This window comes from Accipiter gentilis, chromosome 12 (assembly GCF_929443795.1).
Source record: "Accipiter gentilis chromosome 12, bAccGen1.1, whole genome shotgun sequence".
Taxonomy (NCBI): Eukaryota; Metazoa; Chordata; class Aves; order Accipitriformes; family Accipitridae; genus Astur; species Astur gentilis.
In genome coordinates this window covers 33,764,821-33,908,999 of record NC_064891.1, presented here as the reverse complement: position 1 = coordinate 33,908,999, position 144,179 = coordinate 33,764,821, and the positions used below count along the sequence as shown (strand labels likewise).

The following is a 144,179-nucleotide window of genomic DNA, read 5'->3' as shown; positions in this document are numbered from 1 at the left end:
TGAAGCAGCTGACAGACTGAACTAGGTAGGTTTTAAAGATAATAAAGAGACACAGAGCTGCTTATCATCCCCACACAGCTCGTAGTGCACCCCAGAGCTGCTTGTTCTCTCCCCCGGTCACCTGATAGGTGGTGGGAAGAGGAGGCAGGTGAGAAAAGGAGCCTGCAAGAGGGGCTAGAGGCCTGCTCTGTACCTCTGGCAGTTTGTGGCTTTCCTCTTTGGGATCTCTCCCAGGGAAAAGAGCAGAGCTGCAGAAAGGCAAGTCTATAGCACAAGCCTTCTGCCAAAATCTGTGACTTGGAATGGACACTGCCTCACGATTAACTTCACACAGCTAAGAAACTGTCCTAAAAGATGCAGTGCAGACCTTTGACCGGTACTACATTTCCACTAGAAAGATTAAATCTCTGTGCTGCTAAAGCTAGTTTCATAGTCATAGGGAACAAGGCCAGAGGGGCACTGTGATCTGCTGTTCTTAATAGGGATTAAAGGAACCTACGGTCTCCCGCACACCTTCCTCCAACCTGAAAGCAAATGATGGCGAGATGGAGATCACTTAGCAGAAAACAGAGGGAGAGGCTCCTCTGCCCTCTTGCCAGGTGCCAGGGCAAGGGGCAACAGAAGGAACAGGCACATTTAAAACAATTTCTCTAAACAGGATCGTGGAGGCATTTGGAGCCAGAGACTGTTAAAAGCTTATGGATCTTGGCAATACTGTGAAGCAGTCCAGTTCTGAACTTGCTAGGGCAATCCCCTCCCTACCCCCTCCCCACTTCAACTGTGATAAGACATCAAGGCATGTGGATTTTTTTTCTTCCCTTTTCCGCTTTTCACATTTCTGCATGATTACATTAGATAATGACACATACCTCCCAAAAGCTTGTGCATCAATTAACAAGGGAAGGAAGGACACACATCATTAATTACACTCCAGCCTGTAAAACATGGACAAGAGATATGGCATAACATTCTAAAAATAGCAGAAAGGCCTGCTTTGTTTAAGTCAAGTTTTATTTGAATTCCCATAATAAAGCATCTGATATTAAACAACGAAGCAGAAGACGTACCACTGTTTAGCTTCAATGGGTGTTCCAGACAGATCTGCTGTAACTTAATCCACACAGCAGAATGCAAAACCAAGGAATCTAAGTTTATACAAGCATGAGACAAAATAGTGCTTTATACTTACACAGCATTTACCAACCCAAAGGATCCCAAACTACTCTACAAGCCATATACTAACTTAAATGCTTCCATTTGTATTGTTATCTTACATATCTTACTTCATCTGTATTGTTATCTTAGCATTTGTATTTTGGTGAGATTCAGGAGGTGTTGGGTTAGATGCTGGGCCAAATTGCTGATATAGCTCCATGCAGCCAGAGATGAGGAAACAGGCTGCTCGCTGTCATAGTGGTCCACAGACATGGTGTCCTAGTTTCAGCTGGGATAGAGTTAATTTTCTTCTTAGTAGCTGGTACAGTGTGTTTTGGATTTAGTGTGAGAATAACGTTGATAACACTGATGTTTTAGTTGTTGCTAAGTAGCGCTTATCCTAACTTAAGGATTTTTCAGCTTCCTGTGCCCAGCCAGCAACTAGGCACCACACAGCCACTCACTCAATCCCCCCACTCCCACTGGGATGGGGAGGAGAATCGGGGAAAAAAAAAGTAAAACTCATGGGTTGAGATAAGAACAATTTAATAACTAAAGTAAAATAAAATGTAATACTAACAATAATAATAATAAAATATAATAATAATAATAGTAATTAAAAGTAATAAATTAAAAAAAAAAAACAACAAGAAAATACAAGTGCTGCACAATACAATTGCTTACCACCCACTGACCGATGCCCAAGTAGCGATCCGTGCATCCTGGCCAACTCCCCCCAGTTTATATAGTGAGCATGATGTTCTATGGTATGGAATATCCCTTTGGCTAGTTCGGGTCAGCTGTCCTGGCCATGCTCCCTCCCAGCTTCTTGTGCACCTGCTTGCTGGCAGAGAAAGTGAAGAAAGAAGAAAATTAACTCTAACCCAGCTGAAAACAGGACAATATCTACCCCTTATTCTATACCATTTACATAGAGAGGGGGGTAGTGAGTGAGTGGCTGCACGGTGCCTAGTTGCTGGCTGGGCTTAAACCACGACACATCGTTATATCGAGGAAATTCTCTTTTCTCAAATAGGGATGATGGAACAGAACTGGATGAGAAAATGACCTGCAATGCATGTCTCTAGGTACAATTGCTCCATATCAGTCTTGGCTAGTGGGATAGCACAGTATTTCTAGATCATTAAGGCATGGATATTGAAGGCATACATACTTCTGGAATAAGAGACAGCGTCTGTCTGAATCTGCTTGTAGCTAAGTGGAATACACTGATGAAGGAGGCAGAAAAGCATCTTGCTTATACCCAATGTTCAAATAGGGAATAGTAATTTGCAGATCACACAGGAATGTTGCAGAAAAGAAGAAAAAAAACCAGCTGCCCCCAGCATAAATCAAAAGCCTTTTTCACGCACACAGACAAAACCCCCAACCTTCTTCCTCCTCCTCTGGAGTGGATTGTGGCTGCCAGAAAAATATATTGCAGAGGGACAAAGAAAAAAATATAGTGGAATTATTACTGCAAACTCATACTCTTTCGAAACACGCCCCATGGGCAACTTGGTTTCCAGTTAGAACATACAAGATCATCATTTTCAAAGCCTCATCTGAAAACATAAATTATGATCTTATCCTATACTGACGGCAATAAAGGCTGCAATCTTCTATCTATGCCTCCATCTCCAACGTTAGAAACCAAAAGTACTGTTTTCTAATGTCCCTAATACATCTGAGGAGCAGATGATCCCCTGAAAGCCACAGTCTTTTAATCCTATATAAATTGGATGCTTTTGAGAATGTCACCCAGAATTCTCATGTCAGTCCTAGGAAAACATAATCTAAAACAGAGGATAATTTTGATTTTCCTCCTGACTCAGCAGATGAGGAGATAATTACATATGGAAAATGAGTGTTCTTGAGGGTAAATATACCTGCTGTAATCCTACTGCCAACTGAATTAAGGTTTGCCTGCCACAGTAAGGCGTATGTTAACTCAGCATCTGGAGGAAAGCTAAGACCTGACAGTTTTCAGAAGTCACTGGTGGTCCTTCCTATGTTATAATTCAGTATTTTAGAGCATAGAAACCAATGGAGAGAGGAAAGAGAGAAATAGAAGAGATAGAGGAAAGAAGGAAAAGTATTTCTTATCTCTGCCTGTGGTTATAAGCAACAGCAATAAAAGAATCCAGCAACACCCCAAGAAACTGAAGCGGGTGCATTGCCTATTCTTTCCTCCACATCAAAGCCAAATGATTCCTCTTACTGACCAGTAACATGAAGCAGCTTATTTTTTCAAGTGCTCTTCAGCCTAACCATGACTTCCACCTCTGGAACTGGAAGAATCCCATATGTCAAGTAAGCAAAGACCGGTTATCCTTCTACAGTGATAGCTCAGTGCTGATTGAAAGTCTCATTTGTCAGGGGAAAGAATTGTTGGTTTTCTTTTTAAATTAACCCAGAAGAAGAAAAAGATATTTGTCCAGACCCAGGTGCTTTTTCATTCCTCGAGCAGCTGCTAGTTTGAGAGAATTTTAAATGGTTGGCCTTTATGAAATGAATTGGTAATCACAGCCCTGTGCCTCACACACTGTAGACTGAATGATTCAGGGGACTGGTAATAGGATAAAGCCTTTCACCTCACAGTCTGCAGTTCAAATTCAGAATAATTCTTAACTTCATAAACACCATCACTACATGATGGGCATTTGATTGTTATCATACAATGAATCAGGTGTTTTTCCTAGTGGAAAAGTATTCATGCCACAGACAATATACTAATTATTGTCAGTAATTAGCAGCACTCTTGGCAGCGGCAGTAGAGGGACCTGTAGAAAATTACCCATATGTTCATCCCTTGGAGGTTGTCATTTCAAGGCAAGGGGTCAAGCCCTTCAGACAGTCATTGCAGCGATTCTTGTAGCTCTTTCCCACCCTGGGTATGTTTTGCGGATAAGCCGAGTTCAGCCTCCAGAGCTGTCAATCTACCACTTTTATTACCGCTAAATTACTTTTGTTTCAAATGCTGGAGGCAACTTTGAATGCCGGGTCTAATTAGATTGTAATTGTTGGAAGATCTGAGCAACTGTGGCAGATTTGGGTGGAGACTTTGGTGGCTTATAATATTTGTGCAAATAGGTTTCACAAGCACAAAACCTACAGCTGCTTTTGACAGTGGGCATTTTCTTAGAAAATTTATACTACTAACCATCTAAGCCAGACAGGAAAAACTTTGAATTTCCACATGCAAACTAAGTGATCTGCAAAAGCCATCTGCCCAAGCAGACAGCTTCACAGGTCAGGCAGTTTTCACGAGTCCAAGATGTTTTGGTGCAAACAGAAGATGAGTGTAATTAGGAATAAATATTTTTGTACAAACAGAACAAAGGATATTGACCTAAGCAAGAACCACATGTATACATGTCACCACATTTTCAGAACAACAAAAACCTACAAACTAAAAAGAAAATAAATTTCAAATATATATAGGAGTAAATCCTACCATTTAGTGCTAGAAGCCTTATCTTTCCCTAGGGGAAAAATACTGATGAACAGCCCAGGAACTCCATGCCCTGTTGCTGAATACCATTTTTCCTCTGCCTTCCTTCGGGAAAGTGTAGAACCCTCGACACTTCAACCCCCTCTAATATAACACAGTCCAGAGATCTGCAGGGAAATCCTGAATATCTGAGAGTGAACATTTAAAGGCCAGGGAGCTTCTGCTAGGAGACCCTGTGCTTCCATGTTATCTCCTGAGGTCTACCTGTCATAATGACAGCATTACCTCTTTGTGCAGCTCCAGGGAGAGCTGTGCAAATATTGGATTATCTGGTTCAACGGCCAAACAAAAAACAATCATGGGCAGAAAAAATTGCAGTTGAATCTACTTGAAATAAAAGCTAAGGGGGTGGTTTGGCTAAGGGGGGGGAGGGGGGAAGAGGAAACATTTGCCTTTAAAGTAGTAAAACCTCTGTTCTCTATTTTTGACCTGAAAAGGAAAAAGATGCCCACAAAATTAAAACTTTTTTTTCTTTTTAACCTTTTCTTTTGTCCCTTTCTTTGATTTGGCGGGGGGCAGGGGGGCTGTAATAAACCTTCACCAATTTTCATGTCACACCAAAGTAGATCTGGTCTCCCTGGAAAATTTGTTTTCTTCAGAAAACCTGCTGCTTAAAAACACTTTGCTGAGGTCTAGCTCTAGGAAGTACCATACAGTCTGAACTGGAGAGATCCAGTGACCAGATTTTTGTTTAAGAAAGAACCAAGTTTTCAAGTAAGAAAACTGATCTAGTCAGTCACCATCGATCAAAAATGTGATTGCCGAATTTTTTCCCATGAAGGGAGAAGAGGACCAAATACCATCCTTTGAAGGACAGACTAGCCATCTCACCATAAGTACTGACCCCTTTGTTTTGTTCTCCTGTAAGTAAAACTACAGCCACGGTTCTTCACTTAGAAGCTGATCTTTTTCTTTTTTTTCTCTGCTCCTGCTGCAGTGCCTATGTGAAATGAAAGGTACAGATAGATTCCACTGGTGACAGTAAAGTCCATGAGACACCACCAGCACACTCCCACAAGCTTGTGTGGCTGGAAGTGGGCATGCTTGGAAACACTCTGGTTACCAGTTATCCTACATCTATATGAAGACTGGTTGGGTTAGTAGCTGGCTCCTTTTCTTCCACAGAATGAGCCAAATTGCATTCAGGAGGTTCTGCAGCTGAACTGACTTTGGTAAATATGAAGAGGCACCCTCTGTTACATAAATACATACAGCAAAATTAGAATGAAATTTGCTTAGAAGGGCAAAAAGGAAAAAATTCAGGAGTCTGTAGAACTGCTGCTGGTAAATACCCGCAATACCATTTACTAGAGGAAACATATGTAAGTGTATATATACCAAAACTGGTATGACAAAAGTGGGAAAGATCCAGAAGTCTCCAGGTCAATCCCAAATCATAAAGTCAAGTCCCTCAGACTGGATGTAAGTCACTGTTGAAGACAGTAGGAGACAGGTAAATGCTTGTTTAAACCTCTTTCCTCCAGACCCATGTTACATGCAGAACAAGGCACTGGCCAATGTTTATGGTATATCCTACCAACTAGTATCCACAAAAGAGTCCACTGCCTTGGATCACAAGACCACAATGCAAATCTTTGTGTATTAACCCATCTTCACAGACCTTCCCTAAACAGCCAAGGCTTTAAGGGACAAATTATTAAACCTACAGAAAGACACAATTACCGAATACAGAAACCAGTTCAGCACTTGCATCTGTGTTAGAGGAGCATGAGCCCATATCCCTGAGCAGCAACACTACAGAAGATGTACCATTCCCAGGATGACACTCAGCTTGTTCAGCATTTGCAAGTGCAAACATTCAGAAGAATAAAAAACCTTTCACACTACAGTGACCAACTCCAAGTAACACTCAGCTCCAAACTGAAAAGGCTATAGGGCGTGCGCAAACTAAACACCCTAGAAACACAACTAGAAGAGATAGCAAGCTCTTTCAAAGTTTACCAGCAGCTTTGCACAGAAGGGAAATGGCTAAAAAGTGAAGCTGTGACGAGGAACCTGACAGCCAACATGAAGAACTAGAAGACACAATGACAAAGCAGAACCAGTACTTCAAACAGCCACAGAATGAAAAAGAAGAAATTCAAAAAGAACTCCAGAAGGTAAAGGCGGGGGCCGGGGGGGGGGGGGGGGGGGGGGAGGGGGAGGAACAAAAACTTGACGGATTTTGAAAAGAGAATAGCTAAAAAGGTATTAAAATGTGCAGGGGCTGGGAGCACAAGTGAAGATCCAATAGTAAGCACACAAAAAGGGAAAATAAAATTCTTGTTGGGGAATGTGGGATGTTCTTTGACAGTGTAACAGCAAAGATAAATAAATACATCCTTGCTTTCCATTCTAGGTGACTGTAAGATACCAGAGAAGAAAGCACGCAGGTGTTATATGGGGAAGAAAGCAAATGCGAAGAAACAGAAAAGCTATTTAAATACAGAAAATAGTTAGAAACTCTTGTAAAGCAAACCTCTTTAAAGCATAAGATAAACAGTCTTTTCTAGGTGGCCACAAGAAAAAAACAGATGCATTTGAGAATGGAGTATTCTTAGAGGCCAGGCTTACCTAAAGTCCAAATGCAGAAACAATAGAGGAGCAGACTAGGTAAAGAGTTTCTCCTCATGCTTGTTCTGGGCTCATGTAAAGGTCAGAGAAGCATTGTCCCAGTTCAGTACACAGCTATTTTGTGAGATCAGGGAGCATGCTGAAGTGAAAGGACAAGAGAAACCTTCATCAATGCCACTAATACACAATACCCTGGGCAGTATTGCTGCCCAGTCCTGTAGAAAATGGCACCACTACCTGGTGTAAAGGACTGAAAGAGCCCTTTACATGTTACACTGCAGCACTAGCAATCAGCAGAATGGCCAGTGCTTACAGGACCCACCTAGGAATATAAATCTGCCCCAAGAGAACGAAGCTGCAGAAGAATACATCCATGAATCTTGCCTTAATAGCTTATGGCACACGAGGAGACATGCAAAGGCAGATCCCTGTAAAGCCAATCCATGTCTGTAACACGTCTGGCAGTGTATCTAAGACTGTAGTTCCGCGCCTAAGGATCAGATTGCAGGAACTCTGCCTCTAAGACATCATTAAAGCCTGTACATACATTCATGCCTCACACAGGCTTCAGGGGACCTCACTGCCTTCTCAACCATGTTCAGCTAGAGACCCGCACTTGCAAGAAGGAGAACATCTGCTTCTCAGAAACTCTGCTTATTATGGTTGAAAGTAAGGTGCCCGGCTTATTCACCGCTACTTCATTATTTTTATTTCTCCGACAGTCAGCTGTATCTGTTCACAGACATGCACAGTGGTTTTGTGCTGCATAACTCTTCCTTCAGCTGAGTTAACTCTAGATTTACATCTGTTTAAAACGAGGGTGGAAACAACCTTAGAGTCCAAACATTTAAGACCGAGCTTGAACAACTCCTATTTCCACTTCTGGCAAACCTGCAGAAGCATGCAGACCCTAGCGAGACTAATTTGTGTTCTCACACGGAGAAGAAAAAATGAGCACCTACATAGAGACAGATAGTGCTCAACCGGTAGTACCAGCCTGCCAGCCTGGAACAGCAGGACCGGGAGCCAGCAGCCCCTGGATCTCTGTCCCATCCCCCCAAACACACACACAAATTGCCTTGGCCCTGGCACATGAGCTGTGCAAGGTCCAGGGGCCCCACACACCCCATGAGCAAAATCAACGTATACACTTCGATCACAGAGTGCATAGAGCAAAAAAACTCTACCTCTCGGACAAGGCCCCAGACAGATGCGATGGGAGGGAAGACAAGGCACTTGGCAGCCTCTCCTACTGACCAGTGGCCATGCTGAACTCTGCAACTCCTCGCCTACGCCAAAGGGAAGAGCTCCGATGCAACCTGCAAAGTCACGTGCGTTATTACTGGAATTACTGGTACCTAAGCAAATGTGAGTTTAGGCCCTGACCCTCTCGCTCCCTACTTTTCCCTCAAACACTGCCCAGCCACAAGCAGTCTCTCCAGCAGAATATTGACTTGCAAACAACGTAGGAGCACAACCGGCCTGTGAGACACCCAACAGGGTACGACCAGCCTTCAGTTGACTTCAGGAAGGCTCCTGCGGTGCCCCGACTCCAGCCACTGGCCGCCCCTGAGTGCCATGGCCCCTCGCTGGGGACAAGGACCAGCTCCCTGGGAGGGCAGACCCCCACCCTCCCCTCTGGGGGTTGCGGCAGGGCCGGGCGCGGGAGGGAAACGCGGGGAGCCAAGGCAGGGAGGCGCAAGCCTGGCCGCGGCGGCCGGGCTTTGTCGAGGGGCCGGGAGCTCCCTGCCTGGCGCCTCCGCCATCTCTCGCCTCTACGAAAGCGACACCAACGCTCGCAGGCGCCGCAGCTGGGCTACGTGCGCCAATTAAAGATATAAGGGAACTTCTAACGCTTAATTATTAACCCCCGGGGGCGGCGGGTGTCTTCCCCGCACCTTTCCGCTTCGTCACGCTGCCGATGAGCGAAGCCCTTACGGCCGCGGTAGCGCCGCCGCGCCAGGGGACAACATGGCCGCCGGGCCCCCCGCGGCGGGGAGGCGGCGCAGCGCGGCGCGACCCGCCCGGCGGCAACACCTGCCCGGCTGCGGCGGCGGCGGCTCCCCCGCGGAGCCGGCGGCAGCGCCCGCCCAGGAATTACGAGCCGGTGGGGGGATGTCGGAGGATTATGGAGCAGCCGCGCGTCGGCTCCAATTAGGATCAACGCTCCCGCCGCCCCCGCGCCGCCGCCGCCGCAACGGCGGGGCCGCAGCGCCCCCTGCCGCCGCCCCGCCCGCAGCACCCCGCGGGCAGCCCGGGCAGGGGGAGCGCGGGCCCCGGCCTGGGGAGCGGCGGCTTAGCCGGTTCCCCCCCCCACCCCTGCCCCGCAACTGCGTCGCAGGTTGCCTGAGGGGACGACCGCCGCGCCCCCTGCCTAGGAAATGTGTGTGTGGGGGGGGTGTTTGTGGTGTATTGGAACGGTTTGTTAGTGGAAATCCCAGGGCGCCCCAGGCCCGCCTCACAGAATGTTTTGGGTCGGAAGGGTCCTTTGAAGATCATCTAGTCCAACCTCCCCGCCATGGGCAGGGACACCTTCCACCAGACCAGGTTGCTCCAAGCCCCGTCCAACCTGGCCTGGAACACTGCCAGGGAGGGGGCATCCACACCTTCTCTGGGCAACCTGCTCCAGTGTCTCACCACCCTCATCATAAGGCATTTCTTCCTTATGTCCCCCTCTCTCAGTTTAAAACTGTTACCCCTTGTCCTGTCACTACGGGTCTTGGTAAAAAGTCTTACTCCATCTTTCTTAGAAGCCCCCTTTGTATACTGAAAGGCTGCAATAAGGTTGCCCTTGGCCTTGTTGAACTTCCTGAGGTTCGCATGGGCCCACTTCTCCAGGCTGTCAAGGCCCCTCCAGATGTCAACTCTTCCCTCAAGCAAATAACTACACCACTCAGCTTGGTGTCACCCGCAAACCTGCTGAGGGAGCACTCAACACCGCTTTCTATGGCGTTAATAAAGATACTGGAAAGTAGCAGTCCCAATACAGACCCCTGAGGGCTACCCCTTGTTGCTGATCTCCATCTGGACATCGAGCCATCAACTGCAACTCTTTGGATGCAGCCATCCAGCCAATTCCTTATCCATTGAATAGTCCATCCATCAAACTCATCTCTCTCTGCCTTAGCTACAAGGACGTTGGCACGGTCCTGGCCTGTCCAGCCGTTGCTGATGGAGCAGGATGGTGCTTGTGTGCAGGAATGACCGGCTTTGGAAAACATGAGGTTGTTACCCCAAAAGCATCAGCTGGAGCACTCGATGTGCCGGCCAGGGTCGCCACCGGCCAGGGCATAGCTGCTGCGTGGACACAGGGTGGCCAGCCCCCACCAGCATCCATGCTCACTCATCTGCAGCTGCCTGTGTTCGAGGAATACATTCCCCCCAAATTACTCGGCAAGTAACGAGCCGCAGCAGCCGCTACAGCAATATAAATCCACGGGAAAGGATTTTTCCCTCCCTTTTCTGAGATAAAAATCTCAGAACAGCAGAGGCTACACCGTTGACTAGGCTATTAAAATGGTATTTATGAGGTAATCACTTATTTTAACTGCCAGCTACATAAAATTTATCATGGAAAAAAAAGACTCATGGAATTTTATAATTATCATTTACATTTTTTTAAACCTATTTAACAAATCAAATTTGCGATTCTTCCACCCAAAAATACATCAGAAGGAACAGAGAGAGGGGCAGCGAATGGGCACTTGACTCATCTCCCATGCACAGCTGCAGGGGCACTTCTCTGTTTGCCCAAACCTAGTCCCCTCGTCTGCACGAGAAAGGCTCTTAAATGGGGCTAGGGAAGAGGGGTGCCTTTCCCCAGGTTTGCCATCACTGGTGCACCACAAGCAGGGCTTTGTGGTGCCCCCAGCCTCCAGAAACCCAAAGGAGGAGGCTGCGATACAGGGAAGAAAGCAGCAGTCGCACAAGCCATCAACAGAGTTGTTTTGCAGTGAAATACACTGGTTTGTTGCAGTCAAAACATCTTAATTTCTGCAGGAGGTTTATTGGCAAGGTGAGAGTGGCGTCCTGGCACCCGCCCCAGGCCAGCTCGTGGTGAACGGGCAGGGGTGAGAACGCGTCGCTTGGGCTCATTCTAGGAGGGAGTCAAGATGGGACTTTCCTCGATCACTTTAGGTCTCATGGAAAAGAGATGTGCACGAAGGAGGCTCTGCAGGCCAGACCCCGAGGAAGGGCACACTCAAGGCGACACGCAGGCTCTGCCAGCGGGGTGATGGGCATCAGTAAACCACCCCCACTCAACCACCTCTGAACACCAGTATGCAACGTTTTGCAAGTGTAGATAGCGCTTGATAGCAGCATACCCATTCAATACCTGACCATCTCGCATCATGCTCGTGGGATGGGTATTACCACCTCTGCGCTTACGGACAGGGAAGGAGGCGTGGAAAGCTGTTGAGGGACAGAGCTGCAGCCCCACGGGGGGCGGTCACCAGCAGAGCAAGACTTAAGGACGAGATTTTGGCCCAAGGTTTGTTCGACACCAGACCCCTGCCTTTGTGCAGCTTATGTCTGGCAGCTGACAGGCTGGGGTTTGGGGCCCTCAATCTAGAGAAAGCAAAGGGAGGGCATGGCGACAGAGATGTTAGTAGGGGCTGAAGGCCCTCCCTCCATCCATCCATCCAGAAAGCAGCTCCAGGGACCATATGTTTTGTCCTGGTTTTCAGCTGTCCCTCCTTTATCCATGAATACTTTCATTGCCACTCCCCAGGCCACCTGATCTCTCACACTTTGCATGGGTGAGCTGCAAAATAACCGATTAAAATGGAGGAAGGAAAACCAAATGCATCATATGTCTTGCCTCACTGAGGATCTGTTATACCTTTGGATCTTTTCCCCCCAACTCATCTGTACAAAGTAGGCATACCGGATTGCACATTGGCTGTTGATAAGAAATTCATATTAGTTCAGCAGGTCTGCAGAGCTAGAAGTTTGCTATGCCACATGCTTGATCATACTTTTAAATTAAAATGAAAGAAAACAACTACCTCCCAACTATGCAAATCAGCTATTTGGAGTCCCAGGCTCCTCATGGTACTTCTTCAGTCTTCTTGGTGTCATAGCAAAGGGTGCATAAGCATTTTTGTCTTTTTAGAGAACGTGACAATTGTTTCTTGCACTTTTAAAATCCATTTTGTTATCCATTTTTTTAGGAGAGCTTCCTGAGTGTTCTGTGTAGGTAGCAGCATGCTGGAGAGCAAGAAGTTTTTATTTTGGTGTTACTAAATCAGTTTGGTGTTTGTGGAGAAAACACGTAACTTCCGTGTGTATCTGTTTACATGTACACATCAAAATATTTTGTACAGAGTTTTGATGCCTGTGTGGCAGCAAGGCTCTTTCAGTCTTTGGATTGAATGTGCCCTGCAGGGACAATCCATGGAAATCACGGCTTCAGTATGCGGTGGATTGTGCCATCAGTACAAAGTGGTGGTGAGGTTTTGTCATTATTAAAAATACATAATTTAGAGCAGGTGAGCCTACTCCAGGTACCAGACATCCGGAAAGAAACTTACTTCATCCTTTCCTCCTGCTGAAGTGCACATTTGTCACCAGATAAACTTTGCTGGTTTAAAGGCATGCTAAATCCTTGCAAAGGGGGATTTTGCTCTGGAGAGAGGAAAATTGGGCAATACAGCTGTACAAGTCAGAGCAGAGCATATAATGACTCATTATTTATCAACAAAGACACATCCATGAGCAGGATGTGATGGTCTGGGACGGGCTGATGTCACAGCAAGGAGTGGGAAAACGGCAAAGACAATGAGAGTATTATGACTATCTTTAACCACATTAATACAATCAGACACTTTATTACTATTATTAGTCACTGCAATTCTGTAATTCTACAAACCCACTCCATCCGTGTACGAAGTTGTAAAAAATTTATGTAGCAGATCATTAATTTTTCTTACAAATTCCTTCTCATTTAGTTTTTGTAAGAGATGTCTAAACTGGGCAAAGTGGTTTTGAAAGAAAAGCTCTGAAGTTATCCCTTGGGGAACAAAAAAATACAGCATTGCCAGCACAATCCATTTGAAAGAATGAATCAGCCTCCTGGAGAAAGGAGAAGTAGTTCAAAACACAGGACTAAATGAAAAAAACCCTCATATTCTCTATATTTGCTTCTCTTGCTTTGCATACTTAGGGCTTACACTTTCAACCTTTTCTTTGCAATCACAGCAGCTGGAAACTTACTTTTTCAATGGAAAATGAGAATCCGGCTTAATCACACGAATCCCAGAGCTAGAGCTTCAAGGAAAGCTCTCTTTCCCCTTCAGCTTGTGATTTGGCAGTGGTAAAGGTGCAGACAGCTCTGAGACTTACAGGGACAGTCCATAAGAGATAAGCATTTAAATAGTAATCTTTGGCGATATTAATGGCCTCCAAAGGAGCGAATTTTCATCCCTCTAGGAGGAGTGAGCTGATCATTACAATCTGATGTTTTTTCTCCTTTTTGAATCACATAGGAGAAAAGCGTGGCAGACTGTAAAAGCAGGCGGCTGGAGTATAAACATCTTGCAAGGCTTAGCCCTTAAAGAAACAGGCAAAGGGCTGTCCAGGGCCACCCTTCTGCCTTTGGGGAAGGGATACCCCCAGCCCTCTGCTCATGCGCCAAGCCTGGAGCACAGAGGATCTGACAGAGACCCTCTCCTGCCTTTGCCTGGGTGTCAGCAAACCACCACAGTCAGTATCTGGCCAGATTCCCCTTGGGCCATCAGCTGGGTAGCATCTTTTTACCTGGACCAAACCGTGGCTTGTGGCCAAGCGAGCGGTCACGCTGTGGGGAAGGGTGGGTGCTCGCGGTCTGCCTCTTAAAGGTATGTGGGTGTTTTTCTTCCAAGTGAGGGAGGTACCGTCTCTCTGACAAAGAATATTATCAGTTTTAAGTAATTCATTCTGCCTGTTGCAAAAATCTAAAGGACATTATTACAATTCACTTTTTCAATTAATTTCTACCCAGTTTTTTTTTTTTAGATTGCTGCAGTTATCTTTCATATTCATTTCTATAAGCTGTTTCCAAACAGTTAGGTGGCTGATATACATGAAGAAGTTAAAACCCAGTAACTCTTGTGAGGAAGCAGCCACAGAAGGACCATCAGCCCCCACTGTGCTGTAATCATGATTGAAATGAAGAACAAAATCTTAAGACGCTTTTTACTCAGCGAGCTAGAAATCAGCAGTACTGTAAGCTTTAAAGCACAGCTTGTCAATACAGCATGCTTCTCCCTTGTACGTTACCCAAATGACATCCCCAATAGAAAAATAAATCACAAGTCTAACCTTGGGGGAGCTCTCTGAATTCACAGTGGTCAGTGCTGGATCAGGGAGGGAAACTGATGTCCAATTTTTTTCCCTTGTTCTTCATTCCTTCTGGAACCCAGCACATCTTTCCATCTTCTCCTTTTCTTGGCTATCACTTTCTGTCACAAAAAAAATCTGTAAAGACAAAGCAATTTTTATTAACTTCTGGAGCCACATATTACATCTGCTCTAAGCTTTTCTCTAGACAATTAATCAGCACATCTCTTCATTGTACCCCCTTTAACCCCTACTATATAAGTCACTGTTTTACTGTGCCTTTTATCAAATTTCCCTGCCTCATCCAATTGCATACCAGAACCGTCATCCCTGAGCAGAAACTTAGGGCACTACATGGGGGAAGCAGGAACCCATATGGGGGGATTTTCCATTGCCAGATGTTTTGAGTCTGCTTGATTTCAGCACAGGGAACGTGTTATGTCAGAGAGACCTTGTGGACTGTTTCTGCACGCCCAACCTGTGTGAGCCAAGGGAAGCCGTAGCAGTGCACCAAAGCAGGTCTCTCCCACCGTCTCCCTTCCAAAGCGCCTGGCCGGTCCTGTGGGCAGGGTGGGCAGCCCAGGACTGCGGTCGGCACGGGTTTTTGCTGGGTCTGGTTTCAGCAAATTTTGCTTCATGAACCACTTGGGCTGTTTTACAGCACAGGTTTCCGTCACGCACATCCCATCCCAGCACTGGCAATACATACCAGCCAGCAGTGAAAGCAATGGGTTTTCTCCCCCCCTGCAAAATTAACACGCGAAGGCATGGCACACGTCCCCAGGTGACAGCATGCCCTGCCCCAGCAAGTCCCACGAGCCGCTGTGAGGACACAAACTGCTGCCTGTGTCTACCCTGGGGTAGAGCAGCAGGCACGCAAAATGAATTTTGCCTCCTTTTCAATTTAATAGTCTCTTGGTGCTACTCAGGTAATTACACCGGTGTGTCTCTTTGTAAGCTTTTTTTATTATCCCTAGTATTCTCCCTGACAAAGAACCGAGGAAAACATCAATTTTCCAAAAGCACTCTGGCTTAAGCTGGCCACCAGTGATATAATGTGGCCATCCCTAAAGTCCAGAGTGTATAACTATAACCAAAATGGAGTTATTTCTTGTTTCCAGAACAATTTATTTAGCACTACTAAGAAGTCTGTATACACTGAACTGCTTCCCCCCTCCCCCCCCCCATGAGTACAAGGAAGTATATTTGAGGGTCTATTCTAAAATAATATTTTAGTAAAATGTGCATCTAACAAAATTTAGTGTCTGCTATCTGGCTTCTGCCAGCAGAGAAATGCATATTCTCAGCCTCAATGCTTCTAGCAGTAGTTTTGGATTGGTGATGAGGACAATATTTTCATCCCAACAGGTCATTTTAGCATTTATCCACAAATGATGGGCAAAAGGTTTTTGTAGTGAAAGAAGAGACGCAGAGCAGTATTATTTAAGAGGAACGCTGGCCAGTTTTGAAAAAGTTCAGCAAGATAATGATATGGGGTTTTTTACTTATCTCTTAGTAGATGTTTTAAATTACAGGAACCAGCCCTTCCAGTAGATGTATTAATGTTAATGCTAAAGAATAAAATGTATCAGAGGGCTCAAGCTATTTGATTGTCAAAATATCTAATTTCACTCTTCTGAATGATGGGGGTTTTTTTTAAACAAGCCAGACATCAAGCTGATCAAAGCTAACATATTTGGAGCAAACTTTTAAACTATAACAGCTTAATGTGACCAGAAGCGGTATTCTGTGGTACTGGTACATTCTTCGTCATTTTTGTTTTCCTTTTTAATAAGTGGATTGCTTCTGCACCTATACAGTACTCCATATAAGTCTAGTGAAATGAGATGTGCTTACTTCTGTTAATAGTAAAGCCATATATTTGCAATCTCTTTAGCATCTCCTCCAGCTTTTAGAAGTGTTCCTCTGAGCTCATCCCGTTCATTAATACATTATCCAAAAAACCAGCTAGCTCTGACCCCGTCATCCTCTGGCATATGGACTGGCCACTCAGAGGGTTAATGTCATGTCTGTAAATAGCCCCTTGGGTACGTTCACTGTCAGATCCTTTTGGGAGACCAGGAGCCAACCTGAAGATGTGAATTCCCCCCTTCCCAAAACTTCTGTGAATGAATTTTACGGTGTAGGAATTGGGTATTTATCCACAGCTGGGGATTTACGGTGGCTTTGTAGTTCCCGCAAATCCTGACCCCGTCATGGATCTTGGGAGCACATATGGCTGGTGCAGCCCCCGCTCTGGCATCCACAGGTGAAATTACACCCTGCCTCTGCAATCCATCCCACTGCTCCTCCGATCTATCTGACCACCTCTCCGCAGCCACCCTCCACTACACAAGTCGCACCAGCCTCGCACACACAAATGGAGAAATGGCATCACCCGCTCCCTCCGGCCTTCCTGTTGTGCCGCTTATAAAGCAGATGTCTGCCTTAAATACGGCTCTATATTTTACCTATCAGCTCCCCCTGCCTGGCAGGTCTCTAGCATGCCGCTCTTCGGTCCGATTTATGCTTATATATTGCCACTTTCTGCCTCTCAGCAGGAGACGGTCTCCTTTAGTCACAATTAGCTCTAATGGCAAACAGGTATATCAAGAAGTTACTGTGACAGGCAGACAGCCGAAAACTCCTTCTCTCTCTCCTTTCTGGGACACCGTAACGGCAAGTTCATTTCCTTCAGACTTATTCTAGAAATTTTTCCTTGGTAGACTCCCTGGGATACCCTGAACAGACTCCCAGGCTTAACGCCGCACGATTTATTTTCACATTAACGGAATACATAGGAAGTGAGACCATCCCACTCGTGCTAGTAAAGGGGCTTGGGTCCTTCGGCTCTTTCTCTACGGAGCATCCTCATTCTGAGCCACGCTTATCCATACCCCAATGTGTGTCCCTATTACCCTATCCCAAAGGTTTTTTCTAGATTATGGGGCTCCCTCCGATAGTGGTACCATCTTATTCACCACATGCAACGAGTCTTTCAGTCGATGTGGCAACAGCGTCATTCAACACAGAGGTACCTGCTACCTCTCAGTAGCAGAGATGAATTAGCACTGCACGCCCGTGCCGTGCTGCTATATTTTGCCTTTCCCCTCTGCTGTATAAAGCTCCATGCTATCAAAGCTATATTGCACCCAAAGTACCTCCGGTGGCTGCCCTCAGGGCTGGATCACGCTGTGCAGATGTACACCATTTTTCTGGTGTTTTACTTCACAAACAAATTGGTCTTGATCTGCATTTTTTTAAAAAAATCAGAATAGCAAGGAATAATCAGTATTTAGGCTTGTTAAAGGCTCAGTAGTATTTCCTCCTCTTAGCTGATTCTTGAGATGAAACTTGGATTTTAAAAAAACCAAAACTGTGGTAGGCATAATGTTTTTAGACGCTCTATTACCTCTTTATATTCTTTCTCACCAAGTTCTCATGGAAAATGTAAGTCTTTAGGCGCTCAAAATGCTTTCCAGCCAACGTTAGGAAAACAGCCTTTGCTGAGCTGCATTTTCTATAGCATTTGCATAAAAATACAGTTCAATTCTCCGTATATGCTGCAAAAATCGGACTCTTTTATTTCCATTAAGTTGGAAACTGTCCATATTGCCATATGTAGCCATTTTATCTTTCCTCTTTCCTTTCTTACAAAGCACAATCCTTGATGCCAGCTTGCTTTATGTTTTTGCCATTCACAGGGAAGTAAAAATAGCAGCACCATTCCTGAAGAGACAGCAGCAGAACAATAACTTTGCTTAAAATCCGGAACAGCAAAAATTCACCAAAACTAACCATTTAAACCACCCCATTGCAAAATCAAGGTTCAAATTCTGTGTTTTCCTAGAGGCTGCTGGTCTGCAAGCGAGCTCTTAAAATGTAAACGATAGCAGTTTCCTAATGCCTCACAAAGCTGGGTGTTTATAATGAATACTTGATATGCAGTCATTTAAAAAAAACAGAGCTTCCTATTTCTAGTTTTATGTGTTACATGGTACTTAAAATTTGCACGACAGCAACGTGCTTCTGGTAGCAAAGCAGAGTATCTGCAAACATTTGCAATAATCTAGTACAAATTCGGCTCCCTTGCCGTTCAGGCTGATTTCATTCATGCAGACACAGACCATAGCATCAGCTTTATCAAAGTTACAGGAAGGATAAATTCAGCCCTTTTAGTTCATGTTTACAGAGTCATACATTTTTTATAGTTCTACAGGCAGAGAGATTTCTGTTTAAAGAAGCATTTTTCTGGAGAAGGCTACGGCACCATCACGTGATTTCAAGATGTTTAGATATAAATGAAATAGAGTCAGGTAATTCAGAAAAGGCCCCTTGTATTCTTCATTGCGAGTGGGAGGCGATGATACAGGCAGTTTTTGCAAAAAGGCTGAGCTTGCGAGAAGAGTTGTTCTTACTAATTGCACTGATTTTGTGTCTGAATGCCTTTTTTGTGTCCAGCTTTACCATGAACAGACCATCACCGGCTCCTCAAAGAGTCCCAGTTTCCCTGCTTTTACACATCTAATAGCACCCGCTGCCACTCAGGCAGCGTCAGGTCTGGTCCCATGTCAGCCCTTATGCCTTGTTTGTGCTAAAAATTAATTATTTAAGCCTTAAAAACATCCGACCTTTTGTTTCTTCACTTTGACCACACTGTGACATTAGAGAGCGGAGCTCAGATGAAAACACTTTCATTTGACTCATTTTGTTAAAACACCCTTTCTCCATCTCACAAGGGTTTTTTTGGTTTTGTTTTGGGTTTTTTGTTTTTGTTTTTGTTTTTTTTTTAGGGAGGCAGAGTAGTGCCTCCTGAACACAACTGAGCGCGACTGGAAAAAGCAGGGGCTCGGCACAGCACCAGGCACATGGCCAGGCGTGGGGCAACGCCAGCTCCAGCAGCATCGTACCAAGAAGTCTGCTTGGGTTTGGGCGAGTATCCCCAAAATGACTGTTGCCTCCCTCGCACGGCTGCAGGGGAGCCCCCAGCTCCTTGCTGCTGCCCCATGCAAGCCATCGACAGGCACGGGCAGGGAGGTAATCTCGGGCTGCCAGTGTTCCCGCATGCTGGGCTGGGGAAGAGCCGAGCAGATGGAGAGGGCACCACCGCTTTGGAAGAGAGGAATGGGTGGAGGTGGAAGGAGGAAAAATGTTATTTCCAGAATAAGCCACCTCAAGTTAAAGCCTCTGGGTTGTGTACAGCAGCTGAGGTTGGTGCTGTCACACGGTGAGTAATAAAGGAGATGCCAGCTCCCTTCTGAGCTCATTTTTTATTCTTGTGTTCAGGGACCTCACTCATCTCAGTAGCTCTTTGCAGCTCTTCCTCATCGCACATGCCAGGTGAGGGATGGCTGTCCCGGACAGGGAGACACCTTCCCAGCAAACGGGGAGGAGAGGGGTTTGGCAACGGTGCTTGTTCAGGGATCTGCCCTTTCAAGCCCCTGTACAGGTCACTCCCCGCTCACCAAACCCTCCCCTCCTCTCCCAAACCTTCACTCAGGGACACACAGGAGGCGGTGGGGAAGGATAATATTTACCCGTGCCAACTCTAAGCTCTCATTTGCCAGAGAAAGCAGCTATTTGCCTTCTCAGGCAATAAACGGCAATTAATTTTTTTGATGTTCAGCAGCAGCCACCCACTTTCTCTGTAGGCAAGAGCCAGCTCCACTTTTTAACATTTCTCACCGTGCCATATAAGAACCAGCAATCCCACCCAGAGCTTGCCCAGCTTCAGCAAACACTGCTTAGATCCAGTGGCAGGGTGCGGACAGGGAGCTGGCCAAAACACCATTTGGCTCCATTCGTTTTGGCATACTGAGGTCCTGTGGGCAAGGTCTCCGCCACCAGTACATTAAAAATTAAAAATAACTGAAATGGCATCCAAACTGCAGAGCTTCCCACAGAGGCACTGCCAGCACTCCTCATGGCCAAATTGGGCAGAGGAGCAGGGACATCCCCGCAGCAGCAAAGGCACTGAGACAGCCAGTGGCTGGACGAGATGGATTTCCCTGAGCGGTAACAGTGAAAATGGAGACTTGTAGAAAGGAAAAAAAAAACCCAAACCCAAACCAAAACACCAGAAATAGGACCAAGAATAAACTATAGGAGGGAAGCTGTATGGAAGTAAGAAGAATTAAACTGAAATCTTGTCTCACTAATGCCATCATCTTAGTTACCCTTTCTGCCTTCTCCAACACCTATCAGTTATCACATCCTCTTGTTGACTTCAAATCTTCAGCTGCATCATTTTCCATCAAACTCTCACACGGTTAACTACTGGGAACAATCCCATCCCAGTTGAACAGAGCTATTAATCTTAGAAAAAGTTATCACCTAAATGGCTATTTCAAGATTAGGGCCCTGGCACGTGAAGCTTTCCAGGCGGCAGCTGCAATAAAACCATTCAGCATCTAAAGAGACCTACACAAGCCATCTAAGCAACGTTAAAACCAACAAACGATAACCCACTGGATTTGTGCCTGGTTACATGATGCCGGCGCTGGAGCCAGCCCTTACCCCTGCGCAGCCTCCAGCCCCACAGCAGCCCCTGGGCTCGGGGAGCCCCAGCCCTACCCAGGGATTAATTTATAAAGCTTTTGAACACTGCCTTTATCATCAAACACCTCAGCCGGGCTTTTTATTTAAACATGTTAATTACTTGTGCATTGAAATTGCAGCACAGCCGCAAGCACATCTTGGATTGATTTCTGCCGCCGTGATGTTCGTGGCCCTCATTTAGCAGGCTTACCTGCACACTGCCCCTGTCCTGCAAATTGAGTGAGTAATGTGAACCTCAGCAAAAAAAGAGTTGGAAGAGGGTTTCTGGTTTTTCAGAAAGTACTCATAAAGCATTTTAAGAGTATTTTGAGTCTGTATTTTAAAGAGAATGATCAAGATCCACAGCTGTGCTACATCAGCAGAATGACAGCGGTATCAATGAAAAGAGGTCAAATTATGCCAGCCAGCACACTGACCCTGGACTTTTTAAATAAATGCAAAATACAAATACAGAGATCATTCACAGAGCGGGTAACAGTGAGAAATTGAAGCGCACCTTAGGTGCTCACGTGTGTGTTTGTGCCCAACAGAAGATAAGTCAGCATGCACTTCATCGAGGATGCCGTCTCACAAGCTGAGAAACAGTCCGTGATTTTCAAAATGGTAAAAGGATCAAGTCCCCCCAGGGTGAAGCTTGAAGCAATCGTGCAGCCTCAGAAACAACAAGCAGGTAAACCAGATTTTGCCACAGGGCTAAACAATGAAGATCAGTGTTTAGCAATTAACTTACGCAACTGCATCATCCACATTCCTTTTTTTGTATGACAAAACTAGACTCAGAAGAGTGGAGAAATGTAAACCGAGTAATTTCTCCTACATCGGCTGTAGTTTGCTGACTTTGTCAGCCGTGATCTAGGTCCCCAAAACTTCCATGCAGAGGGCACCAAGCTTGCTCCAGCGTCACGCCGTTACCCCGATGGCCAGAAGCACGAGCACGTAGGGGACGCATCAGCAAGGAAGGGTGAAGGAAGCAGGGACGTGACTCTCCGCTTACATGGCTCATCTCCAGCATTTAAGGATGGGAGAAGATCCTTCTTTCACTGCCTGGTGAGCTCTGGCCTCCTTCGCTTATGTGTCACGCTCCTGCCGCCTAAGTGCTGGCTGGGTGACTGCCTGGCAGCTTGGGGAAGCACAGGTTTGCAATTAAAGGCACCAGAGTGACAGGCTGTTTCTTCTGGTTTCCTTCTCCTTCCTTCCGATGAGGCTATTTTTAAAGTTTGGGAAAGGATTCAAGCTGAATGAGGAAAAACCCGACCAATTCTAGGCATATTTATATGATAAGTAGTCTTTTTTTTTTTTTTTTGCCTACTGGTTAATTTTTGCACCCACTGTGCTTTCATCGTGGGATCTTTTTGCTTGTTTTCAGGGTTTGTTTTGTTGTCTTTTTTTTTTCTTTTTTTTTTCATTTGAAGGAAACCAATGAAAAAAAGGATCATCCTAGTGGCCAGTAATTGTCAGGTTAGGTAAGATATAAAACTAGAAGCAATGATACAACTTTTTAGAACAGGTACAGAAACAGAAACGCTACTCATTTTAGCCGCTGCACTGTTGCATATTTGTGGCATGCTGTCATCTCGCAGGCTGCGCGCAGACCTAACAGCCCATATTTTTGGTACATAACCGTAGATCATACTCTTAACACTCTGCCTTCTTCTCCACAGCTGCTAAATGGAGCCAACAGCATTTCTCTGCCACAGGCTGGATTCATTAGTAAACAGGCAAGATGCACTGGGGGTAAGGACTAAAACTCCAGTTTTTTGTGTCGGTCCCTCCAACAGCATTCAATGCACAAACTTGCTTTCCCCAGAGCCTTGCTGACGAGCAGGTTTCCTGCTCTGGCCATAAAGCCTGTCTGACAGCGAGCGCCTACGTCCCTGAAGCCCCTGGGGGAGGCCAGAAGATGGCCTGGCCATCCTTATTCAGATTTATTTCAACAAACCAGTCAGTCATCCCTTTTTCCGACTTCACCCCCGCCTGCAGCGGCTGCACGGGACACCGTTAGCCCATCGCTCGGAGGTTGCCCTCGGCCGCCGCAGCATGCCAGGCTCCTGCCGCCCTAATGCGCCATCAAGGCTCGGGGCAACCTTTGACTGTCTTTGATGAACGTTACATGTATTTGCAGGCAACAAATACCTGCTGTGACAAAAAATACAAAATGAGGGAAATAAAATTGCATCGGTTGTTGTTTCAGCTTGGGATAATGACTCCACCGGCATCTGCGGGCTGACACGCTGCTTAGATTAATGTCGCTTTCAAGAACGTGGCTTGATTTTTCCTTTAAACATTTGTCTTTACCAACAATCCCCTCACCTTAGCACCAAATAATTGACTCTGCCTTGAAGATACTAGAGCTTGTCACGACACTTTAAATATTGGGCTGGCTGCAGCTTTTACGTAGCCGAGGGAAGCAGCCGAGGCGTCGGCAGCGCCTCACCTCCCCGTGCCATGGTGGAGTTGGGCGTCCTGAACCACCATACGCCCCGCCGGGGTGGCAAGCAGCTCCTCACCGCTGTTGCCAGACCTGGCTGCTCAGGCTTCCCAAAACACATCAAAGCTCAAGGGTTTCCCCCAGATCTGCCTGGGAAGAGGAGAAATGGGAAGCACTGTTTGCCATCCACCCCTCCTGCAACGCCAAGCCAGACAGCTCTTCGTTGCTTTCTTCCTTTCTAAAACTTTTTAATATTTTAATTATTAATTTAATGAATAATTTAAATACACTTTAAGTTCACTGGTAAAAGTGGCCACGTGCAATCGCAGTATAACGGAGCCAAATACTCACTTTCAACCACACACAGGCCATCTTCCCACGCAGGAGAGAACCCTCACCAACAAAGTCATCTTGGCTACAAACTACCTTAATCGCTTTCTCAAAAGAGACATTTTTCAGCGTTATTTAGAGCACAGAAAGGAAAAAAAAAAAGAGGAAACTGTTTAAAGTCAGCAACACAAAGGTAAGATCTGTTCAGATAAACATAAACGTGATGGCACAATTTTCTTTGGTCTTCTCTCTATCAAATCTAAAAAATTATTTTTAATTGATTCTTGAAGCACTTTTTGAAGTTCAATAAATGCTTCAGAAATCAGTTGGGAGTCCACAAATGTTAATAGTATTTAGCTCATTTCAATAAAAATGGCCTCATTAACATGCCAGCTGCTAAAACGTGTGATACCAACTGTGTCCTTCTGCCAGCCTGCAGGGAAGCATTCCTACTTACTACTCAGTTTTGCTTTAAAAGAGACCATTTAGAAAACATACCCGTTTTACTGTATGCATACGTTCAGATAATAATTACTTCACTGCTGCCCTATCTCCCAAAATGGCTTTCAAAGCCCCCAGCAGTCCTTCCAACAAGGTGAGCTCAGGCTGGCTTTCTCTTTGTGGATTTTTTTTCTGCAGGCAAGTAAAACCTCGTTCGCTTGCCCATCCATCAGTGTAGAAGGAGCCAGGTGAGCACCACGCCTGTCTGAGGCAAGAAGTTTTTCATTATGGGTCTGCTACGTGGAAATAAATAATCTTCGCTCAGCTCTGCTGCTGTCAAACCATGACCGGCGGCTGCAACTCCTTTAACTGCATGTAAGCACCCAACCTCCAGCTCCAAAATTTGAGAGTCATATCACAGCTAGCATGAAAGCAAGCGCCCGCTGCCTTTACCCATCTACATGGACTAAGGATGCTCCGCATTTTGGCTTTATAAGCAGTTTTTTAACTAGTGTTTGTGCATTGAGACCTTTGGATGAAAGGCATTAGAAGCTTTCAGGACTGGGGTGATGCTTGTGTTTGAATGGGTACAACATCCCACCCAGGCTCAGGACAGGAATGACATTTGGAAGCTCATTCTGAAACTTTTAATTTGCTGCTTCAAGCTCCTTAAACGTGCTGGTCCTACCACCCCCCTGGCCGGCCCTTGTATGGTGAGGACTCCAGGCAACGCTGCCGGGTTTTGGGGGCACAGTAACTGTAGCAATAATAACGATGTGCCAAATTACACTGTGTCATTAGGTCGCAAGGTAAGTAGTGCTATATAAGTGTTTCCAGAGAAAATGTGAGACTTTGTTCAATACAGTACTGATCAAGTCAACGAGATTGGCAAAGTCCAACTCAAAAAGGTCACCAACAGGTGGTAACACCAAAAATTTCCATTTTTAATATGCATCTCCAGCATAAGGCTGCATTAATAATTCAAGATCCCAACTTACATCTCGGCTCAAGAAAAACATCACACTCTGGCCTTTAGGAGACAGGGTTTGGTTCTTGGATTATGAGAATGCCTCTTCCTTGTGCTTACATTTGTGACCATGTGTCCAGCTGGCACAATACCTGCCGAGCAAGCTGTTCACACAGTTAAACGAAGCTGGATGTGCCAGGCAATAATCATTTTATCCAAAGCAGCCTGGATAGCAATACACATGCCAGCCTGCTCGCAAAGATCTGTCCCCTCTCCACCGCAGACTGAAGCAGTGTGGGACTGGCTGTACCATGGGAGTCCCCCAGCTCACGCAAGCCCAGAGGAGATGCCAGCAGCCATCCCGAGGAACCCCTTTCCTCACTGTTTTAGAGCGTCCTGATGCCTTCCAGTGACAAGTCTATCCCAGAAGAGCCAGCATAGAGGTTATGAAGCAAGCCCTCTTTGTGCTCAGGTATGCTTTTGGTGGGGATTCACAGAGGGAACTCAGCCCCATGTGGCTGAAGAGCAGCCGTGCAGGATGCAACCCTAAAAAGCAGCCCAGAACCTCCCAAAGGCAGAGCAACAATAAGCAAAATTAAGCGGCAATCAGCAGCCACTGCAGCAGCAGGTCCTACACATGGGTGCCCAGAAGCTGGTCCCACAACTCCTTGTCCTGCAGCTCCCACCCTGGATGCCAGCACAGCAGGATGCAGCTCAGGCATTTCAGTGCAAGGATCCGAGCCTGCATTACTGATGGAGATGGATTTAAACAAATCACCAAATGGGCTGGTGTGGCTCTACCGCTCATGTTGTGATGGGAAAGAGGCAAAACAGAGCGCGGGGCTCTGTGAGTGTTTGAACCAGTACAACCCATTTGACTATTTCCTGAGCTTGTGTGAGTGGAAACGATGTCATATGCCTGCCTTCATCCCCTTTTCCACCTACTCCTTTCTGGGTCCCGGCTAGGACCGTTAAAAGGGCAATACCCCGGCATGGCTTTTCCACTGCTCACACTAACGCCCTACTGGGTTAGAGGCACAAGGAAAACCTCCTGTCCCAGCACCTTCGGACCAACCGCAGCTCGAGACACCAGCGAGCATCCTACCCATTATCCCAGATGTGCCCCAGCCTCTGTGAAACCTTGCCAGGGAAAAGACAAAGTCAGTGCTTTGGCTCAGTACATTGCCAAAATTTCAGGCAAAGATACAAGACCCTACAGCACAGAGCGGGCTGGAAAGGGAAACGTAAGGCTCCTGCAACTCTGGCAAACACGAGCCCGGCAAATCCCATCTGTGACTGTGATTTTGGCCAGAGGTCCAAAGTGCTTGGTGCCTTTGAGCGGAGATCTGCCATTGCCATTTCCTCCCATGCTGGAGCAAATCTCGTGGCCCCGTGGCAGGTGGGGACACGCCGGGTGGCTCGTGCCACCCTGCTGGCTCTCACCCCCCTGGGCAGGGAAGACGGAGGTGTCAGCCCCTGCCATAGCGCTCAGTGCTTCCAAGCCGGCTCCCCTGCCTTTTGGCAATCAGAAAGCCTCAGGGCACCTCAATTCATATATAAAGCATAATTAAATAAAAAGTGGCCCAGACCACAACCAGAAAAGGTCACAGTATGGCTGAACAGGTGAGAAATACCCAGTTCCTCTGAATTCACTGTGAGATGCTGAGCCCAAAGCCTGGCCCAGGACCCTCCAAGGCTGCCCTAAAAATCAGAGTAAAACCGTGGGGACTAACTGCACAGACTTGTTGCAAAGGTTAAAGTACAAACAGCTTCAGAAAGCACTTTGACACGTTCACAAAAGGCCAGCCTGCCTGAGACCATAAGGCATAATTGCCTCCGTGATGTCCTCGAGGACATCTTCGACGGCCAGACCGCGGCCACACATCCACACGCTGGCTGGCAAAGACTATCGCCTCTGCCATAACGCTTGACAGTGGCCATGTGTCAAGCTGGGGGAGAGGACACCAGAGAGTCCCCTCTGCCCCCCGCCACCTCGAGCAGAGGGGAGAGGCGCTGGCCAGGAGGCCACGGTGGTGGGTGCAGTGTATCAGTTCTGCCTGCTACACAGCCCAACCGGGAATTTCAGCCCCCAAGGACAACTTTCCAGAGCTACAAACGTTTTGCTCAACAACTAAATATATCCTTGTTAGGTCTTTGCTTACTAGGCTCTGCGCAAAGGCATCTCAATAGCTGGCATATTTTCAAATTTCTCACTTAAACTTTTTTTTGAAAGTGCCGTTATGGTTTTTTTCACCGTTAAAGACTGCCCCGAAGGCGCACGCAGCAGGTTAGCATTCTCCAGACCTACACATTCACAGCCTTCACCCTATAAAGCATCGCTCCCACCCGTGTCCGTGGGGCAGGCTCCCCTCCCCGAGCACCAGCCGCAGCCCACCAAGTTTTGGGGGGTGAAGGCACCCCGGGCCCATCTTTCCCCCATCTCCTCCCGGTTTTATTTTGGGTCACCGGTATTTCGCTGGAGAGGTCAGAGTGTGGCAGCACAGCCGCGGCTGAGGCCCTTCCCGCAGGGAGGAAGGTAGCACGCAGAGCTTTTGAAGCGACGATGAAGAGAAAAACGCCGCAATTAAGGGTTTGCAGTTTCTCTGGCGGATTTGCATTTTAAATTACTTTTTGGTATAATTGTGTTTCATCTTTCTTGTCGCTCTGACTTCTGTAACTTTTATTATTTCCCAAGAATGGTTCAAAATGCTATATAAGAGGACAATTAAAAAAAGAAGAAAACAATTTTATATCAATATGGGGGTTTTTTCCCTTAAAATATTCCTTTGAGATTAACCATTAGGGAGGGGGTGGGATGGGAAAGCCGTCTGAGATGAGGGGGAGCAAAAGGTGATGCCGAAAGGAATTTCTCCCTGAAGAGAGAGCTGTGGGCTCTGGCTCGTTACCCCAAGCTCTGCAGAAAGCAGCGGGGCTGTAGCAAGGACTTCTCTCCGTCCACCTCCCAGCCAGGCAGACACCCCGACCCCTCCCAGGGGGAAATCCCAATTACCAGCCCCTTCACCCCAAGGGTCCACAGCTTGGCCCTGACTGCTAAATCCAATTATCTCCAGGTCCCATTAAGCAGAGATACCTTGACAGCTCTGCTGTCAGGATAGATTAACCCGTGGCCAGATCGACCCCCGGATCCTCTCCTTCCTCCTCTCCGCGCCGCTGCTGGTTGCGCGAAAAGTCAACTATCACCACTGTGGCAGATCTGTTGCACCTTCATTTCTCATTCCTTCCAAACAGCCTCTCGCCGCTCACCAAATAGTCAACGCTGCCCTCGAAACAGGACGAGGGGGCTCGGCCCCTGACAGGGCTACAGGGATGCTGAGCCCCTGTGGCCGGCTGCAGGGGACAGCCCGTGCCGTGGGAAAGACAAGAGATAAGAAAATACCCCCAGCTGTCTCAATACACCCAAAAAAAGCACGTCTAGATCTCTCCAGTGTGCTCTGAAGGGGAAAGAAAAGCCAGTCAAAGGAAAAGGAAAATGCACTTCAATCTATAATAAAACAACACCGCTGCCGTTGTCAGGCACCTGAATGGAGACGTGAAGGTTAGATGAGGCTATGTTATATTTAATGCTGTCAAACACTGTTTGAACACAAAGTGCGGCTTGCGTTATTGCCATGCTCCCTGCCTGTGAGGCTGCCCCGCGGTTTGAAAGGACCTCCAGCACGTAAAGGGCTCATTTTTTTGTAATTGCAGAATTTGAGTCAAGAAATTGATCGGGACTTTGTATTTGAATGTCACCTCTGATATGCCATGTTAATTTTCCTCTTTTAATACCCTCATCTGGATGCTAATGCCAGATGATTATGTTGGTGTATGAAATGAATGCAAGCCGGTCTAAGTAAAAGGGCACCAACTCATACTCCATCAGGACACTGGTCCGTGGGTTTATTGACATACCAGTCCCGATTTTGATCTGAGTTAAGCCAATATAAATTAAAAGTAGACCCCCTTTAAAAAAAAAAAAAAAAAAAAAAAAAAAAGATGGCTGGGGGAGGGAAGGTCCATGGCTGGTACTAACCTGCACATCTCCTCCAAAATCCATGCTTCTGCAGAGACTGACCCTGACTGGACGTGTCCATCCCAGCCAGGCCCACCAAGGCCACATAGGACGTCCCAGGGACTGCTGTTGAGGCAGCACCGCGTGCTGCTTTCAGCCTAGTTTGCAGGGTTTTTCTGTAAAATAGCTTAGCTGTTTTATATACACTCTGTTCCTGGCAGAGAGGGAAGCAAAATGGGTTTTTCCCTCTCTTCCCCCACCCTCCAGCACATGCAGCAGTTTCACTATGTCTAGATTTTGCCGCTACAACAAACCGTCCAGGAGGGGGGTTGGGTTTGGGTTTTTTTGTGCGTGTAACTTTTTTTTAAAGTCTTTTAAGGCAGGAAAAAGAAACAACTCAATAAATCAGTGCCATGTTTTACTGCACTGGCTTAAGACAATATCCTTAGGATATTATTAATTAACAATCCAACCCTTACAGCTTCTCCACAGTAGGATAAAAGTTGGCAGAACAGAGAAGCTCCAGATGGAGGAAATCTTCTGCATCAGATAAGGCTTTATGAGTGACAAGCCCCCACCACTCACATTTAAGGCCACAGACATAAGCCGCTTGTTATGTTGCAAATCAGCTAAAAATACCCTAAATGCAACCCTCTTTCTTCTTAAAACCACGTGTTGCATCAGAGACACTCAGAGTCTAACACTCAGATTTGGGTGCAGAAAGCACTTTTTTTCTTTTTTTTTTTTTTTTTTAACTGGAAAAAAAAAGTTTACAGTGGTGAAAGATGAGAGGAAAGGATGAACTGCAGCCACAGCCCAGCTTCAAACACGCCCTGTTAAAAGTTGATGGAATAAAAAGCTACACAGCACTAGCAGAGCACCTGCAAGCTAGCACTGGGTGAAATTTTAAACTGATTGACTCTTTTTTGTTTTCTTGCAAAAACTGTAATTTATTCTCTATTCTAAGCCCTTTTGAGAAAGCAGCTCATGTGGGTTTGATGCCAAAGGCACAGCAATAATAATAATACAATACTACTAATCCAGAAGCCATAGGCAGGACTGCAGAGCTCTTTACAAGGGCCCCAGCTCACTGGCAGGAGACCTCTAAGCCAGCACCTGAAAAGCTTCTTGAACCAGGAAAATTATCTGCAAAACCTTTACAAAAGAATTCTTTTCAGCAAATTAAAATGAAAGCATTATGACAGAAATACAGAGCGTGACCAGCAATCCATCGCCGTATGAGCCGTACCGGCCAAGCCACCTCCCCGCACCACTTCGGCCCCTGCTTCAGCACGGTGGGGACACGCACGGCTCATCCTGCTCCGTTTGAGTTATTGAAGCACTTTGGGCCGTTCCCACGTAAGAGGGCCCTGGGTGAGCCAGGACCTCAACTTACACGTTCAGGTCTAGATTTTGCACGTACTGACCCCTCCCAACATTGAGTCAAACCCAAAGCCCTCGCTCACGTCTCCCGTTCCCAGCTCTTACCATCCCAGTTTAGTTAAGTAGCCACTTCAACCCTCTCCTCCAAGTTACGTGATCTCCGTGTTATTGGGGAGGCCTTTTTTTTAAACTGATGAAGATTAAGCATTTCATTTTGCCTTTTAAAATCTGTGCTCTGTATCGTCTCATGGTTTTAAAATGCCTGGTAGGATTAAACTTAAGACTTTTCTCCATTGGGTCCACTAAAGCTTCTGCAATTTGAATCTGTGGGTTTTTGATAAGTCAAGAGGATACCACATAAATCACTGGAGTTTGTTATTTTTAAACAGTCGTGTCCCCCCCACAGCCCCCCATCTTCACGAAGGAAAGGATAATTTGAATTTTAGATTTTAAACACTGATCTCACTTGAGTCTCCTTCTATTCCAGATAGTGATGATACGCTTACTGTCTAATTAAGGAAGAGATGGATTAAGCGATAGATTTATTGTCTACCTTGGAAATTACCATAACCATTATTATAATAGTAACATCTACATCCTGCAGGATCCAAAACTGCTTAACCAAAGAAATCCTGTTGCCATTGCACATGTGTAACAGCAGTGGCATCTGGAACACCTCCAAGATAAAAAAAAAAAAAAAAAATCAACCCATGATTCAACCTAGTGTGTATTTGTGCTAGATATAAAGCACACGTGAGGGATCCTCACTCTTGTTAGTTTTCACAGTGAAATTCATAAGTTTAAAGATATATGTGTACAGAAAGACCAATAGCAGCCCACCCCCACAACGGAAAAAAAAAAAAACAAACCCAAACCAAAACCACTTTGCTAGAGAGGTATTTAGACAATTTAGGTGCCTAAATCCACAGCCAGACTATTTTAGATGTTGTGGAAGCTCTGTATGCATCACCTTAAAAAATGCACAGCTCCTCAAGAGCCTTCAATTCTGCTTCTGGAGAGACAGGAGTATTTCAACCATTGCAGAGATTACCTTCGTGTCCTACAAGCCCCAAAGCCCAAAGGGAGTAACAGAAGCAATAGCAGATAAACGCTCACACGCCGTAAGGCGCTTGCTGGGAGACAAGGAGAAGCCAGTGGCGGCAGCTACCGTGTCAAGGAGGGGGCTCGGGAAGGGTTTCGCACTAACCTCATCATTCAGGCCACGACTCGGCTGCAGAAACACACCACCTTTAATGCTGGTTTGCAAAGTCTGTGTTCCCATCCCATTCCCATTTCAGAGACTCCTCAAGGCAGCAACTGGGAAACCCTGCACCTCCAGAGCAACGGAGCCCCGTGACGCCGGGCAGCGAGACAGCACGGGGAAGGTCAGATCTCTCAGGCACAGCCAGGCTGCCTTCGGGGGAGCAGTGCCTAAAAAACAGCCGGCTGCACCTGGAAGGTGCGTGCTCAACAGGTGTCTGTTGTAAGGAAGGGGGAGAACCTAAATGTTCCACTTAATCCCCTTAACTCAGAGGAATGCGGCAGAGAAGAAGGTTTTAACAGAGCATGTAAATCACGGCAGTTTGCAATTGTAGCTAGCTTTATCGAATCGTGTGCTAAAATCAGTAATTCTTCAGGCCAGGAGGAAGATTATCATCTGTTGTAAATTGTCATACTTCAAAATAGCACATTAATTGCTGTGATAATTTACACCAGCTGAGAATCTCCCCTGGGGACTGTGTTTATTACTCAGCTTTGTGTCTCAGACAATAGAGGTCTCTATCAGGGATGGGGTCCTGTAGTACTTTCGTCATACCCATAATAATGGAAAGCAATATAAACCTTCTGTCTTTCCATTTTGGATAACCAATGTATCAACTGAATTGGACTTAATTGCACAACAGTGGAAGTGGAGCCTGGAAACACTGATGGAAATCGCCTTTGGGGGTTTTCTTCCCCTCTCCCCTCCGGTTACCTTCTACCAAATGATCTTCCATCTATTTATAACGCTGTGGAAAACATGGTGTTTTACTCACGTTTCAGTGCACAAATAGCCAAGCTACGTTTTGTCCTTTACAAAACCAATTTTAAAAGGCCCGCAGGGAGCAGATGAGGAGGGTGCTTTGGGGGTTAAACTGCTCAGCGCTTGAATTTACCCAACTAAATGGTGAAAACATTTTTGGCTCCCTTCCTCGAAATATGACCTGTCAGTTGTGTTCAACTTGATAAGGTCTTTTAAAGCTAAAAGGAGTTGAGTGGGTAGGGCCGGCAACACCCTGCAAAGTTGCTTTGGGTTCTCTTTTCAAAGCTGAGCCCTGCAAAATGTTCTTTATTAATGCTGTAAACATTAAAAAAAAAAAAAAAAATCACAACCCAAATAACCGACCTACAGTGATACCCCAAGAAAAACACACTGGTGGAGGGGTCCTTGGGGTGCCTCTCCATGCGCGCTTCCCCCTGGGTCCCACGCTTGGGCTCGCTGCAGCCCGGGGCAGGGCTAGCGGCTCCCGCAGACCCCTTTTTTCTCCCAGGCACTCAACCAGGGGCTCCCCCGTGATTTTAGTCACCCGTGGTTGCAGCCAGCCCCTGCCCTGACCCCACGAGCAAGGGAATAAGGCGTCATTTCTAAAGACGGTGCGCCTGTTGCTGGTAAGCTGTGCTGTATTTTGTCCTAGTTGACTGGGTTGTTCCCAACGCTGTATGGGAACAAGCCGAAGCAGCAAAAACCTAGAACAAGCTGGTTAATAAGATTCTCCCCAAATGCACAACTACAGCCCCAGCAATCGAGCCTCCCCTCTCTCCAGCCGCCCTTGCCCCCCGCAGAGCCCGGGGACCAGCATCCTCGCCGCATGCGGCGGCGGGGTGCGACTGCAAAACTGCGGGCAAGGGAGGACAGGCTTTTCGGTTTTCGCTGGCACCGGGTGCGATGCAGGAGAGTGCGAAGGCCTGGCACAAGGGCCCGTTCGGGGCAGGTCGCCCTGCAAAGTCCCTACACATAACATATAGGAAGGGCGGGTGGAATAGCTGCTTTGCAGTGGAGTTAGCTGGGAGTGGGCTCAGGCCTCTCCGATGAGCTGCCCCTTGTTTCGTGGGCTGGAAGAAGAAACAGCTCATCAATTCTGACACCTGAAGGCACCTCAGAAACCATCAAAGGCAATTTCTGTAACTGGTCCACCTGCAGCCGAGCTGGAGAGCACTGGAAGCTTTGAGGGAGCTCTTTTGTCCACTGCACGGCCCCTTTCCCCCTGTCCTAATGCAAACAGGTTCTTAACGATCTAAACACCGGCTTGGAAATGTTTAGACCCGGCTTGGAAATGTTTAGACCCAACGTACTCCCGGCGGCTGTCAGAGCTGTCACCGCCGGCCAGGCAGCTGGGGGGAGCGGGGAGAGGAGCCAGGTGGGGCCTCCGGAGGATGGTGAGCACCTCTAGCTTTAAAGATCTCCAGTTTTTCTGGAGTGACAGAGATGCCTTTCCTACAACACATGCAAGCTGGACATGGGCATCTGCATGCTGGCAACCAGCCTCCTCCGGAGACAGCGGTTTCATCTGTCATGTGTTCCCATTTGGGCAACGGTCCTGGATAGCGGGAGCAAAACCTCTGCCTAGCCAAGGGGTATTGCTCAGCTTGAGCACGATATTTGCAGAGCCCTAACCCAGCACTGTTACCGATCTAAACTCTGATGTCTGTATTTGGAAAAAAAAAACCTTTGTTGCACGAAATTTGAAAAAAAAAAAAATCAGAGGATGTTTGAGGCATGATATAAAACACCTGATATCAAGGTAATTGCCTTCCAAATTCAGAAAGATAGTAGCAGCCATCATTTGACTGGCCCTCAGTTTCTTTCACTAACATGGCAAAAAGCCTTTCCCACACTTCACAGCCTTTGGGAGGCTCGCTCTTGCGCCGTGCCAGGCTGAGGGAGGGGGACCCTGTGGGGTGGCATGGGGCACGAGGCATTCGCACACAGATGCACCAGCGCCACCAGGACATTGTCATCACCTTCCCGCTGGCCCTATTGCAAGCTGTAGGAGCACGAAGTTGACCAGGACCTCCTTGGAGGTGTCTTTCGTATAGGTGGTGTCTTCTGGTTGAAGGTGGCCGTGGTAGGTCAATACCTGGTGGTAGAGATGCTTCCGGCAAAGCCATTTTTTGGAGGGGTTTCATACATCTTGCTCGCAGCTGCCAGCCCCTTGGCCCCGTGTGAATCTCCCCTGCAGACCCAGCCATGAAACGGTACCTCCAAAATTACCTGCACTCTGCCAGAGCTTGCACTCATGGTGGTATATACATATATAGGTATGTGGGCAGGGGGAGGCTATAGGAGGAAGGCGTGCAATCACAGCAGCGACCTCAGTGTTTACCCCAGCTGTGCTTCCGACGACCAGAGTCAGGACCAACGTTGCCGAAATAGCCAAGGGCTATTGCAACCAATGGGTTCCTCCCCTGCTTTTTACTCTATGGGCTGCCCAGGCACTGTTCACTGTTCCCATCTCGGTCAAAAAAAAAAATGGCTCACTGGAAAAGTTGCTGCAAGGGAACCGTTTAGAAAATTCGAGCCCAATGAACTAGCCAGGATCCATAAGCGGGTAATCTTCTCCAGAGACACCAACTACCCCAGAATGGCTGATGTAAAGTCACTTTTAAAATGGGAATTCATATCCATGGGAGGTGTCACCAGCTTGCTATAGAGCAGGTCTTGCATAAATCCTGATCTCGTTCATCTGACGGCGATTTGTCACCTTGCACCGCAGGTGACAAGGACTAAGCCGCCCCACACCCTTCTTTTCAGTGAGAATCGGGTAATTTTAAAGAGATTCACTCACTGTTTCCAATGCAGCCCAGCCTGACAAGAAAACTGGAAACATTGGTGATGTTTCAAAGTTTAAAGCTTTCAATTTTCACCAGTGTCTGCATCAGCCAGTATGATCAACAAGCTTCTTGGCAATCAACACCCCCGCCGCCCCTCCAGTGAAAGGGCCAGGTTATTCAAAAATAACTCTATGGAGCATGGGAGCCGGGAAAACGGTAAGGCATGAGATGGGCATTGCTCCCGGGAGCCACGCCGTGGGGTAACGACAGCACTTCATCCAGCAATACACCCGTTAGAGATCCCCTGCCTCCCATCCACCAGCACAGATACTTCCAGTTCATCCCAGTGACCAGAATGTGTGGTTTCGCTTCTTTTTCCCTCGGTGCACCGCCACCAGCCCCTGTGGCGCTTTGCTGTTAGAAATGGCGGATCCTGGATCCCGCCAGAGTGGGTACCACCGATTTACACCACCAAAGCGGGGAGGGTTGAGGTCGAGGAGCGATGCAAAGGGCAGTGAAAGCCTCTCTACCTTCCCTGCCCGCTTCCAGCCGAGCGTGAAGCTGTGGGAGCAGCCATTTCCTCAGGTTTGTACATGCCTAATAACTAGTAAGCCGTTGCACTCAGCGAATTGTTGGTCTCGGGCTTTTTTCTCCCGGTTGTTGAAGCACAAACGTGATTCCCTGTGAAAACACATGATTTTGGTCTCAACCTGTTGGTTCAGGTTTGCGCTCCCGGTACCGCCTTAGCAAAAAGCTAGGAGGGAAGGAGGGAAGTAGCTATTAAGCTGCTGAGGCCTTTGATCTGGTCTATTATGTTTTACAAGGCTTTGGAGCCGGACAAAAGTTAGGCGCCTGTGCCTCTCATCCACCGCTGCCTCGGGAGGGAGCGAAGCAGCAAACTCAGCTGGACGAGCCGCCCCCCGCCTGCCCTAAGTGCATGCTTTGGCCTCCTCCATTTTTTGGGATGCATCGTGGTCAGCCTGGGGACCCGTGGTGGGAATTGGCTTCGGGAAGGCAGGGCCAACAACGACCCTGCTCCCTCCCAGGCAGGTGGCGTTGCCGGCAGGGTACCCTCACCCGCTCCGTAGAGGAGGTTTTTGGGGGCTGCAAGGGAAGGAAGAGCGGGACCAGGCAGCGGGGCTGGCAACAAGCCTCCCTCCAAATGGCCATTTCTTTGCTTTTAAGGGTTTGTGTAGGTGGATTTTGCCACCACGTGGCTTGTCTTGAAGCTCGGTTGAAAAGGCAGCGTGTCTGACCTCACCCAAACGCAGTCCATTGCTTTCATGGTATGGATAACACACTTTGATATGAACTGAAGTTGTTCAGCTGGGTAATTTTAATGCCTGGCAAGGTTTCCCCCTGTGTGTATTCCTACGATACAGATCTCTTTAAGAAAACCTATTTTCTATTTAGCAAAAACTTAAAATATTTTCAAGACACTGTGTGCCAGAAAAAAAAAAAAAAAAAAAAAAAAAAAGTGTCTTTAAGCCCCAGCCACCGGGAGAGCTATTTGTGCACTTTATAAAATGCAACCTCCTTTGGGCCGGGAGAAACAATATGGCGAGCACATCGCAGCAAAGAGGTCAGAGAATGTGGGTCTTTTCTTCCCTTTTGTTTAAAACATCTACAGAGCGTCTGCTATTTCTTTCACGCGTCGGTTGCGGCATGCTCAACCCGGGGGCTTGTTTCAGAGCTGCAGAGGATCCTGCCGGGGCCTGGGGCAGCCGCAGCTCCGCACCTCTGCGAGCCGGTGCCAGAACAACCGTCCCCGATGCACGCAGCACCGCATGTTAGAGGCTGCTCCAGAAAGCGTGGGGCTAAAGGGATGAGGTTCTCCGCTGCAGAGAACCATAAAGTCAGTCGCAACGAGCTTGGGATGTATTATAGTGGCCTCACCCTGAAAAAAACCCCTTATACTCTCTTGTACAGCAAAGGCAAGGCGAGCCCTCTGTACTCCAGAGAGGTGTTTACGCAGAGAAAACTCAATCTCTAGCATAAGACATGTGCAGAGTTTCAGAGCGTTTCGTAGCATGCGTGAATACCGCAACTACAGTTATGTTATAAACACCTGGAAGAGCAGATTCGATCAGTCTGGTGAAATGCTTGAACAATACCCCAGGTTAATTTTAGTGCAGTTAGAATTTCCTGCAGCAGTCCATTAATGGAGATGCCGGTGACATTTTACTGTACAGCATGTCCTGCAATAATTCCCGGTGACCCTTGCCGCCCCCTCTCATAGCAGTCCTTGTAGCGGCAGCAAGTTTGTGTTGAAGCATCCATTCCCCTGCGCTGAATCCCATAAAATAACAAGGAGAGCATCTGAAAAAGGCCTGAGCTCTCTTTTATTTGACAGTCTCACATTAACATTAATGAGGATGACTCTCGCTCAGACTGTAAAACAAACCAATAAGCTGTGAAGTTTAGCTATGGGCGGGGGCAATGCAAGTCCTACGAACAATAAAAATCATGGTTGGCTGTCAACTAAACTTAATAATAAAAAAAATAATAAACAGCCCTTTCGGCTATTAAGGATATTAGTCCTTCCTCATCAGAAGGTCTTACTGACCTTTGGAAGTGGAAAACGTTGTGTGGCTCTACCTGCTCTGGGCGATTCCTCTGGTAGGGAAGTCCTCCGCAGGTCCCTAAGCTGCCCGTCCCCGAAAAGGCAGCGTGGGCGCCTGCCCGCGCTAAGCCTCGCTCCCTGCATGCTGCGGCAGCTTGACGAGAGCATCCCCACCTCATCTGCACCTCTGACCCAAGGACACACGGAAGGGATTTTTGGTGCCACCCGAAGATGCGGGCAGAGGTGGGGAATAAAGTTGCAAAGCGAGAAATGCAGAAGACCGGGTTACATTCGTCCCCTCAGGATGACAGACAGGGATTTGGAAGCGGGAGAGAGGCAGGGAGGGTGTGGTGTTTGGCTACCCCTTCCTTTCCCATCCTGGAGAAAAGCAGAGTGGTCCCCAGTTCCCATCTGCCCTGGCTCGACGTCCGTTCCCGTGCCCAGCACCCAGCTCAACCCTCCCAGTGTCCCAGTGGAAAACTCACTTCTACTCCAGTGTTGGCCCTGCCGTAGCCTATTTGGCTTCACCTTACTTAAAAATAAGGTGAAGGGCATATTCTCCAGTTGGAGTGTACCGATGTTGAAAGTCTGGCCGTGCATCTCAGGAAGGAAAGCTGAACTCCGCCTGTTTTCCATCTGAATTGCATTCGTCAGAGCCAACTCTCCTGTGCCGGAGGCGGGGATGAGAGGTACAGCTTCTTTGCTTCTGCTTGGTGTCAATGAAAAGAAAGGTCTCACATAAAAAAAGAACATTTCCCTGTGTACAAATAAAGACTTGGCTGAAGTCTTAGGGTAAGATACATCTGTGGTAAGTCTCTCCAGTGGATATAGAAATTTGTTAAACATTTCCATCTGCTGAGGAGTCTGGCCATCAATTTGTCCTCGTAAATTCCTAAGTGGCATTGGGTTTCCAACGTCGAAAAAAAGGGAAACTGTATTTGTGGGAATATCCAAACCCATAAATATTGCACAGACGTGCACACACGCACACAGAAAAAAAAGTGTGGCACATAATGCAAAGGCTTGCTCTTGCCAATTAGTACAAGGATTTTAGGAGTGCTCACAAACTCTTTGTGAAAATGGCCTTTTAGGCAGGCTGACATCACCCAGATGTTTTTAATTACAATGACTCTGGGACTAATTTCCCTGCTTATCTGTTACTGGCCTCCAGCACTGGTTCCTGTTGATTAAATCTGCTTCAGTAACAGAGTACAACTTTGCCTCTGGATGCAAAATGGCTGGAGATCTTCAGTTTCCTGGTGATTGGGTGCTAAGGCTTCACTGCTGTTTTCACATAAGCTAACACAAGAAGGGGGATCAGATACAGACCATGCTACTCCTTTGCCCTGTCGTGGGTTCAGAGCGCGTTCTTGTCCCTCTCTCTCCTCAGAAGTAGCCCTATGTAAGTGTCTGCATGTCCCCGCACGTCAGAAGCCAGCGGCCATGGTTCCCAGAGGTGACCAGGACCCACAGCTTCATGTTGAAGAGTGAGAAGATCGTCTCTGAACACAAGGTCCCGTGTCCTTAGTGGTGGAAATAGTTCATCCCAGAAGTGCAAGCCCTTCTCCGTTCCACAGGTGGAAACCTCACAGGCATACGTGAGATTTCGTAGTTTGAGACCAAGCGTGTCGTTCCACTCAAGTCGACGAAGGCTTCGCCGTTGAACTTAGCAGGGCTCCTTCCCTTCTGTTTTAGGCTGTGGTGAGAAGGGCTGGGGAACATGCGTGACATTCGATGCAGCGAGTAACTGCGACCGTACTGTCAAAAGGGAGGTTTGCAGGAACCGGCTTGCCAATGTACACGCTCGGTTCGTGTGGGGGATGATGCGACCTGCATGGACATCCATAGACGCCAACTGTGGGCAGGTACCTCAGCTCCCGGGGCTTGTCTTCAAGCTGTAGCCAAGGGCTTCGCACACATCGCAGCCCCCTCCCAGATCGCGTCTGCTAGGAGAGGCCCCTCTCGCGATGGGTAGCGAAACATTTCCACGTTGCGGAAAATGATCGTTTCTCCAGGCAGATGGTCGCTGGGCTCAGAGGGAGGGAGAGGGAAGGCTTATGGACCGAGGCCCGGGCTCTGAGCTGGAGAAAAGCAGCTGAAAGCAAAAGCAACAGAAGCGACTTGCAGCCCAGGGTCCCACCAGCAGCCCCCAAGTGGCGTTTTTTCTTTTTTCTTTCACTAGCGATTCTCCGAGTTTCAGAGCACTTTAAAAAGCCCTTATGAGAATGGAGCAGGATTTGGGCTTATTAAATTAAGTGCCACTTATTTTTTGTGAATCTCTGGGAGGACATCACATCAAAGCCTGATCTTGCGAGGTATTTACAGTAAGTAATTCGTTTTCATTGGCTTCAGTGAAGAGGTGCATATTGCATACAGCTTGGAAGCAGTTTCTCCCAGCCATCTTAAGAAAGCCACAGAGAAGAAATGCCTCTCCTGTCCGCAGAGGCACCCCCATTTGATGCCGCCATTCAGTACATAATGTGGGGTCTGGGGTAGTCTGTATCTCTGTTTCATCCCAAGAAATCCCTTTCTAATGGTAACATTATTAGGTTTTATGGACTTTCCTTTACATATTTAAAGTGACTGTTGTTCCACTAATGACTATAATTGTTCCAGACACCCGTTAATTTTGATTTATTAACTTATTCAATTTCCTGTATTGTAGTCTTGCCCACTCCATAAGTAATTTATTGTTTTAATATTGTGGGTCAATACTAATCATATAATCTGTAAGTTGTTTAATTAATAACAATTAGCACCTCCCATCGAGAGCTCATTTTCCTGCATGAACACTGTTAATGTGATTTTTCAGAATAAATCTACCTGTTCCCTCCCCCTACTGCCTAGTCAACTTGTTTCATCAGAAAAGGTGCTTTAAGCAGCCACAGTAGCTTGCCATATTCCATGATTTTATCAAGTATCTTGTCATATTTGCTTTTCTTAAGGCCTTGGCCCTTCAGCTGAGTAATATTGTGGGAGCCTGGTTTTCAATACAAGAAAAAAGTGTTGATACAGCATATGAGTGGAGGAAAAGCCCTTGCAAACATAAACAGCACTCTCAAAAAACAGAAGGTAAATAAGAACCCCAAAGATATACCCCAAAGATATATATATATATAGAGAGAGATATATTCCTTTCATTCTTTTGATTCTAAGCTGACTTCTTTTTTCTCTGAACCTACCATTATTTTTTTTAATATTGGGCATTGGTGTTGCTGCAGTATTTAACAAGGAATCACCAGTATAACAGCATTTAAGCTCTTTTCATAAAGACCTCTGCAATCTCTCTACGGTGTGGCCACTTAGTCTTTCATGTCAGCACAGCAATAAATAACAGAAATTAATATTCATGTTAGTTAATACCCATTTGCAAATCAAATACTCATCTGCTAGCAGTTTTCTTTCCAGAAATAACTTAAATCTAGCTTCTGAAGTTAAACTGAAATTAACCCCCCCCTAAAAACCCCACATTAGTATGCAGAAACTTGCCCAGTGACATAGGAAAGGCAACGAGCTGGTACACAACAGGCGAGGGCTGTTGATGCTCATTTTTAACATAGGAGCAAATTGGGAATGGAAAGGAACTAGCCGGCAGTGTGCTGAAAATAGGAAAGATGCTCATCTGTATGGTGGCTGGCCACACCTGGCAGCACATCTGGTGGGTGCTGAAAGCTTACAGAGGTTGGAAAAAGGATCAGACGAACTCCTACGAGAGAAATCCCTCCAGCACAATTACAGAGCGACTTGAGGTGGGGAAGCTGTTGCTGGAAAACCCCACCGTAGCTCTGCTTTCCCCTGGCTGCCCACCAGTCCCGTGGCCGCTGCTAAGCCTCCACCTACTAGTGGGTGTGATTCCCACCAGCAGGTCTTCTCCTGCGTGGTTTTTAAACCCAGAAGTGAAGGCAAGGGATCAAAGGTCCTGCTGGAGGGTACCCGAGTGGCTCAAAAAGGCACAGCTGGCACAAAGACCCCGGCAACAAAGGAAGCAAAATAAAAGACAAAATATACGTACAGCAAATTTATACAACGTGATTGTAACCAAAGCGATTGTTCCTCATCCCGCTTCCTACTAGTATTTCACTACAAGGAGGATATCTGCTGGATGTAACCAGCTTAAGCCACTCACAAACGACACGCCGCTTTTGTTGCCACGTTAGCGTAAACCCGGACTTTCCACGGGGTCAACAGAAACGCATATGGGGCAGCACCCACAGCAGCTATTACGCTTTCAGTACCTCCCGAACCAGCCCGGGAAGTGTGGTTAACCCTACCCGTGGTATGGTAACGCTAGCAATGACACAGCACATGAAACAACGTGGGAAAAAAAAAAGATCGATATTCTTGGTTTTACACAGATAAGAAAGTGATGCAGAGAGAGGTGAAGGAAGAGCTCGAGCACCATGGAGGAAGCCGGTGACAGACCTGAGCCAGTTCCTCCGTCCATCCTTCCTCCTGGTGCTCCCCTGCGTGGGATGGTCCCTGCTCTGTGTGGTTTCACCACATCCTTGCCTGTCCTCCCCTGAAACCGGCTCTGCTGCGGCAGGCGTCCACTCCCAGTTTGCTCTTTCCCAAAGGAATGGGAGGCAAGGGAGCAATTAATGCAAATAGTCAAGGTTTCAGAAAAATACCAGACACAGGAGTTAACATTAACTGCTCCCAGGAATCTTTAATGCTGTCAAAAAGCTGTTTACCCCAACATAGCTGGAAAAGGTGCAATCCTGGGCAGTTGCTTGATCTTAATCTTCCATGTTAAAAATTAAAGATTGTATTAATACGATGTCAGACTTACTTAATAGTACTCTTTTATCAAGTTGATATGATGGTAGCTAATTATTAAATGAGTTAATGTACTTCTTGTTATTTAATCTACCATGACTGATAATGAACTGTGACAAATACTTATTAGACACTCGTTCCCTCTACACCTAGCTGACACTAGCATGGCCCACAATTAAACACCAGTGCTCCCTCACCGCCAGGCACAATCACGCTGTCAAACACAACCCCACTAGCTATTCCCTGCTCCTAAGCGGGAGGCGCATCATCCTCCATTTGTCTGGTCCCAGAAACTGTCCGAGAAAGAAGAAAACCAGGGGAAGTCTGACGGGAAGTGGTCAAACTGGCTTAAGAGGTAGCCTAAACCATCAGGGAAGCGTCAGTGTCAAAAGTGACGAAGAGTGAAATCACCCTCATTGGGTTGGAGGTTTCTGCTACACCTTGTTCTCGAGGAAGTGTTGTTGAGGTGACGTCTGGGCTAGTAAAGGGAAGGGCTGATGGCAGAGGGCGCAGGCTTGCAGGCACGCGAGCTGAGCTCTCCTTCCCACCAGACAGCACGGTTGCCTCCTCCCCGGGTGCCATCTCGGGCAGCATAGGTGGGCACAGGCCAGGGTTGCACCCGGGAAACTCATCACGGTTCAACGTTGTCTGGGAGCGGTGCCGCTTGACTATATGCTGTATGTATCCTCGCACACCGCGGTGACTGTCCTTCACAGACCCCCCGCGCTCAGCCAGCACGGGGGGTCCCCAGGAGCAACTGTCTCTGCTCCTGTCCCCACCTCCTAGCAGCTGAGAAACCTCCTCCTCTTGGCTAGTCCTTCACTGTCTGACCAGGAGAACGGCAACAAATGCAGCAATTTTGTCTTATACCGGCCTTCCTTCATCCCCTCCAACATCAGCTTTTTCATGAAGGTGGTAGCAGTGACCCAAAGACAGCTGAGGTACTTAAGAAACTCTAGGGCTCATCAGGCCCTAGAAACTTCATCGAAACATCCTTGAAGCTTCATTGCAAGAAGCAGAGCTGCAGCCAATTCAGACGTGGCTTTCACTCACAGCGCTGCCGAGATTGAGGTTTCCTTCAACCACAAGAGGTCTTGCCTTGCCAAAGGGTGACCGCCCCTCATCAAGGGGCAGCTACCACAAGGCCACCAAGGAGTGCTCAGAGCAAGCAAATTTCTTGGGCCACGCTGTCGTTGCCTCTCTGCACCACCATTCTGTCCACCCTTACCCCCAGCATCAACACCCAAAGAAAAAAAAGGGTAAACCACCCACCTACCCTCATCTTCAGCCAGACCGACCAGCCACCCCTTTTGGGGTTGCTGTCAGGGCCAGGCTGAGCCTGGAGGTAGGAGCGGTGAATGCTGTTGTTCTGGAGTGAGGCTGCTGCTCTCGGGGCCAGAAAGAGTGGAGAAGAGGTGGAAAAGCAAGATGCACAGCTCAACGTATCTGGTTTGCTTTTGGTCTTCTCAAATACGTGCTCTCTCACCGCTAAAAGAACGATTTCCAGTCAAGCTGACAAGCAGCCTACTATTCCGCTCACTTTGCACATCAAAAAATATATCCTTCCCGAGCAGGAACACCTGAAATTTCTCACAGTCACCTAGAAACACCAATACAGTGGGGGAATTTTGGCTGGAGGAGTGTTTTCTGAACAACTGCATGGGCCAAACTGCTAGCTTACCAACCTGCCCCACAATTTTGACTTTGTTTCAGGGAGCTGAAGCTGGGATATCAAACACTTGACTTCATTGCATAGTTACGGAGCTGGCCTCAGCTCGCGTCCACGTTCGGACATCCTGGCCAGGGGAAAGCTCCTGCGAGCAGCCTTAAAGTCCTGGTTGCGTGTTAGCTTGCTAAGCACATGGGGTGCACGGGGTTTAGCAATGCATCTGCGTCTCTGTTTATACCTCTGGAAAATGTCCCAGTGGGCTTTCATAGGAATCTGAAGGCTGGGAAAATGAAGGGTTTGAGTTATTCGCACACTATTCTCACTTCTCTGGAGAAGTTTGTATAGCATTTAGCAGAGTTAGGACAAATCTTGGCCAGGGCTTTTGGCCCCTAAGTTGTAATAAGGCCTTGCAAGTTGCTAGGGCATCCTGAAGTTCTTTTTACTGGGGAAAATCAAGAATGAAGCAACGGGGTATTTTATTTTATTTGCTGACTTATTTGGGGGAAAGGTCAGAAGTCAGAAAGTATAATATTAAAAAACCAGTCATAACTTCAGCTCATACAAAGTCTCAGGAAAAGGTTTAGCCCTAAAAATGGAAGAAAGTTGTTTGTTTGCTTGTCAAGAAGTCAATTGAAAATAGATTAAAATACAGCCTGTATAAGAACAGCTTCCCACCTGCTTGTGAACGCCTAAGGGAAATTACCCGAAAATGCAGAAATTGTTATACAGATCAAACAAAAGCACTTATCTATAATTACTGGACTTATCTGTTTGTCTCGGACTAGCAGCAACAGCTCCCGTTGTTAGGAATAAATTTGGTGCTGTGATTTGTATTCTCTTCTTCTATCTTTTCCGCCAAGATCACTCAGGAAGGATTCAGTTTATAAAAGAAAATGGTTTCCTTAACTTTACTAAATAAAGGCAGATTGAAGAGATTTGGCCAGGTAAATGAAGGAGGGGAAGAGAGCAAGAAAAAATAGCCAAAAGCTCTTTAGAGAAGATTTTCTTTCCTTTTAATAACTTTACAGCTGGACCTGCTAATATCTAGAAGACTTTGGACAGTCTCCTGGGAAACTCCTCGCGTTTCTGCTATGTCCTGGCTCTCATCCGACCTGTTCAATAAATAATTATTAAAGTTTTAAGCATTCGCAGAAGAAACTTCCTGTTGCTAAGACTGCGCGGGCTCCTGCCAACTTGACAAGCCAACGCTGCACTGATGATACCAGCATCAAAGCCAGAGGATAATTATCCAGTTTATAGGAAGCCGAGGGAAGTGGGCGCCCCTGCTCGCTTGTAATCATTTGCCGTTGGCCAGTGGCCATAAGGACTTGTCTCCATCGTACGCCCTCAAGTTTACAGCTTTCTTCTGGGAAAAGCTGTGCCTGCGCAGCTCCCACTCAAGGATGAAAGTGGTTAATCGTGCTCTGCTAACTGTATTAGAGTTAAGGAGGCAATTTTAAAGTGAATAGGAGAAATCTGTCTGCTGTCGCCTAGGTATGCCCAAAATACACCTTGAAGCAGAGCAGGATGGACAGTGTACATCACCGGCATCCAGACCACCCGTTTGTGTCACACCGTGCCCCTGCACGCCGTTAGAGACCCTTCCTCCATCGGCTCTTGCACCTCCAACTGCAAAGGCGCACGACCCTACAGCTGCGGAGAGGAGACAGATCTCTCCTGCCCGAGCCACGGCACAGCGTCGCTGCATCCTCAGCGTGAGCAAACGTCGACGTGCCGGCTGAGAAACGAGATGCCTGCGCCCCAACCCCTGTGCCCAGTGGCCACCCCTGCATCTGCCGGCACCTCCCTCCCTGCCCCGCGGGCTTAGCAGCTGGAGAGAGACCAGGCGCTGCCCTTGTGCCGGGGCCAGGCCGTGAGCCGTTTGCCTTGCCTTTATATCACTTTTACGGATGTTGCAAGGAGGTTCTCACGTGCAAGCGGGTAGCTCGGAGGCTGGAGCACGGGGGACAGCCGGGTCTAAGAGGGATGGGGATGTTGGAGGGAGGGGGTGGAACTGGCCTGGGGGGATAAACCACACGGGCGTAGGGATCAGAGCGGCTACTGGTAACTTCTAAGCCACGAAACTGTCGTTTTGGAGAGGATGTAATTGCTAGAGGAATTACTTGGTTAATCATCGGGGGACAGATCCATCATACAAAAAAAAAAAAAAAAAAAAAAGCTCTATCTGCGGGGCTCCCAAAAAATCAATTACTGGAAATGGTCTGCTGTGGCTTCGTGGAACCGCTGTTGGCTTAACTGATTATTTCTAATTTAATACAAATCACACACTCCCCCTCATACTTTCATCCACCTGCTTCCTGGAGGTTGACCTGATGCCTGTGCCTTGGTAAAATATTCGATGAATCCCAAACTAGTGTCGCTGCTGCCTTTCAGAGATGAGAATTTAGCTGCTACGTATTTCCGAGGACGCGATTATGCCTTTAGGTGCAGCGCTGAGCTCACCCTCCAGCCCTCTATGCAAAAGCAGGTCCCAGGAAACACTGAGACCATTATGTTTCCAAGGATAGCTCCTCCGTCCTTCTTTCTTTTTCCCCAAAGGTGATAGAAAGTCTATACTGAGGCGCATCAACAGCAAACTGTGGTGCTCTTCCTTGGAGAAGGGTCCAAGGTCTGTTCATCTTCCTCCCGCTCGCTCCTCAGAGGAAAGGTGTAAGCAGATAAAAACCCGCGTCTCGGCACTGCAAGTCTTCAGACAAGTGTCAGGATGAATTTCTGAATCAAACACAGTCTTAGGATAAAACTAGGTTTTCCACAAAGCGATTTTTTTTGCAAACATTTGGCAAGCTTGCTTTTTTCATTAAAACATCTAAAATCAGAACCCTTGGATGAGGAGGAGGGAGAAAGTAAGACATTTTGGCTATAAAGTTCTGTGGTTTAAATCTCTCTCACCGGAGCTGAAATTTGTTTCCCCAGTGCCGCTGCCTCCCCCATCTCAAGCTCCCTGGACAGACACAGTTCTGCATTTTCTGTCACGGACTGTCCCACACGTCCCACCAGTAACCCTGGAGGTGGTGCCCGAAGGAGCTGGTGCACCTGCTTAGCAACGCGACGCCGTACGCCTGATGCGCGGCGGCGCGTGGGAACCAGGGAGGTGAACCCCACCGGTGGGTTTGAGGAACCCCAGTTTCCCGGGCTGCAGCCGCCGTCTCCCCCTGCCTCCACCAGCACCGAGCCCTGCCTCAGCTGCTGAGGAAGAGGGTTTGATCCTGCCCTGTGGCCGGGGAGCTGACAGGGGAAAAGCCATATGGGGAGAAAACCTGGATCCCGATAGCTCTGGAGACTTTCTAAGCGAGTATTTTTATGTTTGTAAGGAAACCAGCTTCTGTCTGCGTGCGGCTGTAATGGTTATTCGGGCCAAGTTGGGGCAGATGTAAAAACCATCAGTTTGCCTCTGCACTCTCCCACCCCGTGGGTTTCGGTCACTCACCTGCCAGCCTTCCCACCTTGCTTTCTCCAGCCTCACTGCAATGGCTTGCAAAACAAAACACTGTACACCGTGAGGACAATTAGCAAAATTTAGCCCTTTCTGGGTTTGTTTTTTTAACAATGACTAAATTCACAGGCCAGGTGTATTTGTACGGCAAGAGTGCAGTAGGCTGTGCGATGTCAATATTTTCCCTTTTGAAGGCGAGTGATACTGAAACTAGCCTCTTTTTCTTAACTTAATCTATTTTTTGCTAGCTTGGGTTTTTTTTAATATGCAGTAGGGAGTATTTTAGGAAATGTTTTCTCTTCACAGCTTTTTTTTTCTATAGTAACCCTTTTTAAAATGCTGAGTATACGCTTGCTCAGATAAACGTGTATCTGAACACACAAGTGATTACCCTATTTTCGTATAATTAATTTTTTTCAAGCTTCCATGTGCATTTCCTGCTCATTTGACCATGTAATAATTAATTAGCATTAATTATCTTAGATTGCACCTTCTCCGTCTACACACACATTCAATTAGAAAGGCAGGCTTTTTACAGCCCTCTTCTTTTCAGAGGGGACCTCCACAAGCAGTGAAAACGTATCCGCGGCAAGGACGTGTTTCGCACCTGCGAGCGTATTCTGAGACACTATTACTATTTTCCGAGAAGAAACGCTAAAGTCAAAATCTAAGCCACAAACCCATGTGGTCTCTGCCACATCCACACTGGGGGCTGGACTTTCCCCCTCTCTCCCGTTCCCTTGCCGTCCCTGTCCCCTGCATCCGCAGGGATATTTCTTGCCTGGAAGGAAGGATATTTCCTTCCTCTGGATATATCTCCACCTTCAAAGCCCTCTCACTCTCTGGACCAATCTCATGGCTCTTTGATGTCCACCTGCCCATCTCCCATCATCACCTGTGCTTGCAAACACCCAGTTTAAAGCCCTCGTGCTCCCCACCCCCGTTATCTCCAGTAGCTCTTTCTCACCACCTTACGGGCCAACAAGTACAGCAGAGGACCGATATCTAACTAGCTTTATTGCTGACACCCGAAGCGGTTTCACCTTGGTGCTCCTAAGAGCCGAGTACGTGCTTTGTCACTCCAGGCGAGCGTTTTGGTTTCCTTCAGAGGGGATGTGCCCACTCGACCCAGGGAGAGGGTGTTTGGGGAGACTCTTCTGGGAGCATGAGACATTTTCAGCCAAACCATCTCACTACCTTCAGCCAAGTCGTGCAGGAGTGAGACTGGAAGATGCTGTGGTAATCACCGCCTTCCTAAAATATTAGGGATGAGATGGCAAGGAAAATTGTCACTCCCGGCTAGCTAATGCTATCCAGATGCCACACAAACCCAACCGTAAGTCAATGAGCAAGCAAACAGCAACAATTGCAAAAAGCCCAGACGGCACTGCTCAGCAGGGAGGGAGGGAAGCGGTGGCACGATTTTCCTAGAAGACCAACCACAGAAGGCAGTGCCCCTGGGACTGAACTGCTTTTGAAGCACTGGCATGAGGAGATGAATCATCTGGGCATCGAAAAAAAAAATAAAAATAGAAGAATTAAAAAAACCAAAACCATCTAACCTGAGACTGTGCAGATGAGCACGCTACTGACGGCAGAGATGAATCATCTGCCACCTGCGCTGACTCAGAGAAGCGGCAGCCGCACGCCACGGGAAGCAGCCAGTGCCAACGGCAGTGCTGCCGAGCCCCTGCGCCTGCACACCGGAGGAGACCCCCCTAAAACCCCCAGGGAGGGAGCCGGAGACAGCGGGAGACGTGGCCCGCTTCATTGCTGTGTCACCGAGTCAGACCCGGTTTGCCGATAAAAGTTTTGGGTGCACGTGCTGTATACACTCATATGTGTGTGTGTATATATATATATATATATATCTACACATATATGCATGTATGTATGTGTTTGTGTGGCTGCCTATATAGTCATACGTGTACCCTCAGAAAGCGCGTGTGATTTGGCGGCTCTTGGCACTGAGTGCCGTTTGTGACTTCTGAGAAATTGAACGTCCTGAAGGCGCGTGTCACAAACCTGTCACCCGGAGGAGGGAGAAGGGCTTCCCCTCGGGGCAGGTAAGCGGCTTTACGCTGCTCTCCAAGCTCGGACACGGATCCGGCAGCTGGCAGCAGAAGTACAGGACTAGACCTTAACTGCCTGTGGTGGCGACGGTGGCAACAACAGGATACTTGCCCTGGAAATAATTTTTCTCCAGTACAATTAACATCTTTACCAAAAAAGGGTACCACAAAATGATCCGAACCCACGTGTCGTCATCAGCAGGCCCTGGGCGAAGGGCTGCCCGCCCCCCTATGCCCATACCGTCCCCTCTCCACCCCATGCCTTCCCGGGAGGGGATTCATTTCCTCAGCAGCATTTTGCGGTTCTCCGGAAGGTCTCCCTTCCTCGGAGGGGAGCCAGCAGCGGGGTAAAGCCCCTTCCCTCGGGGAGCCAGGCCCCTTTTTGCAGCAGGAGCCGTTTCCTCCCCAAACAGATGCTGTGAGGAACAAACCCAGCCTCTAGGAACAGCCGCAGGTGTGAAGCCCCCACACCTGCCCCCACAGCCGGAGGCTCGGCTACGGCGGGGAGGGCACCGCCGGCACCCCTGTCCCCCCCCCCCCCCAGCAAAAGCACGAGGCGATGGGAAAGGAGAGGGGAAAGAGGGGTGCGGGAGCTGCTGTTTCAGTCCGGTGTCCCCCAGGGCAGGGGGATGAAGCCCAGGGAGCAGGGAAAGGGAAAGGCTGAGGGGGGCTCCGGGTGGCAAACCCTCAGGCGCATTGTTCCAGCTAAAATCATGCACGTACATACACACGTATTTCTAGATACATCTATATATACACCGGTCTTGCTTGAGCTACCTTCGGGTTCCCCATTGCCAAGGTTCAAGCACGCAACCCTTTCCTCCCAACAGCTCCATCACCTTCTTCGCCTGCCAAAAAAGCTGCTGCGGGGAGGACCGCAACCAGGCACTGATCTCACTGCTGGTGTCCTTGAGCAAGGGGGTGCAAAACCGGGAAGGGGGGGAGCAAGGAAAGGGAGCCCATCCCTGGACCACAGCCCCGGGCCCACACCTCTCCTGCTGGCACTGGGATGCCAGGGGGTTTTGCTGCCTCCTTCCCAGATTGTGTTGTTCTTTGCTGCTTTCCTGGAGGAAAGTCATCTAACTTCTGCAGCTTTTCCTTTTCCTTTCCGGTTTCCTCTCCCTACGCTGCAAATAACAGCCTTCCTAAAAATAGCAGGCGTTTCTTCCTCAATGTCACCAACAGCTAGGCTTGTTGTATAAGAGCACATGGGGCAGGGGATGCCCGCATCTCATGCCAGCTCTTTCTTTGGGCAAAAGCGATATAGACCCACCCGTGCAAAGATGGGGGGGGGGGGTGTCTCTGCTGCTTCCAGTGGGGACCAACATCCCTGCCCGCTGCCACCCTGACTGATTTTTCACAAGCTGAAAGATCAAACCTACTTTTCATGTTTCCATTTAACAGAGGGATGAAGAGGCTTACCCCGCAGGTGATTTGCGAGCTGATCAAGGAAGAGCATGTTGAGGCTGTATTTTGAAGTCATCAGCCTGGTGTTCAACTGCTGGTCCTGACTTTGCTCCTGGAGCATCTCAGAGCATCCACCAAAATGCCCTTCATTCCTCCTGGGATTCCTACATCTGTCTGAGGATCTTTAGTGGGTGTCTCCCTGGGAATACGGCCATTAGGCAAGCCCAGAGTTCGTTTGTTCCCTCAGCCTCCCTTGAGACCATTTCTGGCAGATGAGATTAAACCAAACCACCCAGCAGTTCTCCATCCCACCATGCAGGCAGGGACCAGCCCCCAGGCCAGGTCCACCCCTGGTGCACAGAGCTGAAGGAGGGAGGGAGGACAGTTTTCACGCCTTGGTGGGAAGCTGGCCAAAGGATGTGCCGCCACCCGGGCGGTGTATCTGCCTCTCACGGCTTCGAAATAAGTGTCTTCCCTGGCCGAAGCATGCCTCAAGTCCTGGAGCAGGAGTTAGGTACATCCAATGGCTCTCCTCCACTAAGGATGCGTGCAGCCCCTCTCAGGAGGCAGTCAATAGGATTACTGTGGTTCATTACAGACAAAAGTGGGGTTGTCACGTTTTATTTGCTTATATAGATTTTATTGTGTAAAGTTACACCAAGGAGCTAAACTTTGCTGGGCAAATTGTTTTCCTTGCACTGGGTTAACGATTTGTATACAGATAGTTATGCCAGGATTTCCATGCTGACACGATATTTTCAGAGGATGGGGTTACAGTTCGCCACATCACGGAGCCACGACCAAAAATCAGAACTTATTCTCTCGGGACAAGGTTTCCCAAAACCAGGACCCAGGCAGATGGTGTTTGTACGAAGGTTACCCACATCTGCAGACCCCTCCTGCAAAGCAGACCTAGGGATGCAAAAGCTGGCCTCAGGGCCGGCACCCCAGCCAAATCCTACAGGAAACCTCCTGACATCTTCATGGCTGTGCAAATGAGAGAGAGACTTATACACAAGCATCGGGGCGGGGGGGGAATTTACGTCCCTGCGCATTTTAAAACCTTTTAAACTGCCTTGCCTATAGTTAAATGTCGTAACTGAATTAATGCTTAATGCTACCGCAGGCTGAGTCAGTAGCTGGCACCCCCGGCGGCGTTTCACGCCTGTGGATGCCGAAATGGCAGGCGCCAAGCAGCGCCGGCAGCAGCCAGCGGCTTCACACCTCGGGTAGCCGGGGGAGGTTTGCAAAGGGAAACCTTTCATGAGGCTGAACGGCGGCTCTGGGGGCCGGCACTGCCAGGCATCTCCAGCAAACAGTGTTTCGTTCGGGCTGCCCTGGGATGGGGATGAGGGTGGGTGGCTCGGGAGGAACTCCGTCCTCCGCTCCGCTAGCGACTCACCGCAGCGCTGGGATGCGCCACCGAGGGCCGGGGTTGCAGAAGGGCTGCAGGAGGGGCTGCCGGGAAGACGGGCTCTCCCCGCTCCCCCTTGTTTTGTGTCGAGAGGAGAAGCTTCGGAAGAGTTTGAGAAGGAACAACCTCCCTGTTCGTGTTAGAACAACACCATGCCTTCACCTCTCTTTCCCCAGAAAGATTAAATTTATCCTTGTGCCTGACCCAAATCCCAGCTCCACGAGAGAGAGAGATTCACCTGTGTCCCTCATGCTTCCAGGAACCCCTCCCGCCAAAGGCTTGTGCCTCCCCAGGCTGCAGGAATGCTGGCGTCACCTTCTCTCACGTCCCCTTGGAAAACAAACCCGACAGGGACAGGGACAGAGGATGAGGAGGCAGGTGGGAGCGTCAGGCTGATGTCCCACACACACAGCAAGGCTCAGGCTCCCTCCCGGCTGCCCTTGCTGTGGGCTACACCATCCCAAAATCGGGCTGCTGGTGCTCAGTCCCGCAGGAGATCGAGCCCTTCCCCCAGCTGCCCTCTGGGAACCACAACGTTCTTGTCGGAGCAAGAAAAAAAACGGGGGCGAGGGGGGGGAAAGCCCCAACCCGAGGGCTCTTGGATTTTTCTAAATGAGAATTTAAACAGCTGCCAGCCTATCTGCAGATAGCAGAAAGCAGATTGCAAGTGTGACGGGATGCAATCGAGGCAGACGATTCCAGGGAGAGCACCAGAAGGCTTAATATTAGGACTACTGGCGTTCGCAGCCTTTGCTAATGACTTAACGATTGTTTGCACTGATTTGTGTTGGCTTCGATAGGCAGAGAGCAACATTTTCTGTTTCAAACTGGGAGACCATTGGGGATTTTACTGACTATCTGATGGCTGCTTTCTCATAAATATATATTTGCAGCACCTTAATGTTAAATAAATATGTTGAGGAAATGAGCAAACTCCCCCCACACACCCCACAAAAGTCAAGTCCCCAGATTGCACGCTCAAAAGATGGGCATTTTATAGGCAGTTTCCTACCAGGCAGCATTACCTCGGGGAGACAAAACACACCTGCAGGAGTCAGTACGATTTAGTGCCATTGAATTCCAGCAAAAAGCACCAAAAGGAGAGAAGAGGTTTCTGTTGCGCAGGGCTACCTCCCTCTGCAGGGAAATCCCTCTCCAAATTTCCCCTTTTTGCAACGGCGAGCTGCGCCGCCCTCTTAAATTAGGCAGGTTAAAGCCCAGGCAGGATGGGCCACGCTGTTGCTCTCTGAGATTTATCTTCTGACTTTAAAGAGCCCATATATTTAAATTTAAGGCATTTCTCCATGCTTGGGATGTGAGTTTTGCTGCTCGCTGAGCTGCGCCAGTCGGTGCCCGTCCTTCCTCAGGACGCCCGCCCTGAAGGATGCTCTGCCCTGACGGTTCATCCTTTACCAGCAGAGAGGCACTTTGGAAAGAGGTCCCCGACCTTCACCTCAGGAAAAGCAGCACCGAACAGAGCAGGCACGTGGGGACGGCCACCCCGTGTGTGTACACTCCCAGCCACACGTATGAGACTAATTAGCGTGCGTGAGGTAAGTAATGACAGCTCAGCGCCTATTGTTTGGCGCCTAACAGCAGGAAGAGTGTCAACACTTTTTTGTCGGGGGCTCGGAAATAGATGTTAATTGTTAATTCCCATTTAGCGCTTCCCTTGGGAGGAGGCCTGGCATACTGTGAGTCTATTTTCAAAATCCACTGGCAGAAGGAAAGCCCAAAAGTTAAGTGGGGAAAAGTGGGAAAAAAAAACCAACTTCAAAAAACCCCAACAACCTGAAAAACTACATGGCAAGGAATAAATCTATTAGGAGGGACAGTCCCACCCTTTTGGGAGCCTGCAGCGTCCCACCCAGGCCACCTAGTTTGCTTCTCCTCCCCTCACTGGGCAGTAGCGCCGACAGCATCCTGCTTGCCCCATGCTCGGGCCAGCCAAAATTTGGGAGCCCTTAAAACAGGGCTGGGTTTACAGCATGGAGAAAAGGAGATGGATGCTTCCCCAACTGCCCTGGGAGGGCCTTAAAAAGAAGCTTTCCACAGCTGCACTCTGCAGAGACTGCTATGGCCGTGGTGATGGGGCTGCCAACCAGCTCTCCCCCCCAAAAAAAACAAAAAGAAAAGGCTGTTGCTTTTCTGTGGTACCAGAGTGCGGACTGGAACGGTGACTGGGAAAGGGCGCAGGGGATGGGCAGGAGGGAGGGAGGACCAGAGGAAGACAAGGCCAGGGCAAGCCCTTCACCCAGCAGGTTTCATTAAACCTCACACTTTGTACCCAGGTCAACGTGCCTGGACCACCCTGGGACCGACCCTGACCCACCCGTCACCCACACTCACCCCAAGAGCCAAGGCTTTGGAGTCACCCGGTTTCCCAGCATCTTCTCCTCTGAAGAGCGACCCAGAAAGCTGCTTGGAGAAACTTCAAGCAGTCGCTACCCACTCAAACCCCAGGTGGTTCAATGCAAAAACCACAAAAGTTACCACAAAAGGAAAAAACCCCACATTTTTTTAAACCAATCTCACAGGCCTTTGCTGACCAGATCATGGGATTTTTGTAATTTTTTTTAATACCTGGCGGTAAACTCGCACATTCCCCCACTGCAGTCTGTCACGGCCAGGAGGAAACAACAGTTGTATTCAACATGTCTACACGAAACCCTCCCAGAGCAGATACATCATGCCCCAGGCAGCCGCCGGGCTCTCTCCCCGGTGGCCTCGGCCACCGGCGGTCCCACCAGGAGCATGCATGAGACCAGCCCATGGGGCACCAGACCATCCGTGGAGAGGATAGGGAAAACTCCCCCTGGAGCAGGAAAACGCTTCTGCCAGGCCCACAGGGATGAGGAGACTACCGATGCTGCCCTTCAAATTGTCTGCAAACACTAAAGAGAAGCAAGCTGTGCCAGCGCGGGTTCCTACGGTGGCCCACCCCCCCCCCCCTTAGTCTGGCAGGCGAGTGTTTGCTGTTTGGCTTTCTGTCTGGTGACACCTTGTACCCGCAGCCAGCCCCAGCACCCAAAAGGTACCATCCGGGAGCTGGGGCTGCATCCCCGAGCGCGGCATCACCCCCCCTGCCCACCCCTCGGTGCTCTGCCGACAGGCGGCTGGCTACCTTCGCCATACCCAAGAACTGAACACGAGCCAGGGAAGCAAGACGGGAGGTAATGAGGGAATCGGTTAAAAACCACAAAATCCTTGCAGCTGTTGGATCAAGAGGACATGCGCACAAGGTCTCTGCGCTCCCGTGTTCTTCTTCTCCGCTCCTCCCGGCCCACCCCACAGATACTGCTGCAGATGTGCATGAGCCAAAAGGGGTTGGAGACAGCGTTAAAACAGACTGTCCCCTCTGGACACCGGGTGATGCATGTAGGTACAGTGATGGCGCGAGGAGGCTTCAGACAGGGCTTTTACAGACAGCTTTTTACCTCCCCGTTGCTGCTGATTTGCATGTAGCAAAACCATGGAGTTGGGAGAAAAATATCAACAAGTTTAAATGGGCTGAAATGCAAAAAACGTCAGTTCTAGGTGATGTTCAGCTCTAAGACCAGATCCTGCTCTCCTCGCCTCGGCAAAGCTTGCCTTCAGTGAGACTCACGGACTCTGGCCTGTACTGAAACCCCCATTGACAAGACACAGTTTTTTGCTCGAGCTTTGCTGGAGAAGATCAGTATGAAAGAGACAGCACATTACGGGGGACGTGTTGAATGTTACCTGCTGGGAAAACATTGCATTCGAAATGCAAGAGGAGCGAAAGAGAAATTAAGAGCTTGTTTTTCAATGTGGAAAGTGTGGGTCTCACCTAAGCTTGGAGTGAAGGGGTGTTATATTCATCAGCTGCAACCTTTTAAGCTAAGATGTCTCTCCTGAGAGCATTTATGCATGCATATGTATATGTACATATCCCGTCGCTGTTCTAATATTGACGCATATGTACATATATGGTGTCTACCTTCACTAGAGAGAGGTGTCTGCGTTCAGTGCAGCTGACCCAGTGAAATCTCCCAGCAGGTGCCCGGAGCTGCTACAAGCACCAGCCTCAGCAAACATCAGCTCTGTTGCCTGTTCATTCCCTCTAATGCAATTAGAACAGATTAACATGGGTGACTAGATGTGAAAGACAAATGCACCTCACCATCTCCGTCCCACCCACATTTATTAATTTGAGTCCTGCCCTTTTCATTAACTTGTTGCTCTCCTGACCTCCCTCAGAAAGGAGCACCCTTTTTTTTGTTGCTTGAAAATTAAGAAGAGCTCTGGCAGGGAGGGACAGCCAGCTGAAACGGTCAAAGCCACAGGAACCCCGTGGCAGTAGCTCACAAAGTTTCTTTTACCAAGCAAGACACGGGTGGGAGCTTCACGGGCTCACTAGTGAGGTAGCAGCCACCTCTCTTGACTCCTTCGGCAATCCCTGGCTTCAAAAGCCCTGGAAGGACTGTGCAATTAACACCATTACGATTCTTTTGCATGAGGCGTCTCGCAGTTTACCTCTTCGCTCTCGAACGCCAGACATCTGCTCACTGGACAGACATCCAGCAACAGGGCAGACATCTTCAGGTTAACTGCTCGCGTTGCGCTTTAATCATACTAACAGCACGAATGACATAAAATCGTGATCCACAGACTAGATTGGACCACGCAATCGTCTTGCCTGACCTCTCATACAGAACAGCCTGTAGGTAACCAGCTAAAGCACCGCAAGGCGTCTTTAGACAAACCCTTGATGGAAAGGCTCTGCTAACTTCCCCCGCTAAATTGTTCTACGGCTTAGGAAAAAAATGACACTTACTCTTAAAAACGAGAGCCTTTTGGACTGCGTTTGTCTAGCTGTAGCCCCTGCCCACTGTGTTTTGGTTTGTCTTTGTCTGCCCGATTAAAGAACTTGCAGCTACCAAGAACAACATTTCCCTTTGTAGATCTTTGAGGACTGTGATCTTAACCTTGCCTTTCTTAAAATAAGTAAGTTGAACTTCTTTGTATCTCTCAGAGGGACACAAGTTTTTCTGACCTCAGAAAAAAGGTCAGGAACTGATGGCAAGCTGGCAGGTCCTCTCCAAATCCTTTCCAACCTGTCAGCATCATTTGGCTATGTCCCTCCCGCCCCCAAATGGGTATAGCCTTCCAGTGATTACTTTGAATGTCCCTGCTTCCCTATGTATTTCCCATCAGAATTTTATTTTTCTTAATTTGACTTCACATTTATGTATTTTTATCATATTTAAGTCATGAAGCTGAAGCTGGGCTTTGCTGGACTGCCATCTTTATAAATCAAAGAACGTCTTCTGTCCAAGTCACTCCTCAGTTTACAACTAGCCATATTTTTTCAATGTGTATTTTAATATTCCAGGTTCGGTCCACACTCACTGGCACCCCAGAAAAAAGTAACATAAATTGTGCCCTCTCCTTCACCTGTGACACTCTCTATGAGAGTGGGTAACCCAGCAAATGGCACATCTCCACTATTTCTCTTATTCTCAGCACCCAGATCTTATTTTCTGTATGTTCTCCAACCGGTGTGCTGTTGTGAGGCTGACAGTTCTTCCCGAGACTCTTAAAAACGTCCATAATTTTCACAGCGTGATGGAAACGTGGGTCTGAGAAGGACTGCAGGTGGTTTCCCGGTCCACCCTTGGCCTGCGTGGGTGGACGTATCCTGACAGGCTCTGCCCTGCTCCGGTGCAATATCTTCTCTAGGCAAATTGTTTCAGCACAAGAACTATCTTTACAGTCAGAAATCATTGTCTTGGCATAGTAGCTGGGAATGTGCCTTGCTGCCAGTTACCCCAGGTTGTTCTCGCTTTATTTCCAGCAGATGTGAAGGGCAGTCAACGCTCGGTGTTTTAACAGAATTTAACACGGAGCAGATGACTTACCATGGCCTCATGTCTGCCAAAATCCAGATTCAGCAGTCCCAAACCCTTCTGCTCAGGGCAGAGCTTCGTGGTATAAGCTGTCACTCCCGCAGAGCATCATCTAAGTCCCTCACCTATTGTATTACTGAAAGCATAGCTCTCAAGCAGCCTTCTCCATCTGAAGCTTCATCAGGCTGTGAACAGCAGAGGTTACCTCCTCATGGCAAATACACCACGGGCTGCAGTTCACCCCTGGACTGCCCCGTCCGGCCGCTGGCTGCAGAGCAGCACCCACCCGGTGCCTTTGGATCCTTTTCTGCTGTATGTCCCCGTTGTCCCCAGGCACACCGAGCCTGTGCCCCTCGCAGGGACTGGCCCCCTGCAGCCAGGGGGTAAGTGAAGTCCTTCGTTGCCAATGGGTGGCTGCTTAGCAGCTGCTTACACGGTACCTTCCCAAATATGTCCCTTCTGACCAAGTGGACTGTAACAACCTTCCTCCCGACACCCTCCTCTTTTCCCTCTTTATCTCCAGCTCATTCAATAAATTTTCCTCTTGCTTCCTTCCCAACGTCAGATGAAGAACAGCCTTTCTTGGTATTTGCTGCAAAATTTAACCCCTGTTTTCTCCGCTTAGTTTTTCTAACTCAGCCGTGCCCTTCCCTATCTGTCTTTCCAAGCTGTGATCTGTCCCCCAGAGTCTCTGCGGTGCCTATTAAATCCTGGTTTGCTTCTGTGCTGAGTGTCCAAATACTTCCTGTTTATTTTCTGTACTTCTGGCATGATTTCTGAAGGAATTAAAACCAAATCTGTTTATCTTTGCTAAATCCCTCTGCTGATAAGGGTATTATTTACAAACAGAAAAGCAAGGCAAAGTGGGACTGGAAGTAAAAGTCTCCTAAAGCGGGTCCCCAATTTGAGATGCCCTAAAAGCATCCAGCAGCTGAATTTTCTGAAAATGCCAAATAACTATTCTCTAAAACTCATGCCGCTTAAGCTGCTTCAGTTTAGGGACCTCCACTCGGTGGCACCCCCACTTCCTTGGCACTGCAGAAAACTGAGGATGCAGGCAGGGAGGTCATCCACAGCTTTTTCCTGGATGGAAATAAACTAAATACATTGCAGACCATGTGGTAATGAGAGTCCGCGGCCACAGACAATCTCTTTCTCTTACAGCAATCACTTTTTAATACATCTTCTAATTTTTCAGAGATGGAATTAGCAAGGCAGAGATTGTCCCAGCAGCTTTTTTTTTTTTTCTTTTTTTTACTTCTTACCAGCTTCATAAAATCATTTTTTCCTTGTCTCTCAACACCCCATTAAGGGAAGGAGAAGACAGGGCAGGTTGTCACTGCCGAGCAGCACCGCAGTTATTTTTCATTTTGACAGCCAGTGGCGTATTACGTTGGAGGCATCGGCTGCGTGGAAAGGTGCACGACGCCGGTTTAAGGCTGACCGCTGGCCGTGCTTTGCCCACCAGCCCCCAGCCCTGCCCCAAGGCACCCACCGATGTCACTGACCGAAAACGAGTCCCACTTGCTGCCGCATCGCCCCACCGCCCGCCGAAAAGGGGCGCAGGATGGTACATCTTGCCCACAGAGAAAGGCTGGTAAGAGTGAAAGCTGCGCCAATGAGCCGCGAAAGGCAGCCAGCTTTTCCCCACTGTCCAAACCCCCAGAAAGAAGAGAGAATTTGGGAGGGGGGGGGTGTGTTAAGTTGCTCAGGGCGGCAAGGACTTCTGCTGGTGCCTCATAGCTGCAGAGCCCTGCCGGGCTATTTCTCATGTTCTTCAAATCATCAGACAAAAACGTACCTTTTAATATATATAATGCGGTGAGTGTGTGTCTGATGTATGTCTGCATCTTTCAGTAGAGCTTTTCTACAGCTTTTTGAAGAAGGGAGGAAGGAAGACCATATATAACATCCCCATACTCACACAAAAGAAAGAAAAAAAAAAAGGATGGAATGGATACCTCCTTCCCCAAGCTGCAAAACCCCAGGCTATTGCCAGGTGGTGTCCGAACCCAGACCTCTTGCCCCCGAGGAGCTACGGTGCTGACTCCCTGCCTAAAACAGTAGCAGGCATGCAAGAAAAAATTAAAGCAAGCTGACAGCTCAGCTAGGACCACAGACAAACTGCTCTGCCAGAGAAGGAAATCAAAAGAGACAAAGATAGCTATAACATCTATCTTCTTTATACATTGCTTCTAGATTAGAAAACTTGCACTAACGAGATCATGGGTACACAAGCATTGACATTGCTTTTGAACACCATTTAGCTGCTTAAATGCATGCCGCAAAGCAGTTAGCTTTGCACGTAGCTTTTATTTATAGGGCAAAATTGATTTAAGCAGACTTTAGCTCAATGTAATTGTGCCTGCACTAAGGGTATGAACAAACGTGACACAGTCACTTCTGCTCAGGGACTGAGAGTTTCTGAATTACAGGCGCGATGGCAACCCCATGATTAGGTTTGGGCTTCACATCTGGATGCACTGGGAGAAGGGAAACCAACAAGCCAAATCCCACTGAGCTTGTTAGAAAGGCAAATGATGATTAAAAATTAAAAGGTAAAATTCTTTATGAGCCACACAACCATGCAATCCCTGCCTTTCCCAGCTCCTGCCTGGCCACAGAGTTAAGGCTCCTTCCAAGTGCCGGCATTTGCTGTATTGCAGCCCAGGTCTCTGTGTCTCACCTGGGTTAGCAGTTACATCAGCCCCTGCTGGTTTTCCCTCAGCACTTTTCCCTTTGCAGGACTTTCTTAGGAGGCAGCTTTCATATCTGCCAGGAAATCACAGGCTGCTCTGCAAAAAGTGGCACATCTCTTTGGCTTGTCCAAGGCAATGGCAAGACCTTTTCCCTTCTACTTGTGAGATGAACCATATAAAATTACCAAATTCCTGAAATCCAAAGTTGTATGTTTATATATTGGAAAATATCTAACTAAAAGTGACCGGTACTGATTCTCTGAGACTGTCACTAGTGACACCAGCAGACATCAAGCTCACTCGAAATAAAGCCACCTTTTCTCGGTGCACAGCTATAGACACAGGGAGCCTATCTTCAGACACCTAATTTGAAAATGTAGTTGCACGAGGTAAGTGTTCGGTCACGCCTTCATCTTCTACCCCAATTTTCCAGGGAAGTTGGAGTTGGTTTCCAAGGAGAAAAGACACTGAGCACTTCTCAGGGACCAGCACCCATAGGAATTTAGCCCTTCATCATTCCTCTTCAATTTGTAGTTGACCAAAAGTCACATCCAGGGACACAGGACAGAGTGGCCTCTGAAAACAAACCACCATTCAAACTGGGACACTTTTCAGTAAAGCTGAGAAGGCAGGGCCTGGGACAACATTATATTGGCTGGAGCCAACGCTACCTATGTCCATAATGGAAACAGAAGTGCTAAAGTCTCCCTCACCCATCCCCGCTTCGCACGGGCTCTGCTCGTGCAGCTACCAAGGGCTCGTACGCAAGGGATCCTCCTCCATCATCCCCACCGGCAGAGACGAGAGAGCACGGAGGAGACTCCGTGGCCTCGTCCGCCTGCCTGCTCCCATAACACCGCTGCGGAGCCGCAGGGTGAGGGCTGCCAGAGCGGTGGCACTGGGCAGCGCAGCAGCCCCTTGAGGGTGCACACCAGGATGCCAACTGCATGGCTGTGGAGGGCTTTGAAGATGAGGACAAAACCAAACGTCAGGAGGGAAGGCAGGGAAAAAATTCAGTAAATGGATTTTGGCTGCCTCTTCTTTCATTTGCTCACAGCTCAGGGCTCACCACAGGATTTTAATTCCTCCGACAATCAGAGAACTGATGGTTGCTGCCGCCCGATGTTGCTCTAGCCCGGAACGGTAGCGAGAGATGCACGCCGTTACGTACGGAGCCTGATTCTGGTGGGCTGGTGGCACTGGGCACGGGGCAGGAGCGCTCCTGGTCTCACGCCATTGCTTCGACACCACCGTGGAGCTTTGCACTGACATGGCTCTCCTCCCCAGAGCTGGATTGACGGTGACAGTGGAGTTTCGAGACTCCTAATGGCTGCCTAATGTACTTGACAGAAACACGCACAGCTCACTGTGCTTTGCTACGGCAGACGTTTGCATGCGGCAGTGCATTCAGCCATGGCAAGCAAGACTGGGCAACACCTCTGCTCCCGGAGGCAGATATTTTGGGGAAGGGCTCCCACGCACTCTGCTCTTGTCCCCCTCCATATGTTGGTCTGTGGTACTGGGTTGATTCATTTGCTTTCTCGGCTTTGCTGCCCTCTCAAAGGCCCTGCAGTCTGGGAGCAGAGACATCTGAGGGATGCCAGCAGGCCAGGTCGTGGGATGAGAAAAGCAGGGAGAGCTGACTTCAGTCCTGAATGTCACCAACTCAGGTGTGTCCAGGATCTACACACGCTGCTGAGAGCCCTTTCTTTGCGGGTCAGGTCTTTGCCTTTTTATGGAAGATTATTCCTGGAAGTTGACAAAGTAAAGGGCCATTCCTCAGGAGAAACCAGAGACCAGGTCTCCATCCCTCAACCCACACCTTCCCCTACAGGCCTGGGAGAGGAGTCGCTGCTTCCCTTGCATGAAGGATTTGGGATTTTACTCCGACAGCCGTGGAAAAGCAAGCCTGGGGCCCCAAAAGGTCGCGCTGTACCTTCGGACCCACGGAGGGTCTTCCCGCTTCGCCTCTCCTTAGGCCACCTCCACCCCCGCTCCTGGGCCAGGGACTTCCTCACCGCGGGGCGCGCATCCCGGCCATGGTCCTGGGGGCAGGCGCTGCCCAGCGGGCACCCGGATCCAGGCTTTCCAGCCGCAAATATCCGAGCCGTCACAAGGCTACGGTCACCTTCAAGAGCGATAAACACCGCAGAGCAGCAGAAAGACATCTACAACTGTTGGCAACAAGCCAAGGGCTGAAAAGTTGAACCATCTGCAGCTCTTCTCCATCACCGAGTCACACACGCCTCCCACCACCAGAACGACAGCGCTGGGCGGATAATACACCGCAGCTTCGATGCCCCAGCAGACATCCCAGACATTGGGCACCTTGCTCCCCAAAATCTACACTGAGCTACCGTGTTTCCTCTCCACCACCTCACCTGCACGGTCCTGGAAAAGCCCCCTCCTGTCCAGGGAAGGAACGCCGAGAAATGATGAACAGTGACCTTTGCAGAATTCAGGGGAAAAATAAAGCGGCGTCCTGTTGTGTTGGAGTCCTGGGCCACCTCCAAGCCCTGCTGGCAGGGCCACCCTCCCACCCCCACCGGCGCGGCTGCAGCCCCAGTATCAGTCCAGTCCCCCAGCTTGAGGCTGGGCTCACAAGCACAGAGACAAACGGATGTCTTGGGACCCGAAAAAGCCCCAGTGAAAGTATAAACCAAAGCAAAATGATGTCTCTCTGAACTGGTGCTGCTGCCTTTTCCACCAGCACTGTAACACCTTGTCCCTGTAGGGCTTCTGGTGGATGCTGCTGTGATCTGGATGTGGCCCCATGAGAAATCAGTGTCCTTTGGTGCAAGACAGAGATAAATGTCTACATGGAAAAAGGACATGAGAAATTTTCTGTAGGCCTATTGTGTCACAGCTGACGGGTCTCTGGACCCCTGGGGTTTGCTCTAGGAGGTGAAATGGGCTATCTAGCAAATTTGTTTTCCCCGACCTCATGTAGCTGTTCACACTTTATCACAGGGGGGAGAAAACATGAATAAAAGAACATGAAGAGTTGCAGGCTCAGTAGAAACAATTTAATTACAGCTCTTAACTCATTTTTGCACAGAAATTTTAAGTCAGAGTTGAATGTGGCCCACCCAGTGAAGCAGGTAGTTCATATAAACCCCCTTATTCTTCAGTGCAGGGTAAAGGATGAAAAATTATTTGCACTATATATCTTTCTGAATGTTTTGTGCAGGGGTTTGAGGCGGCCACGTACATTATATTCCTTCAGATAGTCAGAATCAGGTTTGTTCGTTGCAGCTTTAGAGTTAGGAGGAAATTTTGGCTGCAGCTCATGCCTCGGCCATCCGTCAGGCCACCCTGATGTCCTTCACAGGCAACGAGCTTTCCCTCTAGCAGAGGGATAAGGCCCACGCTCTTTTAAACCGTTGATGTAATTGTGCGCAATTACACATTGTACGCACAAATGCTCTAATTGCCAAGTGACAGGGTGCTTTTTACCTGACATTTTGCCCATGAAACATCTGCCTCACTGCAGTGCCCCTTGGGGAAATAAGAAACACCGCTCCAGCCACAACCTGCAGTGACTGCCCCAAGCGCCTGTCCTGCAGTCGCACCATCAGGCCTCTGGATTCTCTTGCTACTAACCCTCAGCTCGGAAAGTTAGATTGAAGCACGTTATTCTGTTCCCAGCAGATCTCGAAAGGAGCAAAAGCCGTTCCTGACAAGGAGAGCAGCGGGCACATGTTATTTGGTAGGATTCCTGAAGCATTTAATTGGTTGAAATGTCCCTTTTTTTTTTTTTTTTTTCCTTTTCATTGCTTACAGATGCCAAGACAGACTGAGAAGAAAAACGGTGAGGCTGGGATAGCCCTAGAAACAGCTCCAAAATACCGCTTGGGCTAAGTGCATTTCAGTGCATTTCCAAGGAACCTGCATATCCGTTCTTTACAGCAGATACCTCTTCCATAAAATGCATGCAACCTCAGGTTGGGAACGGCATGTTCAAGAGGTAAAAGGCTTTTTTCCCCCAAGTCTTTAAGGGTGAGAGGGTGGGGGGGGGGTTTAAGTCACTCCTGACTATAGTCAAGCTCAGGCATTTTTTGTCCCCCGTGCGATAGGTAGAGATAAAGCAAAGCAAAATGGGTCAAATTTTCTCATTCAATAAATACCTTGAGGCCAACAGAGCTATTCCAAGAGAGAGAAATTAGATCCACGTCCCTCTCATTAGGCTGCTAACAGATACCTAGAAACCTGCATTGTAGAGCAAGCTGCATTTGACAGAGGCATGCGTAAGAGAAAGTTGTTGATTTGGAAGCCAAAAGATCCTGCGGTCTGTCAAAATGTGGCAGGACTACTGGAGGGCACCAGGTCAATTAGGAGGCTTGTAGGTCAAGATAGCTGAGCGCAACCCAGCCGAGCAGGGGAGGCTCCGGTAGATGCGCCTTGCGCTCCGGGAGGGAAGAGAGTACTGCTGGTTCAGCAGGACTGCTCCTGGGTTTATTGAGCCTGGTGATTACAGCAGGCTGTCATTAGGGCAGTAAAATTTAAAAAAAAAAAAAAAAAAAGTGAAAGAAAAGAATAGAGAAGCAAACCACACCTATGACAGGAAGCATTTCAAAAATGCACGCTTCTCTCACATTCATACGTGCAGGTCAGATATGCACGAGTTGTCTTATCTTCAGCACAGGAACACAGTCTGAAAAGAAAAGAAAAGAAAAGAAAAAAGAAAAGAAAAGAAAAGAAGCCCATCTCAGTGTAAAACTCCTGCTTGTGGCTTTGGGGTTGGGGTTGGTTGGGTTTTTTTCTTTCTTTTTTCATTTTACCCACCCAGATTAGCCAGGTTTGCAGCTGCTTGCTCATGCAGAGGGAAGAGAGGGCTGCGCTCCCGCCGAACTCCGGAGCTGGCGCAGCAGGGTCCTGCCAAAACCAGCCACCTGCTTTTTCCAGCCGCAAAGGGCGCACGGGCACGGGAGGGATCCGAGCCACGCGAAGGAGCGTCAGCTCACCCAGCGCGATGCAAATACTGGAGAAAAGCCCGGAGAGAGAGGCCTGGCCGATCCCTGCCTGGTCAGGCAGACCGGGATGGTGCAGAGGACGGAGGTGTCTCTGCGGGTGCTGTAAGAGAGGCTCGGGGACGAGGCACCACTTTGCGCCCGCTAAGAGGTCGAGCGTGCTCGTTCCTGGTAATGTCAGCTGGATGTGCCGCACCAGGGGAAAAAACCAGACCTAGGCTTTAGCAAATAGGCAGACTTAAAAAGAGTTTGAAATCCTGATTAAAGCCTGCTGGAAATCAAGCAAGCGCTGTGAAAGCACAAAAAATCTGGCACAATTGAGACAGACCTTGACCGTTCTTTGCGTCATTTACTCTTCCAAAAAGAGACAGAGACTGAGCTTATTTGCACAGGTTTAGGCTGCATGAGGCGCTGCTGAAGTCAGTTCTGCAGAAGCAAACACAAAGACCTTTGTCTAGAAAACCCCATGGATTTCCCTACGGGATAGAGCTGGCCAGGCCAGCACCTTTCCGAGGGCTGGGGAGAGCGAGCTGCCCGGCACGGCTACAGGAGCGACACTGCCGTCAGCACGGCGCTGTTTTCGCAAGTTGTAAGGGCAACCTTTTACCTCCAGTCTGCTTCTCAAACGTTTTACAGAAATTAAAGTAAAACCAAAACCCAGAGAACAACCTGTGATGTGAAAAACAAATTACTCAGTGACGACCCGAACTTCCTAGAAATCACTCTCATCTGCATCAAGCGCACCGGATTTGGCATCTTGCTAAAGCCCTTTCTCACCAGCCTGCCTTCCCGGCGCCGGGGACAGCTGGGGCTTCGGCTTCTCCCGGGCGCCGCTGATGAGCACAGCACCTGCAGACCACCCCCGAGGTGAAGGACACATCCGTGGGTGGGAGAAGGTCTGGCTGGGAAGCTAAGGCTCTCCTAAAATCCCCCCCTCCCCGGTCCCGCAACACCTCCCGGGCAGGCCGGAGTAGAGCAGCCCGAAGGCTGCTCTAGTTTGCGCAGCAGGGGATGGCACGGTAGCGGGGAGGCCACCGGGTCGGTCCAGCCCCGAGGACTCGGGGCCGGCGTTTCGGCGGTGTTGAAACCCCATCGCCGGTTCCCACAGGGGTGGTTTTTGCATACTCTTATTTTTGCTCCCCGCAACGCTGGAAAGGCTCTGGCTCCCGCGGCGGGGAAGCGGGACGGCGTACGGAGGGGACGGCAGCGGCAACCATCGAGGGCCAGCGGGCCGGGAAGGGACCAAACCCGGCTCCCGGGAGCCGTGGGGCTGAGACCGGCAGCCACGCCGGTGGGCGCGAAACCGTTTCTCCCGTGGAGAGCGATAACCCCTGAGCTCGGGAGGGCTATAAGGGGCCCCGCTCCGCCACGACACGCTGCCGGGCGGCCCCCTGCACCCCGCGGTGCCCCACGGACCCACCAGCTCCCGCGCAACTCGGGGCGCAAAACGGGGCGCAGCGAGAGGCGAAAGCCGAAAAGGGGACGGGAGGGTAAAAGATGGGGGGGGGGGGGGGGGGGGACGGGAAAAAAAAAAAAAAAAAACCCAAAAACCTCCAAAGGCCAAAAAGCGGCAGCAGCCGGAAAAAAAAAAAAAAAATAAAAGCCCCAGGCGGGGCCGCGGTCGGGACTGGGACGGGGGCGCCCCCGCACGCGCGGGGGGGGGGGGGGGGCGCAGGGCGCCGCGTGGAGGAGGAGGAGGAGGAGGAGGATGGGGGGGGGGGGGGGGGCTGCTGCGCGCGCGGGGCGGTGCGGCGCGCGGGGCGGGCGCCGACGTCAGGGCGCCGCGTGCATATTGATGCGGGGGGCCCGGCCGCTTTCGTCAAGGAGCAGAAGGAAGCAAGATGGCGGCCCTGTAGGAGCGGGGAGCGCGGCGCCCGGCTGTGCGTGCTGGATGTCGGCAAGGCTGAGGGACGCGGCAGAGGTCAGAGCGGGTTCCCCGCACCGGCCGCCTTCCCCACGGTTCCCCCTCACCCCCACGGGGTGTGTCGCGGGGTCGCGTCGCGCCGCGCCGCTGGGTGCCGGCTGGGGGTGGGCGCCGCCGCGGCTCCCCCAACATGGCTGACTGACAGAGGCGGCGGGGGGCGCCGCGGGCCCCCCGCCGCCCCCTCCCCGCGGGGCCGGCCCCCAACTTTGCCTCGCCGCCCCTCCCCGCGCCTTTGTCTGCGAGGCGGCGGCGGGGGGGACGGGGACGGCGGCGGGAGCCCCCCCCCCCCTCCTCCGCCGCGGGGCTGCCCCGCTCGCCCCTCCGCCGCGCCCCGGGCGGCGCTGCGCCCCGCGGGGACCGGCCTTTCACCGCCCCCCCCCCCCCCCCTCCTCCCGGCTTCCCGGGCCGCCCCCGCGCAAAGCGCGGCCGGGGGACCGGGGCGGCGGCGGCGGGCCCCGGCTTTGTGCCGCTCCCCGGCCCCGGGTGGACACAAAGGCGGGCGCAGCCCCGGGGAAACGGGGAGGGGGGGGGGGGGGAGCGGCTTGGCTTGCGGAGTTTGGGGCGGGCGAGGGGGGGCAGGAGCGAAACCCGGTCCTGGGGGGCGAGGGAGAAGTGCGTGCGGGTGGGGGGGGTGCGCTCGTTGCCAGGCCTTCCTTTTTCTATGCAATCTACACGCGCGTTTTGTCCGCGTTGCTAAATCCTGCCGTCGGGGCCACTTGCACAATGTGGCCACGGGAAGGAGGAAAAAAAAAAAAAAAAAATTACTTTCTCGTGCATGTTCCCCTAAAATGACGCTTTCGGCGAGGTCGGACTTGTTCCCCGCCAGATGACAGACAAGAGCAACAACCTTACCAGATTTGTAAATCGGACGCGCGGCACTGTGTGCTCGCATCGTGGCATTTATTGGCGTTAAATCACCCCCTTGGACACTAGCAGTCACTTTCGTGCCCTTAGTTGAAAGGACGCTTTTCGGGTCGCGGTTTGAACCTTGGAAATTTAGCAGACCCTTTTCTGCTAAGTAATTTTCCTTCTCGGAGAGTGAGGTGAAGGGAGAAGTGATGTGGTCTAGCGTGCTTCCATCGAAATGTTGCAACCAAAGATCTCGTCACAAGATTTGTTTTCCATGATGAGCGGCATGCAAATGTTCAGGCTTTCAGCAGTGATCAGCAGCTCTGAATATCAGTTCAGCATAGTTGTGTGGTTTTTTTCTTTTTTGAATGTGAAGTTTAGGAGTTTCAGAGATGAGGAGATACTGTCCCTAGTGAAAGCAGGTCAGTGGGTGTTGTTTGTCGGCTAATGAGGCCATTCTATTTGCATGTTAATGGAAGGTTGACTTACTGCAGCAGGGGGTGAGTGTAGTAACATGTATATTCACTTGTGTATCTGCATGTGTATTCCACTATGGCACTTTCTCTGGAGGTTGTAAAGTGCAAAACAGGACGTGGTTGGTTGTCGAAGATATTCAACAGGGAGATGTTAATGGTCAAGAGTAATGTATAAACTCGAGTTAGAGGGGGATCTGACTGAATAAAAATTGGCAAAACCAACACTGTGGTACATGCAGTGTCCTTCTAAGAGACAACCTCGGCGTGGCAGGCTGACTGTAGATTATAAATCATTCCTTCTCTTATCTTTTGGGAGTTAGACAAATTTCCTTAAGTGGTGTGTGGTGAACGTATTGGTTCCTTTTACCAGTAGCTACAGAAAATGAGCACATCTCTCTGAGCCCTTAGGGCTCCTTGCCCCTCAACTACTGTTGCTTTTCCCAAAACTTCTTTCGTTCTTGGTGTGTTTTTTTTCTTTTCCTGGTCACCTCACAATTAATTTCTTGCACTCCTCCAAGTAACGGTAAGCCTCTGCAGTTTCTATATAGATTACCATTTGTACATCGTTGCTAAAGGCCCGTGAGTAGCAATGGTCAGGTAACAGTTTATAATAGACTGTCATACAGAAACACTACTTCTTTCTGCTCCTTCTCTCTCAAACACACGTCACTTTGGTTGCTGCTGTCCTTTGACGCTTCAGTTCTCAGCTGCTAAATATGACTTTTTTTCAAAAGACTCAGATAAAACTGGATACAAACACTGATACTATTTTGCTTCATCTGCATTAAGACAGTTTTATGTATTTCTTTTCCTGCTCCCAAATAATATTATTTCTATTATATTTAAGTCCGTTGTGTCTTGACAACATCGGTAAATCTAGCAAGTCAAGAATTTTTGGTCTGCCAGATCTGCTGCTGTTAACACTTTGAAAGAATGTACACATCCTGGATATTATCCTGCAGAAAAACAACAATTTGGAACCAACGTAAATAAATCACTGTTGGGCAATATTTTGTCTCTCTTGCTCAGTGTCATGGAAAGCATAGTATGAACCCTGCCAGTGAAGTCAGAAAACATTTAAATCTAGCAACCAGGGTGTAGGGAGGAGGAAAAAAAGAGAGGGCAAAGATGTGAAAAATAACAGTGCTTGGGAGGTGGGACTAAACTGCTGTTGACATGAAAAGAAGAACTCAAAAGTCATCTTTCAGTGAAAATAGTTCGTTTCACTTTGGGAAGCAACATCAAAAAGCTTTGCGAACGCATCCAGGGAACCTCAGAAAGCGGTTTTGTATTGCCCATTTCGGAACTAATTATTAACAAACCTTCAAAAGAAGAAAAGGTTGAATGGAAGACACTGAGGCTCCCAAATTTGCCGAACTATCACTGCTTGTAGTAAGGCTTTTAATGAGGACTTTGGCATTGTGCTGATTCCTGGCCTTTAGCCAGGGAAACTGGTATTGTTTTGATATAGTGCGCGTGGTCCTAGACTTTGGCATGTCAACATTGTTTAAAGAACAAGAAACGTGTACCCGCTGAGGAGTTATTATGACAGACAGATTTCCAAGGTCTCTTGTTGGCACTAGTGCTGCACTGGGTAACAGAAATAGGAGGTTGTAAAGGATTTGGTTTCTGCATGCAGAATCGGGAGACCCTGCAGTTGCTGCTGGAACAGGGGCTTCAGCTGCTGGAGTTGGAAGGGACCATTCTCTCTTGCTCCAAGCACTTCAGATGCTGCTGGGACTCCATCTCCCATACAGTTCCTTTAAATACTAGCAACAGCCAGATGGCCCTAAAGAAAAAACAAACAAACAAACACCCCCCCCCCCCCCCCCCACCCCAAACAATTCGCCATGTTTTGGAACAAATCTGCTGCTTGCGTGTTGAAAAACATGAAGTTTGGGTTGGACTAATGTTACTGACTGCTTGGGATTATGGGGAATGCTTCATTTCTAAGTTACTTGCATGGGCAGTAGAGTTGTTTTCTCAGTGTGGTGCCTAAGAAGTGGCTTTAAATCCCTTGCTCCATTTCGTTCTGAGTGGAAGATGCGTCTCGTGTTTCTACAGGAGCCAAATAAGGTTCTTTTTAAAAAATTGTCCATTTTTCAAGGTGGAATTTCAGATGAGCTGTCAAATTTGGCTTGTCACAGAGAGTGAACCTTCTACCTCTCTCACTTGACTGCCACACAGTAGCTCTAAGCGTGGTAGCAGCATCTGTAAGCCAGCTTCACGACTGGAGCCTGAAAGTGGTGGGACAAAGTTGCCAAGTTTCAAATAGAGTTGGTGGTTATCTTGGAAACTGTGCTGGAGAACACAACCACAAATGATTTTGCCAAATAATATACAGTATTTATTTAGTCCAGCTCTCTGATTGCTGTTAAGGCAGTCAGCCAGCAGCAGTGAGTGTTGTGACATCATTTTGAAAGGCAATGTGCTGGTTCTGAAATGGAGTGGGATGTACTATGATTCATTATTAAAAAAAAAAAAAAAAGCTGTAGTCTGAACAGAGATAAAGCATATGACTGCATCATGGCTGAAAGCCAAAAAGGGAATTATATGAATCAGTCACACTTGTAGCATTATTCTGATCCCATACTCCATAAGGCAGTGAATACTTTCTTACTCATTTAATGATATTCTGCAGAAAAACTATCCTTTTGAACACTGAACAAGTAACTAGTAACAAAGTTGCCATAGTTCTGGTTGCTACACTTTCAGATCCTCACTGCTTGCATGTTCAATTTGCATAGATCATCCCAATATCCTAGATAATAAAATGTTACAAATGGAAAGTACCATGAGCAATCATCTTCTCAGTCACCCATTGAAAAGAAGTCACTTCTGCCTTCCCTTAAGGTATACAAGTCTCTTAAAAAAAAAAAAAAAAAAAAAAAAAAAATATTTAAAAATCACCCATTTTCCCAAGAATTGCTCAGTGGGTGGAGACAGAGGCGGTGGGGTTAAGGAATAGAATTCTGAATCTCCAGCATCAGCTGGACTAATCCCAAGGACAGCTGATGACCGACCCAAAAAAGTTGTTTGGATTAAAATATTGGGAATATGCCTCGCATTACGTAGCAGGGAATAACAGAAGGAAGGTAGAGAAAAACAGGGTTTGAGAAATAAGAAGAACAGCTAACTGGTTTTAACTTCTGATGTATCTCACACTGTTCTTGAACTGAAGAAAAAAAAAATGCCCTACCTCGTAAAAGGATCAGAAAGAGTGTTCCACTAGTTCATGGTAAAAGACTTTGAATCTGGGGGCAATTTAAAGAAAGTTGCTATGCTTTGAAAAACACTTTAACAATTAAAAGCCATAAAGATTTAGATTCCTGTATATCTTTTCAAGCAGGCTTGTTCATCTCTGTTAAACACCTTCCAGAGAGCTGAATCATCTTAGCAACCTGAACAAAATTCATCCTATCCTTCAAAAACAAAGTTTTCTGTGGAGGTATGGATTCCAAGTTGAAGTGTTGTTGCCTTGTAGCATACATATGGCAAGAAACCCCAATAGGATTATTCTTACAAATAAATAAAGGCTTGCAGTATTGAGGCTTCAGTTTGACCTAATTCTTGGTGTGTGTAGTTTTTTTCCTCTTATTGAAAAAAAATAAATAAAAATAAAGGCAGCATTTCTATTGCAGTATGTAAAGGAATAGGCTTGTTCTGTGCTCAAGTTCAGCAAGAAGGGAAAATTCAGCATTTTAATCCTGATCAAGTACAGCATATCTTTTAAGTCAGTTTCAAAGAAGTAGCAAAGAAGTGAGCAGGTGAGTGGTTAGATAGCTAAGATAACCAGGAATAGCTAAATAACCAAGTACTTCTTGGAAGTGTCTTCCATGGGTACATGGCAGTAGCCTCAGCACTTTCTGATTAATTACTATGATGCAATTTAGACAATGTGTAATATCTTAATGTGTTCTACAGCATCACGTCTAACCTCAAATATATTCCACATGGGTTCCCAGCATATGAATATTGGTTTCACCAGGTGTATGCATGGGGGAGAAGTTTCCAGGTTTAAGCTGAATTTTTTGCAGACTTATAAAGAGGATAATGACTTCTTCATTCTTTACATGAGCTACCCTATCCTTAAACTTATATTTCAATGACTAAAATTTAAACAACTTCTCTGCTTAATCTCCTTTCTAATAATGCATAAACACTCCAAGCTTTGTCTTCCAATGTCCTGGCGTGAACTGCTTTAAGTCACATCGTGTTGGAAAAGGATTTGGCTCCACTGCAGTAATACCCTAGCTTACCAAGTGGGTAGATGTTTAGGTCAGGACGATGACTCTCCATGTGGTTGCACACACGTGGTTAGAGTGTTTACAAACAGTGTCCCAGCATCCTCGGCAGCTGCCTTGACGCAGACAGTGAGGACAGAGTTCTAGGAATGTCCCTGGTCCTCACGGGTGGTGGAGGAGGGGGAAAGAAATAAAAAGTGCGGAGTTTAAGAAAACATATCGTAGTTTGGGTTTTGGCTGAGCTTTCTGCATCTGTGTTGCATTCTAGATTGTTGGTTCCTTTGTCAGATGCCACTGTTTTTTTCCCCCCACTCGAGCGCAATCTGGGCTGTGTCGACGCATTTGCTTGGAACGGACTGACCCCAAGTATGAGACGGGGCTTAAGGGAATTGTTGCAAAGGTTTCGTTTCAAATTATTTGCCTGCCCCCCCCCCCCCCCCCCCTTTTTAAAAAATTCATAAGGAATTCAATCCTGAAAGCCTTCATGACAAAACAGCTCTTTGCAATACAAGAATCCCACTGTAAATGGTTATATATTTTTTCCTTAATTAGGCATGACTCACTGCCTGTTAGAATACTAGAACAATTCCCTTTTAAAAGAACAAAAAAGAAATCATGAATCGTACTAACTTTATAAGTAAAATCAAATAGCTGAAAGTCTTTATTACTTAATGAGACATGTTGACACAAAGAGGTGTTGCTGTTACAAAAGCTAATACCACTGCAAGGCAAGTTTTGGATCTCCATTAGACATAAGAAGCTTGGTGGAGATTTCTGCATTTACTCAACCAAACGAATAGTGCCACCAATCTGTTGTTTAAAAAAAAAAAAAAAAAAAGGAGGAGGGAGAGGTGGTGGCAATTATTGGGGTTGTCTTGCCAAGATGGTTTCAGGAAGCACAGATGAAAATACTTTGTAGCTGGTCAGAAGCACCCAACTGACAATGTGTTTCGTACCCTCCCCTGTGGACCTAAACCAAAGCTGTCAGACAGGTTCTGGTCTCCCAGGATACTTGAAGCCTATGCCCTGTGTGCACTGTGGGACCTTATTAGCAGAGGTTCTGCTCCTCATCCAGAAACATTATTTTCCAGTCCCATGCACATTTTTCAGACTTTCTCATGCAGTTTTGCAGCAAGCACTTGGGATGGTGTGCAAAGCACATCGCTTGCTTTACAAAATGAATCCTAAGAACTAGTTTTTCCTTGTTGGGAGGAAGCAGTTGGTACAAGTGTCTCTTCTATATTCTGCATTTGTCTAGATGAGTCATGGTATTCACCATCATGCAATAGAATATGAAGGCCAGCACGCAGATCTTGTTATACATGACTTCTGCTGTTAGTTGTATGTTCACATTGGTTGCTTCCATTTTATGTTAATGTTGATTACAATCACTGTATTTTTGTTATTACACTCCAGTGGTTTCTTTCTCGCCTCTCTTCTCATTTGCAAGACAATTATTTGGGTCACATCCAGAACCTGCTTCTGTTTCACTAAGCTCTTCACCTCCTTTGGTTTTCTTCTCTGACTTCTTTTTGACCTGAAGTTCCCATTACTCTTGCAGCAGCTGGGTAGCAGAAGGTAGCAAGCAAGAAAAAAGAATACATGACAGAATATGTGACAAAGGCATTTCTGAGTTTGCACTGACTATTTGTTCCTTCTCTTGCCACTTCTAGTGCTGTTAAAGAGATCAAGGGTAAACGTTAACCCTCGGCCTGATGCTGACAGGAGAGTTTTGCCCTCAACTTGAGTGTCTTTTAATAACTTTCCATATTTGTCCCTTAGCATGAGAGACAACAACTGTTCGTGCAGCACTCACCCCCATTTCATGCCCCTGATACTTTTTTTCATCTTTGTTTAATGTGTTTGTTCTTTCCGTGCTACTTCACTTGTGTTTGAAGTCACATACTTTGAAGTTATACAATTTTTGTACTTGCCAAAGGACACAAAACTCTTTCAGCTCTTATGTAAGCAAAAAGGAGAAAAGAATGATTGCATATTTCCTCTTGTCTGCAAGTAGCATTGCTGTCCTGCTTATGGTAAAATGAGGAAAATGAATTGTTGTAGTAAAGCAGGAGTTGCTTCCCTTCCCCCAGAGTTAGTAAAGTTCACAGAAGTGAGATATTTCCCTGAAGATTAAAGTGCATGTATAGCTTAATAAAAGGAATGCAATTTATGCCTGAAAGAGAACATATGAAAGCTGGAAAATACATTGGACTCGCCTCTCCCTAGGATCTGGAGAAGTGGGGGTGCACCTGTGTGTATATATTACAGACTTTAACATATTTTCTTTTCAAATGACCAACTTTTTGTTCCCACTGCACTCCTTTGCTTGCTTGTCTGTTTGCTTTCAAGTTTGTCTGCCCCAAAAGGTCTGAAGTATGTGTACATGTCGCATACCCAGGAGCAAGTGAAAATATTGACCAAATAGGGAAAGGCACTTTTGATGTTTATAAACATGAAAAATGCACAAAAAAGAAAAATACAGCCTTTTAGTTCTCTGCTGTTTCTGTGGTGTTCTCCATACCTTCCACAGAACATTTGTTCTCTTTAAGTAAGTTTGGACCTGTAATTTTCTGCTTCCCTGTAATCCTTAATGCAGAGAAGAAGCTTTTGTAGGTGTGAGAAAGTAGTAGGAAAATTAAGAAATGTGCTGATCTATTTTCTTTCGCTCTGTTGCTATGTGTAGTGCCTAAGTAATGAAAGACCAGGTAGGAAAACACAGATTTCTATGTATTTTTCCACTCTGCCTATGTTGTGCAGTTGACAATACGTTAGGTATAGATGGCTTTTTTTCCCCCCCAGTGCTGTCAGCTGACTTGTGATCCTGCAAACTGGTGGCAGCCCTTGCCATTTTCAGAAAGCCCTATTCATTTTCCTTCCTCTCAGAGCTGTAACAAGTCTGCCTATGTAGAGACACTTGCAAGAGTGAGGCATCTAGTCAGTCACATACTTTGTAGCAACTGAAAAAAAGAAAAGTAGTTTTGGGGGTATATTTTCTTCTTTGAGCAGGGAGGGAGAGGAAATGGATGGAAAGACTTAGAGGCAGGTATAGAAGCTAAAACCTAATTTTTACTTAAAAAAAAACCCAAAACAAAACCCCCAAACTTTTCAAAGCAGTTGCAAGTTAACATGTTTTTTGCTATAAAATATAAACTCTAGCTGATGGATTGGAGAGAAGTTTTGCCTCTGGAAGTGCGAGTCTGTAACTACCTACTGAATAGCTACTTTTTGTGGAAACAACTGCTGCTAGCTGGTTGGAGATATTTTGTTGGACAAGCTGGAGCATGAGTCTAATTCAGGATGGCAACGCTGATGCTTCTAAATATAAGGAGAGTGGATAGAATGAAATTAATTATTGCACGTTAGGAGGCACCTCATATCCCAGCCATGAAACAGAATCCCACTGTGCTTGGGGCTGTGCAAACATAAGCCATTTTGTTCCCTTTTGCTGTTTAATTCAGTAAAGGAGACAGAGAAAAGGGGTCTGGCAGCACACAAGGGGCCAGAGTGTTAGTAACTCTTGTTTATAACGCAAAGCAGAGGCAGGCAGCTCCCTTCCAAAAAAATAAATATTTGCAGTAAATAAAGCAAAGCTGCTATTGCTACCTGCTCTGTGTGTGTGTCTGTGTGAGTGTGTAAGAGGAGTTTCTAACCAGCATTGCTGCAGTCTTTTCCTTAGGGTGCTTATATGAATAAGCAGGCAAAACATGCAAAGAGTAAGAGAAAGGGTACAAAATTAATAAGCAACAACTGAGAGCCAAAGCACACACAGATCACGCAATGTGGTACAAACCCTGCTGGAGCCATTCATTTCAGTGCTTTTTTTTTTTTTTTTTTTTTTTTTTTTTTTTAACCCTAAAAGACATACAGGAAAGCTGTGGTATAGCTGGGAACTGAACCCATATCTCCTAAGCCCCAGTGCTTTACCCATGATACCCTCCTTCCTGCTCATTCAGAGGTTTACAGATAGTTTTCTCTGCTTACTAAGATAACAGAAGTATCAATTTTAAGAAACAGAAACTAGACTCAGAAACAAGTAGCTTTTCACTTTTTTTCAGAAGTTGGTTTTCAGTAGCATTTTCTGTTGATTGATAACATATTCTTCTTTTTTTTGTTTTTTTTTGCTGCACAAGCCTTTGGACCTTTAAACCAGCAGTGCTCATTCAAAACAACCCAGCAAATTAAATACTGTTGTTTATCTCCTCAGGGAAGAGGACGGCTTTTTGTGCACTGCTTTGACTGCAGCACTGTTGAAACCCTCCACTCCAAGTGAGAAAGGGTGCAGGAAAGGATGTTATCTCAGTTTTACTGGCACTGCAGATGTCTCCATGTACCTCCAAATAAATAAGCAAAATCTCACAATGAGATAATTATAATTAAACTAGTATGTTGTGTCAGTTAATTGCAGTGTGTGAAACAGAGTTGTGTAATGCCATTTCAATAAGTAGGTACTCCAATAACTCCTATTAACCTTTAATACCCTTGATCCTCCCCTTCATTCAGGCAAGATTTCCCACAGTCTGCAAACTGATCCCGTACATCAGCTCCAACCTACCATGCTACTCCCATTTTGATCTATTTTATCAATTAAAGGTTTGTCTGGGTTCATGAACCCTCATGCTGACATCATACTTGGTAGCAGACCTCAAAGGGGAAAAACAAAACAAAAAAAAACCAAACCAACTTTAATTTGTTGTGAGAAATCTCTTTGCTGAGGATGGCATGCACAAACCTGTGCAGGCGACACAACCTTAGCAGCATTCATAGCTTTCTGTGCAACAGTCAACTGTTATTTCCTAGACCTGAATTGTAGACGGTAAATTTTAATGTCTCTTTCTGGTCTTTGGGAGTTCCTTTGCTGGGGGTAGTCAGAGCTCAGCCTGCCTAGTTTGGTACGCAGTGCATTTAACCGAGAGCCTACCCTAAGTAACTTCAGCACATTCACAGACTCGTGATACAATCCATGATGAAATGCATTTGGAAATAAAATCTGATGGGTAATTTAGCTCATGTAGCGTCTCTGGATGCTGACAGAGGCAGTTGACCGTGAAGGACAGATGGATTTTTCTCTGCCATGTTTAGAGATCCGATAGTGCTGCAAATTGCTGTGGAAAATGATGGAGCGGGAGCATTTGGGCTTGCTTCCCCCAGTTGCTCCTCTCCCCGTGGCAGTTTGGAGGTTTGGCCGGCCGAGTCCCCACATGGCTCTCGTGCACGTGGCCGCGCTGTTTACAAACACCCTGCCGGGTGTCCCTGAGGCGAGAGGATGCCACGCTGCGGGGCCGAGCTCCCCTCGCACAGTTTGGGAGAGCCCCTGTTTTTCACCCGTGTTCGCGGCTGCTCGTAGCAATTGTGGCCAAAGGCAGGGCTACGACAGGCTGGCGGAGTCTGCTAGCTCATTCGGGTTTGCTCATTTCACATTTAAGCAATATTCAGGCCAAGGGTTTAGAGCAAGGTCGTCCATGGTGAGTCAAAAATAGAAACTTTATTGCTCGATAGAACAGTAGCTCTGGAGAGCGCTAGCTAGACATACACACAACAGCAAGGAAGGTATTTTTCTGCTTTCCAGAGACGCTGTTAGGGAATTGGGTAATATTTACAGTAGGGCAGGATTTCAGAAAGCCTGTGGAAATGAATGGGCACGTTTTTTTAATTTCCCGCTAACAAACCGGGAACACTTTTTCTCCAGGTTTAAGAGACGGGTCTCAACGAAACACAAGTAGCTTGGACCAGCTAGTATTTGAAACCACAGTTGCATTATCACTGGGAGAAGACTGCCTTGGTTTGCTTTGTTTTAGCAGGCCATTGGCATACAGCAAGGAGGTTTGAACAGCTGTGTGTTGCTCCATTAAATGGCCTCCCATAGCTGAGGCACAAAAAGACAAAGCATGCTTCTTTCCAGCCACTCAGCTAAAATTGTATTGACTTGCTTTTTGCTGCTCTCCTCACGAGTTCAGAGTTCAAGGACTCATATATCTACTGTACCTTGAGTTCAGATAACAAGATATAACTACATGGAGGGAAACAAACAGAAAAGTTCGTGTTCTTCAAAGACAAGCATTTTTCTGTACTTGTTCCCCTGTTTTGTTTTGGGGTGTGCACTATTTATTTTTCCCCTTTTGTTTTACTCTCCCTCCCGGTGCCCCCTCCCGCTTACCCTCTGCTGTACGTACACACTCTTCCAGCCGCCTCTCTGGCTTGCCTGGCCAAGAAGTGCAGACTCAGCAGGGACTGGTAACACTTTAACTCTTTGTCCTATTCTCAGCTTTCCCAGCAAAGGTCAAAGCAAATGAGACTTACAGCTGCACTTGAAACAGAACTGGTATAGGAGGGAGGGATGGTGACCACAGACTGTTCCCCACTCCCACTTTTTTTTTTTTTCTTGAGGCATATAAAGTGCGTGGCCAGGGTGAGATGAAACTTTCCATAGGCTTTGGGTGGCTGTATCTGCTAGTTTCTTGTTAAGAGGAAATGAAAGACTTGTGACTTTTGTTTGTACTGGCCATATCTAGCTTTGTGCAACCTCTACCGATAAACAGAAATAATTTAGGAGTTACTTCCTCAAACACCCGAAACGTGGTCTTAATTTCATCAGTGCAAAGCCAGCAAAAAGCTATTACAGACACGAAGTCTCGGTTATCTGTCTTTGAAGTCATTTTGGAAACTTTGGCAACGTGCCCTTATACAATTCTTTTTCCTAATAGCCATAGTTTTTGCATTGTGTTGTGGGACCACGCTGGCTCCAATTTCAGTGACTTAGGGCAGAAATGAGTTTTATTTTTCTTGAGAAAAATTCAGCGCTGCCATTTGCTTATGGCTGAGAGAAGGAACCTGCCTGGATGCCGTCAACATTAGCACACATCCATGTGTGCCACGTAGAGGAAAAAGGTTCCCTTTTGCCCTTCAAATAACCCGCCGCAGCATTTCATGGGGTTGTGAGGGGCACGCGCCAGCGAGAGAGTTGGTGCTAGTTGGCTTAGTGACATCGACGCTGGCGCCAAGGTTTACCTTCGCCGCTCGGCACTCCAGGTCATGCTGGTGTCTCGCCACGTGCTTACGCGCACATGGCAGCAGTGTTTACAAACATGACCCCAGAACTCTTACGGGCAGTTATGAAAGAGCCAGCGAATGCCGCATCCCGCGCGCAAGGGTGACCTAGATTGCCAGTGCTGGGAGTGAATAGCGAGGCGCTCGTACCGAACACAGGCTCCGAGAGCACATCAGACGTTTGAGGCAGATGATTTTGCTCCCAAACTGTTTTGAAATATCATTGCCACCATGAGAGTTTTCCACCGTAAACTAAAAATAGCTACTATTAACTAGCAGGAGCAGTGGGTAAGTGATTCAGCAACTCAGGGATAGAAGTGACTGTTCTTCGGCACCATAAGGCTGTTTCTGTGTTGAACTGACTCAGAAAGTACACAAAATTTTCAAAGCAGGAAGGAACTGCAAAGCTGGCTTACTTTGGCTAAAAGAAAAGAACACTGCATGATCCTGTGGTTCCTGATTGACAGTTCCTTTTTTATTCCTTTATTAACACTTGCACTCGGGCACTAATGAATGCTTTGTAGTCAGATTGTGACCATCCATTTAGGAAAAAGATGCCTTAGTAGTTTCAAATGACACACCTCCATCTACAAAATATTAATACCACTGTACAGCTGACTTGTTTTTTTGACATGGGCCTTTAGAGAAAAAATGCAGAGCTCAAACACCCCTTTAGCAAACCAGGCATTGTATGCTCAACTGTCAAATGTCCACATTCTGTCTTCATATATATATTTTTTTTAAAATCACTTTTGGACACAGTAGATGTCTACTTTAAAAAAATTGAAGTGTCCCTTCCTTACCTTTGAAGTTCTTCAAAGACGTTTGTATTGTACACCAAATTACTCTAAAGCAGTTCCTTCCTAGAAGTTAGTAGTTTATTGTAAAATGGAAGTACGTGGTCAGATGATTAGTTTTTGACAGATTCTAGCATTCTTGAAGTTTTCTCAGAAATACACGTATGTGGAGGAACACAGGCTACATAACTGTGAGTGGCTGCCAAAGATAAACAGAGCTTTCTTGAAAAAGCTGCTAAACTAGCAAAAATAAGCCATGCTTGTTAATAAATCACTTCCAGTTTTTACTTTTGGAATCAAAGAGTTTAGTCCCAGCTTTGCAAAAGCCTACTAAATGGTGAAGGATTTTTTTCCCCTCCCAAATAGAAAGATTGACCTTTCAGAAGCAGATGAGACGGTAGAAAGATGGTAGTTCTATTTTATATTAGTTACTATGACACATCTCAGTGTTTGTAAATATCATAATGACAACACCCTTAGGAAAGATACACTGCAAGCTTCTCTGTGCCTCTTCTCCAATGTGATTCAATCCCATTACTGAATAAAACTTTTCAAAAAGTCCATAGTCTTTGCCTTTTCCATCCATACCCATGGTAGCCATGCATTAAAGTTGTCAAAGCTCCTGCAGTGTTTTTTTCACTATGTAAACAAAATAAAACAAGAGAGGCTGACATGTGTCCACTCTGGCCTGGTCACCAACTCATTTCATGTGGTCGGATAGCTCTAACCTGAGCAGGTGAAGTGCTCTGCAGGTCAGCCTCTGACCCATCGCTGGTTTTGTCCAGTCTCCTAGCTGATTTTTAATGTTGCATTCGGAACGTGAGCAAATGTGCTTGCGTCAGTTATTGATGTCTTTTCACTGCTGAATGTTCATTACACTGTATATAATAGACTTAGAAATAAGAATGGAAGTACTGAAAATAGGTCACTGCTGTGTTCCTATTTTAAGAGTTCTTTGTGGCATTTCTCCTGCCTGAGGAAAGCAAATCCACCTTACTGTGAAACTGTACAAGTATGGGCAGACTTGGAGAAAGGAGAACTAGAGCCTTACCATGAAATCTTCTCTAAATGCATATAGCTTTTTTCCTGGATACATCACTGTACATCTTCTGGAGTCTTTCTCCAGAAACCCTGAAGTGCTTTTTAAAATGTTCTGAATCAGAAAGTACTGAGGTTTTACAAGGACTGGTTTATTAGTATTTATGATGTCTGTAGGCTTTACCAGTACATTTAACTTGACCAGTGTAAGATCTATACAGACACACAAATTCTGTGTCTGGTGCATCTTTGACTCGCAGAATCTTCTTATTGTTACCGTTTATGATATTTTCTTACATTATACGAAGAGCTTCTTTTAGACACCCAATGAAGAGAATATAAGGAAAGAAATGCTGCTTATGATGAAGATTATTTTATTCAGTGCTTTTAGTTGGGGCAAGATGGAAGCAAATAGTGTAAGATTACCATTGTATGCTACAGGGTGAATACCACCATTGTGTCAGTTTAGATGAGTATCTCAAAATAAATACAGACTCTGTCGTGGGTTTGTCCTCTAGGTAAAAAAGTAATGGAAATCTTGTTTAACTAGTTCAGTGAATGGCACACCTAACGTTTAATTATGTCTTCAGATGCATGGGTGCAATTCTTACTAAAGAGTTTTACCCAACTACCAGAGAACAGACTTGGAACTTTTGATTTTTCTTATACTTAGAACGTATGTCAATCAATAATCATGTCAGTGCATGGGGAAAAGAATCCCTTGGCATAATAAACAACTATCCCCAGCCATAGCTTTCTCTGCCACATGTGTGTGTGAGAGCGCACGAGAGATTACTCACCAATTTATCATTTTCTGCCAATTCCTTTCTCCCCCCTGCCCCTTCAAAAGCCAATGTACCAAAAAAGCAGGGGGAAATGGAGAAGAAATGAAACAGCGCCTGTGGTATTTACCTGAGGGACTTTTCATTGAAGTCTCTTGGAGCTGGGAATCTTGGATGGGATCTGAATTGCACTACCAAAATTTGCAGCACTGAACGAGGCAGCGGGAGGACTCCCTGACCCGGGAGGGAGACAGACAGGGACCACATTGTTCCTCTGTCTCTCTTACTCATTGCTTTCTCAGCAGAACATAGTTCCTTAACAGACCAACTGCTTATTCTTTTTGTGCACAGAGAAGAAAACATACAGAACACCTGCTGGACAATACATTAAGTTACATTAACAACTGCCCACAGAACTCAAAGGCAAGGTAGGAACATGCAACAGGCCTGCAGAATACCTGCTCAGCACAAACCACAGGCAGCAAATGCTTCCCATCACCCTACTTAAAAAACAAAACAAGTCCTATTAATTCGAGAGTCACAAGAACTACCATGTGTGCAAAAGAGAACAAAAACAATGAAAGGAACAAGGAGTATTTTAGATTTCTACAGTACTGGGGGATGTACAGGGAAAAATGCCCAGAGATGTTCTTAGGAAAGCAAGAAAATGCCACGTTATAAAGGTCAAAAAATTAAAAGTTGGCTGAGCCATGCCAGCAATGGCTCTTCTTCATGTTCACAGGATTAAACCAGTGAGGTGCTGATGTTTCTTCCCATGTCTTTCAGTACTACAAGAAACACTACTGTGCTTTGCCCGCCAGCCTGTCTTTGGCCATGACCAACCTCCAAACCTTCAAAATACAATGAAACCCCCATTTCTAGAAGCCAAATTATACATCAGTGAAGAAAACAGCCTTTATTATGGAACAGGCAAACAGCAGAAACGCTGATTTATGAATTCGATAGAGATACACTAGAAGCAGCAGAAATCAGTCCTTCTCTTCTACTTATGTTCCACTATCCTGGCAGCTTTTTTTTTCCTAATTATTTTTCCTTGCCGTAGGTCCACGAGCGTGGAGAGAATGGGTGTCTCAAGCATGGCAAATACCATGAAACTCCATGAAAAAGAATGTCGTGCTCTGGTGTAAAGTTCTGATGTGGAAAACTGGGGTTTGTTTAATTTGGGGGGAAAGAGCGGTCAGTGTCTTCCCTTTGTGAGCCCCTTATGGCCTGTGCAGGTTTGCTTGCACCCTTGTCCAGGAAAATTCTCATCAGGGAGTTTCCCTGTACCAGTGCACAGCAGTGAGAAAGATGGACAAGTTATTCCTCAAAGTTGTATGAAATAACCATGGAAGAGACCATTTAATCCATCTTCTCCCAAGCCAGATAAATCATAACTGTCACTTTTGACAACTACTTGGATAATCTGCTCTAGAAGACCTGTGCTAGTGGAGATTCTGTATTCTTCCAAGTCTTCTCATTTTGACCAACTTTTTTCTTTTTGGACAGATACTGCATTCCAGCCGAAGCCTTGCCAAGGCTGAGAAGAAAGGTAACTTAATGCCTGACAAAGCCACACAAACAGGACTATAGCATGTGCAAAACTTGCCTTTTTCTCAAAAGGATTAACATCAACTCTTCAGCTTGATATTCACTGTAACTCTGGGAACTGCTGTTCCTCATTCAGTGTTTGTGCTCACAATTGGTCCTGCCTTCTGAGACATTGCCCTTGGGTTACCAATATGAGAAACCCCAGAAGAACTTCAGAAAAAAAAGCTAGCGTGTGAAAACAGAGAAGTTGGTGTCATCAGGGAGGAGGAAATGCATACCGGGGGAATCTTAAAATAAGTAATCACACATTTTTGTGAGGGTCTGGTGATCCACTAGACTGTGAATTTCTTGGACGAGGACCATGTCTGTGTTACCTGGGCACACTGCTGCTATTCCATGCATAATGCAAAGAGTTCTCTCCCACAGAAGAAGATCTGGACAATATCATGAACAGCTTAGCATAGGCACTTGCTCAATGCAGCAGTAAAGAGAAGTGGGAAAAACAGATGCAATACAGTATGTAATCTTAGTAGTATGTACGGTTTTGTTAAGCTGTAGTGGATGGAGATAGAAGTGTGTTTGAGAGAATGAAAAACACTAGAAAAGATGTGTCTTGAGCTGCAGTGCCAGAGGTGCGTGGTTTTGCCATGGGAAGATCTGAATTCTCCTCCTCTTGTTCCAGTGAAGTTTTCAGATGAAATTTGCAAATTATGAGTGTTCCCATGTATTCTGACTCCAAATACAACAGCCTGTGCTGGGTCAGGGCCTCAAAACAGGCAGCACAGAAAGAGGGAACAGGAAGCACAGCACAGTGAAAATAACATTGGAGGGTCAGCTAGATACCATATGTTAAAGGCAGAGACGGGCTCTCAGGAGCTTACCTTTGGCTCTCTAGCACAGTTTGAAGAAAGAGAGTATTTGAAGAAGTAACAGCCAACATATTTCAAACTGCTGAAAGGAAACAAATATGATTGGGTGGGCTTAATCTAAGGACCTTGCTGTTACAACCTGTTGCTGATGCAGGTTCTTCTCTGTAAGCAGCAGGCATTTCTGTAAATTAGCACAACGTCTAGGCTCTTGCTCCTTAGGATAGAATCTGTAGGGGGTTTTAAGTCTCATGGGTTTGGCTGTAAGCTGGAGGTTGGCTGAATGCATTACTGAGTGTTTATACCTTTCTCTGAGGCATCTGCCCTTTAGCAGACTATGATAAAAACAGACAGTTGTTTGCTCCAGTGTGGCACTTCTCAGCTTCTGCTGGCTGTTTCCCTGTCTGCTCCCTCTAAAGACTGCCACAGTACGTCTGAGAGTACTGCTACAAAAACAGGGTCAAGAAAATATGTTATTAGGAGGAACATATACAAAATGACCACCTACCCCAAGAGGCTATTTTCTTCATTTGTTTGTTTTTGCAACACCCAGTTGTAGTTTATGCCACCAGCAGCTAGTGTGGTAACTTTAACAGTTCTTTCTAAAGCAGTGGCATGAACTGTTAAATTATCTAAAAAGAGCAAACCAGTGTTGGGGTTTTTTTTAAAGATTAGATTGAAGGAACAGGAAAAAGCTCTCTCCTGTAGTTCCCTCCTTTTGTTTCTAGTTTTAATATTTAATGAACATGTGATATTGTTTTAAGCTAGTCCTGATGGTCTTGTGAAGTTAATATTTAAAGCAGATGGCTGCAGTGCTTTAATAAGATGGTTACTATAGAAACACAGCACTGTGAAAGCAATAGTTTCTGTAATGCATGGTCTCTTCACTAAACATTTTAAAGACTTGATCTACGTGTAGCAGATCCGAAGAGGACTAACCAAGAAATGGAAAAGAGAGATAGTATGCCTGTGTGGAGTATTTAGTTCAGCTGGGGTCTACTTAAACCTAGCTGGATAGCTAACATTTTTGTGGCTTGCTAAAGAGCTGCTTGAAACAACATGAAACGTGAGAAGAGAGATAAGCAAAAATATTGATGGAGGAGATGACTGTGGGCAGGAGACATCATTTCAGTTATCTTTTTTTGGAAGGTGAGTTGGACTCGGGCATTAATACAAACAAATTTAAAAGCACAAAACACCCACAAACAGTTAGCTAATATACCCAAATATTTACTTTGCAACCCTCAGGCTTTTTTTTTTTTTTTTTACTTCATCCTTGCATATCTAATGTTGCCTATCAACACACTTGTTGCAGCCTCCTGCATGGGGAAGGACATGTTGTGTACTCTCAGGGATTTGGGCTTTTTATTACTGCTTCTAGTTTTCTTTATTTTGCCAAAACTGTTTTAAACTGTTTTAACCTGAAAGTACCTAAATTCCTCTGCATGTGCCAAATAATTTTATAGTCTATGACACAGACTTTAGAAATCCTTTTAAAATGTTAATTTTATATATGAATATGAGTTTGCACTAAATCAGGAAATTCAGGGGGGTAAATGGCAGTCTTTTTGGAAGGGTTACTGGTTCTGCTGTGCAGAACTGGGCAGGAAAGTGCTGCCTCATCTGCCTATGTCTCTCCCTTCAGGGAATTAAGAAGTAGTTTTCAGCAGTCACAGAGGACGCGTACACAGAGATACCAGTTGTAGAACTGTAGAAACTATGAAGCAAAGAAGGTTTCAAAGCAACAGTAACCTGATGTAAAGATAGCACTTGTGAGAAATATCCATCCTTTCATAGAATCTGGGCATCCTACTGGAACTTGTATCTTGTGGTATAGCTAGCAAGAGTGCTGACCTGAACTAGGTTCAGAGGGAACTGGAGACAACCTGGGAATTTTCTTTGCTTCATCCTTTCTCTTATTTCTTTCTGTTCTAAACTCAGCAGGTGTTGGCGCTTGCATGTTTTTGCTTCCCCTTGCACTTTAAAACACCTAAGCTAGGCAGGCCCAGTTGCAGGGTTTGCCGCTTTTATGAAGCTGAACACATCACCATTCAAATAGAAAGAAAGAAAGGAAAAAAGCTGTGAGAAACACTCAACTAATAGGGTTTTCCTCTACCCCGAAACTTAATTTGTTTCATTGGTTCCTGTTTCTGTATGGCCATATCTGATTCCTCTACGGGCTTTTTCTATGACTTAAAACTTTCAAAGGAGGAAAACCACATATGATCTAAAACACCTCCCGCCTTTCTGCTTTGTCACTATGGTCCTCATCACTATCATCCTCTACAAACAAGTCAAAGCACATCTTGCCTACTTTGCGCTGTCCTTTAGTTTCTTTCCTTGGAAACATTCAAATACTATACCTCATCTCACTCGTGAGGCTTAGCCTGCCTCATTCCTGGTTGTATTTTTCTCTCTCTCACCCCTGCAAAGTATTACTGTGAGCAGCACTACCCACAAATTTGCAAGTTGAGCAAGTCTAGAAGTCAGAGGTATTCCCTGCCCTGCTATACGTATTGTTTGCTTTGGTTTAGATGTATTTGTAGTGCAGCAGTAGAGCTATAGACAAATACTCTGAAATAAATATCACGCCCTTATTCACGAAACTGACTGTTTTAGATAATTCTTCAGTACAGCACTCATGTTGCATGGATAAGGAAGCTTACCTTCAGACTTAGTCCACATGCACTTACACGTACACTAAACACACAGGCATAGCACACGAAAACAGACATAGTATCTCTGTCTCTATTTTCATAACAGGAATATTTTTAGGCATGACAGATATTATGAAGGAACTCTGCCCAGCTGCACACAGGATGGATGGAGCAGGCTATTTTAGGTTATTACATAGCAGTTCTCAAAAAAGAAAGCTTTGTAGCATGCAGACAAAAGCTTACCAGGGAAATCTGTCCCTGGGACACTAGCATAAGGAGCCCTAGGGAAATGGGTAACCCTGTGGTCTATATGCAGATTTATCCCTAGACCCACTTGGTGGCCTCAGGAGGGCTTGCTTGATGCATGAGCACCTGTTTCCAGTCCTGGCCTATGACTGCTGCTCTGCGTAGGACTGTAGTCCCTGCACTGAAATGCCTTTTTCCCCTTTTGTCTTCATTATCTGTAGACCTGAACATGAGCGTTTTTCCACAGCGATGATTAGTTAATCTCACAAATAATGTCATTGACTGCAGTGAGATCACATGTGGTTTTAACTGCATCCATGTAAGAAACTCACAATATAGCCCTTTGGGAAGAAGCAGGTAACAGTGAGGGGAATCAAAAGTACATTATATATCCTTACAGTGTCTAATGGAAGGAGGCCCCTAGCTCAGCTGAGGCCTGAAGACATTGCTGTGGTACATAAATAGCACATAAATACCTTTTCTGTATAATCTGTTAATTATTTGTAAGTGCAAATAGTGGGCAGAGGTGCAAAACTCGGAACCCCACCAAGTGAGACAGTGTAAAATTGAGAAAATCCTTGCACCCTAGAGCTTAAAATACTGCTTTTATGGTAGAATACAAGCATCAGAAAGGCAGAGAGCTCTTTGTAGGAAGATAACAATGGAAAAAACCAAATGCAGGCTTAGCACAGCTTGCAATAGTAACATTTTGCCACTTGTCTGTGGTGCAGTGGCTTATTGTTCACATGAGCAGAAGCAGCAAAAAAGTCTGATGATCACAACCTCTGGGAGTACTGCTGTTACGATTATCTCAGAGCACTATCTGTGTTAGTCCTAAAGGGCTGGAAATCTTTTACATTGATGCAGTCATAATTAAATGTGATCCCATTGCAGTCAGTGGAGCTATTTGTGGAATTAACTAATCACTGGTATGAGTAAGGGGTTCATAAGTCAGGCAGTAGTTACTGTGGGAAACCTCTGTGGGTTAAACTGAAAGCTGTTGAGAAATGTTGATATTTAAATGGCAGACACAGTAGCTCAAGAACATGGGGAATAAGAAACTCTGCTTCTAACATTTCCTGGCATATGACAGTTTTGATAAGGGGATTACTCTAAACAAAATTCTCAGTCTCAAGCATGTTCATAGCTTTAATTAGACCAAGCATAGATGGAAATTTGCAGTCTGCTCAACCTTCTATTTAAATCTCTGCTATGTTCCCTTTGCACACCTGCTTGAAATAAAGTGTGAGTGGAAAGAATAACCTCGTGGTGCTCTTTGAGGCTTTCATTGTACAAGATAGGTGGCTGTTTCTGGGTAAGCTGTCTTAGTTACTTAGTGTTTAGAGTAATTTTTTTACTAGACAACTGGGATCTGTGTGTGGAGAATGCTTGTTAGTGGGTACAGCGGGCAACTGCAAGTAAGGAGCTACAAGAGGATACTGTAACCTAAGTAGAGTGAAGACTCTCCACTAGCAAGTCTCATAAGTTGCCACAATAATACGCAACTAATATATAATCCTGTCCCAGTTCTGCCTGTAAATTATATTTTCTTGAGTAAAAAAATACACTGTTCACTCTCCTAAAACCACAAATTTGAATTTTACAAGCTAAGGGGGTTACTTCTGATAGGTGGGACCTACCCTCTTAGGTGAAAGTGTGAATATCAAGTCTTTAAATGCAATTTCACATTAATTTTACAATACATTCGGTGTTTGCTAAAGGAGGTCTTAAGTTTGGTTAACTTTGAAAAAACTATATGCAAGGAGGCTGAAGATCCTTACTACAAGATAAAAATTCACCGTTGTGGGGTAAAATTAAAGGCCTGAAGTGGCAGCTGACAGATTATGGCATTGCAAGGATTATGCAGCTGTACCCACCACACCTACGAGCCTGACCGAGGAGACCACAAGCTGCGAGCTATGCTCTAAATTACAGGCGTTGCATATGTGCTGACACTCTTTTATACGTAAATTCTGAAAAGACCTTCTCATAAGAAGATGTAACCACATAAGAAGACTCTTGATTTATTTTAAAAAAAAAAAGTATGCTCCTTAAACGCCCCTGCTGCACTCCCATAAAAATGGTGCTTTTTCGAACTTAATCCTAAACCCACTGAAGTGACTGAAACAAATCTGATTTCAGTGATCTTGGGATCAATTCATTACATTTGATTAAGCAAATGCTGCCCAAGTGTAAGGATATGAAGAACTGCATTGACTTTACATTAGGAAGCTTTCATTAAAATCCCACCTGAATTGTGTTTCTAATCAGCCCACCAACCTTTGGGATCAAAGTTTCTGATGGCTTATATTTTAGCAGCAAGCTTGCCTGGACACCGAGTATTCTCTTTTCTCTGCCTGCTGACTTCCCTTCTCCCCTTTCTCCCTCCCCCGTATTTACGCTGTTCTTTTCCTATCAGTATGTGCCACTTTACTGTACATTGTGCAGTTACATTACCATTTATCTGATCGAGCTGAAAGCCTAGATCTTTCTCTGTAACTTTTGTGAGCCAAACTTTAAAAGCTTCTCCTTCTCCTCCCCCTCCCAGATCCCTTCAGGGAAGAAGCAATATGAACAAGAATACACACAGATCTCTCAAGAATACAAATTATGTTCTGAACAGAAAGTTGGCTCATGCACGCCAATTACTTGTTATAAAGAATAAAACATTCACCTATAGTTAACCTTTAGAGAGAATGGAAAAAATAAAGTTATTGCTTACTATATGCTATTTACTGAAGTGGCAACTGGCAGGATGAACTGTAGAGGGGGAAAAAAGGTTGCTCTAGAGGATTCTGGGAGAGTAATTCTGGGCCCATGGAGAGAGAAAGTCTCACGGCAAAAGACAAAATTGATTTGTTGCCAGGGTGTGCAACATGGGAAGAAAAGACATGCTCAGCAGTGGTGCCTAATTGTCCTTTTTATACTTGCTGCACTGTCTGTAGTCAGGGAAAAAAAAAAGCCCAGTCCTGAGTCAACTAATGCAAACGCAGAGGAGTTTTGGCCTGCCTGGTCCAATGGCCCCACTTAAGCTTATTCCTTATGTGTGTTAATAAAACACGTGTGGTTTTGGTCACTAGGAGATGTGCCATGGATTATTTGCTTCAGAGAAAGCTTGTTTCTGGTGTATCTATTAGTATGTGCCTTTTCAAAATGCTTCTGCTTTTTTGTTGAAGAGGATCCCTCTCCTTGTATTAATGCAAGTAGCAGTTGAGGCTTCCTTTATTTATTTATTTATTTATTTATTGTGGATTTTGCTCTCTATTGCGGGTTCTTAAAGCAGTAATGTCTTCGGGACAAGACTGCATTGGCCTATAGCGGCACAACTGTAAATCTGCCACTCTCATTAGATAGGATTAGCATACTCCATGACTTACTAATGTAAACATCTGGAGAAGTAATAATTAGGAGGGTAGGGGGAATAGAAGTTGCCTGGCCAGTAGTAAAAGCATCAGAGCTGTTGAACAAGGTAGTGAAACATGCTGTCAGTAGAAATCAGATAAACATTTTTCGTGAAGATGCATAAGTACAATTAGAGTACCTTAAGTTTGAAACTTTTTTTGCCCGATCTTCATGAGAAACTGGACCTCACTCAGTTCTCCCCCTCACTTCAACCCATACTGCTCCACAGTGCCAGGGAGAACAGACTCACACCCTTCACACCGAAGTGTTGGGCTGAAGACCTCTTCATACACGCTGAGGCCCAAAACATCCACTGCAGTTTAGTATAAACCTCTTAGAGCACACTATAAGCTACAAATGAATAGTGATTTTTAATTTTATCTTTTTATTATTATTTTTTAAGAATAGAAATATTATTTGCTTGGGATCTCTCTGGTGTCTGTGTACAGGTATAAAGTCTGGCTTAACAACAGAAGCCAAAGGCTTCTCTGTTCACAGTTCAGACCCAAGTGGGAAGTTGACGTATGAGGTTATTTAGTAGTCTAGATCCTGATCTGATGTGTGCCTCAAAAGGCACGAGGAGTAGTAGTTCAGTCCCACACTTGCTCCAGACACATTCCTGAGAGAGAGAGGCTGGTGCATAACTGTAATATTACCCATGGTGATGGTCAGGTGATGGGGATGTGGCTGGGAATGCTCAGGTCTTTATATTACCCTTGACTTCTGGTCACCTTCTGGAGGCGAAAGCAGAGCACTTGAGCCAGTCATCCAGCTAGACCACTGAGATATCAAGGGATGCAGGAACTGCGATAAGTCATTCCTGGTTTGTTTGGGGTGGAAGGTGTTAAACAAGGGCACTTCCTTCTTCGGGAAATGGGTACTTGCAATAGAAAAGTTATTTTTAGTCACTCTGTGCTCCAGCAGTTGATACATAGAGGCCTGACCTGTCTGCTGATAACACATTACCTCATTTGTAGCTCTGCTGCTGACGTGCGCTCCACTATGTCCTTGCTTGAACCTGGCAGGCAACATGTGGTATAGTTGTCATGGCATCGTTTGAAGGATTAAAAACTGCAGCAGCAAGGTTGCTACCTATTCAAACCAATGCAGAAACCCCAAACAAACTCTCAGCACCAATGTATCTTAGCGGTAACACACGAGGAGACAACCTTACATCTATGTTATACAAGAAACATCTGGAATGGTACCGTTTTACAGCAGCATAGCTAACACAGTCTTATTGTTCAGACCTTGAGCCAAAACTCAACCAGTATGGCTCTGCTGAAATCAGTGGAGCTACCGTGATCTACGGCAGCGTGACATCTGCCCTTGTCTTCTCCATTTATTGCAAAATTACCGGATTTTTTTGGCCAAAGCAAATAGGGCATCTTCAGGAAGTGTTCGGTCTCCTTAGAAAGCTGGTCACAAACGGCTAATGACTACCCAACAGACTCCCTTCCTCCTCTCCGCCAGGTTTTCACTGCTGCCAGCACAGCGCCACATCCATCTGGACAGCCAGACGAGTCGCTCCCTTCGGAGGCAGCCTGGTTGCCTTTCCATGAATTGGCGCGGGGATGGCGTGGCGGCGTGCCGATCGGCTGGAAGCCTTCCGCCGGGAGTATACGCGTCACCTCTGTGGCACGCTTGACATCCCTTGGCCCAAGGCCCATGGCCTGCAATACTGAGGCAATGCTCAAACTAGGTTTGTCACCCAGCTGACAGTGTAGTGACCTTACTCCGTGACACAGATTCGGTTCCATGGGTCAGAGGAAAGATATCGTATAAGCCATTTGATCATTTTGAATGGGATGTTCATAGCAGCTATTACGAACTAGCTAGATGGGTAAATTCATCCTCACCTATATTTTTGCCTGTATAGTCACTAGAGACCATTCTCTCATCATGTCCATCACTATTACCATTTGGTCACACCATGCTAGCTCTAGAAGTAGGTAAGAGCAACAGTTGTCATTCACAGAAAGCTGAACCTCACAGTTTTGTTAGTGGCATGGCTTTAAAAGGAAGAAAACAGAAAGTCTTATTTCTTTATCATCTCCTTTCTTGGCTATATAAACTTTGTTTCACCTCTCACTTGCTCTGTTCACTTTCTACAAGCTGAAAAGCATCAATGCTTTCTTTCAAAACTTGCTTTCGTAAGCTTTTTCTTCCACTGTATCCAGAACCTCTTTATTCATGTCTAGCGTTCCTCATTTCACATTCTCACTCATCTATTCTTGCCCTCCTTTAAGATCCTTCCTTTTATCTCACTGCTGTTTTTCCCAAAGAAGGACAGACATCTGATTTTTCTAATCTAACCAAGGTCTGCATCTGTATCTGGATACATACAGCACTCTCCTTACTTCTTTGCAGTCTGCTTGCTCCCAAAGCACCTACACATTTTCTGCTTGCGTGACTACCCTGCTTCCCTTCACATCCTTCAAACTTCTCTCTTCAGTTCCCGCCACCAAACTTTGCAACTACTTTCAACTTTGCCGAAACAGTTCCCTTCCTAAATCAAAAATTAGGAAGGGACTTCTAACACACTCACGGCTTCCTGTCCCTTTTGGTTCTGAGGCTCTCCAGCCTTTCACGTGTGTGTCACTTTAATGTGTGTGAAATTGTTCTCTGGGAAAACTTGTTGACTGGCACAAAATTCCTACCCTGCAGCTGCATGACTTAACATGCATTAAAACAACCCAGAATTTTTCTAAATTGCACCACCTCTCTGCCCTGCCCCTTTCTGAAGCACTGCTCTTGGTGCACTGTCAAACACTTCCGATTTGCTTTCCCCAAAACATCAGATACCAAGTTTCTCTCCATAGAAGACAAGAAAGCTATCAATCCAACGTACTGTCCTCTAGCCAGCCCCAAATTACAGTGAGTCCATTGCTTGAAAAAGGCTTGCTTGGTTTTACTTATCTTCTCACCTCTCCCTGTGAACCTGAACAGTGAGTGTCTTTCATGAACGTGTTCCACTTGCCTCCAGAGGAGCTCTTCACATAATCCCCACTGAACTTGCAGGGTCCAGAGTCAACTACTATCCACGCTTGTTTAAAAATTACCCTTCTCTGTTGTCTCCTCTCCACTTCCAGTTCTACAAATAGCACTCCCTGGTGTCCTCTGACTCGTGGTTAAGGTGGTATGTCTGACAGCTTTCTGCTCTTTGGTCTGAACATATTTCCCTTACCCATTAATACCAGTGACCATTGTGCTCACTACCACAAGCTACTGCTGTCATATGTCCTTCCTGTGACTAGAAAAATATATATTAAACTAGTTTCCCAGCAAAATGAATAATATGGGATGATACCCTGCATATGCACCTGTCCATCCCCCACAAAGAGAGTCTGAGTCAACTGGCTGGTTTCAGCCATGTGTGATAGATTTAGTGATCCAACTGTTGTGAAGATCAGAAGCTGGGTAAAGGAGAAAACCCCTGTAAACATCCCAAGTGAGGGAACAAGTAGTACATAACTTCACATGTTGTTAAACACCAGAGAGCCCTCATGGGAGAGAGCACTTATACATGTTCACAGTCGCCCAAGAAAAGCAAACCCATGGGACTCACAGGCTTCCTGAGGCTTGCTGCTCCCAGAACTACCTGCTTGGAAAGCATGACATGGGTCCCAAACCAGGAATAGTTCCCACTCCAGTCAGAATCATTTAGCATTCTCATTTCAGCTCAGAAGTAACAAACACTAGTTTGCAGCGTTGTGTTCTTAAACCTCAAAGTACAAGTAACAGTACTGAAACCCCTTGTGTGATTGCATGGAAAGACATTATTGCTTAGGTTAGTGTTCGGGTCTAAAAAGCTCTGTAAGTAATTCAGAATAATGATAGGTACGTATCAATTCTGGAGGAATCATCAGGCTGTTGGGGTTATTGATCTACTGACTCTCATGTCATAGCGCTTCTACTTCTCCAGTGATGAGTTTTTTGTATAACCTGCTCACTGCAGAATAACCTACTCCAGTGGGATAGAGGTAGAGCTTTACAAGATCCTAATAAAGGTATTTATTCAGTAGAAACTGCAAAACAAACTGGGAGGTTTTGAGGAGGTCTCAGACTACATAGTATTCATACAGAAATAACTACCATAAAAGGCAAGAAAAAATTATTTTAGATAAAAGCTGAAGTGATTTAGAATAACCTATGCAAGGCTGGAGGGGGAAGGAAAGCACATGGCTGAAAACACTGGGGAATATTCTGGCTTGCACACAGCATCACGCTCACTAATAGTTACTCACATTTCTATATATAGCTCTGTGTATCCCAAAGATTGTCAAGGTGTTCTGTGTAGTTTATATAAATAAAAACCCAACACATAAATATCACTCCCTTTCACTCCCTGCCCTCTCCTTACTCTGAACAAAAATGTAGTTAACTATTTCAGAGGAAGACAGAATTTTGTGCCTGTAAATCAAGCTACTTCGTCTTTCTGTGTGGAGGGTTTGGTGCTAACATAAGGGGGAGATGGGTTTTACATATGGAAATACAAGCCTTACTTCCTGCAGCATTTGGCTTTTCCTTGTAACTAATTTACCTGCTTAGCAAAGGAGGTCCAGTATCATGGCACAAGATGGAACTGCTACTGCACTTTTCTTTTTTTGCATAACACTTTGACCTCAGCTTCATAAGGCTGGTCCTGGCGACCGTCCACATATTGACAGGATCTCGCGGAGGTCAGCAGCAGTTCCACAAACTATGTTCAGGACTGCTGATCAAATGCCAGAGGCGGGCATTTCGGAGAGCTGGTTACCAAAACACCAGCAGTACACAGCAGAGCTCTGGTACCTTGCAGAAGAGCTGTGTTCACAAGCATCTGATCCATGCATACTGTGGTCACCAAGCCTGCATACCTGACTTATGGTAAAACAAGCCCTAAGGACCATCTCTCCAGAGGCATTTAGATGTCCAGAGAGTCAGATAGGTACTTCTGTAATCGCCATGAAGTTTCTAATTACATTAACTACCAAAATGACTTTATAAATCCCTGCGAGGTGCCCATCTGCATGTCTATGTGCTTCAACACCACTGCACGTTTTAGCCCATCTTTTGCTCATTTCTTCAGTCTCGTACTCAAGTTTTCTTAAGGTTTCCCGAGCAGTTGCTGGGAGGAACAGTGCCCACCAGCCACCTGGAGAGTGGGCCCTGTGCCACACTGTTGTCCCTTCCTAGCCTCGGCAGGAATAAACACGGCTTCCCTTCCGTGCTCCTGTGCATTGCAGGCGCTCGACCAGCAGCCTGGGCTGCACGTGGAGCCGAGAGCTGCTTCCTCAGCATGTTCCTATCGGGCAGCTGGCTCAGACCCAGCAAGGAGGCCGCCTCCAAAGCACGTGGATGCGCATGCAGCTTTTTCCAGCACAGCAAAGCTGTTCTTCTCCAACTCTAGAGATCAAGGTCCTCACAAGGAGCCAACTCCTTTCTCCCTTGGGGATTTGTCCACTCTGCCTACAGGAAAACTCTTAGGAGCTTGAAAGTTTCACAGCAATTATTCCCAAGTTTAGACAACAATGAACACACAAGCAGCGGAGTAACAGTGAAAGCAGTTCCTCAGTGTTTCATGTACGCACAAAGCTCGTGTTAGTCACGTACAACAGCTAGATAAAAATCCAGCCTGTTGCTTCACGATCTCCGATCAATGTGGAAACCGTTCTGTTGCCTGCTCTGCAGCAGTCACCTCACCATTGTGTTCTTCTCCTGCGTTTCCTGGTTTTCCCCATTACACAACCTGGCTAGCTATTTTTCCTGAATTAAAGCTACTCTCATTCTTTGCATGTTTCTGTGATTACACCATGATTATCTATGATGTAATTAAGAGCTCTGCCCATTTGGCATTGCGTGCTTTCTGGAGTAATGCAGCAGCATTCTGCACTCCTACTTGGTGCCTTTTGGTTTCCAACAAGGCCACAGGAGGACAGACGCTCAGCTGAGCCGCAGAACCTGAAGGGTTTCCTCACCAAGACCTAACCTTCCTGGCTTCACAGAAAATCTGTTTATTCTCCTATCGAATATCCAAAGTACTTTTGGGACAACAGAAACAGAACTCTCACGCTTCAGCGTATTTCCTCCATTTTCACTATAATTAAAAGTTGCTTGGAATGACCCACCTTTCCCCATATGCCCCCCCTCTCTTGCATGACTTCCTCCTGATTTGCTACCTTCCCAGCAATGCAGGCAGCCATCAGGGTGTGTGGGAAGAAAGGGACAACCATCCTTGGTATTTTCTCCAGACAAAACTGTTCCTGAAGTGCTCTTTCCGTAGTGTGTTTGTAATTGTTGTCCATAAAATAATGAAAGGAAAAACATGCCTATGTTAACTTGTCAAGGGAAGGAAGCAGGGCAAGAGGCTTGTTTTTAATTAGTCATTTTGTGAACATTTGTGCAAGGACAGAGTCTGCTGCCAAACAGCATCTCAATTAGCATGTCCCTGTGGGAAGACCTTGCTCGGGCTGATCTGTGGCTTACAAAGGTGGCAGAGGGAGAAGATGCAGACGGGATTTGTTCGCTTTTTTTAATCCACTCCACACCCCACCCTCCCCAGCCCCTTTTTGTGTTGCTAGGAGAGAAGACTGGTACAGTGGGTGGTGTCTAACTGGGAGCAGTGACCCAGTTCAATAAACCTGGCTTGGCTCCTGTGGGATTGGAGCAGAGCGGTGCAGAAGAGCAGGCTGGGAACCTACCAGGCACGGAGCGAGAAGGTGTTTCTAGTGCTTTGTTAGGGAAGAGAGGTGAAATGCGAAACAGTAAGACAAGGAAGGATCTGAGCAAGTACAAGGACACTGGGCAAAGACATGCAAAGCCAGCCAGCATTTTTCGTCACTGATAGGTATTTCTTTGCAAAGACCACTGTATTTATCAAGTTCTCCAAACTTGGAGGGAATATGGGGGGAGGGAAAGGGAGAGAAGAACTGCAGGAGAAGAAAATTTTTTTCTTCAGAAAAAGTTTATAAAGAATATTTTTTCCTGGTGAAAACAAGGTGTGCATCCAGGCTTCAGAAAACACAGGATATTTTACCACACAGGATATTTTAAAGGGTTTGGCATTTTTGTCACACAGCAAAACAGTGTTTTGCATCGCTGAAACTCCTGAGCAGTACAGTAGCATTTCTCAGCATGTTAATTGTCAGATAATGCAGCTGGTAGCTTCTGCTCAGGAGAGGGGGGTGGCAATGAAGAGATTAATATGATGATTCAATCACGAGACTCTCAGAAATCCGCCTAGTGACAACTTTTTTTTTTTTTAAAGACTCTGGCTCTGTGGCATAGTTACAAAGGAGGAGTCTTAATTAAAATTAGCAGGCAGATGAAGCATTTGAATGGCCATCTTTCAATTCTTTTCCCTTTCAGCTCACAGTAAACCCTCTTCTCCTTTTCTGCTTTTTCTCACAGCAGCTTAAGTTTGCTTCAACAGTTTTGCTTGTCCATTTTCTTTCCATCACAAAAAAATTCCCTTAAATTATACTCTTTCTAGAATGCGATGCAAGTAACTTGCAGTTCTATGATTCCTTTCAGCCAGGAGCAACTTAAGAGGCAATTCTGCTTCTTATCAGTCTACGAGTTAGTTTGTATATCACTCACTATCCCCTGTTACAGCTTGTGAAACAGGCACAGAAATTAACTTAGGGTCTGCATCACGATTAGCTTTTGCTGGGCGTCCATAACAGAAGTTACATGTGGTTAATTTGCAAGTTTATCAGATCAGAACAGAAATGTTGTTCAGCTCTGGCTCCAGCTGCTTCTGTTTCTGACACCTGTTGACAGTTAGGGATAAAATTTCCTTCACCAGGAAAGGCAAGCAAAAACTCAAACTGTGCAGGTCATAAAGCTAAAATAAGCCCTTGAGCATTCATATACATGTATATATCTATCTAAAATACATAAGACTGTAGTGTTAGTGGCAAAAATCATGTCATACTACATGAAATCAGATATAGGTGTTATGAATGAGGGTAATCAACAATTTAATTTGGACCCTCTGTTTCATTATCCATTAATCAGGCAGGAGAGCAGGGAAAGCTTCATTGTCTGCTTTCACCAGAGAAATGCAGTGGGTTTGGGTTTTCTTATTTACCATGTCACTTCCTTAAACCAAATTGTCCTGACAGAGCAGGTAGCAAAGAAAGCACATACTCTTGAGTAAGTGACAACGTTTAAAGGACAGACTGATGAAATTCATTTTCTGATTATCATCATCATACAATTAAACAGAGCCCAAAGCCAGGTAACTTGGCTTTTAAGTTTGTTACATTCCTGGATTTTGGAACACCTTTCAGCTTAGCAACTTGTTGTATGTGTACTTTGCCAGGCAGAGCAAGCCAGCTTGCTTCATTTCTTGCTAGGGTTTGGAATTAGAATGTAGATTCAAAGCAGATGGGGATGTTTCTGCAGCAGCTGAATAGAAATACACAGAAATTGAGAAAACACCCTCCTCCCTCCCTTCCCCCTCCCAAACAAAGTCAGCTATCATCTCATTCTGACAAAGGCCTATTCTTCTGCAGACCACATAAAATTATCTATCTGGTGAAGATCTGAATTTATGTACTATCAGGGCTTTTTGTGAAGTGCTGGCAAGCCCTTTGGCCAGCAGCAGCCACATTGCTCGCAATGCCACTATTAGAGAGGGGCAGGGTGACCTCTGGTCAGGAACTCCTTGAACGCTTGGTTTACATAGAAAGAGAGGGGAAAACAAAACAAAACAACAAGAACCAACATCAGTGAAACAGAAGATGACTTCCTAGATGGCCAGTACCTCCTTGGCATTCAATCTAACCTGTTCTGTATTGGAGCAGCACAACAAAGCCATCCTCCTGGATTAGAGGTTAGTAAGTACAGACAGCTGGTCTCCCCCTAGATCTCTCCCTGACACTGACCTTGCACAGGGAATCCCTCCCTCCCTCCTTTATCCTTAGATAAACTCCCATCATCCCTGAAACTGGAATAACTGTGCCATCTCACAGTCACATTGCTTCTGCATCTGTCACGCATCATTGTGAACCACCTTTGTTTTCAGCAGGGAGTTTCAAGTCATTACCTGCCTAAAACAGGATTTATTCAATGCATTAGTGACTCTGAGGGTTTTCTTAACCCAGGCATAGAAGATTTCCTGTATTTGCATTTTTCTTCTCTGTTAAATAAACATTTCGTCAGATGATGATTAAAAAACCCTCATCCCATTCTTTCTTTCTCTAAAAAAACAGGAGTTTCAAATCTGAATGCTGATCTCTGGTGGGTGCATTTTTCTTCTACAAACTTTGGATGCCCCCCAACTCTCCATCTCATTTTCTTACAGTCTTTTCAGTGTAACTGATCTCAGCTGTGATACTATATATTTTCTCCTTACCCTGGGCAAAACATCTTCTCGCCCTCCCCCCCCCCCCCCAAGCAGTTTCTGCCTGTTCTTTCCCTCCCTCCTTAAACAGTAACTTACCTTTTAGGAAAACATAACTGCCTCCCCCTGTGATACTGTCCTTATCGCCTCCATGCACAGCAAGAACAAGAATTTCTACTTCTTGAGAAAACACCCATAAGCTCAAGGAGAGAAAAAGTCAACCATGACAAGGATTATGCACATCTGTAACTCCTTTTTCTCCTAATCTAGAAAGATTCCTATTTTATGTCTGAACTGCAGAGCTAGAGTTTACCCTTGCAAAAACAGTAATCTTGCTACGCCACTTGTATCACCTGCTACAAGATGAAGATACTGCTCTTTGTTATGACAGAGGTTTGTTTTTCTGGATTGCTAAAATGCCATTTAAAGCTAAGAAGTAATCCCTTTCCCTCACACCTAAAGATAGCCAAGAAAAATCTGTTTTAAAATTGGGAAGAATAAAAGAAAAAGGAATGTAGAACTTTTTCTGTAGGACAAAAAGTATAAGCATGAGATTTGCCTAGGTTTTCTTCCTTCCTCAGCAGCTCTCAAATACAGCCAATGTTGAAATGAAAACAATAAAAACAACCAGCTGTGAGGACTTTTTTTCTGAGGAAGGAAAGAGATTTATGCCCATCCATTACTGATTCAGTTTCCCGCCAGAAAGCATTTTGCAATTCCGCTTGTAAGACAGACGCTGACCACTGACCAAAGTCATATGGGATATGAAAATACAAACCTTTCTGGGTATGGGGTGTCTTTTAGGAATATCTCTCTTATCTAAGACCTTGCAGTGTCATTTTGACTTCCCTGGGCTTTGACTCAAATGCTCAGATGCTAAATTGTCCTGAGCAGAAATGCAGAAACACAGTTGATGGGATCTTGGAATATGCATTCAGGAGCAACGCTGTACGGGGCAGGAAACTCTAATGCAACTACTTTGTGCATTTTAAGATTTTAAGTGAAGAAACACAGTTTCTCGTTTGTCATCTGTGGTGACTTGACTTTAACTAAGCTTTGTGTCATGACTAAAAGATAACAAGTGAGAGAACTGTGTAAATCTTCCCAGCAGATGATCTATTTGACAGCATAACTTTGTCAAATACACTTTCTAACTGTAACACTGAAAGAGAAAGCTGATGATCTTTGCTCTCTGGAGGTGTCAGGTACTTAATATTATCCGTCTTCTTTTCTTCATTCAGATACTATAAATCTATTTTTCCCCTTTGAGAAGATGAGAAATACAGAAATTAAACTGGTTGGGGTATTGTGTGTGGGGTTTTGTTGGTTTTTGTTGTTTTTTTTTTTTTTTAAAAAGACTCACAGAAGAGTTTCCCTTCAAGCAAAAAATACAAAGAATGCAAATAAACATTGTCAAGCAATAAAAGACTCAGTATTACAAAAGAAGAGCACTGTGGGAGTTACTGGGGCATGACCAATATAAAAAATACCACCACTGACTACTTTTCCTGTTATTGAAAGTAGCACCTATAAGTTACTAGAGTCCCTAATGTTTCTGTGTAAAATGTGGTCTCTGGTCCAGTCAATGCCAGTTTTCCTGTCCATTGCAATGGATGCAAAAGTTTATGGTCCTGTTTTCCATGTATAGTACATGTAAATGAAAGTGTAAATAAAGTAACAAATCACTTTGCACTTGTTTAAGTAGTCGTACCTAAAACTGAATCTAAATGATGATAAGGCCACAAATGAGTACAAACATTAACAACAGATGTTATGGCTGCTCCTCTTTTCAGTCTGCTTATTGAAAACCCACTACATCTCAAGTCAACAAAGTTCATTTAAAACTTAAAAGTATAGCTATTTCTTTTACAATGTCTATGAATAGTTCATCCCTGAACTTCTGGTCAGAAAAACACACCCTATATCCTGTACTATGTGCTCTACACTTTGCCATGCCAAGCTGTACAGGGCGCATGGCCTATGGCCACTGTTTTACAGACACACAAGCTGTGATTTGAACAGGCGATGCACAGCCTCCCACTTCTCACGTTAAATCCTAAGTTTCCTAAGTATTCAAAGAAAGAACTGTGCATAGATACACAGTGCCTGCCAGATGCCCAATGGGGAGCCAAAGGTGGGAATAGCATTTTGTAAGCTGCATTCCCCAGGGATGGAAAAAGGTGCTGGGGTTTTCCAGCCATGTCAGTCTGGGATGCAGCGGCAGTCTGGCCACCCTGAAACCTTTAGGGAGAGTTACTGTTCAGCATAACGTGTGCACTAGTTACCATCCTCACGTCTTTGTGTGTGAAATGCAAATCTGTTCTTAAAAGATAATGTTGGCAGTACTTGCCTTAAATAATCTGGTTTTGTATACTATAAATATGTATCTATACCTTTAACAGAAAGAGGTAACAGCGAGTACTTAAAGAAGTGCTTACAAAATGTGTTTCCTAAATTTTGTACATTGTTACGTATTGGTTACCGTAATTCCCTGTGAATCTGTATCTGCAGTTGTGACCTGTATGAGCAGAATAACTGGGGAAGGCTGATGCCCTGTTTCAGCTGGAACATCAAAGGAAGGCTAAGTGGTGTCACGTGCAAGCCCCAGTATCGTTCAGTAACCCACTGCTTGCTGCGGGAGTAGGATGGCTCTCCAGAGACAGTTAGCCTCAAAGAAGTGGCTGCTTAAATCCCACAGTTGGTAGCTCAGGTCAAATGAGCATGTCTCCTGGTATCAGGCTAGATGGGAGGAGAGGATTTTAGAGGAAGTCGGCAGGATCAGGGAAACACACAGAATTGCTCTGCACTGGGAGATAAAAAGGGTCATGTGAGCAAGTTCCTATAGACAGATTTGAATCAAAGTTATTTTAGTTACTTGGAAACGAGTGCCATAGTTGCAAAACATGAGCTTAAACTTTCAATTAAGAAGGAAGGCTTTTCTCATCAGCCATATCTGGAGGAATTAGCTTGATTCTCCTGCCTTTTTGGGCCCTTGAATCACTATGATAATTCGCCTTCTGTAATAAACACCCAACGAAGGTCACTGCCTGCCAGTCCCTGGGGGAACAGGCAAACCCTGGCAGGTGCCACAGGAACATCCCAGCAAGGGAAGACTTGAAGACTGGGTCAGTTGGCACTCCTAGGTAATTTCATCTCCAAAAACTACTGTCAGTGTTTGTACTCATCAAAGTCTTCAGCTCTGGTCTCTAGTTGCTGTGCTGCCTTCCTCCAGCTTCAGCTTCCTGCAGCTCTGTGGAGCACATTCCCCCGTGCCCATCCACTTCCTCTTGTTAACCTTGTCATGGAAAAATCTCTCTCAAAACCTCTCTCTCTCTTCCTTGCTGCTATCTGAAGTACACCAATCTTTCCTCCAACACAAATACAATCTGAGACAACAAACAGAGGGAGAGTTATTACTGCTGACCGCATATTTTAATCTTTTATAGCAATTTCCTTTGTAATCCTGATTGAGCTTTTCAGTATTCGGGACATGCAGGCTCTCCCCAATGGGTCTCTTGTAAAAGGGACTGTAAATCCTTGAGCTTTGTATTTCCCTCCTCACAACCTAAAGCAATAGCAATGCCTACTAGCATCTAGTTATTTGCATGATAGCCTGTTTGATCAAATCAGGATTTAAAACCTAACATCAAAGAAGCATCTCTTATATCATGGAGGTTTTATTCTTTTGCAAAGCTGTGTACGCTGTTAGAAAGCAGTTCCTTAGCCATCAGCCCACAATACCAGACTGGTTTTAGCATAATCTCAGGATATTTTCTCAAACTCATTGGCAGCAGCACTGCTAGAGTTAAGCATTTGGGTTTTCTGTTTCAGCTTTAACATCTTTTTGCTGATTTCTGAGTATCTTGGTTTACAATAGCATCCTTCAGGCAATAAAGTCCAGAGCAAAATTTAATCTTCAGAGAGCATAACAAAAGAAATCAGCCTTAGTTACCAAAAGATCATTAAGTAGTAGCAGCTGTTTTTAAGACATTGAAGTTTTTCAATGAAGCCAGAAAAATTGAAGGATAGACTAAGACTTTGTGCTGCCTGGTTGTATTGCGGTCTATGAGGAAGCGGGACAGGAGGAAAAAGAGCAAATAAATATTTAACATCAGAGTAGCCAGCGTCCTGATCGTACAAGTCATCTGTCGTAAACTTCTGACAGCTCTGGAGACATCCCTGCCTCCACGCCTCTGGGAACAAGGGCTGGGGCAGGGAGCTCAGGCGGGGGGGAGGTCGGGAGCTGCTGGGATACCCGTTGGTTTCCAGGATGGGACTAGGGCCCTGCGGGGTGATACAGACACATATTCTGTATCACTTGCATGCCCCGGGCCCACATGCCAGGCTGGCCCCTCCGCTTGAAGAGAGGAGCATGGTTTTGTTGGGACCAGCCAGTGAAAGGACCTTAATGGTACCAAAGGGAGAAAGTAGGAAACAGGATGGGCTGGGAGGCATCAGCACCCTGAACATAAGACTCTGAACAGCTTCATGCCATAATTCCTCTGAAGGACATGGCATGCTGCAGAGTTGATGTACAGCAGTATGGGAACACGTATCCAGTCTCTAGTGCTCATCCGATTTGCTTTAGTCCTCCACATGCTTTTTTAAAGGTTAACTGCAGGTACTCCAGAATATTTTTTTCTGCCCATCTCATTTTTAGTTCTAATTTTAGGTGCAACTTACTTTTCAGGATGTTTGCTTAATCACCAATACCTAATATAAACTTTTAAGATCATTTTGGTCTGGGGGCCTGAGGCATGCTTCTGATTTATTACACATCAATTACATGCAAGCTTTTGTGAGCTAGATGAGGCTGTTAGGAAGGGTTGCTTTCGCTGTGGAGTATAATGAGCAGATAAACTTTGCCATTCATCATTGTCGCCCACCTTTCCCACAGTAAAATTATTAGCTCATTTTCTCATAATCAACCTGTCTGACCCTCAAATTGTTAACAAACCAAAAATAAAGACTCCTTATATGCATTCCACAGTGGCATGCATGTTAGCTTAAATGACTGCATTAGACATTTAGTATCCTGATAGCTGTCTCCTCTCTTCACCCTACCTGCCCTCCCCCCCCCTTTTTTTTAAAGGAAAAGCAGTGGTACATTGGTTCATTGCCCCCAAAGGCTGTATAGAAGTAATACCACCAAGTGCAGACTGTGTTGCGTTTTCTTCTGAGCAAAACCGGTTGCACATGTCAGAGCTTAATGCCTGTCATCCTTGATTTGCCCACAACCTTGTTCTCTCCCTGATGTGTTTTGGGGGAGGGGGGGGTGGAACAGGGAAGGAGCAAAGGTTTGTGTTGGCAAGAAAAGCAGTGACTGTGCTGCGCAATCACACTTCAGGTACAAGGATGCACATAGGCTTACGGGAACTCAACCAGCACAATGCAAGGCGTTCATCCCTTCACCTGCATTCCTGAGCTCAAGACCACCACAGCTATTAGACTTCTGGCTAAAGGACTAGCCTGGCAAACACTTCGCATAACCTTGCCAGCTAGGAGCAGTTCTGCAGGACTTGCAGGATCAGGTCCTCATTGCTGGAGGTGTGGATTTAAATAACAAAAAGTCACCTGACCCTTTTCAAGGAGAGCTCACCTGCCACCCTTCCAAGGAAGAGTGAAGAGAAGCATTTAAAATGCTTCCATTAATTTTCACCATCTGTAGTAAAGTTATTTACTTAAGCTGAAAAAAGCCTCAGCTATGATTTATGAGTTTCATTCAAAGTAGTCCCATATCTTAGATTTATCTATAGTTCCCAGCTTTTTAAGTCCAGTTGAGTGTGTACTTTACAATGGCGAGCTTTTCATCCACACTGCTGCTTTGTGCACTAAGAGCATGACTGTGTTATGGACAAACAGTAATCAATTAGTGAAATGGTATCTCGTGACTGAGAATATGAAGTGGGCTTTGCGGGAACTGACAACAGCTCTTTTAACTCACCCATTTCTGTATGTCTCTTAAATATCCCAAAATATCAAAGGTCTTTCATTATAGCTGCAAACTCTCACAAATCCATGCGGGCCACTGGATACCTCGGAAGACTATGAACTGATGTGAGCCGGCAGCAAATGGCGAGTTGCCAGAACGAAGAACAACCGACTGTTTTCAAAGCTTTGAAAATATTTGAAAAGGAAGGACAGAGAAAGGAGTGTTGCAGTTCCTTTCAGGACTGCTCAAATACCACTCTTCCAAGTGTCAGCTGCGGGAGTCTGAAAGTCTTAGCGAGAGTTAAAACACAATCTGCCAGTTTTTCCCCCCTCTTTTAGCTTGGCGGCAGTGAATTTTCTGTCTCTTCATGTTGCATCTCGCCATAAAGAGGAAAATTTAAACAGGAGAAAGAATGTGCTTTGAATTATTGGAAATGAAAGGAAAGCAGGAATGCCAGCTCGTTCTGGAATCCCAACCCTTTCTCAGCACAGCAATCCCAAGTTTTTATCCAGTCTTGTAATTTGGTTAAAGGGAGAAACATTCACGTTAGAGCTGTGTTTTAAAACAAACATCCTGTTCACAAAATCTAGACTTTTTACTGGTTTCCAGTTTCCCTGAAACACCAGAGGGAGATTCCACAGAAAGGCAAATGCCTGTCTCCCTGTAATAAGCTTTTTTCTCTAGCAGCTCTCTAACTAAATGTTTCTTGACAAAAAAATCCCCATATACTGCCCATTTATGCTTAAATGTTAAGTTTTAAATGACTATAGATAAAACCTGTGTTCTGTGTAAGCAAGGATGTAACAAGAAGGAACTCAGAAATGGTCTCAGTTGTGTGGAAGCATGAACTGTAGCCCATCCATTGATCCTCAGAACAGGATTAATAGTGGCCTTCTGAAGAAAAAGCTAAAATCTCTCTTGCCAAGTAATAAAAAGCTAAAATTAGAAAGGGGGGGAAATGTCTGTAGCCAAGATGGTAACTACAGAATATATTAAGAAGCTTAAGAACCTTAAGAAGCTAGGCTGTAACTCCTTGATAAACGCTGGCATGATGTGAAGTGGGTGTCTCTTGATTTACAATTTGTTTGGGCCCTGGGCCATTTTATCTATGATTAGTCAATGACCAAGTTCTTTCCAAGCTTGTACGTTGAGTATTCAAAATGAAAATGTAGTCCCACATCTTCAACTCCAACCTAAAACTGAAGGGGGTGGCAACAGTACCTATGCCAAGCTCTCTTGCGTGCTCAGAACTGTGGCAAGGCAGTGCCGGCTCCCACGTTTTGTTTGTCTCCCAGAGTTGTGCTTTTATCAAGGTTAGATCTCGACTGCTCCTAGGTCGTCAGCTGGCTCTGGTCATCAAAAACACCTTGTCTTTCATCTCTTGTACATCTGGAGAGTCAGTTGTAACTATTTTCTCAGACGTAGATTTCAGTGCGATAATCCATGCCATTGTTGCATGTAGATTACAATAACCCACATGAAAACTGCTCCTGAAGACCACACACGAATGCAGAAAGAAGCTGAATGGCAACTGTAGCTCTAGGGAGCATCTTCTAATAGACCTCTAAAAATGCATTAGATTCTTATCTTCTGTGGTGCCTCAGCAACAGTGGAAGTCAGAAGAGATGTTTGTGCCAGTAGCTCACAGACTTAAACATACTGAAGTCAGGTTTTAAGGAAACAACCTCCTCTATAAAGCTCTGCTAGAAGTAATGAGCCTGTTCTGTTGATTTCAATGCGATTTATTCAGTCCCTCTCACGCTGAGGGAATAAAACTGATTTTAGTTACTGGGGAGAAAGCCAAGTTAATTCATACAGGTATTTGAAATATTATCTAGGCAGATATTACAGCTGCTTGTATATCAAACATCTGAACTCATGGAAAATCCAGCAGAATGTGGTATGTGCATACAGTCTCCAAAGAACAGACTGTTGCATTTGCTTTGTGACCTCTGTGCATCTGGTCAGGGAACAAATGGTATGGATATAGATCCACCCGGGGAGGAGATCAGATGTCATGAACTGGGTTGTTTATTCTGTCTAAGAGGGGAGCATTAATAACAGTCTTCAGTTACATGGAGAGAAAGAAGCCATAGCACAGAAGAAAAAAACTGCTCTGCGAGTCTGTGGTAGATGGGAAGAGACGATCTAGGGTTATGTTTTAAATGGTAGAAGCTTTCTAATAAGTAAGGTTAATGAAGCACTGCATGTAACTGTGGGTTACCCCTGTGGGGCAACCCTCATCATTAGAGACCTTTGAAAACAGGTTGGAGCGGACTGGCACAGGTCTGGCGGGTGATGCCCTGGAGCAGAGGAACAGGGCACTCACCTCCTCAGGCCCCTGACAAACCCATTCTTCCCAGGTGTTTATGAGCTATTGGTTTGGTTTGTAAGTCGTGGAAGGCACAAACTAGAAGGAAGAAAAAAAAAAATCACAAGTGGGCATGAAAAACACATTTTTAAATCAAATCACGCAACAATTAAAACAGCACAAGATCTTTCCAAAGCAAGTACCCTCGTTTTGGCTCAACTCCTCCAACTTCACCATCTGGAAGTAAATCCCCAGAAGGATGTAGGAAACCATGCGAAAGCTGCAGTGGCTCGCAGCATTTTGCGTACAGACACACGGGTATCTCGTGGCTCACCGCCTCTGGCAGGGATCCCCGGCACCTGCCCCCCGGTACACCGGCGTGCACAGCGCACGCTGTGTAGCGTGGGAGCTGTCTCTGTGCTGCCTCTCATTTCTCATCGGCAAAGAATAGTAGCTGAAAATTGAGTTCACTACAGCATCCCAGCCTAGGTGTGGCAAAGGCATGAGAAAAACGGAGGAGGAATGTGTATAGGGGTGTAAAGGCTACCATAGTGAGGCCAGTGAAGGGGCTGAATGCTGTGCTTTATCATCTGGGCATGTGGGAGCAACAGTCAGAGTAATCCTTGGAGTCATCAACCCTTGTCTCTGCATTCTCCCCAGTCTCCTCTCAGTATAACCTCACCTTCAACTTTTGGAGAAATGTAAAAAAACTGCACTTCATCCAAAATTCTGTGTTCATCAGAACTGGACGGCCAACAGGATTTCCTATTTGGAGTTCAAAGGATAATGGAAAACAAAGCTGTGTAAATAGGCTTTCTGAGGACGCCAGAGCCCACAATATTTTACTCTCTTCTATCAGTTCTTCCATCCACGTGCCAAACAGGACCATTTTTGTTCCTATTTTCTAAAGTTACTGTCCCAACATGATGAAACCCTGAAATCTGTAGCTTGCCAGTGGTTCTTCCTTTGGGTCCTCCCTTTCTTCTTTATAGTATGGGGTGAAGAGGGCCAAGAGAATCTCTTCCACTGCTTCTAGTTCTCAAGGAGGATGTACTACTTAATAGCAAATTATTTAACTCTGCCGACAGCTGTGATGAAATCATCATGGATAACCGACCTTCGACTGGTGTCAGGAAGTCATCAACCCAAGAAATCCGTGCTATATCCAGGTCTGAAGCCAGATGGACAAAGATCATAGAAACTGGAAGATAATGATGACACTGACCTCTTGGTAACCTTCCCTAAACAGCAGGTTGATAACATCAAGTGTGTCTTGAACAGTTCAGCCACCAACGCTTGCTTATTCTGGCATGTTCACACAGAGGCACACTGCACTAGAGAGCTCGGTCAGAATAGCACGAGCAGCTAGCTATTGCTCTCAGATAGCTGATTTTAATCAGCGACCAGTATCGTCGTTACCATTTGACGCATGGGGTAGCTGAAGTACTGAGAGAAAAATCATCCCTCAAATTACACCATTTCTCCAGAAATCAAAAGCAGGTCTAAGCACCAGTTGTGCACCTGATAACACCACCCACCCTACCTTGCCAGCCTTTGCTCAACGCACCTAAGCTAGCATGGTAACTAGCTGAGATGAAGAAAAAAAGAGAGTTGGTTCTGTTTTCCTACCCCAACATGTTTCGCAATGTTGAATCCACAGGCATTGGTGGATTACCCCAATGATACCCTGTGCGGGTCACAATTTGAGTCAATTTTGCCTGTCCAAACTTCACAGGCACACAAAAGAAGTTTCTCATTATACCCAGGCATAGAAGCATCTCACTCGGTGCACACTTATTTGAGCATCCCCAGTGTTAAACACTGTAACTGCCATCCCCACAGCCTTCCTATTACAATTGTCAACTGCAATGACTCTCAAAACCAGCAAAGGCAAAAGGGTGTTTTAGTTCAGCTTCCCTGTATTTGTGAGAGATGTATAATAGCCAAAGTGGTGCTTGAGAAATTGAGCAATACTCATCTTAAAGTATGTCAACATACCAACACCGAAGGTAATGTCAAACAGGCTAACTTGGGAAGTAATATAGCTCTGTGCAGTGGCCTGTCAGTATAAACCACCTGGACATACCATACTCCAAATCTAAACCACAGAAATGAGCTTACAACCAGCAAGAACAAGCATAGGTGCCAACCTCATCTTGAGTGTTCTGGATGTTACAGGGCGAAGGTCCTTTTGTCTCTTAAATCCAACCTGGTTTGAAAGTTCGACCTTTTGGGAAAGATTTCTCATCTAGTCATACGATTGTGGCATTATGAGTGACTTGAAGAGTGGTGTTCTTCTGTTAGAAGTGCTACATGGTACAATTAGGTGCAAAGTTTGTATAGGACATAAATCACAAAAAAATAGGAACTGGAGAGCTGTGTGATGTGACACTATTTACTCGCATTTTATATTCCTGAATTCATTTCCTTCACATAATTGGTTTTTTCCACCCATATTGTAGAGGCATTTAATTTTCACTCCCCTTGATTTTATGCAATTGTTAAAATAGTGCAATTTTTCATGTCTGGGTAGATACTATGCAGTATCCAGTCTTGTTGATGGTTATATAATGTAGCAAGGGGAAATCACTGTGCAGACCAGTTTAGCTTTACTCTCTTGCCCTCTGTATTAAGGTCAAAAATCAAACTGATTCAAGTGCTTTTGCAATTACATCACTGCATCACTGAAATGCAAGAACTGGTGTCAATAAATTGAGGGGGGTTTAGCACTAGTTGATTTAAAAATGCATGAATTATGAGGCTTCTGGCTTGGATAAGGTTTAATGAATTATTAATCCTCATATTTCACAAATCCCATGCTCTTCATTCCCTTATGTCTGCTTATATCTATATTCACTAGTCACCACTTTCCCTGTAAATTAAGGATAAATTAGCTATAAATTAGGTAACAAAATTTAGCCATCCCACATTTTCTTTTGTTTGACACAGATTATTCGTAGATCTAAATGCCAAAGACAATTATATTCATGTAATATGACCTCCTGCAGAACAGTCACAGAGTCTCATCCAGTAGTTTCTAGATTAACCCCTTAACTGCTATTTAAAGCTACAATGAGAAAGCAATACCTATATTTTTGAAAGAAATATAGCCTTAACTTAAAAATTTCAAGGGGCAGAGAAGGCATGGCATCCTTACGCGAGTTTTTTCCAAAGCATTGCTAATGCACTGAATAAATATACTATCCAAATGAAGAGACAGCTGAATGCTGTGCAAAAGGACCCCATTGTAAGCCATAGAGCCCAGCTAACAACAGAGTGTCCTTGTCCTTCTGGGGCCTCCTTTACATCTGCCTTGAAGTTTCACTGTGTTTTCCTCAGCTACCACAGTTGCAGCAGGGCAGCAGTGATGCTGGTAGATAGCAGAGCAAATCCTTAGGGCTTGTTGTGGGGTTCAGAGCCTCAGTTCACCTTGGGCATGAATGCAATCTCTCTTTCAAATCTGCTTTGGACAACAGGGTTTAAAATTCTCTCTCATGGGTGCCTTGGCTTCAGAAAAACATGTTAAACCCATATTTAAACAACAGGCCCACACAGGGTTTGATTTCTGATGGTATTGCATTTATTACAAACTACCAGCAACCCTGGCTTGGGAAGAAGCTGTTCTGTGAATGGCAAACCACCCAGAGTCTGGGCAGGCATAGTCCTGGTCTTGCCTCTCCCATTAGTTTCCATGTGGAAGCTTGTTTGGTTTCTCAGGGTATAAACACAGTGCACCTTAAGTGCAAAACATATAGGAAATCCTTAAACTATACCACAGTTTTCATGTATGCAGCATTTTATCCCAGCAATAATGGAAATGTCTCACTAATAAGGAGCTTTGATGTGTTACATCGCCCATTAGCCATTTGAGTTAACTGCACATCTTTTCTCCTCTAGTGGCATTTGCAGCTTGCTTACAGGTGTTAACCCAAGGCACAGCTGAAGCAACTGCTACTTAGATAGGCCACAGTAAAATGACATCCTATGATAACCACACGGCTATGAATCACAGTGTTGAGCATCATTATAACTGCTTACAAGTCTTGTTCCAAAGTTAAAAAAGAGAAAACCCTGACACAGAGTTAATGAGAAACAATTTCGCATGTATGCAGGTCCAGAACATTTAAGGTTTTAGTGCAGAAATTGAGCTTTCTGATAATGCCATGTATGAGTGTCCTTACTTAGGAATAAGTCTACTCATGCCTTTTCTCAAATTTTCATTCATTCTTGAAATAGGAAAAAAGAAAAAACCCTTCACTTCAGGAGCTTTTTCACTTGTTGGAAGTTCAGGATTTAGACCGCTTTGCCAGCAGCATGAGCTTCAGAGAAGAGAAGTAACTGCACAACAGCACATAATAATACACAGCAAATTAAGCCAGAAGCGAAGCCAACTACTGTACCCAGGTGATAGGAGCAGGAGAGTGTAAGCAGAAAGTACAACTTACCAAACTGGAGTTTGGCAAGACATATAGGTAAATTCACCTGTCTAGAAAGTACTACAGGGGTTTCTTGTCTGGGAGCAATTTAGACCTCTATGTCATCTGGCAGTGGCAGAAGGGTGTCAGCAGGATGGAGGCTGTGTGAACCATCAACAAGTTCCCGAGTATCTGACTTCTGCTTTCTCGAGTCTCATGCTTATAATCACTTGAGCACAAGTCAGCTGAGGTCATGATCTGAGGAGGTATATTTCTGGCGGGAGAAAAACCTCTGAGGAGATATATTTCTATCCCAGCTAACCCCAGAAGGGGAAACAACCCATCTGACATCTCCCCTTTTGGTCCTTTTAGGGCCAGGAGTACTCTAACACAGCATCCTCCCACCTATTTTTTGTACTGGGAATCTTGCCCAGCTTTGCAGAAGATTGCACTCCCTTGCAGTGGATGTATTTGTCCATTCATTCATCTGAACTGCTCTGCATTCACAAACTCCCCAGCTATGGGTGCTATATAAAACAAGGTATGACCCTCCAGAGCTGGCTAAAAGTAAAGAAAGATTTTTCCATGAAAGAAAATGACATAATTAAAGAGTACTTCTGTTGCCGCAGAAATGTTTTTCGCACTCATAACAACGCCTTCCACAGTCTTTTGGTATTCCTGTATTGATAGAGGTGGCAAGAATATGCCAAACTTGCCCATAAAACAAACAAACAAAAAAAATCTCAAAAACTCTTTGAGTACCTGATTTCCAATTTGTGTCCCATATGTGGCAAGAAATAAATGTACATACATTGATTGCATCTGAAAAAGTCAAATGGTGGTGGACTGAATTATAACTTGAATGCATATTGGTGGGATGAGATGCTGATCCATTTGCACAGTAATGTGCTATATTTAAGTCACGCATCATGGCATCTTCAAAGAGGCCAGTCATAATTATGATGGATTAGACTGCAGAGTCAGTCCTAGATGCAGTAATTGTTTCACAGATGCTGCTGATGTGACTTGAATTTCTAATGAATTATAGCTGAAGAAAAATATGTGGAGCTTCTAAACAGTCTGTATAAAATACAGTTATGGGAAAGAGAAAAAAGGCTAACTGCTACACTTAGGTAAAGGTAGATTTACTTTGAGAGGCAGACAGTTCATCCACAATTGTAAAGAAGAGTGCAGAGACTTTGTAAGGTGCAACCAGCTCTGCTTAGTAGTAGCATCAAGGATATGTTCATGGTGTCCCAGTTAAAACCAGTAATAAAGGTATCTCTGCCATTTGTCTTTTGCCAGTTTTAAATTACAAATAATTGCTATGATTTGTAGCTGCTTGAGCAAGATTTGTTCTCAGGTGTGACTTGAGGATTGTGAATAACTGAGTGAGACAGAGAGAGAAAGAAGTATAACACAAAGTCACTACAACCCTAGATGCATTTCAAAGAATGCAAATCTGGCACTTTTAATCGATGAATTAACTTTGTATTTTAAAGAGCCAGATTATTTCCATGTCCTTTGCAATGTCTAACACCAGTGGCTTTTACACTGGAGGTGATCAGAATTTGGGGGAACTGGTTGACTCATACCATGAGGTCTTTGAGAATACCATGAATAATAACCTATGTCACACAGTGAAGATAAACTTGCAGTTTTTGAGGATGGCATGAACCCACGACTCTTTTCTGAAGCACGGATGTGCTCCTTTGAGGGGTTTGCAAGCTAAGTTTAGAGAAGTCAGGCAGCCCGCACTTCTAAACAAAAAGGTGTTTTTACCTATCAGTAGGGAGTTGAGAAGAAAGATTATCTAGGAACTCTCAGAAGGAATTTAGTTGCAACCCACATGGTACACCAGAACACAAGCAGCAAGGCAGACTTTGATGGCCAGAGGAAGTTTCTCACAGCTCAATCACACAGACTAAAACTTTCTTTAAAGAAATAAATATTTTAGAAGCAGCTTGACAGCACAGTATTAATTACTATGGTGCCTTTTATTTCATTTTATACTTGCAAAATACAGCAGCCCACACACTCATGTCTGAGTTGTGGTTCAGCTGCGATTTCTAGGTATGAAAGGTGTGAAGGCAAAGAATGGCTTCCAAATTAGGCTGACATTTTATTTTTGAGACACTCTTGGAGCATCATTCCACCACCCGGCCTAGAATGACACACCAGAGGAATTCTTTTCATGCCGCTTTCTGTTAAGTGTGGAATATCGTCTCCCTGGGAAAGCTGCAAAGGCTCATGTCTTGAGGTACTTTAAAGCTAGGTTGGGAAATATACTGAAATATATCTAGAAGGAAAGAAGCCTACCTTACCTTGTCAAGAAAATAGGGAAGATGGACAAATGTTCTTTTCCATCTCCCTATTCTTAGCTTTGCCTTCAAAACCTCTTTTTTTAAGTACTGTTACTTGCAGAGAGAATTTCTCTACTTCTGTTATACAAAACATAAATTGAGTACAGAAAGAAAAGAAAAAACTTAAGGAGGTCAAAAGTAAATCTAAAACCAAGTTTGAGATAAGGAAGGAGTGGATACAAGTCATCATATAAGTGCTTGCCAGTCAAAGTATATGTTTGAATTGTCCTGATACTGAAATCAGAGCTGCAAGCAGAGGGGATTCTGCTGGATGTAAAGAATCTCATGAATTAATATTACTTTTAAAAGTATTTTAGAATCATATTACTCAACTGAATAAGGCAATACTGCACTGAAAACTGTATAAATTAGATGTTCCTTAGCAGGATAAATAGGATAAATACATAAGCAGAGCAACCGTGATGGGAGAAATTTTTCAGTATAATAGTTCTTCCTACGTAGTGGTAATACCAGCCATGTGTAGTGCTTCTCCTGACTTTGCAGTCCAACCAAGGATGACCTGGCAATGGACAACCCGTCAGATTCCCCTTTATGCAAACTAAAAATAAAAGCTTCAGGACAAAGACATGCATGAGTCCAAATTTTCTCTGTGCAATCTCACATCTGTAAGACCCTCTGTCAGTCTGTCTTCTGTCATTTGTGACTGGTTAAGAACTATAAAGCAAACAAAGAATGAATTACAAGCAGAGTCAAACAAGGGCTTTATCTATGTTAACTGGGGTTGTGAATCCTGGGAAGATCCATGTGAACAGGATTAGCTTGTCATTATATGGAATTTGTTCACTGCACATTGTCAGTATTTTCATCCAATGAAAAACATTTTATAAATAAAATACAAAAAGTATATGAGAAAATGGGATTTTCCATCCAAACAAAGAAGAAAAAATTCCCAGCTCCACAGCTGTGGTGCTCAGTTCAAAACCCAGATGTATAGTTTAAGCCATGCATGATGTCTATATGTAAATTTGAAAGGATATTAATACCTGAAAAAATACCACTTCCGTCAAAACTTTCAGAAATCTCTCAATTTGTTTCTGTCAACATTACCAAGGTGCTGATGAACTGTAAGAGTTCCTCTGGACAGCAATCAAGTGTGGCTTTGTCTCACGTGTGTATTGTGCCACTTGCGTGGTCTTTAGGAATGCCAGTTTTAAAAGACCCTGTCAGGCAACTGAAGACAGAAAAAAAGGGGCTTTTCCCCTCTGATTGGCAAGCTTGGTGGCAATAATCCTTCAAGTCACACAAAAGGGTTTGGCACACTTACTCAAATAATGGGATTAGCACCAGGTCTGGGAACCATGGTTTTGGCATGACTTTCTGCCTTACCAAGGAGAAGAAGTGATGCCAGAGGAGTCCATACAAATCATTCAAAAGCAGAGAATATTGTTGGCACCATTAGGAGAGATTTTTTTGGTAAAGTATCTGCTTGTGTGTTAAATGGGGGTAAGGAACCACTCTATTTTCACTCTCTTTCATCCTGAAGAACAAACCTTCAAGAAAAAGGGAGACATGGGGCTGCAAAATGTGGTATGATAGCGAAACACCCCTCAGGTATGCCTGCAAGCTCATGTGTGTGGGAGTTGGTCAGGACAACGGGTGCTTGAATGCTGCAGGAATTGTCGGTAATTGGCTGTCCATCAAGGGAAACTAAAATTTACTTGGATTTTCTCCCGTTTCTTTTCTCTTTCAGATACGTTCGGAGGGTAGCCTTGTGGATGGCCCCGGAGCAGGCCAGATGGAACAGGACAGAACCAACCATGTTGACGGCAATAGATTGAGTCCATTTTTAATACCGCAATCTTCTCACATTTGCCAGACAGAGCCTTCTGCAGTGAAGCTACAGAATGGAAGTCCAGCAACAGAGAGGCCTGAAGTTGAAGTAAATGGAGACCACAAGCAGCTATTCATTAAAAGCAACTATGGAGTGCCCTACCTGAAGGGCAGTCCAAACAACCGCGTTAGCCCCGACCTTTTACAAGAAAAGAAAGTATATTCCAAATATATGCAAAATGGTGGGATAAAACGCACTTTTAGTGAGCCCTCTCTGTATGGACTTCATGAAAACAAGAAAGTGAAACAAGACAAAGAGGTAAATGGAGAAAAAGCTGAGCCAGAGAATAATAATGAAAAACCAAGCATCTCCAATTGTTACAGTGAGAAGAAACCCGAGAGTTTTACAGGACAAGAAAATGAAGGTTCAGATTTGATACAGTCTACAAGATACAACAGTGGTGGTTCAGAAAACCCTCATGACCTCCTGATTCAGGATAAGCAGGAGCAGGAGAATGTTCGTTGCCACAACGGGGACATTGTCTTACTACTTAAGAACAAGGCAGTGCCAATGCCTAATGGTGCTACAGTTTCTGCCTCTTCCATGGAAAGCATGCGTGGTGAACTCCTGGAGAAAACACTGTCTCAATATTATCCAGAACATGTTTCCATAGCAATGCAGAAGAACACATCTCATATCAATGCCATTACCAGTCAGGCTACTAATGAGTTGTCCTATGAGACAACGCATTCATCCCATACCTCAGGGCAGATCACTTCCCCACAGACCTCAAACTCTGAGCTGCCTCAAGTGCCAGCTGTAGTGGTTACTGAGGTCTACAACACAGAAGACTCCAGTAAACCACCTGTATTGCCAGGTAGCTGTTCGCTTCAGAAACCAGAACTACAGCTACAACAACAGATTCCAGGCTATGATCCACACCAGTTACCCATAGGAAACAGTACTGTTCATGGAAGAATAGGGCAGGTTCCCAACCAAGACCTCTCTCTAAGTTCCAGCAGTAACCTGCAAGCTCAGAGCGCCGCTCTGGAAAGGTTTTCTGAGCAAGCAGAAAAAAATGGTGCTTTCTTTAAACAGAACTCAATGTTTTACAAAGATTCCTCCACTTCTCCTGCTCCAGAAAAGAACAGTGCACTGTCCGTTGTGGTGCGAGAAGGACACCATTCCTATGACAACAGATGTGATGAAGCTCTTCCTGGGGAGATAAAGAATGAAGGGCAACAGCAGGGACCAATGTCAGAAAGTCCCAGCCTCAGCCAACAACAGCTTCACCCTCAGCAGAGACTTCCGCAGCAGGCACAAACATCACAACAAGATGTCAGTGAAAGCAACCCGCAAGCTGCTGTGGCCGCCTCAATTCAGCAGCACCCAGAAGAAATGACGCCGGCGTCGGAGCCCCCCCTCCAAAACCTGCAAGTGTGCGGAAGTGAGGGTGAGTTGCAGCAACACTATCAGCATTTCCCAGGACAGAGAGAACCTGAGATTCCTCCAGACAAAGAAAAGGACCAAGTGAAAGAGCCTGTGCAACAGGCTCAATATTATTCAAAACCAGCCTGGATAGAACTGGTTTCCACCCAGTTCCGCCAGGGACAGCCTTCCCAAAAGCCCAGCGAAGCATTGTTGCGATCAATTCTTCAGTTCCAGGTAAACACAGCCGAAACAGCCTATACAAAACAGTATGCTGGAAGTCCTGATGCATTAAAGGGGCCTTCAGGACAGCCCCAGGGCCAGAAGATAATGCAACAGGCACAAATTACGCCATCGTACAAAAGCGAGACCTCCCAGCTGCAGCCGCATCCCACAGCTGACAAGCAGCTGCCGTTCCAGAAACACTCACCGCAGCCACAGCTCACGAAGATGGATTCCCTACTCAAGTCCCAAGTGCAGCAACACCCTCCGCAGCAGCTCCAGTTCCAGCAAAGACCAGAACAACAAGCCGAACAGCCTTTAGGGGCCCCCTTGAAACAGCAGCACTTGAATCTCCAGCCAGGGGAAAACAACCAATTCTTGCATTCACACATTTTGCAACAGATGCTTCAAAACCAGGCACAGCAGGTGCAACTGCCGTGCAGTCCGCAGCTAACCCCAAACCAGCAACAGGCTCTGCAGATGAAAAATAAAGACCTGCCCCAAACCATTTCCCACTCCCAAAGCAATGCTGAGCAGTCACTAGACAGGACATCCTTCAATCAGCTTAAAGTAGAAGAATGTTTTCAGACTGGGAATAAGTACATGAAATCAACAGCATTCCCACTGCATAACCCTCAGCTAGGCCTAGAGCAGGTACAGAGCACGAACAACAAAGCTCCCCTTTACAATCAGAAAGCAAATGCTAGTCTGCAGCATCCCTGCCCAAACAACGTGCACTTGATTTCTGAGAAGAAAGAAAATGCCGCAAATATGGAATGCTTTGGAGCCAACAAAATGCAGGACTTGCAACACGTGCAGTATTTTTCAAATAACTTGACCGCAAAGCAAGATGTGAATCACTCTTTTCAAGAACAAGAGCAACAGACACAACAAACTTCAGTTATACAGCTACCACCACTCCAGCAAACACAATGCTACGGTGGTAGTCTGAACCAAGATCTTCCGAGCCAACAAGCTACGCAGGTTCCTCAGCGGTACTTACCACACAGCCAGCAAACTGCCCCACACTCCCAAGACCAGAGAAGCTGTCATTTGCAGTCCCAAACCCCTAAGGATTTTCAAAAGCACGCTGCTCTAAGGTGGCATCTCTTGCAAAAACAGGAGCAACAAGCATACCAGCAACCAAAAACCGAGATTGGTCCCAATGCAGCGCGCAAGCCTATAAAAATTGAGGCTGGCACAAAGTCTAACGTCTGCATGCGTCCATCAGCTGGACAGCTGGAAAACAAAATGTGGAAAAAAACAATTAAACAAGAGAATCAGCACTTTGGCTGTGAGAACATGCAACAAAAGAGCATCATCGAGACAATGGAACAGCAGCTAAAACAGATACAGGTCAAATCACTGTTTGATCACAAGACTTTTACTATCAAATCACCTAAACATGTGAAGGTTGAAACAGCAGGCCCTATTACCATCCTATCAAGAAATACCAGTGCTGCAGATTTTGACACTCAGACCCCAATCTTAGATCAGCAAACAAACTCGTCTGCTGAGAAAACCCCGACCAAAAGAACAGCTGGAACTGTTCTCAATAATTTTTTAGACTCACCTTCCAAGTTATTGGATACTCCTGTAAAAAATTTATTGGACACACCTGCCAAAACCCAGTATGATTTCCCATCTTGCAGCTGTGTTGGTAAGTGCTGGGATGTACTAAAACCGTACTAGTTCACAGGAAGGAAATGAGCCTTCAGGTTGGGATTGCGGGGTTAGTTGGATGTTTGTGTTGGAGGATTTTTTGGGTTGGTTTTTTTAGAACAGTAATGAGTAAAGACTTACAAAATTACAATTTTATACACTTATGCTTATACACTTATGCCTACTCCACTTATCCAACCCTACACACAGGCCCTTTCTCAATATTTCATAAAGCAATTACCTATTTGCTTTTTCAGTCAGAAAGCTTATGGCCAGTAATGTATTCCCTCACATCCATTCTCCTTGAGCAGCAGACATGTAATGACAACATGCTGATAAAAAGTAGGTCAGAACTTTATAATCTAATTTATTCATCAAGGTTAGATATAGAATTTATAAAATATGTCCTGGGTCCAAAACTTGAGATCCTTATGCCCTTTTTTGCTCTAACATGAAATTGCTAAAGTTTCCCTCAGTAAAGAAGGAATGATAGACTATTCCTTACTTGTTGCAAGAGTTTATCCTCCCTTTCACGCACTTGTCTCCTTCAAGGCTAAAGAGATCAGCAGTTTCTTAGAGAAGCTACACAAGTGGCACCAAAAAAGCAGTGAGCGGGACCTTCAGTGTTTCTTCATGGCATACCCGATCTCCAAAAGCTGGAAGAATAGAGCAGGGGGAAGCAAAGTAGAGCGACAGGCATGGCCTCGTAGCCCGAGTTTCCACACAGCACTGACACTGTACATGACCAGGTCTAACGGGCACTTTCAGACTCTACTGGATAAACCATTTAGGCTGAGACAAAAGGTTCAGCACCAAAAATGGGGGGGGAGGGGGAATGTTGGAATAAAATAAGAATCCTTGTTATAGTTTCACTTACTGGGATTTCACACCATCTGTAAAAGAGGAAAGTTGAACCAATGTTTCTCCAAAACTGCAAAATGGACCTTTTTGCCTTTTTGAATGCATGGGGCTATGTCTCAAAGTTAATTCATGGGAACAAAAAGAGGAGGTAGTGGGTTTCCAAAGCTCCTAGGAAGAAAACTGGAAGACAGTTCCTTGCTGTTCCTTGTTGTTTTATAAGAAACAACCTACAAAATGTAGGTTTTTTGAAAACACTGAAGTTGTTTGGGTTTTTTTTTCTTGAGACTGTTTCTCCAATGTAGTTGGCACAAGTTTTTATGGCAATCATTTCATTATTCTCACTATTTTTTCAGCCAGTACTGCAACTGCTAACTAAGAAAAAGAGCTTATTCTCCACTTGCATTTTAATTTTTCAGTCTTAGCAGACCCCCTAGGAAGTAAAGAAGCATGAAACTTAGTTCCTGTCCTCTTTGAAGAACCCAGTGCCACAGTGTAATCGACAAGGTTTATTGCTCTTTCCTACCAATACTTGTCCTTAGGATGATTAAATTAAGCCATTCCCCCATTGACACGTTCAGGTTTATAGCACACCTTGATAATCTGGAGGCTGTACGTCAAGAACAGCATCACCTCATCCAGCCTTTGGAGTTAGCGTGGCAGAAAGCATAAAGTCAGCCCTCAGACAAGTCAGCACAGCTCCACCATCTCCTGAACCCAAGCAGAGCCTGGCCATTTCTTTCTCACTGCTGGAGCCTGCCTCCTAGTATCAAACCAAACATATAGCATATATTTTGAATGCTGACATGGTCCTACTTACACACAGAAAACTGAGGCCACATTCTTAGCATACAAGCATTTTGACTAAGCCTTGTGCAGGATTTCTTTCAGCAAACTTGCTTTTTTTCATTTCACAGAGTCTGTGGGTAGTAGAAATTCTCTATGTAACATTACTGGCCACTTTCTCAAGCTGTAGGTTCCTACATTGTAACATGTCTGCTGAAAAACAAGTACTCTACAGCTCACTAATGTCAGTATTTACCGTTGTTATCCCATTTATCCTCCTAGATACTGGGAGAGGAGGAAGTGGGAGAAGGAGAAACAATTGTTCGGTGATAACAGGAAAATGCCTTTTGAATTTCAGTGCAGAGCCTGAGCTGTGAAACAACTGTTTGTGCTAGCAAAAGGCACACAGTCTGTATCACAGCTATTTACAGGATTAGCCACGTGCTTTGCATGTTTCGTACAAATTGCGTGGGCATGCTTTAGACATAAGTGTTCGAAAACTCTGACCCCAGACCCATACAGCAGTATTCTAACAAGCTAGATGTAACCTTTGCAATATGACTTTTTACATTAAAGAATTAAGCTTCGAAGTAATAACCTTTATTTTGTTTTAAACAGAGCAAATTATTGAAAAAGATGAAGGTCCTTTCTATACCCATCTAGGAGCCGGTCCTAATGTGGCAGCTATTAGAGAAATCATGGAAGAAAGGTAATTAGTACAAAGGCACAGGGCAGATTAACATTTATCCTTTTGTGGATGTCAGAATATTTCCAGCTTTTGCACATAAAGAAATAAACAATTGCAAATCAAGTAATTACTTGTAGGCTTAGCTACTCCAGTGTTGCCAACATTACGCACTGTGCTATTCACCAGAGAGTCACAATATTTGACAGGGCTAATAGTCTGCTGCCTGGCACAGGCTGCACACTTTGAGACAGATGCCAGCAAACCCAAGCAGGAACAAGTATTCACCAGCCTGCCAAGCAAGACGGTTGGCAATGGCTGCAAAAGCAGGCATGGACCTGGTGTTCCCTCTGGGTAGGAGAATGCTAGGTAGAAGGACGATGAAGAGCAGAATACCAAACTCCAAAATTAGCTCCCCCCTCCCAAATTACTAAGTGTATAGGTACAACCCTAAAGGGCTAAATCTAACTCGGTCACGTCCAGAGGAGTGCCACAAAGTTGTTGGATAGGATTTCAGCCCAAGAATCAATTAGTTTTGTGAGAAAACATCTCCCTTCCTCAGCGTATTGCACAAACCCAACCTTATCTTGATTGTTGACAATCCCTGTATCGTGTTGCATCCCATGATACATATTTATTACATCAAAGCCAACCAAACCAGGAATTTTGAATGGCACAGAATGGTTACATGATCTGTGCTATTTAAAAATATGTGTAAGTGCAAAACCCACCAGCCTTTCTAAGGTATTTAAATTTAAAATTGTCACAAAAGTGACTTCTGCACTGTGAATTCTGCATTATTTGTAGCTTTTGGCGTGCATAGGCATTAACGACCAGATTTTTAGAGGTATCTGGGAATTCAGTTCCCCTCTGAACAAACAAGCAAACAAAAAGCTCCCCAGTAAGTCACAGACAGATGGGAATTTGGTTTGTTAATACCTTAAAAATCTGGAGTCCAGAACTGCAAAGCAGCTCCAGGTAGTTGCAGAATCAAAAGCAAATGGGCATTATTGCAGTGCTGTGGCTGAGGTAAGGAGTGCTGTTTCTTAGCAAGGTCTGTTAGCTTGTGCTCATCACTGCATGACCATGGGCCACTTAGGGCATATTAAACCCTTCAGATTACCTCTAAGTCCTAAGGTCCTTTCTCTTTCTTAGCACCTCCTTCCTTGTGAGTCCTGTGCAGGGCTTGCCCCAATACTTGTTTTCAGCTTTGTGAGCAGCTCAAATGTATGTAAGCTACATAAATCAGCTGCTTCCTGCAAAGGGGGAGTGAACACTGACCCTCCTGAGAAGCTTCTTAGAATTTATCTCCAGAGCTCTCATTGACTCATAGTATTTACAAATAGTAAATAAAGGAGGAAGGTCATGTCATGATGTCAATTATTAGAGATGAAACTTTTTTCATTTCTTTACCTTGGAATGTAATTTTTCATCCTTAATATTGACCTCATCTTTTTTCTTTTTTTTTTTTTTTTTTTTTTTGCATTTAATTTCATTTCATGTTGGCAGAAGGAAATCCTGAGAGATTATATATAACATGCATCTACTCAGCCAGGTTCAGCAGAATATAGCAGCAGCCACTTGAACAATGGCTAGTTTTCAACTGTTCATATGGTATGCACTGTGCAATTCCCTGACTGAAGAACTCCGGAACTCCTCCTCATTAGTTAATTTTGTATCCCTAAGTAAAAAAAAACACTTAACTATAAAGATACTCTCAAGCACATGTGTGCAGTTGGTGACACTAATCACAACTGAAGCACTTTTAAACTGGCTTTCCATGAACATGCATTGACTTTTAAGGTAGCAGCACTGCCAAACAAAGCAGGATTTGGATTTAGACTTAGACTTGCAGTTAATATTTTACCTATACCATAACAAATTTTGTGCAGAATCCATGGTGGATACATACATTTTACCTCTTCCTTCTCCCAATCCCTACTTCATGCTCAGTGAGTTTTGCTCTGGTTTTAAAGCCAATCAGCTTTGCCCTGAAAGCAAGCATGACAAACATCAGGCACAAATTCCTTTGTGACAGTTGAAAAGATTTGAGACAAAGTCCATTTCATTTCCAGTGTGCAATGTACAACATATTTCTATAGCGGCATCCGCACAGTTGTCCTGCAATCCAGATTAGCAAATTAATATAAAATGTTAAGATTTAAATTTTTTTTTAATGTAGTTAATTAAAGAAACAAATGTCTACTAACATCCAAGCCTAAGTAGGAAAAAGTGACCTAACAGTTGCCTGCAGAACATGTGTAGTACAAGTGATTTTACTTGTATAATTTCCTGTGACACTGAAATTTCACAATGAGATCACATCTAAAATCATTTCCTTTACAGGACAGAAGTTTAAATACAAATATTTGCTCTTAAATACGTCCCCAAGATTTTAGTACAAAAACAAGAGGGATGAAAGGTCAAAAGTTCTCGAGGCATCATTAAATGGCTGCATAACAGGAAGGAACTATCTTGATTGCTCTATAGGTAACAGGCAAAGAACAAGGAGATTGTGATTTAGTCCTCACACTTGGTTATTTTAAAAGAAAAAAAAAAAAAGGTAATGAGAGTGGCAGAATTCAAGAAACGGGTGATGGAAGCACAATTTGCCCAGTGCCCGAAATGCAGCCAAGTCAACATGGTAGCTGGATCTGTAACGTTGCAGACACTGAGGTTTCTAACACACGGCTTCACCAGAGACCTGGTGTGCTCTAGGGCTCAGCAGGCGGGCACACCCTAGCTGCAGCAGCCCAGTGAGAGGCCTGGCCAGAAAACACACCTGGAAATGGCTTAACAGGGCTGATGCTTTTTATTGATTCAAGATTTGCTTCCCTTAGCATTTGCTGCACATTTCCACCTGGTCCATCAGAGGACATGGAAAGTGGATGCCATTTGCTCTCAGTAATAGCACTACTTGTATGTGGGGCTAGATTCTGCCTTGATGGCATAATCACCTTGATTAAATGCTTCAGCAAGAGCTGAGCTTGCCCACCTTGGTCGCAAAAAGACACACACAGACAGCGTCATTTGAGGGCATCTTGTCATCCTAATTCAGTATAGAATTCAGGCAGAAGTAAATAAGTAACAATTTATGAGCAGATGATAAAGTAAAGGAAATAGATATGATGCAAATTAATCATGACTTAACTGATTCACACTGTATCTAAGCCAGAAACAAGTACAGAAAATTAATAGAGTGACTACTGCATGCCAGCTGTTCCATGACAACTTAATTATATACATTTCAGAGTAATAACTTTAAGTTTAACCCAGAAATGAAAGAAAAATATAAAATTCCTCCCCAAAATAGGGAGACTTCAAGTCCACTTTTCAAAATGTCATCTATAACAAGTTCTCTACAGAAACAGTTAAAAGGTTTGGGAATATTAATGTGATATGGATAATTTTTACTCATCCGTGATGCATTAGAGACATTTGCCTCTCTTAACATATCAATCCACCACTATAGTAGAATCAGCAAGATAAACTGCATTGCCCATCCCTCCCTCTAATTCATAGTGTTTATTTTTTAAGATAAGACTGGCAAACGTGCTCCACCTTTTCAGTGTTCATGCAGAACCAAATTAATCGCTTATTGTACATATTTTTGTTTGTTTAAGATTTGGACAGAAGGGTAAAGCTATAAGGATTGAGAGGGTTGTCTACACTGGGAAAGAAGGCAAAAGTTCTCAAGGATGTCCAATTGCTAAATGGGTAAGTGATGTACACAAATGTTAAGACTAATCTAGTTCACTATGATGGTTCATATAAGCAGGCAGCAGTGACATGTCCTTCTGTTAGCTGACACTCTGAAACTTAAAATAGCTCAAAGGCAGCAGTACCAAAGGACGCCTGTAGCCTGCTCCCACCGCTGTCTCTCACACTCCATTTACTTGTTGCACAGAGACTAGCAAGGATAAAATTTGTTTTAAAGGTATGAAAACCTGAGAAAGAAGGCAGTTTCGCTTGCATTTAAGATTCACACCACCAGACATTCTCACTGCTGTTTAATTTTAGCTTACAAGTAAGTCCAGTAACTACACCACTGTGATGTTTTTAAATTGCACTCCAAGTTCAAGAGAGGCATTAGGACACCCTCTTAGCAAACACTGTCATACTTGGGCACAAATTACTGAGTGGTTTGGATAGGCTGGGGAAAGACAGGATGAGGAAAAACTGATGTATGATTATAGTCCTTATGCATGCCAGACTGCACCTTTCTTTCAGAAATACCCACAGGAGCACAAGCACTGAGAAGCAAGAACATCTATTGCTTTCCTCTCATCACTGTAACGTCTGTGTGTAGTAAGGGCAGGTCACAAAACTGAGAGGCTAATTACAAGTTTAGCTGCTTAAGTTTGGGAGGGAAAGGGAGAGAGCTCCCATGTCCAGTTACTTGGTCCCTTAGCTGCTGCCTTTCCCCACGTGGCTCCTGCCCTAAGCACACGTGTCCACCATCCAGCTCTGTGCAGGGAGGCATCTCACTGCTCACTTCCTTTTGCCCACTTATCAAACTGGGCCACTTGTACCATTGCGCCAATTCAGAAGATTTCTGCTGAATCAGAGCATGGGGGATACCTTTACAAAGCTGGTTTCCACCATCATTGCCTTCCATGACATCAGTCAAGCTTAGCCTCTTAGAGTCAGCTTCATTAAACAGAAAGGGTAGCCCTGGCCCGTATCACTAAATGAGAAAAATGGACTGAGTTGCCACAAACAGAGAGGAAGACAGAAGTAGATGTAACATACACACTCACACACAAATGCTGAGGTTTCCTCTTCTCTTGCTCTTTACATTAAGAAACGCATTGTTTGTGTTGGGGCTCCGGGGGTGTGTGTTGCTGTGGATGCAGGTAGTCCGCAGAAGCAGTCAGGAGGAAAAGCTACTCTGCTTGGTGCGCGAGCGAGCAGGCCACACATGTGAGACGGCCGTGATTGTGATTCTCATCCTGGTCTGGGAGGGAATCCCAACAAGCCTAGCCGACAAGCTCTACTCCGAACTCACCGACACCCTAAGGAAGTACGGCACACTCACGAACCGGCGGTGCGCCCTGAACGAAGAGTAAGTGGAACAAAGGATATGCTTGCCAAACTTGCAACCCCACCTTCAGCCTTGGAGCTGGCACCTCCACTTTGTGCTATTCCCCTGAAATATGCGTAACCTTTTGTCATGGTTTAACCCCAGCCAGCAACTAAGCACCACGCAGCCGCTCACTCACTTCCCCCCCATCCAGTGGGATGGGGGAGAAAATCGTGAACAAGAAGTAAAACTTGTGGGTTGAGATAAGAACGGTTTAATAGAACAGAAAAGAAGAAACCAATAATGATAATGATAACACTAATAAAATGACAACAGTAATAATAAAAGGATTGGAATATACACAATGGATGCACAATGCGATTGCTTACCACCTGCTGACTGATGCCCAGTTAGTCCCTGGGTGGCGAGCCCCCCACCCCCACTCCCCCCAGTTTATATACTAGGCATGACATCACATGGTATGGAATATCCTTGGCCAGTTTGGATCAGGTGCCCTGACTGTGTCCCCTCCCAACTTCTTGTGCCCCTCCAGCCTTCTTGTTGGCTGGGCAACAGAAGCTGAAAAATCTTTGACTTTAGACTAAACATTACTTAGCAACAACTGAAAACATCAGTGTGTTATCAACATTCTTCTCATACCTAACTCAAAAACACAGCACTACACCAGCTACTAGGAAGACAATTAACTCTATCCCAGCTGAAACCAGGACACCTTTCCAGCTATTTCAGGCCATTTGAAAATGAACAAACCTCGTGAGAAAAGCAAAGTAAATGATAAATCAGGGAAAAACATCTTCCCAGAGTTGTGAAGCGGCTCAGTATATTTAAAGGAAGTGATCTCAGTAGGGCCTGGGACAGCAGATACCTCAACCTTGAAATAAAAACTAGATGCACTAAATCATACTGTAAGCCTACAGAAGCTAGCCTGAATCTAAAGAAATTGCACTACATTGTTTTCCCTTGTCTTTCTCATAGCAAAGAACATTCAGACCAAAATTAACATAGCTATCACTGTATGTTACTTTGGCTTCATTGAGTAGAGTCATATTTCAGGGATTATTGCTTAGCCCCTGTCAGAGGGCTCCCACATTCTTGCAGTGCCATCAGCATTTGCCCCTTCCAGGTACCATGAATATCACTACTTAAGGCACCACGCAAACATACCCTCTTTCAAGCAAAGCCAGGTTTCTCACAGAAGTGTAGAAACCCCACAGTCCTTGTTTTGCAACCACGAAATCATTCAGTCTGATAAATTCTTCTGTTATAACGTGTATGCCTCCCTCTTTCATTTCTTTATTATTTACTGATGGAAGACAATCCAAGACCAGTGAGTCCCTAGAGCGCTGGCAGAATGCCGATGCCTACTGTGGGAGTGCCCCGAGGTGACCCGCCTGCTGCTAACAGCCATATTCTCTTATTTTTCAGACGGACTTGCGCGTGTCAAGGGCTGGACCCTGAAACTTGTGGTGCTTCATTTTCCTTTGGTTGCTCCTGGAGCATGTACTACAATGGTTGTAAGTTTGCCAGAAGCAAGATTCCAAGAAAGTTTAAGCTGATGGGGGATGACCCAAAAGAGGTTGGTGTCCATTTCTAAAATGAGCCTTATTTGCAAGGAAATGTTTTCTGTCACTCTGCAAATAGAGATACAGTACAAGAGACCAGGGACAAAAGCCCTGTCTGAATGGGATACACGTAGGGTAATTAAATAACTGCCAGTCAAAACTGATTGATTCCAGTCACTGAGCCAGCTGAATTGACTGTCCAAATTCTGACAGCTGGTAAAAGCCTTGAGACTTGAAGCCACGTTTGCAAGCTTTGACAATTAGAGGAGAGGGCATGGCCTGAATAACTGTTGCTGTATTAGGCCTGCAAGTGGGCATTCCCCAGTGGCAGAGTGGAAGGTTTACCAACTGAAGGCATGTAACATTGTAACTGGGAACCAGAGCAGACTGCATGGGGACAAACTTGATGAAACTCTGAGATGACAACAGAAAGAAGAGGATAGGAAGACTCATTCCACATACAGTCCTGCCCCACTGAATGCTTCCAGACTGGGCTCTGTGTTACAGCAAACTGGCAACTGTTTGAAACAAGCCAGAGTAATAAAAAACCCATTGACCTTAGCCTGGGCACAAGATACCTCTGAAGTTATGACTGCAGTGACTGCTGGACACCTCCAGCTAGTCATGTGTCTGGGAGGCTCCAATGGCCCAGTCTGTTCTGTGGCAAGCACATGCAAATTTAGTCCTTTGCTTGCGTACCGACGCATAGGTCCACAGCTTTCACTGTATTCTGGTATCTTGCAACAAATCCAAGCATTTCTTTCACATGATCAGAGAGCCAGGTACTTCTGCATCCTATGGCCTGTGCTGAGAATAGCACACTATGTAGAATATCATCATAATTAACACACAGTTTTTCCTCCCCACTGCTCTTCTACAGCCCCAAGAATTACGGAATAGCTCTCCTTCAATCATTCTGTGGCACAAAGCCTTCTTTATCATAGCCTGCAGTCCTAAACCGGATACCTGGCCAGAGCCCACCAGGGCACTCTTCCAACTTGCATTTTTGGGTTTACTTCCCATGGAAGCCAGAGCTAGGCAGGGAAGATGGTGTTACCGTCCAGTCTTGTTCCCACCCAAAGTCGGAGGCAGCCAAATCATACATGCAGAGCAGGGGCTGGGTCCCATAGCATAGACAGTTTATAGACAACACAAATAGGATCCTCACCAATAAAAACTAGAAGTAACACTTACAAATGGTAACCTACAGGCCATACAAAAGCTCCGAGTTCTGGCAGCAGCCACAACGTCACAGCAAAGTATTTTTGACAATTTCATAATTATAATTTTGGAGTCCCAAATTAGGATATAGTCCCACAGCAGGAGATACAAATCCTTAATGCACCAAACACGTGTCTGTCTCAAACAGGTTTTTCACAGCATTTCACACATTCCTAAAATATACAAACTCCTCAAAACAAGTATACCACCCCAGTATGCCACTGTTCTTATGCACTTCAAATTAAAAATAAGGGCCTCATATAAAGAATGTTTTGAATTTGGGATTCTCATCCTGAGAGGCTGGGGGAAAAACTTTGTAGTATGTTATTAGAGTACTTCATTTTTAGAGAGCCTTTCATTTTGAGAGTATGTACCTCTTCTTATAGAAAAAAAGAAGCGTGGTCATTCCTACCTCTGTATCACCAACTACTAGACACATCCACAATTCTTCATTGCTTAAGAATTGGGAACTTTTTGAAGTCTGAAGTATTTAAATAATTTTAAATTGCTGCATGAAAAGATATTTCAGTGTGTGGAAGTGCTGCCATTGCAATGTGCAAAACCCTTGAATTAGCCAGATTTACTTGATGGACCATTCTGATAATACTTCTCTCAGGCTTTCTGAAGAGTGTTATTTTCCCAGAACTCCAATGGGGAAAATAATGAGGATCACCACACTTGGATCTAAAACATCTCCATGTTGAAGAATGTGATTCTTCTTAATATAAACCAAATTAAGATTCTAGTATGTGATATCCTCTTGCAAGGCTCACACTACATTGCTTTACTACTTCATTACTTTAAAGTCTGTGAAACAATAAAATTAAAAGGAGATTCACAACAGTTACTGTCTAAATAAGAATGATAACGGTCTAGGCCTTTACACAACTATCAGTGTAAACGTAACTGTGTAAAGACCCTGACTTCTTAGATCCCATACATACAGTATGGAAATGTCATTGAACTCTATTTCATCTCCTAACAGGAAGAAAAACTAGAATCCAATTTGCAGAATCTGTCAACCCTGATGGCACCTACCTACAAGAAGCTTGCACCTGATGCATATAACAACCAGGTATGCTGGGGAAAAAAGGAACTGGAGCAGTCATCCAAATAACCTGATTTTTACCACACTTCCCAATGCTTCAACCTTGCACCAAACCATTATGTACACTTTGTGCCAGCATTCCTTTTACATCAGGGTAAAAATGAATGGAAATGAACAATTCCACTTAAAATGCTTTGAAAAGTAAAGCTAGCAGAATTTGGTCCACTAAATAGAACTGATCTTTTCACCTACATCAACACAATAAAATTACTTCACACTTGAGCAGAACTCTTCAGCTCTACACACAAATTTCTAGATTTAGCATGATTCACCAGCCCAGCTAGCAGAACAGCCATGAAGATGGTGTGAGATTGGCAACAGTGCTAGAAGGCAGTGTATCATATTGCACTCAAGTCCTGAAGCCACAGTTTCAGTTCTGCTCTCTCAAGTGGCAGATTAATTTAGTTTTCACCAAAGTAGCCATTACAAACATGCTTTTAAAGCAAAATTTGATATTTGAACCCACTCAGCCCTGCATATGCACACAAGTGCCTGCGCCAACCCTCCTGCATGAGGGGATCGTGCGCACGCATTTTCTGTGAAGCAGTGTTCACAGATACTAGCACATTTGAAGCTTTTATGGGGTTACCAGTGTGGCTGTCTCTCATCTGCATTCCTTTACCAAACGTCTTTCAGATATTTGCATCAAAATTTGACAACACACCGCTTGCAAACGCATAACTGTTGGCCTTCATTTTTGTTGCTCAGGTTCACTACCATTACAAACATTCACAGAACTTACAGTCTCCAAACTATCAGCATCAGTGCAAACTATGACATCTTCTTTCTTTCCTGTTGACAGCATTATGCTGTAGCAACCAGCGCAAAGCAGATTTTCAATTGTAATGGAAACAGTAAACTAACACAAAAGTCTCCATTTTTATTTGCTATAACACTCGCTCCTTTACTGCATGTTTAGTAGAAACTAGACAGGGTAAGCAGATTCAGTACAGACTTACCCAATTTCACTTACCTGATCAGATAATGTTTGGAGGCGTATTATGGAAGAAACTGTGGCTGTGTGCCCACTAGCTGTGGTTATCTGTCCAAATATCTGAGAGACATTCTGCAAGAGAAGAAAGGAAGAGGAAGAAGAAAAAAATGAGGGGGTGGCGAACAATAAAATTGTTCTTTGCTTGGGCTGCTTTTCTTTTCCCACAAAAATTCACAAAAGAACTATTCTCCATGTAAGCCGTGGTCCTGCCTGACACTTGTTGAAAATACATGCTTTTACAAGTTTCATTTTTTACCTTGCGTAATAAGGCATGTGTATAGCTTGGCCAGTTTCAGGAGTTTCATGCAAACCTTTTATTTGTGGGGAAACCCTGATCAAGTTACTGTCAGTGGCTTTAAAGAGACATGATCGAGGCCTAATTTGTATGGTACTGTAAAAGCTTCTAAAAGCAAAAAGACCTAAAATCAATCCCCCTTTGAATCCTGAAAAGAAATTCCAAATTCGCAGATTTATTCTAATCCAAGTCTGGATTGCTACTGGATTAAAATCTAGAATTGGAAATGGTCTGTTTTTCTAACTGGACCCAACAGATCATCTCAGAGAACAGTTGCACCAGTTTACTTTAAACAGACGATTATAGTCTGGCTAACGTTTCAGACCACTCTCATTTAATTGCAAAGAAGTTTACATGTTTCAAGTTTTGTTCTGCTTTTATTTTCAGATTCCAGGGAAGTAAATATTCCAAATTTAAAAAATAAAGGTCTGCGAGCAAACTAGACATCTTTTTTTGGATCAAGACTTAGCAAAACTTCTAATTTCAGCTCAACTTAAAATGGAATCCACTAAGTTCCATTAAGTGTAGATTTTTTTTTGCATTCACTTGAAAGGTTCAGGAATTTCAGCAAAGTATTTTACAAACATGGTTTCATTTTTAATTTTCTAAATAAAATATGAAAGTGTCATTTTTCTAAGGCTTGATCTTCCACTGCAAAATCCTTTCTTCTTGTGTAAGGTTTATTGTTGCATTATCAACTCTTTGTAAAGCTCGTTAATAATGAGTGCACAGGTAGAAAGTACTGTCTTGACTGAATTATCTCTCTTTTTGGTCAGGGGTCAGAGTTGTACTTAAGCTAATGAAATAAACATTGAGAGTGCCAAAATATTACAAATCAAAAAGCAAATTATTATTTTTCATGAAGTCATTCTGAAGTCAGTTTTCTAAAGCCATTTTCCCTCAATAGCTTGGTATATTTCCAGTCTACACAAACCTATCGCTCTTACAGTGCCAGATGCTGAAACCATGCACTGCATTTGTCACGTAAAAACACCAACCACTGGCAGAGAATCAAAAGTAATACTCAAGGAAAAGTATTATTGGCCAATTTCACAATCACGCCAGAGACAGAAAGTAACAGGGAACAAAGCAGCAAGGAACGAAGTATGGATACGAAATTGCCATCAAATTGCTTGATTTTATTTGCCTTTAAGATCTGTATGTTGCCACGTCCAAGATGTTAGGAGGCTTGCATGTTGTCACAGCGGAGCATTCAGTGCTAATCCTGTGTACTGGAGCATCCAGCTCAGCTGCAGTGATACCTGTCATCTCTTTCCAGATCGAGTATGAACACAGAGCGCCTGAGTGTCGTCTGGGTTTAAAAGAAGGTCGCCCATTCTCAGGGGTCACTGCCTGCCTGGATTTTTGCGCTCATGCTCACAGAGACTTGCACAATATGCAGAACGGGAGTACACTGGTAAGTCCATGATCCATATAGCCGCCTTACTCCAGCACTAATTTCATATATTTAATTCATTATCTCCTGACTGTTTAAATTTGTACTTGCATAATGCAGATTGCTAAAAAAAGAAACATTAAGCAGTAATTGAGCTAACTTATTACCCCCTACACAATTTTTCATTCAAATGAATGAGACTTATGGTGTATTAAAGAAAGGTTTAGTATAGAACTGGTAAAAGAGAAACCACGGAGGCAAAGGAAGGAAGGTCCCAGCAGGGCTGAAATGCCTGTTTCAGTGTTCCTGGAACAAAATGGTTTATATATTCCTCTTGAAACACTTTTTTTCTAACAACTTTGGATTATATCTTCTAATAAAGTAAAAATGGAAACAAAGCACTTCTTTCTGGGATAGAGTTTTGGAAGTTGTGGATTTCATTCCTACGTGGGATGAGCAGAAAGTCTGCAATCCTTGACATCCTTTGTATTGTATATGCACCCTTTACTCTCTTCAGTTCTGATCTCTAGCATGTACAGTGAAGGTTCTGTAGAAGATACCAGAAAAGCAAGCTGGTTTTCAATGTGTATTGGATTATTTCTGTCTCCTGCCTACTCTCTCTGTGACAATACAGTTCGGGTAAACATGAGAAAGAATAATCTTCCGTCTTGAATAATCATCATGGTTGTAATCTGAAGCAACTACCTGGATTCACAGTGCCTCTCTTAGTACGACTAAAGACAGTATCTACTTTTTTAATACCAACTAAATTTTTCCTGTTCCCAGGATCTGACTTAATTGACAAGTCAACCACCACCAATACAATATATATTTCTAGCTGAGCTTTCTTCCTAAAACTGGCTGATGCAATGATTTTGCTACAGAGTATGTCTGTATCAGCATCTTTTTCCACCGAGACGCTTGCGATACCTGTTTTAGCTGGAGCTAACACAATGAGCATGCTGCGTGACACAACAGTAACTTCCTTAAATCTTGTTATTAACGTTACAGTGACTTGCTCCTTTGCAAAGTCCTGGAAGTTGCCATTGTAAGGGGGTGTGAAAAACAATGGCAGTATGTTATATTGCACACTATTTCTAATAGGTAGCTGAATAATGTATTACACTGAAAAAATCTTCAGGTGAGTACAAAGTCCCAGGTTCTACTGTTTTAGGTCTCTGGCCACGGTACAATGGATCACACAGTTTATTTCACATTAGGATAATCCCTAACTATGCTGTTCATTTCAGCACAAGTACAAGAAATAGATATATATACCTTCTGCTTCTATTAACACTGTTCAACAGAGCAATGGAAGAAATTAAATTGCAGGCTTGTTGTGATATGCATAAATTGCACAGAAACTTACAAATAGCTTGCCAGATGCCAACACCAACAGTGGCAGGGCAAGGTGAAATGCAGAGGCTAGTATTCCAGATCTCCTCTTCTCAGACTGGTTTGAGAGAGTTACTCTAACACACCTTTCCGACAGGTTTGCACACTAACTAGAGAAGACAATCGTGAAATTGGCCAAACACCAGAAGATGAGCAGCTCCACGTGCTCCCGTTATACAAAGTCTCTGATGTGGATGAGTTCGGAAGCACTGAAGGCCAGGAGGAGAAGAAGAGGAATGGCAGCATCCAGGTCCTTACCTCCTTTCGCCGAAAAGTAAGGATGTTAGCAGAGCCCGTTAAGACATGTCGGCAAAGGAAGCTAGAAGCAAAGAAGGCAGCTGCAGAAAAGCTTTCCTCCTTGGAGAATGGGTCTAGCAAAGCTGAAAGAGATAAGTCTGCTGCAGCACGCAACAAGCAAGGCAACTCTGAGGCAGCAGGTCATGCAAAGCAGCTAGCAGGTAAACGCATGAATCTGATCGGGATCTTTATCAACAGTGGTAAGCTTCCTAGAAATCAGGGCTGTTTATAATGTGTCTCAAGAAAACCATTATTCTCAGCCCAAGAACATTTTAAAGTAAAAAGGAAAGAGAACTGTTGAAAGTAAATATCAATATTGCATATTTATAAATACTAGAGTTCCAAATCGTGGTCTACTCTGGAGAAGCCAAAAAAAAAAAAAAAAAAAGGTGTATGAGAAATCCTTTATTGCTAGATAGTTAACACCTGTAGAAATCTGGTACTTTTGCAAACTCTGCTTGCCATCCAGTGTATTGTAAAGTACCTTTAAAAGACTAGTAATGCCAGAAGCCTTGAAGAGAAGTGTGTGATGCTGCTGCCAAAGAAAGAATGACCTACACATCACTTACTGTCTGCCACTGTTACAGAGAACCTCCTAATTTGAGGGGATTCAAGCCTAACCTCTTTACCACTATTTATACTCTCTGCTTCAAGACCAAAAGCAGAGCAGGTTTTTCCATGGTGGAGTATGAGTTTAAAAATCCACTTAACAATCCCTGGCAATCTTCATCAGTAGATTTGAGAGTCCTGAGCAAAGCAGTTCATCATGACTATTTTATTGTTACAGCAACTTTCTCAGAGAGGAAAAAAGCAATATGTCCAAGGCCACTCAGAAGGTCACTGAAATACCTATGAATAGAAGTCAGCTGTCCCATGACCCAGGCTAGGGTTGTAACCATTAAATGATGCCATTTCACTTTAATGAATAATGTTTTTGCTCAGTTAATCTCACTTGTTACTGAACTGTTCTCTCAGTGAACGTCACCGTTAGTTTTTTACATAAAGCTAGGGATATTTTTTTGAGACAGTCATATTAATATAGATGAGAAGAATTATTTATTCTTGGGGAGAAGAAGGTAACCTTGCGCACGGCTGTTTGGGAGCACTTTGATGCTCCGTTTCATGGGCTACTTAAATGATGATTCAACTCTTTGGATTTTGTGCATGTGACTGAACAGATTGCACTGTCCTCTTTTTCCCCATTGCCACTAGCATCTGATCTCACTGGCTGCATGCCAAAAAGGATGAGTAGCCTTAGTATTTATTCAGCTTCTTAAAGGATGGTATTTGAGATATGAGAAAGGGAGCCTCTGTTAACATATCATATGATACATATCTATGAAATTGCTAAGAAAAGTGTATCATGAAAAGTCTATAAAGTATGTAGTTTGTTGCTTTTTTCTTTTAAAAAAAAAGCTTGTTTGTTGTATGTTTTTTTTTATTTTCACATCTACAGATCTTTTACGTCTTTCAGGACCAGCCACACAACATCAGCAGCAACATCCACAGCGCACTCTCCCTAACAACGCTCAGTCAAATCCTATTAACTCTTACTCGGGTTCAGGTTCTGCAAATCTCTATGTAAGGTTGCCTAATCCAGCCAATGCTTATCCAAGCTCTTCATACACTTCAGATCCCTATGGAGGGTCCAGTCCCATGAACCTCTATACAACCTCATCACAGCCTGTGGGGTCTTATTTGAATTCTTCCAGTCCCATGAACCCTTATTCAGGATCATTAAGTCAAAATAACCAATATCCACCCTACCAATGCAATGGAAACATACCTATGGACAACTGCTCCTCTTACTTGGGCTCTTACCCTTCCCAGCATCAGCACATGGACTTGTATAGTTGCCAGAGCCAAGACCATATGTCTAAACTAAGTCTACCACCCATTCAAACATTATACCAGCATAGGTTTGGGAATAGCCAGAGTTTTGGTCCCAAGTACTTGAATTATGGAAACCAAAATATGCAGGTAGACTCCTTCAGTAATTGCACCATTAGACCAAATGTACACCACGTAGGGTCTTTTTCCTCTTACTCCACCCATGAGGCTGATGGCCATTTTATGGAGGTTGCCTCAAGGTTAAAATCTAATCTGAGTAATCCGAGCATGGATTATGCCTCCATGAGTAAAAACAGTGAACATCATCACATGCAACCCCCTCCACATTTAGCACACGACTACCATTCTGCTCCGAGTATGTTTAGTGGTCCTCCTAATTCATTGCATCTCCAAAATAAGGATAGTGAAATGATTTCACATGCAGTTAATGGTTTGTCTAACATGCTTCCAGGTCAAAACCATGATAGGACTACTCCCCAGGGTGGTTTAGATAAAACTGATGCGCTGAATCCAGAAAAAGCAGAGGATCCCGATGAAGTCTGGTCAGATAGTGAGCAGAGCTTTCTGGATCCCGAAATTGGAGGAGTGGCAGTTGCTCCATCTCATGGGTCAATTCTCATAGAGTGCGCAAAACGTGAGCTCCACGCAACGACTCCCTTAAAAAATCCCAACAGGAACCATCCCACCAGAATATCCCTTGTCTTTTACCAGCACAAGAGTATGAATGAGCCAAAACATGGTCTGGCTCTGTGGGAGGCAAAGATGGCTGAGAAGGCAAGAGAGAAAGAAGAGGAATGTGAAAAGTACGGTCCAGACTATGTGCCTCAGAAATCTTATGGCAAAAAAGCGAAGCGGGAGCCTGCTGAGCCACACGAACCCTCTGAGCCAACGTACGTGCGCTTCATCAAGTCTCTTGCACAAAGGACACTGTCGGTCACCACAGACTCCACAGTAACTACATCTCCATATGCCTTTACACGGGTTACAGGGCCTTACAACCGATATATCTAACTTCACATCTTTGTTGGTTACCTCATTTGAAAAAACACCTTGTCAGTAGGGTAGTTCTTCTTTAGGTTTTGGGGAAGGCAAGGGTGGAGAAGAAACAGTGTTTTTAGGAAATTCATCAGTGGAAAAAAACCTCAGCACACCAGCAAAAAGAGGTAATCTCACTAGCGCACTTATTTTCCACTGATTTTTAAGTGGTCACAGATGGCACGTAGGAAACAAGACCAAAGCATCCTATGCAAAAACAAAAACAAAACAAAGAAGCGTTTCACAATTTACATTTGAAAACACTGGCTCTATTACTGAAAGAGATAATCTGCAAATGGATTTTTTTTTTTTCTTACAGTTTTGCACATCTGTGGCCACTTTTAATGTCATCAAGTTTGCATAGTCATGGAACAGGAGCAAAAAAAAAAAAAAAACCCTAAAAAATAATACTGTAGTATTACAACTGCAGGAATCTTAAAATAACATCTGGTGCTGAATCTATGATGTACTGAAATACTGGAATTATGGCTTTTTAACATGCAGTTTTTACTGTAATCTTATTAGTCTATTGATTTTATTTAACAAAGTAGATAAGTATAAAACATAATGAATAGACAGCAAAACACTGAATTTGTTTGGATATTCTAAAACCATGGTGCTATCTAAGAGAATGGTGTCTTTATTTTAACAGTCGAACAGTTAATGCCTTTATAACAAAATGTCAATGATGTAGTCAAGTGTTCTTCAACAACAGGGAGGACCTTTTCATTCATGTATGTATTGAATTTACCTGGTGTTAAAATAAGCTTACTTTTTAACATATGGGAATTACAAAGACCTCTGGATTTTGCTCATCCAGTCAAGTCCTAGAAAAGGACAATAAAATATATAGAGAGATATTTTTTTTTAAATAGTGTTTCAAAAGCACTTTGTCTACCTAAGCTTGGCAACTTGAACAATGCTAAGGTACTAAGACATTAAAAAAAAAAAAAGAGTTTACTTTGATTTTAAAATGCAAAGATAATTTTTTTAAACTAAAAAAGCTTTTAAATACTTTTGTTTTAGCCATGCATCTGCTAGTGGGCTACATATCCATTTTTAATACAGTCAGTTATGGTAATAATGGGACTTACTGGATATAAGGGAATACTTTAGTACACAAAACACATGTTTTTCTGGTGCTCATCTCACACAGCTATACTGTAAACTGTTTTCTACAATTATTATGACAAGTTCATTGCTCAAATATGTACAGTTTTAAGGAAAGAATTTTATATTAACCACAGGTAATAATTAGCAGCATGCGACAGACTACAACTAGTTAGCTTGGGCTTCTGCTGTTTTTAAAGATCTGTATGCTCTTCAAACATTGAATGGCAGATTGCTTTTGTGTTGATAATTATGTACATTGTGGTGTAAGTCATTTCTCGGTGCAAGTGTCCTCTTTTCCAGGAAGATTGAGCAGACCGATGCCTACACAAGATGAATGAAACAGGGTTAGTTCTGTGTGATTCCGTTGATTAAATAGAAAAAAAAAAATAGGCAGCTGGCTTGCTGTGGTGGTTTTAAATCATTAATTTCTATTAAAAAAAAAAAGCAGGAGAGTTGTATAGTAAATTAAATTGTAAACAAAACTTTTTTTAAACGCAATGCTTTAGTATTTTAGTACTGTAAAAATATTAAATCTATATATATTTGGGTTTTGAGCTGAATTCACATCATGGTGCTACTCAGCCTGCTACAAATATATCATAATGTGAGCTAAAAATACATTAAAAGGTTTGAGTGATGTTCCTACTTGTCATATACCTCAACACTAGTTTGGCAATAGGATATTGAACTGAGTGTGAAAGTTTATATATTGTATACCATCTTTTTCCCCCAATAGCCTTTGAAAAAAATAAACAAAAAAAAAAAACAAAACAAAAAAAAAACTCTCAATACTTGACATTTTAGCAAGTATAACTTGAACTTCAACTTTTTTTTTTTTTTTGGTTCTAAAAATTCAGGGATATTTCAGCTCATGTTCTCCTATGCCAACGTGTCACCTGTGTGTATGTAAAGCTGTTGTAGGTTAAATATATTATTCTTGGGTTTTTTGTTTTGTTTTGGTTTTTTTTTTTTTTTTCAGGGATTTAATGCTTTTCTTTTGAATCCCTTCTCTAATTTTTCTTGTACATGTATTGATGTAACTAAAACTAATTTTGTAAATTTGTTAGCTCTTTTTATTGTAATGAAAGTGTTTAAGAGATTTAGAATGTTTTGCCTGTTTCAAACGAATAAACAAAAAGAAAGTAGAATGCACTGAGCTGATTAAAGGGAAAAATGTAAGGCAGGGGTTTGGCAAGTGACTGTTTGCTAGAGTTGTTCAAGTCACTCTCTAAACAAGGCTTCTTGGATACTGTAATGAATAAAATAAAATATAGAAAGGTACAGTCTGTACAAGGGCTTCCCTAAACATGCAAACCTCCATGTCCCAGATATATCTTGTGCAATATACTGTAAGATTAAGTTTGGTCGGAAGAAATTTTATCTAACAGAATCACAACCTAACTTGAGAAAATCAAAGGAGGCCTTTGGGTTTAATGGTCAAATATTTATTATGGCAATTTTGTTTTTTAATTCTCAGTCTGTGACTTTACCCACTGCATTGAAACAAAAGTTTCGCCTTTAAAAAAAAAAATTATGGTTATATGTCAGATTAATTAAATCATTATAAATCTTCATCTTTTGGTGATTTTTTTTTTTTTAAGTCCTATATTATTCATGTAATCCATAGTAGATGTTTGGTTAAAATGCCGTGCACCGTCATTTGCCAAACTGCTGGCAGCAGGAGCAGGAAGCTTAGTTGGTGAATCAGTTTTGTATTGTAAATACCCAAACTGTAATTTTTGGTGTACAGAACCCTGCCTCAGTTGGAAGAATGACAAAGCAGACATAAAATTGCTTGTATAGGATTATCAGGTTGACTATAGCCATACTTGAAGATGCTTCTGAGTGGTGTCAACTTTACTTGAATGAATTTTTCATCTTGATTGACGCACAGTGGTATAAAGTTCACTTCTAAAGCTAGTGGTTAACTTGTGTAGGAAACTTTAGCAGTTTGACACTAAGGTAATGAACTTCTGTGTGCATTTTCTATGCTTATGTTCTACATTTTTTTTTTTTTTTAACTTTAGTTTCATTCATTTTCATGAAATGTTTGGTATGTCTATAAAAAGAATCCGAGGATGGTTATAAATACTGTAAGTATTGTAATGTAATGCAGGTTATTTGAAAGCTGTTTATTATTATATCATTCCTGATAACGCTGAGATGTGGGTGTTTTTAATAAAATTTATATTTATTTAATGCACTCTAAGTCTGTCTTGGCAGAAACTTGTCTTTCTCTGTCACTAACAACAAAGCCAGCACAGTGAAACGTGTCCCGTGGTACCAGCCACAGGTCAAGAGCCTCAGGGGAACCAGACAACTGTTACAGGGCCAGGGAAACTGCTAGCCTGAGGAACTTAAATCCAAACCTGTGTTATGAGAAACAGAGGAAGTTGCATTGAATTTCTAAGCTGCTGAAATACGCATGGACTGACATACCAGGAGAACCCAAACTTTTCAATGAAGCAGGCCCACACACCCACACAGGTTTAGCCCACCTCCGTCTTCCGTGACTCAAGCATCATGCTCGAATGAAGTGCATCACTAGGGACTTCAAAACAGGAGACCTAGACATCACATATATTCCTAGCTCTGCTTTCACTCTTGCCTCTAAAGGGTTGGGACACTAGCTACCTAGCCCAGGCTACTGCTCAATAAAAGCCATGTTTACAGTGAAGGAGGGAGGCAGTTTTATGGGCAGGAAGAGGGTGCAGAGCATCATGGCTGGTTTTCTACTGGTGTTTATGGACACAGATAAACATGGCATATTCAGTGTTGGAATTTCCTCACTGCTCGAGTAACAGCCACAAATCCAC

General features: G+C 45.0%; 1 protein-coding gene across 2 annotated transcripts; it reads left to right on the top strand.

Moving 5' to 3' along the window:
• The first annotated feature begins 68,183 nt into the window (after positions 1-68,183).
• Positions 68,184-143,566, top strand: TET2 (tet methylcytosine dioxygenase 2). 2 transcript variants are annotated; one of them, XM_049815545.1, is made up of 11 exons: positions 68,184-68,309; positions 85,055-85,097; positions 118,331-121,721; positions 123,986-124,076; positions 127,676-127,769; positions 128,909-129,117; positions 130,522-130,672; positions 132,865-132,954; positions 135,556-135,693; positions 137,165-137,525; positions 138,821-143,566. In XM_049815545.1, the coding sequence occupies exons 3-11, from the start codon at positions 118,376-118,378 to the stop codon at positions 140,224-140,226; spliced, it is 5,886 nt and encodes a 1,961-aa protein (XP_049671502.1). In that variant the 5' UTR covers positions 68,184-68,309; positions 85,055-85,097; positions 118,331-118,375; the 3' UTR covers positions 140,227-143,566. The 2 variants fall into 2 exon arrangements, with proteins under 2 accessions (XP_049671502.1, XP_049671501.1); XM_049815544.1 differs by lacking the exon at positions 85,055-85,097.
• Positions 143,567-144,179: the final 613 nt, after the last annotated feature.

What these genes read in the sequence shown, in the direction of transcription:
- TET2 (XM_049815544.1), top strand. Translation starts at nt 68,184, where the DNA reads ATGCGGGGGGCCCGGCCGCTTTCGTCAAGGAGCAGAAGGAAGCAAGAT. An exon ending in GATGTCCAATTGCTAAATGG is followed by an intron (nt 127,770 to 128,908) that starts GTAAGTGATGTA and finishes CTGTGGATGCAG; the next exon opens with GTAGTCCGCAGAAGCAGTCA. An exon ending in TGGGGGATGACCCAAAAGAG is followed by an intron (nt 130,673 to 132,864) that starts GTTGGTGTCCAT and finishes ATCTCCTAACAG; the next exon opens with GAAGAAAAACTAGAATCCAA.